This window comes from Sabethes cyaneus, chromosome 1, assembly GCF_943734655.1.
Source record: "Sabethes cyaneus chromosome 1, idSabCyanKW18_F2, whole genome shotgun sequence".
NCBI lineage: Eukaryota > Metazoa > Arthropoda > Insecta > Diptera > Culicidae > Sabethes > Sabethes cyaneus.
The window spans coordinates 19857408-20001586 of NC_071353.1; the positions used below are offsets into that span (position 1 = coordinate 19857408).

General features: G+C 41.6%; 5 protein-coding genes across 5 annotated transcripts; 4 read left to right on the top strand and 1 right to left on the bottom strand.

Annotated features, from left to right (window-relative positions):
• Positions 1-13245: 13245 nt before the first annotated feature.
• LOC128744853 (glycerol kinase) lies at positions 13246-15622 on the top strand. Its single transcript, XM_053842025.1, has 5 exons — positions 13246-13500; positions 13568-14245; positions 14309-15104; positions 15172-15276; positions 15346-15622. Exons 1-5 carry the CDS (start codon positions 13423-13425, stop codon positions 15450-15452), a joined length of 1764 nt encoding a protein of 587 aa, XP_053698000.1. The 5' UTR covers positions 13246-13422; the 3' UTR covers positions 15453-15622.
• A 115-nt stretch (positions 15623-15737) lies between these two features.
• Positions 15738-17486, bottom strand: LOC128744644 (mRNA cap guanine-N7 methyltransferase). Its single transcript, XM_053841803.1, has 3 exons — positions 17390-17486; positions 16122-17311; positions 15738-16053 (listed from the first exon to the last, which is right to left on the bottom strand). The coding sequence occupies exons 2-3, from the start codon at positions 17290-17292 to the stop codon at positions 15980-15982; spliced, it is 1245 nt and encodes a 414-aa protein (XP_053697778.1). The 5' UTR covers positions 17293-17311; positions 17390-17486; the 3' UTR covers positions 15738-15979.
• Positions 17487-25197: 7711 nt separating this feature from the next.
• LOC128745197 (uncharacterized protein C18orf19 homolog A) lies at positions 25198-26572 on the top strand. Its single transcript, XM_053842218.1, has 2 exons — positions 25198-25929; positions 25989-26572. The coding sequence occupies exons 1-2, from the start codon at positions 25404-25406 to the stop codon at positions 26246-26248; spliced, it is 786 nt and encodes a 261-aa protein (XP_053698193.1). The 5' UTR covers positions 25198-25403; the 3' UTR covers positions 26249-26572.
• Positions 26573-41646: 15074 nt separating this feature from the next.
• Positions 41647-105747, top strand: LOC128739171 (lateral signaling target protein 2 homolog). Its single transcript, XM_053834603.1, has 4 exons — positions 41647-42465; positions 91834-91974; positions 101555-103305; positions 103373-105747. Exons 1-4 carry the CDS (start codon positions 42430-42432, stop codon positions 104253-104255), a joined length of 2811 nt encoding a protein of 936 aa, XP_053690578.1. The 5' UTR covers positions 41647-42429; the 3' UTR covers positions 104256-105747.
• A 6445-nt stretch (positions 105748-112192) lies between these two features.
• Positions 112193-116083, top strand: LOC128745462 (cilia- and flagella-associated protein 58-like). Its single transcript, XM_053842537.1, has 6 exons — positions 112193-112318; positions 112389-112738; positions 112799-113425; positions 114354-114481; positions 114561-115855; positions 115913-116083. Exons 1-6 carry the CDS (start codon positions 112193-112195, stop codon positions 116081-116083), a joined length of 2697 nt encoding a protein of 898 aa, XP_053698512.1.
• Positions 116084-144179: the final 28096 nt, after the last annotated feature.

A 144179-nucleotide genomic window follows, 5' to 3' on the forward strand; every position in this document is an offset into this window, starting at 1 on the left:
TACCTGCGGGGCCTCTGCCGAGCTCGCTCTGAATAGAAACCGCTGCGCTTGCTTATCCTCCTGTCGAATTAGTATCTGGTGATACATTTCTTTAATGTCACCTCCGAATGCGACAGGACGTTCTCGGAAGTGACATATCACCCTGGGGAGTGGCACAAACATATCCGGCCCTTTTATAAGCTCCGAGTTAAGGGAAATACCACCAATCGATGCAGCCGCGTCCCATACTAGGCGCACCTTTTCAGGCTTCCGTGGGTTCACAACAACATTTAGCGGTAAATACCATACAGCCTCAGGCGGCGTTTCAGTGAGCTCTGATTCCGTCGCTTTATGCGCATATCCCTTGACTTGGTAATCCACAACTTGTTGACACACGTTCTGTTTCAACGCTGGGTTTTTGCTTAGCTTACGTTCCAGGGCTTGCATTCTGCGCACAGCCATTGAATAATTATCCGGAAAACGTCGTTTATCCTCGCGCCATAATAACCCGGTTTCGAAATGCTTTCCCACTCGCTTCGTCGTCGTTTTGAGAATATCCTTCGCCCGCATATCTTCCTTCGGCTCAGGGATAGCGAAACACGACACACCGGTTTCATCTAGCACGTACTGGGTCTGCAGCATATCGTGCAATTGTTGGTTACTGACTGGTAAAGTCGAGTGTAGATTCAAATAGGCCTTCGGCCCCGCCTTATTCTTCTCTGGCCCATAGATGGTCCAACCCATTTTCGTACGTACAGCAATCGGTTCATTCTTTGCACCAACCCGCGATTCTAGTGGTGCAAATAAATGTACATTGTCTAACCCAATGAGAATTGTCGGTTGTTCCAACGGATAATCTAGCACGGGTACACCTTCCAAATGCTTATATTTGACCGCTATTTGTGAAAATCGCAGCTCCTGTTTCGGCAAGTCTAGTTTTGCAACCGTTCGTACATTTTCTAATGGAAACATTCGCTTCGAACCTCTCGCTGATAATGAAATTTCTATCTTTCGTGAGCTATTTTCAAAACGGTTAACGTTTCCAGTCCACGTAACAATAAGCGGCTCAGATTTGCCGGTCACTTGTAGGTGATTCGCTACTATTTCATCCACAAGAGTCGTGGACGATCCCTCGTCAAGAAAAGCTAGTGTATCAAATCTGTTATTTCCAGCGTGCAGCGTCACTGGTACTACGCGGAAAATTACTGTTCTTCCTTCATCGTGCGTGTTGCATACGACCTTCTGCATCTGGACCGTCCCTTCTGCGCGATGCAAAAGAGGATGGTGGTTTCCTCTACAATTCTTGATATTACAGCGAATCTTAGAATTACACCGGTGGCTACCGTGTTTGTTCAGACAAATACCGCACAACTTTTCTCGTTCGACCGCTTTCAAGCGATCCGCTAGGTTCATTTTCTTGAAGTCGTCACAGAATTTGATCATGTGATCCGTTCTATTGCAAATCCAACACGCCTTGCTGAATGTTCCGCCTTGTGAAGTGGCGCTTCGCTCTGGCCCTGAATCGTGTAAATGTACATACTCCTTTTTACTCGGCCTTGTCCTGGCAGGTCGCATTTGGTCCTTTTCGGCCACGGAGAAATCTGCCACTTCGGATACATCCGCAACGATCTCGGTGATGAAATTAGTGAATTTTCTTAAAGGCGTGCCTTCTCTTCCTCGTTTAAATCTGACCCATTCCAGCTTGTAGCTTGGCGGTAGCTTGTCCACTAGCTCTTGCACCATCATAGGGTTATTTAAATGGTCATTCAATCGCGCAGCCTCTAGATGGTCGCAAAGCTGTTTCACTGTGATGCCGAATGAAATAAACGTGCCTAATCTATCGGCTTTTGGAGCTGGAGCGTGTTTTACTTTTTCAAACAACGTCCTCATTAACTTTTCCGGTTGCCCGAAAAGCCTACGTAAATCCTCAATAACTTCTGGTACTGAGTCTGGAAGCACTAACATACTGCGAACTGCGTTCAAAGCATCACCTTCAAGGCTATCTTGCAAGCGCTTAAGGTTTTCTAAATTGTTGTACCCGCAAGCTGCAGTCGAATGATCATAGCTACTGATAAAAAGTGGCCAGATTTGAGCATCTCCATTAAACTTGGGTAAGCTATTGCAAATAGCCTTGCGAGTCGCTAATTGATCCGGAGTGAGCCTAGCAACCTGGTTCACCGTTCCTTCACCGAATCTGTTAGCTGGAAGGGTATTTATTCGAACATTCGAGTTTGCATCACCAAAGTCAGATTCGCGTTCAGCTTCTCCACTAGCAAGTGACTCGACGGGACCTTCAACGATTTCATTTATTCTATTCGAAGTTCCCATTCCCGCTACATTTTCGCTTCTTCCATGCTCTTGATTATCGCAGCTATCTTGTCTTTTCAACCAGTCATTCACCGTTTTTGTTTTCTCCGGCTCTAACGTTCTTCCAACACCGTTTGCGTTTTTTAATTCCGTTCTGACGTTTTGGATACTTCTGTTCATTTTAGCCCGAATTTCATCACGTTGTTTTATAAAATTATGCTCATCCGCCAACTGAACTTCCAACATTTGGTTTTCTTCCATTAGCTGCCGATTTTGCATTTCGCGCCGAGCCTGCAATTCCATTTTTCGAATCTCTCGTTCTTGTTCCATCTGTTTCTCGTTCCAAGCCATTTCAAGCGCAATTCGCTTCCTTCGAATCTCCATCTGCTTCGCGAATTCCGTTTCACGTGCGAGCTGTTCTTCCTCTAACTGCTGCTCAGTAAGATTTAGGACAGAACCAGTTCCACGATGAGAACCAACGTCACTTTTCGAGATCTTTTTCGAACTCTTCTTCGACTGCTTCGGAACGGATAACGACTGGACATTAGGGACGCATTGTGAGCAAAGCCAATCCACTTCGACTATCTTCTCGTCTACGTTAACGCATGAAAAGTGTGCCCACCGCTCACAATTCTTGCATTGGACCCAATCGACGTCGTCGGATTCCACCTTTCCACATGCTAGACAGAGATCATCATGTTTTCCTTCGGAAGCTGATGAAGCCATTGTAGAGCAATCCGATGCAAAGGATTAATCTTTGATTTTGTTCGGAATTGGAACTGACGACAAACAATCTCTGTAAATCGACTCTTTAGCCGATCAAAGCTAAAAATATATTTTAAACTAGCCGTTATGCTTCGTTTTACTTTCCAAATGTGTATCAGTACTTACATTAATGTTTCCCTTCTATCTATCCTATCCAACCTCCTCTTCCTTCTATCAACCGCTCTACTCTTCTGCTTTTCCTCTTTACCTTAAAGGCATTTGTAAATTAATTGATGTTATTTTCGATAAGTGTGAATACTCACGGTTACGGTTATACGGATTCCACGGTAGCACGTATAAACCTAACCTCCACTTCACAGCTCGTACCTATATGATTTTATTTTATAATTAAACGGTTCTTTTAATTATATTTTAAACTTACTTCTTCAATCTTTAGTTAATAACACTTTTAGATCTAATAATATGTACTAAGCTTCCTTTCACTATCTTTTCTTTAATCAAATTATCAAAAAATGCTCAACGCCCACTTCTATTCTGTCTTCTTTCTTGTTACCTTTTTTTTCGATCTTCTACTATCCCTTCCGGTTTGTCATTTTGACTTTCTATCGCTTGTCAAAATTTATCTCGCCTCATCGGCCAAACGATCGTAGCATTAGCGGCCACAGTTGTCCGCAACAATGTATAAACTTCGCAGCTTCCCGAGGCCTGGTGATCCGAAGCACCTTTTCCCGCGTGAGGATATCCACAAAGCCACCTGGAGATCACCTGACCAACGTACAATGAACCAAATTGTCCACGTTCTCATAGAGGGCCGGTTCTTCTCTAACATCACGAACGTACATGTGCGCGCAAAGCTGTCCACCGTATACCGGACACGTCAAATCCGCCCTCCTCGGCTGAACATCAGGCAGCTAGATAACCCACAAGCTGCCGAGAACTACGCGCGAGTACTGAATGAGGCACTGCCTTCTTCCGAAGAGTTAGGTGCTTCAAACTTCGAAGACGGTTGGGGCAGAATACGCTCGGCCATCGGAGAGGCCGCTACCGCGGCACTAGGTATTGAGCCTCGGAGTACACAAAATGATTGGTTTGATGGAGAATGCCAACAAGCGGTGGACGAGAAAAAAATGCTTGGAAAAATTATCTAAGTACTGCCACTAGAGAGAACCTGGCCAAATACCGACGAGCTAGGAACCAGTTGATCACGATCCTGAGGAGAAAAAAGCGCCAAAAGGAGGACAGAGATCGTGAAGAATTAGAGCAACTATTCCGAGCTAATGACACGCGCAAGTTTTATGAGAAGGTGAACCAAACTCGGAAGGGCTACACGCCGAAACCTGACATGTGTTGGGGCGAGGGAGGGAATCTAATTACAAACGAGCGCGAGGTGGTCGACAGGTGGAAGCAGTTCTTCGATGAACACTTCAATGGCGAAGTCGCAGAAGGAGGCGGAACGGAAATTAACCTAGGAGCGCCCATGGAAGATAGTGATGTCCTAGCACCTGATCTCCAAGAAGTCAAACGAGAAATCAGGCTGCTCAAGACTAATAAAGCCGCTGGGAAGGACCGCCTACCGGCAGAGCTTTATAAACATGGCGGAGAAACGCTAGCAAAGGCTCTACACTGGGTTATTTCTAGGATTTGAAAGGAGGAAAAGCTACCGGAGGAATGGATGGAAGGAGTGGTTTGTCCCATCTACAAAAAGGGTGATCGACTAGACTGCTGCAACTATCGTGGTATTACGCTGGTAAACGCCGCCTACAAGGTACTCTCCCAGATCCTGTCACCGCTGTCACCGATAGCACAAGGTTTCGTAGGGAATTATCAGGCGGGTTTCAAATTTTTACTATCCGACAGATCTTGCAGAAATGTCGGGAGTACAACGTGCCCACGCATCACATCTTTATTGATTTCTGTAACCGATGGTTACAAGTTTGTGTATTGTCTCCGCCAATTTAGTATGCTATTTCAAACTGCTCGAAAACGCCCCTTCCTAAGTCCACCTCCGAGCAAACTGTCGACAGTTGGAGTGATAGCTCTCCAAGTCTGCGGACGGAGAGATGATTCCAAGAGGAAAGTTTGCTCCGATGTGGATAGCGAGTAGCCATCGCTGGGCAAGCTGTCATCTGTGTGGGTTATAGCGTTCCACGTCTTATAGACGGATCGGTAACTCAGACGGGACGGCTCGACCAAATGGAACACAAGGACCGTATGGGTTATAACATTCCATGTCTGCGGACGGAACGGTAACTCACGGTGGGTAGCTTCATTAATACAACCACGAATACTCGCAACAGTATGGGTGATAACCATCCAAGCCTGCGAGCGGACGGATCACTCATACATAGCCGTGTTCAGAGGTATCGAAAATACAACTAAGGTATTCAATACCACAGGGGGATACTGCCGAGGGAATTGTTACCAAAAACGGCCTATTGTTTGAAATCGGAAAGCTTTTGAAAGCCCGATTACAAACATAGAGAAGCTTTAAAAGGCTCAACGCAAATATTCAAACTTAATTCGATCTCGAAAATCTAACGAAGTTAGAGGTGCGCGCGGTAAGTCGTAATAAAAGTTTTTTTTAAATTTATTGTGAGTTGTTGTATTGTTGTTTCATTGTGCAACGAAAAAGTGTTTAGTTTAAAGTGGAATAGGTAATTGTCCATTGTAAAAGAATAGAGTCGAGTATGGTGTACAATAATAGCTAATTGTCAAGAATAATTTTAATTGTAGTTCTACGATATAAAACCCACAAAAGGGAAACGAAAGAACCATATTAGTGAACCCAAATCATAGAAACAAAAGGTAAATTAAGTTTAGAAATGTGAAAGTTGTTGCTGGTGTACATAAACCTAAGTTTATGGTTAATGTGATACTGTATCTGATACCCTCCGACAGGTCCTAGAGGGCCTTTTTGTTCTCGGTTCTATTCCACAGTTCGACTTGTTGAGAAAGAAGTTGAAGAAAGTTGAGGTATAAACGGAGTGCAGTGGTTAATCGCCTCCGTATTGATCGTCAGTAGCGGCAAGGGCCGGTTACGTCTACCATCGGCGCCGTTCGACGTTATTCACACCACCCGCGACCGGGGTAATCGACCCGTGCGTCCACGGGCTATTGAAGCCAGCTTCGAAGAGAACCATTCGGGGGCCTGGACAGGCTTAGCACGTCGGTGGAATCATCGCCGAATGGAGAGGAGCATCGTGTAAAAACAGAAACCAACTTAGTGGTACACCAGCAAAGTCAAAAGCGCAAGTACAGTAGAATAAGAGTTATAGGGCCCAGGGAAAGAATAAAACGGTACCGTAAATTGTAAAACAAGTCTTTGCCACAAAAAGCAACATTATCCGCAATTTTACATCCGGTTTGCTATTCGTCTTCCCGAACTCAAAAAGGAGTTGCCAGTCCTCGTCGTTGAGTTTTCATTCGCAATTTTGATTGGTTATCGGGTTGGTCCTCGACAGCATCAGGTCAAGTGGTTACATTTTCCCTCTGGTAAGATTAATACCCATGATTAATGGTTTATTTCGGCGTCTGCTGTGTACGAGTGAAGTTACGTGTTTGTATTAATTTAGCCCCGAGACACATACCCTATTTCCCATCTGCATTTCCCTTCCCCAACCGCTGAGCAGTTAGAGGCTAACATTTCAAAGCAGCATACGATACAGTCGGTTTTCCGGACAAACTGACGCGACTGATCAGAGCTACATTGGATCGAGTGATGTGTTTCGTACGCATCTCTGGGACACTCTCGAGTCCCTTCGAGACGCGCATGCTGTTCAACATCGCTCTTGAGGGGGTGATCCGACGAGCGGGCATCGAAACGAGAGGCACGATTTTTACCAAGAGTAGCCAACTTCTAGGCTTTGCAGATAACTTCGATATCATTGCCAGGAACTTTGCGACGGCGGAGGCAATCTACGCCAGACTGAAAGCGGAGTCTAGGAGAATTGGGCTAAAAATAAATGCGTCGAAGACCAAATACATGAAAGGAAGAGGCTCAAAGGAAACAAATGCGCGCCTCCCACGGACGGTAACCGTTGACGGCGACGAACTAGAAGTGGTAGAGGAGTTCGTGTATTTGGGATCGCTGGTGACCGCGGACAACAACACTAGTAAGGAGATCCAGCGGCGCATCCAAGCGGGAAATCGGGCCTACTTTGCCCTTCGTAAAACGCTACGATCAGGAAACATACGCCGCCGCACGAAGCTAACAATGTACAAAACCATGATTAGACCGGTAGTTCTTTATGGACTTGAAGCCGTGACGCTGCTTACGGAGGACATACGCGCTCTTGCCGTGTTTGAGCGGAAAGCGCTGCGGACGATATTTGGCGGAGTACAAACTGAAAGCGGAGAGAGGCGGAGGCGTATGAATCACGAGCTACAGGCACTGCTAGGGGAGACTCCCATCGTACATCTAGTGAAAGTTAGCAGGCTACGGTGGGCCGGACACGTCGTAAGGATGCCGGACGACAGTGCGACGAAAATAGTCCTCTTCAACAACCCCACCGGCACCAGGAACAGGGGGGCCCAACGTGCACGATGGCTCGACCAGATCGAAAGCGATTTGCGACTTCTGAGACGACTAGGAAATTGGCGACGAGTGGCCCAAGACCGAGTTGAATAGAGACGAGTGCTTGAAACAGCACGAGCCACCCCGGCTCTGTATTGCTGAAGAAGAAGAAGAAGCGCATCTTTCTGCACTATTAGCTACTACCGTGATCTCACCTATTAGGGTGATACGAACTTTTGTTTTTTAAATAATTTCAAAAACAAATTTTTTCTTCAAAAAGTTGCAGGACATACTAAAATAAGCAACTTTGCTGAATATATTAACCATCTATCTCTTACCGGTTGCGAAATATAATGATGTGTTAAAAAGGAGCGCTTAAAAATCCATTATGCTCAATAACTTTGCACACGGTTTTTTTTACTGCTCTACAAAGTTATTCAGTAAGCTAAAATACATATTTTCACTGAAGACTGTTTGTCGCTAGGAAGCATATTTCAGAAGTTATAAAATAAATGAAAAAAAATTGCAATATTCCAAAAGAATTTTTTTTTAATTTCGGACCGCTTCGCACAAACCAGACAGCCATCAGGTGAAAGTACTATATTTTATCTATAAAATAAAAATATTTCAATCAGGAGATCTCAGAAAAATCAATTGAAAAATGTGTTATTTTTTGATAAATTTTTTTCTTTTTTTCTTTTTTTGTATTTTTAAATTAGGTAAACATTCAGTAAAATCGAGTTTTTTAGCTGTATCTCAGGAACAATTAAAAATATTCCGACCTTTCTTTGGAGTTTCACACCATCACTTAACTTAAAATTGGACTTGAAAATGGAAATGAATGGATCATTGGAAAAGCTAAAAAATTTCACAGATGGCTCCAGCACAGACATGTTCTGTCAAACACACTCGGCGAACGTCTGTCAAACTGCCTTGCAATCTGATTGGTCCACCTAAAAAGATCGGTTCAGATTAACCGTTATCAACCGTCAACAACAACGGAACGGCAAGAAACTATGACGTGTAATCTGTATCAGCCTTGAAGTTTACTCTAAATATGCCACGTGGGGCTTTAGTGTCCATCTACCGGTAAGAATGAGCAAAAGCTACCTACAATGATCCATTGGTTTTTAATTGGATTTGATATCGGACTTTTGACTATACTTGAAGTTCGGCTTAAAATCGAAGTTGAATTTAGACTTGGACATGAAATTAAGCCAAAATTAAATCAATTATTTTGTTTTACATTAATTTTTACAGAAAAAATGAGGCAAGTGCCTCAGCCTGTGCACGCTAGAGCCGAGAATGGTTTTAATAAATTAGGCAGAAGACCGAAAATTTTATGCGTAATGTAACACCAATGACAAATCTAGCAATTCCCTTCATTAAATAGGTCTGACAATCCGACTGTGAAAATGATGTCAAACGGATCTATTTTGAAACGAGAATAAAGTAAATCAGAACTTGTAGATACTTGTACTGAACTATCCAACAAAATACCAATCACAATCACAAAAGTTGCCGCTTGAAACCGTAGCTTTTGCTCCCAGGCTCGTTTTTTTTTGCAATGTTTGCAGCAGCGTGGTAAGCATACGGACCATGGCCGCTCTTTTGCTGGGAAACTTGATCGAGGTCCGCACGATATACCTATACCTAACAACGGGCAGTCCTAATAAGCGAGATTGTGCTGAAAGCCAAAGCAAACCCGTACACGGGTCATGGCAAGTTATCGATAGCGTCGATCGCAAATGGGATCAGTTGGATGTTGTCCGCTTGGTCGGTTGTTTTGTAACAGGTAAAATGAATGTATGTAATACACATTCGTAAATGTGTATGTAGGAAGTGGGTGTTTCGTCAATAATGTCAATTGGGTATTTTAATTTTCCCAAAAAAGTGGATTTTTCTATCTCATTTGATAGCCCGTCGTTTCCTGAATCTAGCAGTTCTTTTTATATTTCAATTAAGTCAATATTCGATTAAAAAATTAATAAAAATCAAAACTGGAATGATTTGCTGTTTGACAGATATCAACCAAGCCGATTGATTGACTTGATGTCAGAAGTTCTCTCCCTCTCTTCTATCTCTCTGATAGAGCTCTTCATTTTAACCGAGCTTTTAAAGCTCTCATATGAAACCTGGTATCGTTCGATGACCATAGTGTATCTATTCACTGTGTTGTCTAAGACGAGCTAAAAAGAAAAGTGGTTTACTTGTAAGCTATCGTCTTATTCCAAAATTTTTTTTCAAATATAAAAAAAATGTTTTTTCATTACTTCCATTAGTCAAATTCGGAAAAGTCTTCATGTAGCGATTGAATGGCATCATATCTTGTCAGAATATGCGGAAATGTATATACCACTAAAATACCCAATTGTCGAATGCATTGGTTTGTTTGATGACTGGCAGCCAATCAATAGGATGTCGATTTTGGCTAGGTGAAATAAAACGAAATTTAAATATAAGAATTGCATTTAAAATCAAAGTTGAAATCCGACTGCAAAGACGACTACAAATAAGATTGGAAATTGGAGGCAAATTTAGATTAATATTTTTTTGAAACGATGGTTCTACAATTGATGGAGGGACGGTAAGGGAAAGTAATGAATTTTTTTTTTTTTTGAAATGGAGGGGAAAGAGAGGAAAGGAAGAAGGGCGGGGGGGGGGGGGGGTTGATAGGTAGCGTGAAGTTGAAGTTTTATTTCAAACCGAATGTGAACACAAAATGTTACTTGAACTTAGGATTGATATTTTTCGTGTTATTCGCTCACATATATTACTGTTCCATTTTTTCTCTTCTCCAGTCCCATTTTTCCACGTTTTGTTCCGCTTTTTCGTCTTTTTTTGAATTGTTCTACTGATTTTCACTCTCACTTTTCTTTAATTTTTCCGGTTTATCACTGTACTGGTTTATCCGGTCTCGGTTTTCGTCTCCGTCTGTTCCGTTGCTCTTCTTTTTGATGCCCCGTTTTTCCATCTTTTCTGTCAGGTTAGTTCTGTTTTTGGGTATCTTTTTCCTTTTCTCTTCGGTTATCTTTCTTTATCTCCCGTTTTATGTCTTTTTCATGTTTTTTTACCATTTTCTTTAGTTGTATTTTCCTATTTTCTTTTCTTTTTTGTCTGTTCCATTTTCCCGTTTTCATACCTTTTCCCGCTTGACTTCTTTTTCCTGTTTTCTTGTTTCTTCTGTTGGTTTTATTTTTTCTCCCTTTTATGTGCTTTAGTTTTTTGTTCCATCTTCCTTCCCTTGTCACGTGTTCTCTCTTTTTTCTCTCGTTTCCTTTTTTTTGTCGTTTTTCAGCGTGGAGGGGGCTCTTAAACGCCGAAAAATATTGGACGTCCTTTGTGAACGATGCCTGGAAAGCTATATCTTGCGTAACTTTTCATTTCGTCCAATGTAACAAATATTAACAAAATCGGTTTATCACTGCAAATTGTTGGTATTTTAAAACTCTATGTTATACAAAAATACCTACTCAAGTAGAATAATTTTAAGGTCAAAACCCAGTACACTCAACTCCCTCTAATATGAAAACACCTCGTTCAGATCAGGCGAATTCATGTTTAATCTGAATATTTGGTAACTATATTCACTTTCACATACGCGCAAGGCGCGCACTCTATGACCTTGTTGTTTTGATTTGACGAAAACAAACCTTTTGAAAACATGTCGAATATGCGCGAATTCTGAACATCCAGATTGTATAGAAGAGGAAATAATTGGCTCGACAGTATCAACTAAAATAGTGTATTTTGAGAAGTAAGTTGCATATGAGCTATATTGCCAAAGCTGCTGAGCAAGAGGAAACGTATTAAGTTTTTTTGACGTAGGACTACGTCTTTGTTCACTATACTGGGACTGGGCAGCACTTTTTGAAAACGAAAATAGCAGTGTAACTTTCAAATGAAAGATTTCAAATGCTAATAACTACTAAACTATAAAGAATCAAACCACCAAGTCACAATCACACATCCTTTGGTGACGAAGTCAAACTCATAAGTTGAATAAACTAAACGTCACTCTACTGTGTCAGATTAAAAGTGCGAAATACGGTATGTTGCATTAAACGTGTTTAATCGTCGTCTAAATAGTCATAAAAGGGGCAATATTGGGATGTTTTGTTCTTCTGTTTCCAAACATGTTGCCTACCGCGTCTGCCCAGAGTGGGGTCAGTATTTTACTTAAAAGGAAATCGTGGATAGTCATTGCAGGTCTGTACATTCGACGCAATGCAGTGCCAATAAAAAGATGAGACCATGTCGCGTGTCATCTAGAAGAGGCAAAGAAGTTCTTTGTATGCTACTTGACGAGGACACGTGTTTAGAGGATGTAGAGGGGATTAATGCGAATTATGTAAACGCTACTGAGTTTCTAAGCATATACCAACATCTATTGACAACCTCAATGCCGAAATACGCTCTGTTCGTGAGTGGGCTATGAAGGAATTTACAACAGATAATTGATTTTGCTTATTCTTATGAATTTGTTTGAACTTTGGTTTTTATGAACTTGTTTGAACTTTGTTGACTGTTTCAATACTCTTTCAATGTCTAACTTTTTAAATAAAACTTGGCCAAAATTTTACAAAATCTTATATAGGGGAGGAAAAATCTCTTGCGTAATTAATGCATGGCCCCTAATGAATTATTCCTGTTCTGTTGGAAAGCAAGGGTTCGACCACTTTTTTTAGAATCGAAGTAAACGAAACCGCAGGTGTATAAGATTGTCGTACCGGGCCTGGGAAGCATTATTAAATTATTTCTATATTTGCTATATTGATCAATTTTTAGAAAAAAATCTGATCGATTGATGTAAATATCTCTAAGATCCATTGAAAAATGGCTAAGTTATAAGCGCGCCAATCATAACCACTTTTCATTACATGCTCATTTCTCGAACTTCTAAAGTGCAGCCCAACATAGAAAACAAAAACGTAGTTCTACGTTAAAACAACTGACTGTTCAGGTGAGACATGAACCCACCACCCTCAACCTGAGAGAGACGAGCCATCTGGGATTGTTTTTGTGCAACGAACTGTCAGGTGAAACGGGTGAAACCGGGTAAGAACTGTCACTGTGAACCGGGCTTGCTTGATTGAATAAAACCGGGGAAGTATTTTTTTTTGCGAAGAAATTTCAAACCCCTCGCAAACCCGAGCATGCTGCCTTAATTTTAATTGTGCTATTTTGAATTTTCTGCATCAAATACAACAAATATGAGAAGAGAAAGAAAACGAAAACAATCAATCTTTCACTGAGCTGACTCCTCTCTTTCAGCTCTCAACTGTGGCCCACCTGCACAGTCAATTATTTTTCAAAGTTTGCGTATAATTTTTTCCAGTTCTTTCAATGAACGTTCTTCACAAAAACGCATTTACTCCCTCATATATGAGTGTATGTTTGGTTTTAATTAGATTTTTTAATCCCCGTTGAATATTGAACATTATTGTTCACCATCCAAGTTGAATAAATGTCTGAAAGTAGTTTCATTTTGAAGCAATTTAAAATTCAATTCGACGAACTCGAAGTTCTGGCTTATCTCATTATGGTGGAATTGTTACATAGTAATCTCCGATTACTACGCACATATACGCCTGACAGGAAACCCCTAGCTGCTATCAAAACATCAAAGAAGGCTGCGTTCTGTTCAAAGAGAAGTCTTGAAGGTCTTGGAACTAGTTGAACTGTCACATAAGTGCATACTAAAAAAACTAAACATAAACAATAATTCGCAATTTACGGAAAAATCGATGTAAGACAACGAAACAGTTAGACAATTTCTGTACAGTTAGCTAGAACGCATCATACGTGACGTACACCATATAGGTAGTAGCAATGCCCGATGGGATCCATCCGGTTTAGTATCGCAGCACAAAGTGAACTAGACTAGAGAGCGAAACATGAACGGCTCATCCCGCAGCAAATTCGGCTCCTTAATCGGAGTACTATACGTAGGACACTCGAGCTGCAAGTTTCTGGTAAGCAATACCTTCCATCACTAAAACAAAAAGTCAGCACCTCTGAATTGGTTCAATTTTTTTGTAGATTTATGCAGCGAAAAATGCCGAAGTGTTAACCTGCCATGAAGAGCCACTGGAATTAATCTCCCCGCAGTCCGGCTGGATCGAATTCGATCCAGTGCAGATTTGGCAGTCTGCCAAACTTTGCGCCGAACGGGCTGTTCAGAACCTGCTGCTGTTGGATATCGATCCGAGCGATATCGTTGCGGTGGGGGTATGCAACCAGCGCGAGACCAGCATCCTGTGGCGCAAGAGGGATGGGCAACCGTTATGTAATGCGATCGGCTGGTGCGACACACGCACTTCGGCGGTCGTGGCTGGCCTGCTGGCTCGCGTGAAAGGGAAGGTTAACTTTCTTAAAGAGGTCTGCGGGCTACCGTTGGCTAATTGTTTTAGTGCAGTGAAAATTCGTTGGATGTTGGACAATGCGGAAGAATTGGCAAAGGCGGAGGATTTGATGTTTGGAACGCTAGATAGTTGGGTAATTTGGAACTTGACGGGTGGATCCAACGGCGGTATTCACGTTTCGGACGTAACGAATGCTTCCCGAACGATGCTGATGAATTTGGAAACCCTTCAGTGGGATGAGAGATTGTGCCATTTCTTTAGGATTCCTCAAAACATTTTACCGGAGATTAGAAGCTGTTCGGAGATTTTTGGTTACATCAGTGAGGGGTCTCTGAGTGGCATTCCGATCGCAAGTGTAAGTTTGGAAAACCTATTAAGCGTTTGAGAAAAATAAAAGGTTGTTTTGGCTAATTTTCAGTGCATTGGGGATCAACAGGCCGCTCTGCTAGGTCAGCTTTGTCTTAATGCGGGGCAAATGACCTGCAATCTAGACGATGGTGCGTTTCTTTTGTTCAACACTGCTCAGGAGATAATTGATTCCAATAATGGTCTTTTATCGACGGTTGCCTTCAAGCTCGGTTCGACGGCACCCACTTTCTACGCACTGGAAGGCGCCATTCCACATGCAGGCGATTCTGTAGCATGGCTGCGAAAGAACCTCCAGCTTTCGAACCAAAATGGTTCACTCGCACAAAGTTTTCTCGCGGATTCAGCAAGTCCTTCGGCCCTTATTTCGTCGTTCTGTTCAGGCCATTCGTTTGCTGCCTACGCAGGGGATAAGAAAAGTCCTAACCACGGAGTGATTCTGGTACCGGCATTTAGTGGCTATTACGCTCCATATTGGCGGTACAAAGCTCGAGGAATGCTTTTCGGACTTACGCTACAAACCACAGCCCAGCAGATTCTGTTTTCCGCGTACGAAGCTGTTTGTTTTCAGTTGCGTGAAATTCTTGAATCCCTGTCGAAGGACTGTTGGACGTGGCCTACGGTGAAGCGAATCGTAGCCGGCGGAGAGCTGAGCGAAAAGCCATTTCTCATGCAAATGCTGGCCGATCTCAGCGGGGTTAGTGTCGAGCGACCGCAAACGTCTACACCGGTCTGTCTGGGGGCGATGTTGGCCGCCGGGCTTGCTAGTGGGATACTGACGTTGGAAGATTTCCAAGCCACGTGCATACCTCCGGTTGACCACTATGCGCCTACGCTTAACTCTAGTCGTAAGTTTGTTTTGTTTATCCGAATAGCGGTTTAAACGTGTAATGACTTTTTTTTCAACATTTGCAGGACGCGACGCAAAATTTCGCAAATGGAAAATAGCCGTTGACCGATGTCTCAACTTTGATTCCGTTTCGGAGTCGGATTTGACTGAATTTAACATGGATGAGCACGGTAAATATAAGCTTTAATTCTGTTCTTACAATACGATTGAAACATTTGCAGAATTTTCCTTCAATTCAGATCCAGAATACTCGGTACGTTGTTCCATACCCGGTGCCGTATATTTAATTTCCTCGTTCGCTCTCGTAGTGCTTGCCCAAATTCTCCAGCAGAATGGCAATTCTTAGTCGGACCGCTACCGGAACGTGTCAGTGTCAGTGATTTACATTTTAAGCATGGTTCAATTTATTGCTGTTGTTTGTAGAGGATATTTCTCGCTTATTTTTGACTTCAAACGAATGCGCTTTAGTGAATCGTTTTTAATTAAGCTTTCCAGCGATCGATGCATCATTGATAGTAACGTAATAAAACTGTTATAAATTGTTGCAATATTTTGCTCCTTTCTCAATTCCAGGTAAAAGAAACAACATTTTTATTTCAGTTTCGAAAGGAATGGTGTGACAGTCCACATGATTTCTTGTCAAAATTTCATAACTTGTCGTTTATTAAACAAATTAAATACATTCTCCGAAAACTAAAACACGGTTAAACGTCATTTTAAAGTCCTAAAAAGTTTCCATACAACAAAAATCAGGCAGTTTCAATAATATTTAGATAACTCTCACACAATGACAAAAAAAACTGGCTTGCACAATAAGGAACAATTCAGGACTAATAGCCCACTGTCTGAACTCAAAATGTAAGCGCTAGTTGCTCAAGAATACACTGGATTTCCTTTGGCGTCCCATTCAGTTTTCATCTTTTCAAAAGCAAAATACAGATACAACGCTAAAACAAATAAAAAAAAACAACGATTAGAAACATTCGGGACTGATTCGGAACGAGCCAAAACTTACTACAAGCTTCCCAGTCCTGCTGGGATAACGTTCCCACCTTGGGCGGGGCTTTCCCGTCGAAAAACTGCTGAACGTGCGCGTACTGTTCCGGTTTGCTCTGCTGACGGCTACGATCCCTTGCCGTATCGCCGGGATAGGTTTCCAGTGCGTTCATCCTCTCGCTCAGCACCTGCCATTGACCGATCGATTTTTCGTAGTACTCATCAAACCGCATTTTCTCGACAAACCGTAGGCCCACCTTGCGTGCCAGCTTGACCAGCGTCGGAAAGTGAATCAGAAACTCGGCACAGTCTACCACTCCGTCCAATTTGAAATGGTATTTAGCACCGAAGAGTGGCGGATTGTCAGTGTCACAGAAAAAGGTAATTTTGTAGATGTCATTACCAAACTCGTTCCCACCAGCTGCCCGTTGCCGCTTCATGATTTCGTTTGCATCGGCAATCGTGCCGATGAAATACCCACCCTGCCGTAAACATTCGGCTGCATTTTTCAGCATTCGTTCCGCTTGCTTAAGCGACTCAAAGCCGTAGTGCAGTGCAAACTGACAGCTCACCACATGCAGCGTAAGTGAAGGGTCCTCATACTTCGTTCTTAGCTGCTGCAAAGTGGCATCAGCCTGAATAAACTCCGCCGTGAAAAGCTTCCCGTCCTTCGCCGGTTTCATTTCTTTATAACGTTTTTCACATTGCTCTAAGCTAACATCGGCTATATCCGTGCAGATCAGATGAGCAATGTTACCTTTCTGCCATTTACGTAAATCACCACCTTTTCCGCAGCACATGTCCATCACTTTCAAGGGAGTCCTTTCGGGGACAGTCGCTCTTACCTTCGTAAGAAATTTGTTAATTATAATACTTTTCACCCAATTGTTAAAGTTTCGCAAATAAACTATTTTCGAGTCACTTCGATCGTCAAGAGTTCCTTCCTTAATCTCATTGTAATGTGTCGCCACCAGTGCCGTATGCTCGCCTGCGGCTCTTTTCTCTTCCGGTTCCTCGTCGTGAAAATCGACATTCGATCGCTTTGCTAGCTTCGACGGACCAGCCTCAGTCTTACCTGCGATCGGTACGGTGGGCGCACCGCTCGCAAATTCATGCTCGTCACCGGTCTCACTGTCCTCCGACAGTCGCTGTGGCTGCCCCAAAGGTGCGGTTTCCGCTGGTTCCGACATTAGGAATTGTTAGCTGAACCTTGACGTATCAATAAATACAGATATCTTAATTTAGTGGTTTTATTCGATAGAATAAGTGTCGTGTCAAACTGCTAACCTGTATACGTTTTCGGTGTTCTAGATTTCAATTTATTACTAGTAAAATTAATACTGTCTTGTTCACCGGGTTCAGCAAACACCTTAAACAAATGATGGCGATATCGGCGATATTCGACATAAAATGACAAGTCACCAACTTCTTTTTTATGCTTTTATCGTTTATAGAATAATATTTTTCTATACCTTCTTGCACTAGACAGGATAACCTCAATATTTTAACAGTTTTGACCGTCTTAACTAGAACCCTATAAATGTACATTTATCAAGTGAACGCTTTACCCTTGTTGGCTTTACCACACCATCAAAATTGCTTTTTTCGATAAATAAATACAGCTAAAAGATTTATAGCAAAACGAGTTGCATCAGCAATTGTCGACCAGCATTTGAAAAGGGCGGATAAGCCAACTGTCAAGCAGAACGAGTGAGAGTTCATTTTCCTATATCCAGCTGCTCCAGCAAAAACTAACCCTCGCTCGGTCTGTTTTGAAGCAAAAACTGCCGCCGTGGCGCTACCTGCTGCGATGGTGATAAAAAAAAACAAACGTCAGATGTGGTATATTTCTCAAAAAATTTTCAGTAAATTAAATTTCGATTGAAAACATTACTTAATTTTCATCAGGTTTTGTAAGAAATTTACTGTTTTGCACAAGGGGTCGGACACTCAGCACATAGTGCCCCGGCACTGCAGAGATATCAAACGGCACACTTCTAAAGCCTTATGAAAATAACATTTATAGGGCTTTACACACCTCCGGTTCAATTTTACATATGAAATGGGAGCACTGCCAGTTGTCAAAATCATCTCGCACGGTTGCCAGATCTATCAGATTTTAACGAATTTAACAAATCTTGCAGTTCGGCACTTTCGGTACAGCATCGGCACAGTTCGGTTCGTTTCAAGTCGCCTAACAAAAAAACGGCTGTGCCGAGTGACCGACCCCTTGGTTTTGCAAGTTATTTTAAAAATACTGTTAAAATATAGGGAATTGAAAGAGCATAAATTTGAAGAATACTGTAAAAGTTGGAGTGGCTAAACTAAGCAGTCGTACACAGCAGTGATCCTTAAACGGTTTTTGCACATGGATTGGTTTTGGATTGTTTTTCTACTCTATTTCGCAAAATCTTTTTATTTGTTTTGTATCGGTTCAAGTCTACACGTACGTACATGCTGGACACGTACGTACATGTAGACGAAAATGTTGGTGAATTCATGTTCGTCCAACACGCTCGCCGGTGTGTGAGTGCCACGAACCAAACTGACAGAAGAAAATGTTCTGCTCGCCACTCCCCAGATAACACAAAATCGTATAATAGAAAGTTCACATTAAATCGTTTTCATGTCAATTTCACATTGGAATTGTATAATGATTAGAGTATGTCAAATCGAAGTGAACATTAGTTGTTTTGCAGTCGTGCATGTCTTCATATACAATTCATGACTGTGAATTATAAAGCAGTATAGACGATTGCAATATTTGATTATATCTTAATCATATATTTAGGAGTATTTAGTTGCGTGTTATAAAAACTACGCAAAATAGAATTACAAATAATTGTCAAAATTTTCGCACGTATATCGCCTCCACTTTGGTACATATATGTTCTTATATGGCGTGAAATATAACTTTTTCGTTCAGATATGATTTCATATATCTCAGTTGCAAACGAGATATACAAACCAAATGGTTTACTAGGTCGACCGGAATTACCATCCAACATTTTGTTCATTTCCAACCCAACATGTACATGTACATGTATGGGGGCCTTAAGCTCTGATGATTCGAACATCTGTCAGTTCTAGCGAACCATCATGTTGCTCCGGCACTGCATAAAAATATAAATCTCGCGTCACTTTTGATTTCGTCCAATGTAACAATTCCACCATATTGAGAAAAACGAGATCGAAGTTCTTCGAATTGAATTTTAAATTGTTTCAAAATGAAATAATTTTCAGTCATTCACTCAACGTGGTTGATGAATAATAACATTCAATATTTAACGGAGATTTTAAAAATCTAATTAAAACTAAGCAGTTTTGGTTTATTATGGAAAAAGTTACATTGGATTGTTTACAATCTCATGCTGTACTTTGGACGGTTTTATTTTTCCAGGCTATTACACATAAATTAAGCGAAATCACCGTAAAATACGTGCGTTGCCGTGCTACGCTATTTTCGAGGTTACTTTTCAATATTAGACCGCTTGTTTCACTTAAAATGCATAAATAATGCGAAAAAAAACTTTCACTTGCTAAACGTCCAATGTACAGATTGGGTTTGTTTTGATTTTTTTGCACTTTGGACATCAGATGAGAACGACCGAAGTAACAGTCAGTCATTCGTAATTCGAATGTGCACATTGGACATTTTGATAATACTAATTTTTTCACCTCAAAATAATTCTATTTGGGCAGGTGTTTTTGTATAACATAGAGTTTAAAAAGAGTAATAATTTGTTGTGATAAACCGGATTTGTTTACATTTGTTACATTGGACGAAATGAAAAGTGACGCGAGAAATGTTCTCTTTGGTTAACCCGTATCTTGCTTGCAATACCCCGGTTTCTGTTAATTTCACAAAAAAAAGTGTTTTACCACTTGAGCACGTCAATTTTTATAACCTATTGCGGTTATTTACATAAATTTTTATCCTGTTGCGGCGGTAACCCGCATTGTCAATCACGGCAACGACAACAAGGAAAGGTGGCCAAATATTTTTTGGTTTATATGTGCAATTGTTACTGGTCTTTGGCAACAAAAACTTCATGAAAAAACTTCATACAAAACCTCTTACATTCAAAAATCTGTAATTCATTGAATAAGTACAAAAATTGGTGTAAATAGTAACAAAATTTAAGAAATACGGAATGATGGTGCAAATAGGGTAACCAACCGAATTTGGACCCCTAGAGGAAGTAATTTTACATTTATTGAAATAAAATATTTATTACCTTCTTTTGTTATGCAATTCATGCACGGCTCTCTTTTAGAACAACTTACCTAAATGGCAAAGTACTGACGAACTGACATGACACTTTCATTTGTTGATATTTGCCGTATCCAAAATACATTTTGGACACTGTCTAAAATAAAATGAAAGGGTCCAAAATTTGAAAACTATATAGTAAATAAAAATGTCTATAGCACATTTTTATCGACAAATAGATGAGGGGCCATTCAGATACCACGTGGACACAAAAATGCCAAATTTCAACACCCCCCTCCCCCTCCGTGGACAAGCATGGACATCGACTCAACCCCCACTCCCCTCCTTTGTTTGTCCACGTGGACATTTTTTTTTCTTATGTGAAATTCTACACTCAATTCTGTTTTTCAATTTGCGTTATTCTGTAATTAAAAAATAAGAAAAAAGCTTACGTAAAAGCAAGCTAAACTATGCTTGTTATCTAGTTTTAGTTCTTCTATCTATGCTAATCTTGTCCACTGCAAAAAAAAATGAAGGACTATAGGAAAGTCCGTTCTAGCTTGATCTTCGGTTGAAGATTCATCTGCTTCATCCCCTGTTCAACCAGAGTATCTTAGTTTGGCTTAGCTTGTAGTTTGTAAAGTTATTTTACAAATACGCCTACAAATTGTACATTCTGTGCAATCGTGACTTAAATGATTATTATTATTCTAAATTTGAGAGGTTGACGACCTAAATGATAAACGAGCCACGTGAATAATGAAAGTTCGTAGGTTTGATTCTCCGTGAAACTATTTATACTGTGCAGCTTTGTAATTTACAAAAGGATGCAAAGAGTTGTAATATAGTAATAAATTGCATTACTGGAACATTTAGGCTAGATAATCAACATCTTTGAGTACTAACGCAGGCTTAGTCCTTCTTACAAGAAATAAAAATATATCTTAGAAGATAAAAATGAAATGAAAAGATGAATAAACTTTATTTGAACTTATAAACAAACACTGAACAATGGTTTATGCTGATATGTTTAATTAAATCAACAGCAAAAAATGTTGCTTGTCCACGTGGACATTTTCTATACCCCCTCCCCCCCTTCCGTGGACAAGCGTGGACATTCACGAACCCCCCACCCCCCTCTAAGCTGTCCACGTGGTATATGGATGGTCCCTGACCCAACAACACTTTGCCCACAGACAAACAGACGAGACACTCGCGATAATTCCATCGTCCAATCAAAAACCACTCATTTTTCAAAAAAGCATGTTTCGCAACATGGCCACAACGCGGCGCGCGAGTGTTGCTTTGAGTTTTTGATATAAAACCATTCAAATGTACAAAACCCTACATCATAAAACCCTGCAAATGCAACCTACTCCGCGACATGCATAACAGAGGGTGCTAGTGTGCAAGCAAAATGTGCAGGACGATGATTTTTAAAGGATTTTCTTCTAAGTGTCATGTCAGTTCGTCAGTGCTACCAGTCTCGATTCGCGAATCATTTTGTTCATGATACGGTATTTAGTGACAGGGCATCCTTTCCGAGCCATTTTCTTCACCCATTCAACAAGCTCAAGTTCGTCAGCATGATCGAGCAAGTGCTGAAGCAGTTCCAGGTCTTGACTGGTTTTTGTATTGATTGCTTAGCCGAAACTTGATCGTCGATCTGGAAATACCGAACTGGCGGTATGCTGTTTTAACTGCCCCACCGTTGCTGATTTCCTGCAAGCACTCATTAATTCCTCCGAGCGGACCACTCTACCTGATTTTCTTGTATTTTGCATGATGTATTCCCTGATAAACAAAATATTTTCAATAATAAATTGTTATAAATATTCTTTTTACTTAAAATACTTACCAATTCAATCACTAATCGAAGAAATAGCCTAGACGGGTACATTCAATTTTGCTTTTCCACTAAATCTCAAAAGGTAAACAAACTGCTGCCAGAAATCAAAATACAGGGGTGTCCAAAATCTGATGGTAAGAAAATTTTCACGATACAATTTGGACACTATTTTTTGTAATTTTAAATTAAAATCTTGAGAAGAAACCTTCGAAACCACGTAACTGATTTCATCAATTTACTTTACTTTGCTAAATTTTGACAATTTCACACCCCTGAATTGAGTGCGAAGACCGCACGGGAATGACACTTCCAATACCAACCTATACAAAAAAAACGTAGCCAACATAGAGCGGGCCCAAGCTGACAGCTTCATAGATGGGCTCAAGCTGACAACCGAGTCGGATGTGTAAATTGTTAAATTTTGTTAGTTTTAGTTCGATTTTAGTCAAGGTTTTAGCATCACATAGCCAATTTCAGGCAGACAATTAATGCGAAATACATGAAACTGTGAAAATGGTTAGATAAATTCGTTTTGTGAAATCGCTTTGCGTTTGCCGCCTTTTTCATGTGAGCAACGAAAATGTGACGTCATATCAGCCCCCTGGAAGACCGCAATACATTATATAAAGAGCAACATTTCAATAGGGCTCAAGTGCAAAATATAAAAAAACTGGTTTTTTCAAGGGGTCGGACACTCAGCACATAGTGCCCCGGCACTGCAGAGATATCAAACGGCACACTTCTAAAGCCTTATGAAAATAACATTTATAGGGCTTTACACACCTCCGGTTCAATTTTACATATGAAATGGGAGCACTGCCAGTTGTCAAAATCATCTCGCACGGTTGCCAGATCTATCAGATTTTAACGAATTTAACAAATCTTGCAGTTCGGCACTTTCGGTACAGCATCGGCACAGTTCGGTTCGTTTCAAGTCGCCTAAAAAAAAACGGCTGTGCCGAGTGACCGACCCCTTGGGTTTTTTGGTTATATTTAAAGCTTTTTTAAGTATCTATAATAATACCAAACATCATAGCGATATGAAAACTTTATGAGTCTTAAAAAGCAAATTTGAAAAAGCCTTATGTGAAAACTGGCAACAAAGTTTTCATTTTGGGCTTTGACCCTTCTGTATGAGAAAGCCTATACGCAGTTTGTGTTTTGTTTTGCATTCGGCCCTATTTTTGTTGTGGGATTTCTATACGCATAGTGGCGAATAATCACTGACCATCTCCGGTTAAGTACGTCTAGTAAGTAATAAATACACATTTTTTGGATTTCCGTTGGTAATTAATTGTTAACAATGCAAATTAAACATTTTAGAAACAGCCAGTTCTGCAGTTGCTGCTGTGAAGATGATCCCCGCCGTTTGATTGCGCGGAAGACCCGTATTCGGATTTCAGACGATAAAAAAAACATTACGTTGTTACCTGCATAAATAACACGGCCTTTCACAGCGACATGTTTAGTACTTAAGCCTGCAACAAACATTTAAGTGACTTTCCGGCTTACACGAAAAAAGCTATTTCGCTGTATGTATATATCACCTGTGGAGGGACCGGACAGAGTTCGTTAGTTGCGCTCCCGAGACATTTACTATCACTGAACTGCCAAGGCGTGATGCACTTGCACGCTGTGGTGAGTTAGAAATGCTAATGAATGAACTGCAGCATTGCTTCAAACTACCAATAGCGACTGCCACCGAATATGAAACGGAAGTGGAAACCGAAGACTTATCCTGCAAAACAGTTTTTATGCATACAGAAGAGTATCCACAAACATCACCTTTGCTGGAAATTGAAGAACCGGAAAATTTTCAAGATATCTCGAGGAGGACACATCAAACATCGGTGGAGTCGTTAATGACTTGGAATCGTAGTTTGAGCTGGAAGATTGATGCTAATAGTCTAAAACTAACTGGAAAGGAAATTGTTATTGCGGAGTTTCCACCTATTTCCAACCAGCAGTTGATAACCTTGGACCGCTCTTCGATGCTGGTTCGCTTTTTGTGAATCTAATTTCGTAACCGACCTAGCTCATAAAAGTTGTAATCGATGGCCAGTTTATCGATAGCAACAATACCAACATTTGAGTCCTCCGCGAAAAATAGTGATAAATTCATGGCTTGTCCAAATATAATTATGTGTAGTTACATCCACCATACTTGCAAAGTACTCCAGGCTTTATTCAAGATGTATCAAAATTGTTTTTTGCGGCGCTTCTGGAACGCGAAACGAAATGATTCAAATTGGAGACAGCAAGTTTGAATTCTTAACGTAAACCGACACATTTTCCCGCACCTCACGGGTAACACGTTCCGCTTCACAAACCTGTTCACCGGAGCTGGCAAACTTGCCGATGAAATTAAACCCCAACTTTTCTAGTTGAAATAAAAAAGCTGATCGATGTCCCAGTTAGGAATTTTTAACATTTTCTATCCGTTGCTTCAAAACAACACGATAAAAATAAGGGCCAAACGCGAAACGTTGTCTAAAAACCGGCCCAACGCCAAAATCTTATCACCACTGATAGTAAATAAAAGCCTTATGTCAAAGGCCCCAACAACAATTGATAATCAAATCAGCCTTATGAAAAAGTCGTATTACCGAAAGATCTCTGAAAACGGCCCAACGCATATTTTTGCAAATTACAAAGTAAATCAATGTTTTTTCTGCTAGTTGTTGCTTTACACATTAAACTATTATGTTTTTGCATCAAAAGGCGACATTCAGTTCTAAGCAACACTGTTTATATCAAATAAGGAGTTAAAAAATGATGCTCAAGTTTCATTATCGATTTTCTCGAAACTGTCAGTTTTGACTTTGGCCTATTTGAAATGTTGCTCTTGATATGGACTAAATGAAAAGTGACGCGAGAAATCGTGAAAGTTCACACATTTATAAGGTTTATCGGGTTTATGGATTTATGCTGACCGGCTCGTTGACTTGACGTTGAGCATAGGCGAGACATAAATACATCATCCGTGAAGAATGTCAACAACATCATCCTCGATATCGAATCGAAATGAAAGAAGTGAAACGTGATCAACGACAGCACTAGAGAGGGCTCGAAAGACGTAAACATTGCACAAACCCGCTTTCACTTTTTGTGCTGCTCGGAAATAGATTGATTTTTTCCTCTATTCGAACCAAGTTGTAGTGATTTAATTTAATCTAACAGTAAACGGTGACTTCCCATGAGTGCCGTTTCGGATTTGCAGAAGAACAATTTGGAGAAAAATGTCGTTGCTAACAGTGTCGCGGCTGACCGTGACCAGATCGGTGTTGAAAAGTTTTCCGATGTGCCTGCGAGGCACTTGCGGTTCGCAGATTAGAAATGCAGCTGCTTGCTCAAGTATTTTTCGTGCCAGACACAGTAGCGATCGCAGTGTTTGCCTTATCCCTAATATCTATAAAACACCGAATGTTGCTTACCGGAGCTACTGCAGCAAGCCGCCGGACAAAGGAAAACCCGCCGACGAATTGGTTGAGGAACCAGAAAAGCTTGGTTTGTTTGCGCGGTTTAAAAAGATGTATAAAGAGTACTGGTACGTGCTGGTTCCGGTACACTGCGTAACTTCGGCTTTTTGGTTTGGTGGCTTTTACTATGCCTCAAAGAGCGGAGTAGACGTCATTGCACTCCTCGAATCAATGGGCATCTCGGAAAAGTTGATTGATCCAGTGCGAGATTCCAGCTTGGGACACATTGCGATTGCTTATTTGCTGTACAAGATTGCCACTCCGGCGCGGTATGCCGTAACGCTAGGTAAGTAGCGCGGCATTCAGGCTTTCCGAAACTATCAACCCTAATTCGTTAAATTTTAGGTGGCACCACAGTTTCCATCAAATATCTCGTTCAGTGGGGATATATCAAACCGATGCCTACGAAAGCCGCCTTAGTTAAGATGTACAAAGACAAAAGAGAGAATTTACAAGAGCGAATTGCCGAGAAAAAGCAGGACTTCCAGGAACGTAAACAACAACTAGAGGAACACAAAAAGAGCCTTATGGATAATTATGAACAATATAAAAGTGGTGCGAAGGCTATTGAAAATAAGAAAGATGTGAAAACTCAGAGCAAGTAGATGATACCAAATGGGATTACTGTAGTCTATTCGTTTCTATTTGATGTGTTCTTTAAAGGTGATGTATTATTACAACCAACAAGAGTAATTGTGACATAAAATGTTTAATTTTACCTCCAAGGTTGAATATAATTGGCAATAATTGATTAACGCAAAGTTAATAAAAATAATGAATATGCAATGTCAGTTCAGCGGCTTTATATATATATAATCCGTGCTTTATTGGAAAGAAGCGATCAATACATGTTTCAAACTGAAACCCGAGGCCAAAAAGAAAGAAATGCGGGATTTGAAAATAACGTTGAACTACTAAAAATTCTTTTACTGAGCTGTTCATTAGAATCATAAGTCAGAAAATAAAATTTTATACGTAAGTGTTCCGATATTTTACTTTTTACCTTGTTTGGTGTAAGCTTCTAGCTTCGCATGTTGAAAACTAAGAAAAGGGCTGCACTTAGGATATATTCCAAGTTTCACACCCACTCACTGCGTGATCAATACATAAAATTAAACACAAAAGAACTAGTCGGACATGCTTTAGACGACACCTGCGGAGAATACAGCGCAATCTGAAGGTGAAACCAAAAAAGGTTCTGGAAGTATGTTAGCGATCAGCGCAAGGAATCGGGCCTTCCATCAACTATGATCCTCAATGGACAGGTTGCTGCGGAGCCCCAGTATGTCTGCCAGCTCTTTGCCGATAAATTCGCCAGAACCTTTTGCGACGAAATCATCCCGGACGACCAAATTACCCAAGCTGCTTGCAATGTTCCACTAGTGACTATGATGAATACTCTGTGTACGCTCAACATCGACGAAGAAATGATCTCTCGAGCCGCATCAACGTTAAAATCATCGACTAAATCCGGCCCAGATGGTATTCCGTCTGTGTTTTTAAAGAAGCACATTGAAGACCTGTTAATCCCTCTTCGACTTGTGTTTGGTGTTTGGTCTATCGATCACAAGCGGGATATTTCCGCTTGCATGGAAAACCGCCCAAAAGTTCCCTGTGCACAAAAAAGGGGATCGGAAAGATGTCAGCAACTGCCGAGGAATTTCGTCATTGTGTGCCATTTCCAAGTTATTTGAGCTTGTAGTCATGACTCCGCTGTTGTCGCAGTGTAAACATTACTTGAGTGACAACCAACATGGATTCATCGCAGGTAGATCAACCACAACGAACCTGCTTTGTCTCACAACATATGTTGCCGAAAGTCTAGCGGATCGTGCTTAAACGGTTGTCATCTACACTGATTTGTCTGCGGCGTTTGACAAAATCAATCATGCTATTGCGATTGCTAAATTGGAAAGACTCGGTATCAGCGGCAGTATTATTATATATTGCGAAGGTCGCCAACCGAGTGCGACAGTTGCAGGTTTTCAATCAAATGCGTTTTCGGTCTCACCCACAAGGTAGTCATTTAGGACCGTTAATCTTCCTATTGTATTTCAATGATGTCAACTATCTTACTAACTCAGAGGTCCTCGTTTATACTTCGCCGACGATTTGAAGATGTACTTGAAGATACAGTCAACTTTCGTTCGTTGGGCTATCTTTAACTGGGCTACGTTTTAATCGGGCTCCCGTTAATTGGGCTATAGCCCATCTAAAACGAAGTCAAACGTCATTTCTGACAGCGTATTTTTTCTTCCGAGGGGCTCTTGAATATAGTTCATTTAAGTGTGGAAAATAATTTATACAGAAAATATTAAAATTAATTGAATGGAACACAATTGCATCATATCGTTTTCCGATCACTTATGAACTTGACCCTCCTTTTTTTAGCATCACGGTGAAACAGTTAAAAATGCCAATATATATTAACATTGTAGCATGAAATTCAGCTATATACTTATTAAACAATCTAGAACTAACTTTCAACAATGAAAAGATTAGGTTCCACTTTGATTCTGTATTTAATATAAGTGTATATTTTTATAAACCTTTCTGCGACGATTTCGACAAAAACAATCGATATATCCCTCGGTTTTGACATCTCAGCCCAATTAACGAAAGTCTTTCACTAAACGGGCTAAGAGCTTAGTGCAATTAGCGAAAGTTGACTGTACGTTCCAAGCCAAGGACTATGCAATTTGTCTTCAACAAGAGCTTGAGACCTTACGAATTGGTGCAATTTGAACTGTATGCTCGTCAATCTTGAGAAGTGTTCCATTGTTTCTTTTGCCCGTATCAGAGAACCCGTAATTTTTAACTACAAGCTACGCGGTGCAGAAATCCAACGTTTCGACCAGGTAAAGGATCACGGCGTTATTTTAGATAGCCAGCTATCGTTCAAACGGCATATTTCTTACATTGTGGGCAAGGCATCCAGAACATTAGGATTCGTCTTCCGCATCGCTATGAGCTTCACTGACGTATATTGCCTCAAGGCATTATACTGTGCACTCGTCCGTTCGACTCTTGAGTACGGTTCCGTTGTCTGGCATCCATATTACCAAAACGGGATGCAAAGGGTTGAATCAGTTCAGCGCCGCTTCTTACGCTTTGCTCTCCGTCGTCTGCCATGGCAAAAACCGTTCCAGTTGCCGAGTTATGAAGGTCGATGTCGATTAATACACTTGGAGATACTACAGACACGAAGGAACATCGCAAAAGCTCTGCTTGCCGTCGACACGTTGCAAGCTTGCAGGGACGAATTGCTTGTCCTGCTATTCTTGGGGCGATTGATCTAAACGTGCATCCTAGGGTACTGCGGAACAACTCAATACTGAGGGTACCTTTTCAACGCACCAACTACGGACAAAACAGCTCATTGACTGGTATCCAGCTTTTTACGAGCCATAATGGCGGACGTGTTCGTAATATTTGAACAGCATTTTTGACATTTCCCTACACTGAGAAAAAAACCATGGTAATGCGAAACATGTATGCATGGTCATCTTAACTATATTGCAATATTGTAGCGCTTACCATGATTATTGTCAACTTGAGAAGTTTCGTGGTTAAAACTACTATGACAACAAGCAAATCGCTGACTATTTCCGTGGTTAAATTGACTTTTCTCTTATACTTCTAATGACAATATTTTTGCAGCTTGATATAACAATATTGAATTGTCAACAGGACCATAAAATTGGTAACTTACTAACTGTAAGAATATCATGGTAGTTTTAACATTTTTATGGGTTATCGTAACAGTATAAGTTTAGTGCTTTTCAACCGACTATGGAAACGCGTTTCTTGATGACAATTTTATGTTTATTTTGCCCTTTTTCTTTCTGTCATTTGAAACCGCACCGCCATTACGAAAAATTTGAGTCACGAGTGATGTGCTTAGTTGTGAGTTTTTTTGTTTTTATTAAATTTTTTTTTGATATTATGAACAGTTTGTTAGTGCAAAACAAATAATAAAAAAAATCTAATCTTTAAGTGACAAATTGCATTAAATTATTTTCTGTGTACGTGAAAACAGGTTGAATTATTTTACTGTGTAGTGTACTAACAAAAACAAACTGCTAAACTGTTATGGTGTAATCGGTGTTATTTATAGCTTTTCTGTTTTATTTTTTTAATTGCGGATGGTGCTGGACTTCCGCTCTAAACAGTTAAATCGGTGGTTTAGACGTGTCCGTGAAGTGTTTTTGGATAAAACGTGAAATGATGTCCAAATATTTCCATTTAACTTGACTGCGGCGAGGGAGCTGCGGGATAGACTGTTGGAAACGTATATTTGGAACTGTAATAAAGGCAATTTATATATCCTATCTGCATGCAGACCATCATCTATAGGTAGTATTCGATATTTTTTGATTGTATGAATTATTGGTATTATCTTTTCTTTAATATTCGTCAGGTATATTTGGATTACTACACATGAGACGCAAACTACTAGGAGCAAATTGTGATAAATAACTTTTTTAGGAAATGTACTGGCTAAGCTATGGCTTTACGATTGCCAATTGCAATCCTTGAGCGTAAAATATACCCTTGTGAATTAGTCAATGACCTGGTGAGTAACGGTTGAAAATTTAATAGTCATAATTTAATTGAAATGTTTTATACAGATCGAGTAATCCTTAAGCGACAAACATGCTCTTGAGTTAGGCCTTAGAGAGATCGCAATATGTGGAGGCGCGAGTGGAAAAGCACTATCGCAAGCGATTGAGCAGAGAATCATTACTGAACATAGATTGCAAATTGCATCAAAAGTTGCGAAACACAAGAATCTTGAAGACAGGTATGCATTTAATGTTTTTATTGTATTAGCTATTAATATGCTTTGATTTCAAATTCTCTTTTATAAAAATTACTCACTTACTGAGCAATTACTTTAGATACATTAATTTCTCTTCCATGAGTAGGTGGTTTGTTGAGTCCTTCAGCAACCGCCAGTTTTAGTTTCATGTATAGCATGTAACCTAACCTAATAACCCAATAACCAACACTCTCTACTTTTAAAAGCCGCAATTACCGTCACCGAGAAAAATTGGAATAATGCGAACGATTGCCATGTCCCCATTATACTATATCTGCTCGATTTTTCGTACTTCTGAGCGATAACACTGATCTTGAATAACTATCAAGAATTGCTTTATGAAACTCCCTCTTCTGTTGAGTACTCTTACCACTGCGTCCATTATTTTGAACTATTGTGCTATGCCCCGTTTATTTCTTTTACTGTACGCTTCAAGCTTACCTATCACTTGTTAAGTAAGTAATAGGCTCGTAGCTGGAGCGAGACAGGTACCAATCAGGGATGACTTGGTTTTTGAACGTTGTTACCTTGATCGGCGACGCAAAGCAGATCTCCCTTGGCTCTGGTAGACCATTTTTGGGATACTGCACTCTACGTCCTATTAGTGCTCCACAATTGCAGAGCAAGTGTTCCGAGGTATCACGCTCGGCATTACACAAGCGACAAATGTTATCTTGTACGAAACCGAGATTCCGAAGATGGTATTTACTCGCACAATGTCCTGTCACAAGACCGGTAAGCGTGCTGAGATTTCTTGATGTCAACTTTTGAGTAACCCTAATACACGGCGTTATAATTTTTTTGATTGTTTGAGGGATTGTACGGCCATCCAATTGGCCATGCCTGTTCGGCTCTCCCGTTGTGTCAGCTCACTTTTCAGCACACAGTCAGGGATGCAGCGAAATGGATTTGGAACCGTGAATGGAGGGTTAGATCCACATCTGGCTGGTTCGTCTGCAAGTTCATTCCACTCTATAGCGCAATGACCAGGAACCTAGTACAATTTTACCGAGTTCACTTGGCTTAGTTGCCGTAAGAAGCAATTGCAATCCCAGACAATTTTTGAGGAGCACTTAAAAACTTTAAAGGCTTTTAGTGCCGCTCCCATACCAATGAAACACAAATTTCCTCGTAAAGCCTAGTATCCAGCTGAAAAGAAAACAGCTCAAGAAAAAATCCTGCTATTTTCCGAAGAAATTTTGACAACTGCAAGGCAAGCAATTATCTGTCATTTTTTCTTGTGGTAAAAATTGCGCCGGATATTATTCTGTACGGAAAAGTGACGTTTCAATTCACTTGCATGTAAAACTGCGCCATCTGAAAATGAAACAATATTTCTTGTGAAGTGCATACTGGTAAAGAAATCGCAAACGGAAAATCTTTTCTTTAGTATTTCTTGGCCTATCTTTTTGCCCATTTCTTTTCAGGTCGATACCAGGCTTAACTCGTGAACTAATCAAGCAAGTGGAACAAAATATGACATATGGGTGTTTTTGGAGACAAGAATGTTTTTTATGATGAATTGAAACCTTTCCCCGCTTCAGGAGAGGGGGCTCCTATACAAATGAAATACAAATTTCCTTATAACTCGAGAACTAGTTAATCAAATGGAACCATATTTGGCATGTGGGTGTTTTTGGAGGTATGAATTTTTTCTATGATGAAATTGGACCCCTCTCGGTTTTTAGGAGGGGGGGGGGGCTCCCATGCAAATGAAATACAAATTTCCTTATAACTCGAGAAGTAATCAAGCAAATGGAACCAAATTTGGCATGTGGGGGGGTTTTGGAGCCAGCATTCTTTTAATGATGGTTTGAGACCCCTCACCCCTGTGGTAGGGGGATAAGGACTCTCATACAAATAAAACAGAAATTTTTGCGTAACTCAAAAACTAATCGAATTCGAGCAATTTTAGATTCTTTCATAAAACATTAATCTTGTTATTGATTAACCACCAAAAACTATCAATAGTAACATTAGATAATTCAGCGTGCGACGGCCACACGCCGCGAGTGTTGCCGGCGACCTGCAGTCGGAAGCGCCGGCCACTGTGAGTGGCAGCCCCCCGTAGAGATTACCTCTATCTAGGTTTATTTATTTTCCTAGATCTACTGACCTCTATTACTTTCCTTCAGTTGGGTCACCCCTGCGAAATGGTACTTTCTACGAAAAGATTTTCCGTGAAATGGTACATCCCGCGTAAGGTTTTTCGCGAAATAGTATTTTGCGAAACTCTATATTCCGCGTTATAGTCAACCGAGAATTGGTGTTCCGCAAAATGGTATTCGGCTAAATGGTTTGCAATGATGGCGAATATCTAAATGCTATCCGCTTTATTTTATCAGGCTAAGCAATGGGGGAAGTTTGTCGGGTCAGCTAGTTTGTTATATACTACAAAGTTTTAAATAAACATGTATTTTGTTCTACAAGTTCAATAGGGGCAAGATGGGTTAGACTGAAAAAGACTTGTGTGGCACTCTATGTTTGTCCATATATCTATATTTTTGAGTTTATTTATTGTTATTAAATAAGTTTTTAGCTGGCCCGGCATATATTTTATCCACAAAACAGTTAATGCGGCAAAAGGGTAGTTTTCCGACATTTCACTTTTTGTCTGATATAACTTTTATTTTGTTTCGTTTTATTTATTTTGGTTATTTTTGGATTTATATTATTAGTGATTTATCTAAATAAATGATAAGCTGCTTAAAATTGAATTCGTATTCTATCCGATTGAATTCCGCATTCTATCCGATATCACGTCGTCGAATTTTCAAAGAACCATGATGACCAAATCATCAGCAAAACCCACAAATTCGAAACCTTTTGCCTCTTAGCTTCTCACAAGATCAGGTCCAAGACTTCCTGCCTCATAGCATTCATGAATGTAGGTTCATTGTTTTTATTAGCAATGTCGATATTGTTTAACGAGAGAAATTCTAAAAGGCACTCATCTCGATTGTTGATGTCGGTGCCAGCGAGGTGGTGTGGCTGTCAAATCACATACATTGTCCATGTCCCACTCATTGGTTTTAATACCTTTGGTGCTGGGACCTACTTAAAGGTTGATTCGTTTTAAAACAACTGAAATTAATTAGAAAGCAGTTAAACGTAGCCTTTTAGTTATAATTTAACTATTATTAGCTGTTATTTTCGATACGCTGGCTGGTTCCAAATTGTCGCTATTCATGGATGTTTAGTCCGCAAAATTTTGACAATTTCACACCCCTGGTCGGTGCTTCCCCACAAAATGCGATAGCGTTGGCATCGCAGCCGATAATACAGTCTTTGTTGACTTCTATGCAGAATTTGACGAACGCCGCAACCTCTTGAGTTGCAACCTTAGGAACGTCTCCAGGAAAATGGGGCGATGCTGCGATAATATCGGATTTCCCTTGGCGATTGATACCTCAACTCTGATCGCCACTATGTCTCGTTTGATGAACTCTGTAATGGGCAAACAATTAATGTTTGCGTTGGCCAAGACAGCAGCTCTCGGAGGATCATATTTGTCATCATAGAAGAACTTACATGTTCTTGTTTGAATACCTTGTATTCTTCCTTTGTAGACCCAGGGCTCTTGAATCAGGGGTGGTATTGCGATTTTCGTTTCAAGTGATTTTAGTTCGTTTCGCCCATTCGTTTAACGTGGTCGAAACGAACCAAAATCACTCGAAACGAGAATCTCAATGTCACCCCAGGGCCAGGTCCACACCGTGTTCGATAAACCTCCTGAAAATTACGCCCGAAACAGCTTTCGCAAGTGGAAGGTTTATCTGCACTGTATTTTTGTGATTTTTCCGCTCACTGGCATTTAGGAGAGACGGAATTACCGGAGGTTTGGCCTCATGGAGGCCGTAGTTTTCTTACTACCAGTAGCCGAACACACTTTGGATCGAGGGGGAGCTGGCTTCGTGTGGTCTCGCCTTTCCCACGTATATTACCGGAGTTTCCTAGAGACCACTTTTTTGGTTCCGCTCGAGGTTTCCACTCCTAGCGCCGAGGTTGCGACCCCGTTGACGACCGAGCGTATCATACTCCACCCGTTTTCGAGGGTCGAAGCATCTAGCTTTAAGCGCACGTGTACTGCTATTAGGTAATTGTCCGAGTCGGTATCCGTACCCCGTAGGGAGTGTACGTTGGTGATATTCGAGAAAAACCGGCCCTCGATGTGAATATGGTCGATTTGGTTCGAAGTTCATTGGTCAGGTGATCTCCAGGTGGCTTTTTGGATATCTTTGTGGGAAAAGAAAGTGCTTCTGATCACCATCGCTGGTGATCATGCATCGCTGGCCGTTGTCGTTCGTATCGGTGTGCAGGCTATGGGACCCGATCACCGGTCTATACATTGCTTCCCTGCCGACCTGGGCGTTCATATCGCCGATGACGATCTTGATGTCCTGTCGTGTGCAGCTGTCGTACGTTGCCTGCAGCTGCACATAGAACGCTTCCTTCTCGTCGTCGGGTCTACCTTCGTATGGACAATGCTCGTTTATGATGGTGTAGTTGAAGAAACGGCCTTTTATCCTCAACACACACATCCTCTCGTTGATCGCTTTCCAGTCCATTACGTGATCCTGCATTTGTCCCAATACTACGAAGCCCGTTCCCAGCTCGTCGATCGCTCCACCGCTCTGGAAAAATTTGGCTTTACCGCCACGGATCCTCCACACCTTCTCGCCTTTGCGACAGATCTCTTGCAGTGCCGCGATAAAAATGTGAGCCAAAATATTTCGAGGGATGGGCCAAGGCCGCCAGGCCCTCCTGGCTACGTGGCTGCTCCCACCATTATTATTACGGCAGATAAAATAAAGCTAATAGTATTTAAATATTCACCGTGATTATATAACATTTCGCCGAATTTTCGCGGAAAACTAATTCTCAGTTGACCATAATGCGGAATATAGTGTCAGCGGAATACCATTTCGCGAAAACCCTTTTAGCGAAAAGTACTATTTCGCGGGTGCGATCCTCACTTACCCGCCGTCGCTCGTTCGGACCCAACTGAAGGAAAGTAATAGAGGGCAGTAGACCTAGGAAAACAAATAAACCTAGACAGAGGTGTTTTCTCTGGGGCTGCCCCCCCCCGTAGTGGTCAGCGCTTCCGCCGGCAGTACTCGCGACCTGCGGCCGTCTCGCCCTGAATCATCTAGTGTATATAAGCAGTTTTTAGTGATCTTGATATTGACTAATGTTTATGGAAGAATTTTTCTCGAGTTCAATTAGTTTTTGAGTTTTGCAAAAATATCCGCTTTATTTGTGTGAGTACAACCCCTTCCAGAGAAGGGAAAACCCCACCTCATCCAAAATTTGGTTCAATTTGCTTGATTGGTTCTCGAGATATGTAAAATTTGGGTTTTATTTGTATGGGAGCCACCCTGTGTAGTATAGTAAAATATTTATAAACTCTATTATCCGTTGATCTAGTAAACATAGATTCTTGGATATGCTATTTAATATACATACTGGGAAGTACAAACTTTACAACTGGGCGGCACAGACGTATTTTCATTAGCAGCACTAGCTAGTACAATAAGAACCTTCCCTGGCCCTAAAAACCGCATACAAATTTTCACTCCGATCGGTTTAGTAGTTTCCTAGTCTATAAGGCACATGCAGAACAGACAAAATTCATTTTTCTGTATACCCAACAAACATTTTTGTTTAATAGTATACCTTATTAAAACCATTGTATAGCTAATACCGAGTAGCAAACGCCTGATAAGTTGTTATATAACAAAAATATTTGTTGGGTACAATATTTTCTTTTTCTTTATATTTTCCGCAACATATTTTTAAGAAAATTTGCATCTGTTACTTGCTTCCGAAATATCGAACATAACCGGATTGCAGCTCTTTACAAAAACTAGGAATGAGCCAACACCATCCAGCAATCACAACATTTAGCCTCTATTGTGCGAACGGTATTGTTGCCGGGTCCAAGATCCACGTCATAGATCTTCTTGATTCGTCGTAAATACAATACAATGATCACGGTTTGCTCACCAACAGATGTTTTATATCGGAATCCACAGGCCAGTGAAACTTTTTATTTTATTAGGCCAGTGAAAAAAAAAAAGAATCAATCCAAAGTTTTAATCGCCGTCATCATAACTCCATACCGTACGGACTACAGGAAGCACCATTTGTGCTTTAGGTAAAGAAATAGAAAAATCATCTTTTATTATCTTCAAATACACCATAATAACTCTTTTTAGGACCAGCAATGAACTCGATTAGGACTGTTTCAAACGGTTGAGGCTAATATGTTGTTTTCCAGGTACAGTGTTTTACTGGATATTTCAGCAAAAAAACAGAAGTAAATACGTTTCGACAGAGGAAAGCGGCAATATAGTAGACCGACAGGAATCAAAAGTTAGTACATATTTTTCCTGACCGGTAGAGTGGCAGGTGCGGAACAAGCGTAGCATCCAGATGATCAGACAAACCAGTTCGAACATCCTGCCACACGTACAAACAAAAAGCAGGTTCTGGAACTGCCAACGATGGCTGATTCGTGTCGGGAATTGAGGATTACACTTTCGGTACCTTCAGTCGAATAATTCAAAATGACATCCTATGTAACACCAGCTAGACCAGTGATGGCCAAACTGCGGCTCTTGAATTTGGCCTTTGCAGCCCGCGAACTGGTTTGATAGATGGCGGACGGACACTATAGGTTGAATTTATTAATGTCAGAAGTCATTTAGGGCCGCGGATCTATTGGGGAGATCTGATTTAGCCCGCAATATGCTTGTACCGTGGCCACCACTGAGCTAGACCATCGTCAAACTATTTCCGTCAGCAGACACTGGAGCACAATAGACTTCTAAAACCGATCAGAGTCACAATTAGCAACTCCGAGACTTTGAAATATTTCAATCGTAAAATCTACTTCTACCAGCAGTTATGACGTCCTACTTGATCGGAAGATTTCGGCCGGCCTTTAAACTACCCCGAAACTACGGCATATCCAACGAACGAACGAAGTGAGTATTTAATTTTTGTCGTATTTCAATGTTTATTCAATTTTGTTCATTTCAGTCGTCTGTTATTCAAGTTGCTGACACACTACGAACGGACATAACGAAAACATCGCTCACAGTCGATGGTATTTATTATGTGGTTAATCCAGGATTTGTTGAGCAAAAAGTCTTCATCTCAAAAACTAGAATGGAACGTAAAACGCTTCCGATGCTGGTTCCAAAAATTTAGCGTACCGATTTGACCACAATGATATTTCAGCTGGGAATTAACGATTTCCTGCAGTTTGATTTTATGGATGCTCCGCTAGTTGAATTACTGTTGCCTGCTTCAGACCTATTGCACTCTTTATCTGCATTAGACAACGAAAGACAGCCGGCATGATTAGATTGCCGTATGACAGACTTTCCCTTAGAACCGAACATATATAAAATGCTAATTATGTCGGTTGTACCAACCTGTTCTGATGAAATTGATCAGAAACCAATTGGTAAATCACTTGACGGAGATCACCTTTGCTTGCCGTTTATAACAGTTGAAATAACAATATTTTCAATGCATGGTGCACGGTGGAGAATCTTATCCTGTAGTTAATTGGCATCATGGATAGGCTTAAGTTAGACGTGTTGTCTGCAGTCAAGAATACGGCATATGTCCAGAAAACTATTTCCAGGATTATCGATTTTCCCATCCGTACAGGATTCTGCTGCATAATGCCCCCGGGAGATGTTTCCAATTTATTCGAAGTCCCAATAACCGATGAGCGTCATTGGATGTGCCATCATGATAAGGATTTTTAGAGCAGTAGCTACACGGGCTCGACAACTTTGAGGTAAATATTGGTATGTGTTAGTTTAGCACACGTCTAAAACCGCTTCTCATCCCAAATAGGATAACGTGAAGTCTATGCCACATTCGATTAATGTTCAGGCAGTTCAAACTAATAGGTAGCCAGTGGTTTCACTTCAGTATATTCCAGCTAAATATGCCAGATCTGACCGGCTCTGCTGCAGGCTGAACATCGCAAATTGTGGTTTTAGCCGCGGATGAATCTATACTCGGAATGCAGGTAACCACAGTCAGCAAACCTACACTGCAGAGCCACACCAAAAACGTACGTAAAATTCCTGTTAAAATTATAGTAATCTACGATATATATGTATAGACATAACCGATTGTTTGTTATTTGGATTGTGAAATAATGAGAAATCCGTCTAATTTATTTATATATTACCGTTCACATTATGCTTACTTCGAAAGAATCATATGAATCTTTTGCAATAATTGAATGTGGTGCATCTGCAAGTATACTTGAAAGTTTCTCTGCAAGTATACCTGCAGGTGCACCACATTCATTTATTGCAAAAGATTCGTTTGATTCATTCGGAGTAAGTATAACGTGAATGATCATAAAAACTATAAAATTTATAGTTGAGATGACTACGTTCATGGTTATTTCAACAATAGTTAATAACGTCATTTTTACCACGAAATTGTCACGACAACCAACTCGTCCCGTTCATTGCGTGTTTAAGATGACTATTTTCTTGTCAGCAATATCATACAAAACCTGGTCATGATAACAAAACCATTGTCATGATGACAATTGTATAGTTTTAAATTATAGTTGTCCCAACCATACATGGTCATTTTTACCATAAAATTGTCACTGCAACCAGCTAGTTCCGTTTATTTTTTTGTCCAAGATGACTATTTTCTTGTCAGTAAAACTATACAAAAAGTGGTTAAGATAACTAAAGCATTGTAATGATGACATATTTTATGGTATACAGATTATAGTTATGCCTACTATGCGTGGTCAACCGTACCATGCGTCCATTGTTCAAGCTTATAGTCGAAATAACCATGAAAATGTTGTCTAGACCAGTTTTCCCAGTCGGTTGAAAACCACCATACTTTTCTGGTCAAGCTTACCCCTAAAATGGTAGAATTTACCATGAAATTTTTCTGTGTGTAGTACATCGCACGTTTTCTTTCCGTACATTCCTTTAGTTTTATCGTGAACGCGCGGAAAGAAAACGTGCGATGTATTAGGGAAATGTCAAAAATGCCATTTAAATATTACGAACACGTCCGCCATTATGGCTCGTAAAAAGCTGGATAGTATAATCAGTGCCCAGTTTTGATGTATGCAGAGTTGTCAAAAAGATTGTTCACATATTACGAACACAATTTATAGCTTCCGCCATTATAGCGCGTAAAAAGCTGGATATCGAGCTTTTTACGAGCCATAATGGCGAACGTGTTCGTAATATTTCAACAGCATTTTTGACATTTCCCTAATACACCGCGCGTTTACGGTACAATTAAAGGAATGTACAGAAAGAAAACGTGCGATGTATTAGGGAAATGTCAAAAATGCTGGTCAAATATTACGAACACGTCCGCCATTATGGCTCGTAAAAAGCTGGATAGAAAATTTTCCTGCCGACGAAATCCAGCTTTTTACGAGCCATAATGGAGGACGAGTTCGTAATATTTGAACAGCATTTTTGACATTTCTCTAATACATCGCGCGTTTTCTCTTCATACATTCCTTTATTTTTACTGTGAACGCTTGGAAAGAAAACGTGCGATGTATCCAGCTTTTTACGAGCCATAATGGCGAACGTGTTCGTAATATTTGAACAGCATTTTTGACATTTCTCTAATACATCGCACGTTTCCTTTCCGTACATTCCTTTAGTTTTACCGTGAACGCGCGGAAAGAAAACGTGCGATGTATTAGAGAAATGTCAAAAATGCTGTTCAAATATTACGAACACGTCCGCCATTATGGCTCGTAAAAAGCTGGATTAAGGAAATGTCAAAAATGCTGTTAAAATATTACGAAAACGTCCACCATTATGGCTCGTAAAAAGCTGGATTGGGATTCTGCCGCTCGCCATTATTCGCTATGACGGCGCCGCAGTGGAGACACCTTCATTAGTTTCGAGTATGCGTGAAGCAGAATAGCGATTTATTAAAGAGTGCAAAAGACAGAAACATGTCGGAAATAATTTTCACGCATTCAGCTACGGGCAGTTCTGATGTAACGAACGGTGTTTGACAGTCTACTTAACGAAGGGCGCTATTGCAAGAAAAGCGCCCGTCTGACAGGTAAATTTGCTGCCAACCTTGTCGAGATCACATCCCTGGCACGAACGTCATTCTCATACATTTTCATTGAAGCCGTTTGAGCCAGGCTTGCTGGCTCGATTTTACGTCAAATTTGACAGCAGCTGTAAGAATTACGCAATCATACGGTTTTATGCTTCAGAAAATTTGTTGCATGTGGGATGTAGATAGTGAAAGAAGTTCGTTTTTTCTGTTATCGGCAACGTAAGATAGGAAAAATTCTGACTTTAGATAGTGTAATTTTTTTACGATACACGACAGAGGGGAAACAACACGCTGCACTCGTCATACTGCGCAGCATTAAATACATGCGTTGTCTCGTGTAAATTTTGTTTCAAAATTTGTTGTCTACCTCTATTACCACCACTACCGGAGGCGGCTTCAGCTGACAGCTGTCGTGCCAGGGATGTGGTCGAGATGTGCTGAGATGTTGGCAACAAAAACATGGCACCCATCGCAAGCCCCTGGTGCCGTCATTGCAAATGGCTTGTGAAAGTTGGATTCTAGTTTGACGTTTCAGGCCAAAATCGACTGACAGCATGCTGGCACTGTTCGCCATTCGCAATGACGGTGTTGCGGGTCTTGCTGACATCTTTCAGGATTTTACACGAGAAACAAGGGAGTTGATTATTTTTGCTTTTGTCGTCGCGCACTCGTTGCCGCGGTTCAGAGCAGGATTTCCTGTAGATGCGAGCATCCCACGAGCCACGATATCTCTTTTGCCGCCGTCAGCGCCAATTCGCGTTGACGGCATTAAACGATCTCTTGCACACTCATAGAAATTCCCGTATGTACGTGTGGGTGAAAATCTGCCAAAATGTTTCGGTCTCTTGCGCTCTTCCAGAAATTTCTATTCCGCTTCACCCCTACAGTAAACTTTTAGAGGTGGCAGCAGCTTACGTTCGTCAACGCGAATTTTCACTGAAGGAAAACTCGAAAAGGTGAAAAAAATGGAAAACTGTCTCATACTTTAAAAATACGGCAACACTGATCGTGGCCGTTTGCTTGATGCCTTCAGCCCCTTCAGCAGCCAGTTTGCTCAAGTGTTCGTTTCAGTTTTCAGTTCGCCTCGTTCGCAGCTCTAGCCACCATGATGATTGTAGAGGATCGCGAAACGTGAGTTTTTTCCGAAGGAGATTCGATTCTGGTTAAGGTGTAAAGCAATACCAGTAGCAGCTTGAAAAATCATTGAATAATAGACAAAAAATCCTTACTGATTAATGTGATACGTTAGAACACAGCCGCAGTTTACTAGCATTTATGTGAGATCAAGAAGAGTGTGCAAAATCATTGTCTACGCCGTAGTTAGCTAGTGCAAAGGGAAACTCCCAGAATTGGTTGCAAAGATTGCGACCAGCTTCGAGAAAAGTGCCTAATTACATCGATTACTTACCTAAACACCAGTTAAGCTAAAAGCAAGGGTGCGCGGGGGGATCCAGAGATCGATCGAAATAGTGAAAAATCCAGTGCGTGTATGCTGCACCAGTGAAAAATCTGTTCAATTGGATAAAAAGTTCACCTCCTAGCATTTACGAAATATCCACCGTGAAAAAGGAAATGTTTTAGTGTTGCTGCTGGAAAAGGCATACAAAAAAGTCGCCTAGTGCGGAGGGGCGAAAGGGGGCATTCAAATGTTTGTTCATCAATAACTTGTCCGAAAAAAACGAAAGAAAATTTCTCTTTAAAATACGTGTTTTGTGTTTATTTTAATTTTGTTCAAACACACGACGATTATTCTGACTGGATTAGTCATTCGGCAGGATTCACGTAGTGAAGTGATACGCAGCGGTAAAAACGGCAAGCGACAGAGGGAGGCTGCCTAAGTAACGTAGCCAGGTCACGATGGATTCGCTGCGAAAATGGCTAAATAAACCGAAGGTTAGTTGGGTTTTGCATGAGAAAATTTACTTTCCTGTCGTCGTCACAGGTGTGATGATCTGTTCCATCGTGGAAAAAACAAGAAAACTCAGCGCAGGGGAATAAAAATAAAGTAAAATACGATGAAAAAGTGACCGTAATCAGCTAGCTGCTGGTGTGTGTGAGTGCGAGCGAGTGTGCTCGAGAAGAAATATGATTGCAAAAGTTATGTACGCAACCAGACAAGGTTGCCAGTATGTTTTTAATAATGTATTGCGAATTTATATGGGGTTTGGGTATTTTTCTATCCTCTATTCAAATTCTTTATTCAAAGCTATAGAACATTTGTCGACTAACATTTGAAAGGGGCGGATAAGCCAAGTGTCAAACAGAACGAGTGAGAGTTATTTTTTGCTGGAGCAGCATAGGAAAATGAACTCTCACTCGTTCTGTTTGACAGGTGGCTTATCCGCCCCTTTCAAATGTTAGTCGACATTTTTGGTTGTGAAATCTGAAAATCGATGAATTTTTTTTACCTGATCCTCTCTGATTTTAATAAAATCTTCAACATACTTTCAGTAATAAAATCATTCATTTTCCTCTGAACCTTTGGTCATTGATAAAACTGTAGTGTCTTGAATCAGTCATTTCTACCTCCTGAATAAAAACACGTATAGTAGAGGCGAAATATCTATTGCATCCACGGCGATGTCGAAAACGTGAATGATTTCATTTGAAGTCAGGGATTTTTATCACGGGAAGAAAATTACCGAAAAAGCTATGGCTTTGCAAGGATAACATTGATTTCAAGTAGCTGGTACATTTTTATTCAATGACATCACGTGTGCACAAACGAAATGAAAGATGGCACGTTATTTTGACTCACGTAACTAATTTGTTGCGCACAAATTTCACAGAGTTTCGAAATTTAGAATTTCATGAATGTGTGACTGACCCGCTCTTTACCAGACCACGTTTTTCAACACACATTGCAGCGTTGCGGGACACAATTAGCACCCATTGTTACGGTGTGAATCGCCTCCTGTTTCACCAATTTCTAGAGAGATGCATTATAAAATAATTATTTAAAGAGTACTTTATTTTCCACTAGGGGCCATTCAGATACCACGTGGACACAAAAATGCCAAATTTCAACACCCCCCTCCCCCTCCGTGGACAAGCATGGACATCGACTCAACCCCCACCCCCCTCCTTTGTTTGTCCACGTGGACATTTTTTTTTTCTTATGTGAAATTCTACACTCAATTCTGTTTTTCAATTTGCGTTATTCTGTAATTAAAAAATAAGAAAAAAGCTTACGTAAAAGCAAGCTAAACTATGCTTGTTATCTAGTTTTAGTTCTTCTATCTATGCTAATCTTGTCCACTGCAAAAAAAAAATGAAGGACTATAGGAAAGCCCGTTCTAGCTTGATCTTCGGTTGAAGATTCATCTGCTTCATCCCCTGTTCAACCAGAGTATCTTAGTTTGGCTTAGCTTGTAGTTTGTAAAGTTATTTTACAAATACGCCTACAAATTGTACATTCTGTGCAATCGTGACTTAAATGATTATTATTATTCTAAATTTGAGAGGTTGACGACCTAAATGATAAACGAGCCACGTGAATAATGAAAGTTCGTAGGTTTGATTCTCCGTGAAACTATTTATACTGTGCAGCTTTGTAATTTACAAAAGGATGCAAAGAGTTGTAATATAGTAATAAATTGCATTACTGGAACATTTAGGCTAGATAATCAACATCTTTGAGTACTAACGCAGGCTTAGTCCTTCTTACAAGAAATAAAAATATATCTTAGAAGATAAAAATGAAATGAAAAGATGAATAAACTTTATTTGAACTTATAAACAAACACTGAACAATGGTTTATGCTGATATGTTTAATTAAATCAACAGCAAAAAATGTTGCTTGTCCACGTGGACATTTTCTATACCCCCTCCCCCCCTTCCGTGGACAAGCGTGGACATTCACGAACCCCCCATCCCCCTCTAAGCTGTCCACGTGGTATATGGATGGTCCCCTAGAATGCTTGGGATTTGATGAAACAGGAACCGATCTCCATAGTAGAGATAGTGTCCGCTGGAATGGGTCAACAACGGTTGGACCGATTTGATCGACTTTCGGAAGGGCTCACCACCTAATTGATCATTATCAATATGTATTGGATTCTTCGATATTGCATTTTATGCACAACTTTTGTGCTAAATTTGTTTATTTTGCTTGGAAAATGACATAAAAAAGTCCGTGCTAGACTAGTGGATGTTGACACGCACAGCGCATATTTTCAGTCCGTGCATCACTATTGTTGAAACAATACTTTTTCTACTTTCTATGTGGCCAATGTAGCAAGATTCTTGAAACACTATTCTATGCTTCGAGAACAACTATTAATTGGGTCATGGGAGTTGACATTTAGAAAAAGTCCAACTTTTAACACAAAGAAATTTTGCATCTAGGTAATTCCAGACTTCCGGACTAAAATCAGACTGTAACCGAAACAAGAACGAATCAAACTGAACCAAAATCTTTGAAAATTAGTTACGACATTTAACCCATTTGAGCCAGAACCCGGACTTTAATTTTTATTCTGATGTCGATCACTAGTGAGTAGTGAAAACCTGCGATTAATTCGTTTTCGAAGGATAGACCATTTCAGCCTTAAAATCTTGATTTAGTCAAACAAATCAGTCATATGTTTGAAACTCGACTGGGAGCACAGAGTCGATAGAATCGGAAACCCGAAGTTATCCTGAATGTTAAAAGCTAGCTGCAAGTAGATTGAATAAAAACAGAAGATCTGGATTCAAATAATAGAACAAAGCCGCGTTGCTCAATTCATCAGATGGCCATTCCTCTGGCAGCGGTGAAATTTATGAGCCTTAGACCGTTATCATAAACCGATAGATGACGACTATGTCTTCCAATTACAGGTTGGAAAAAATCCTTTCACTTTCTGCGCATTTGTGATTTTTACGTTATGTTTTAGGCATTCTCTTAGGTAATCATGAACGAAGACTGGATGGAAAGTAGGACAAATTTCAATATAATACCCTTCAAAGTAATCGAAACCGATCGCAGCTTATGGGAAGAAGGTGATCCTAAGACTCTTCCAGGATCACTCCTGTTTTACACCGATGGTTCTAAAATTGGCAAATCTACAGGACTTGGGTTACTGGACCAAGAATCGACATATCAATTCCAATGGGACAGTGGCCCACAGTCTTCCAAGCAGAAATACATGCCATATCAACTTGTACGAACATTTGCTTGACTAGGAAATACAGACATGCCAATATCTGTATTTTCTCCGATAGTCAAGCAGCTCTAAATGCCTTAAAGGCATGCACATGCCAGTCAAAGCTGGTTTGGGAAAGCATCCTCTCCCTAATACAATTTGCTTTAACCAACAATTTTAATTTATACTGGCTACCTGGTCATACCGGTACAGAAAAAAAATATGAAAAGGCCGATCTCTTAGCGAGCATTGGTTCCTCAACTGAATTCGTTGGGCCTGAGTCATTCTGCGGGGTGTCTACATCTTGCCTAAAAGCTGAGCTCAAAGTCTGGGAATCATCAACGATTGATGCCAACTGGAGAACTGTTCCAACATTACGACAATCAAAGCGTTTCATTACGCCATGCAAAAGCATCACACACAGCTTAATCAGTTTGAATAAAGTGGAACTGAGTACGCTGACCGGTCTTTTAACCGGACACTGTCCGAGCAGATATCACCTCAAAAATATAAGTAAGCTGACAGATGATATATGTCGCTTCTGTAATTTTGAGGTCGAGACCTCGGAACATATACTGTGCCAATGCAGCGTACTAATTCAACGAAGACTGCGTATTCTCGGAGAGGGCGTTCTAACGCCTTGCAAGATATGGTCTGCTGACACAAAAAAAGGTACTGAAATTCATTAAGGAAGTCATACCTTCATGGGAGGAAATGCAAATTCATAGGGCGTCCAACACTCTGACTCATAGGGATGGAACGAACTGATTATACAATCAGCAAATCGGAGTATACCATAATAGATCTAACTAATGGTCGCAGTGGTTCAGACTACCATAAAAAAACATATTTTTTACCGCACATTGTAGTGTATTTGCTGTTGGATAGCATAGTTGGTTATGATTCGCACCCAAAGTTCTATTCGAATTCTTTTTGTCAATGCGAATAATCATTGTCAGCACTGTAAAAGGGTTAGTCGTTACTCGTTAAGTAGCCGTATATTTCGCTAAAGAAATTATTAAGTAGCAAAGTGACTCAAATGATTATTAGCTTGCATTTGAATTGCATTGTTAGTGGTCATTGGCTGCGTGAGTTTGGCATTAAAGTGGCTTATAACTGACGCTTGGCTCTGCGAAAATAGGTACTACTCATCAAACAGAAAAGTTTTATTATAGAACAGTTTTACTTACTTACTTAGGTGGCTTGCCGTCCTAAGACAAAGCCTGTTGAACAAAGTTCCTCCATGTAACTCGGTTGAGGGCTACCGCTCTCCATTTCCTCGGACACCGAGTACTCTCTGCCAGACCTCGCTCCACCTGGTCTAACCATCTTGCTCGCTGCGCTCCTGGTCGTCTTGTTCCTACCGGATTTGAGACGAACACCATCTTTGCAGGGTAGTTGTCCGGCATTCTTGCAATATGCCCTGTCCATCGTATCCGTCCAGCTTTAGCCACTTTCTGGATACTGGGTTCGCCATAGAGCTGTGCGAGTTCATGGTTCATCCTCCGTCTCCATACTCCGTTCTCCTGTACGCCGCCGAAGATCGTTCTTAGCACCCGTCGTTCGAAAGCGCCGAGCACTCGCTGGTCCTCCTCGAGCATTGTCCATGTTTCATGCCCGTAACTGGTCTAATAAGCGTCTTGTACGGGGACTTAGTCTGCTCGACCGCAATTGCTTGTGAAGCCCATAGTAAGCACGATTTCCGCTGATAATACGCGTCCGAATCTCACGGCTGGTATCATTGTCCGCCGTTACCAGTGAGCCAAGGTAGACAAATTCATCGACTACCTCAAACTCATCGCCGTCGATCAATATACTACTACCCAAGCGGTGTCGTTCGGCCTCGGTTCCGCTGGCCAGCATGTACTTTGTTTTAGACGTATTTACCTTTAACCCAATCTTTTCTGCTTCGCGCTTTAGTCTGGTGTACTGTTCAGCCACCGCCACAGATGTTCTGCCGATAATATCCATGTCATCGGCAAAGCAGACGAATTGACTAGATTTGTTGAATATCGTGCCCCGCGTGTTGATATCCGCTCGGTTCATAACACCTTGTAGCGCTATGTTGAACAGCAGGCATGAAAGACCATCACCTTGACGAAGTCCTCTGTGTGATTCGAATGAACTTGACAATCGACCCGAAATTCGAACACAGCACTGTGTACCATCCATCGTAGATTTAATCAGTTTGATGAGCTTCCTGGGGAACCTGTTCTCGTCCATGATTTTCCATAGCTCTTTCCGGTCGATGGTATCATATGCGGCTTTGAAGTCAACGAACAAATGATGCGTGGAACAGTTTTATCTTTTACTAAAAACACCTTGTTTTAGCGAAAATGCATTGATTTGCCCGTCAAAACATTACGAAAATGGTCTGCTGGTTTGTCTATCGAATAAATGACTTCTACTATTTTCATCAACGCTAAAGACCATGGACGAATTTTCAACAGGAACTAACCGAGGGTTAGCAAACGAATAATGATGAATGAATTCAAATGTTGCACAGATTAACATATTGTTGCACATTTGAATCACGTCCGCGCTATTACGACCGTTTGATACGAGCAAAAGCACTGGCAGCCCTGACCAGTTGTGGGGTAACTTTGTTCTCCCTCTTCCACCGATACCGATGCTTGCGCACCAGAAGGGGCGCTCGATGCAGTGTGCGTGTGTGTTTTTTGGGGTGGGTGTATACGTGTCGGCTCGGTTACGGGAAATTGGCCTCACTGTCGTCTGCGGTTGTTTTGTCGTCTGCTCTGGTAGGCGAGAGATCAGATAATACTGTTGGGATGTTTCGCAGTTTATTTATTGTATCAGATTTCGAAATTCCCTTGGATTGGATCACTGCTGGCGCTGGGGAACGATGAGTGTTTTGTCTTTCTCGGTTTGGCGCGCTTTTTTGCGGGGTGTGTTAAATATAGGTCTGTTTGGTTTGCATTTTAAGGCAGTCGCACTTGCTGCACTCGTCAGTCCGCTCTTAATGACATCAATATACATATGTAGTAAAACTTCTTTGCTTAGTTCCTAGCTGCAGCTTTGTACAATTTTTCTTGATGGAAATTAAAATCCAATGACGTTGATGGCTTGACTACTCATCGCTTTGTTATGAAAGATCTTTATTTCAGATTATTGAATTTTTCAATCAATATTTTCTCCTTTAAAATATTTGGTTGCATTGTGAAATGTGATTGGCTGTAACTTGTCTTTCGCTCTAAATGAATCAATGTATGTTAAAATATTAATTTTTTTATTAGTGCTTGCCCAAAAATACTATTGCCTTCAAACTGAAAATATATTTCAAAAGACCAAATTATCCTGCAATTTCTTTGACTTAACAATGTTGCTCCGTTTCGACCGTGCTAGATAAAAGTATCGAAAAACGTTGCGAAAAAGTCATTGTAAAATCTTATGCAGATGAAAAAAAAAGATCGAGAAATAAAGACGAGAAAACTCGAGAAAGCCAAATCAAAACATAAACAAAACTCAACCCAATGTGCAACGTGACTAAACACAGAGTGACAGATTATAGTTCAACACCTCAGCTGCGATGCGTTCCACGGTTTCAAGCGCAGCAAGCGAGTTCCTTTTACTCGTGGAAAGTTTTGTTGTCGTTTGTTGCTTTGTTGTCACGTCGTTGCGACGCGGTTTGTGGCTTTGTTCGACCGTCCAATGATGGTGGTTACGAAATTTATTCACACTGGCACCGTTCGTTGCTTCGCGTCGCTATAAGCAAATAACGTCTTGTGAGGTAGATAGTTTGATGACTCTTCCGCCGCCGTAGAGAAAAGTCACTCGGCACTGGTGGAGGTAAAACGACGACCTTTGCAGCGTCTATAGTTTTGCCCGCACCACGTCGGTGCACATCCCAACTGTCAAAGTAGCAAGCAATGAAGTGGAAAAAAATATCGCAACACCCCGGTAGGTGGATAATCGTCCCCGAGGGAGAGCACCAGCACTAGAGTTAATGAAACAGGCAACAGGGGAATCATAACTTTTCCTTCACCTTTGCATCCCATTATAATAGTCGGGTATGATCATTATCGTTCGCAACTGAGCCTATAATGAAGCGATAAATTTTGGTTTCAAATTTAGCGTTTGTTTACAACTAGGACATAATCGCGCCTGTTTCCAAGTGCAAATTCACAAACGATCGCTGTTTCAACCAACGTACGGCTCTCAGCTCAGCATTAGGAAGCGCTCGTGGCGTCTTGTCCGATCGGTGTGGAGCCAAAGTCCGGTTTATTTACATTTGTAATCGATGATCGGATCGAGCGAAAATAGTTATAAAACTGAAGATAAACAACCTGAAACATGCTCTCATGTGGGCCGTGAAATAAAGCGTTACAATGGGGGAAAATCACGCCAGGGTGCACACAATGCCGTCAGCGTCAGGTAAACTCTGTTTAATCATTTTGACTCGGTCCACTTCCACCGGGCAGGCAGATCGCGGCCACTTTTCCGTAAATGTAAGCGCCGACCGTTTTCCCTTTCGGGCACTGAAAATGTTGTCCGATGCGCCCCGCAGTGCCAGTCAGTCGGCCAGATTTACACAATCTAATTTGGACTTTCAAACAAATTAACAAGCAAACAAAAGAAGAACAATAATAGTCCACCCGGGCAGGCAGGCTTGTTGACGATGTCTGATAAGGAAATGTGAGCGATTGTGTTTGTCTTGGGATTAGCTGAGGTACTGATGCGATAAGACTTTTGCGCAGCTTGTCGTAAACTGTTCTCTTGGGGGGATAAATACGGCTTTCCGGAGCTCGAATATCAAATTCAGGATTGCACTTTGAATTTAACTGTCTGTCGATTAGTGTTTGGACTACTTGCACGCTGGCTGATGTATCACAGTTTCGTGGGCGGTTTATTTACTTCAGATACAACTGGCCTAATTCATCTGGTAGATTTTCTGAAATAATAAAAAATATTCGTTTGCGTTCTTAATTAACAGGAATTATATCCGTTAGGGCACTTTTAGCACCTTTCTGTTTTTCAACTCTGTAGCGCTCTGTTAGCTTTGATAGCACTGCACTACAGATTCATTCAGTATTTTGTTTTTTGCATTGTGAAAAAAAGCCAATGACTTCTCGTGAAAAAAGGTGAACGAACCTAGGCTCGTGCTGTTTCAAGCAGTCGTCTTCATTCAACTGAATCTTAGGCCACTTGTTCCCAATCGTCTCAGAAGTAGCAAATCACTTTCGACCTGGTCAAGCAAACTTGAACGTTGAGCCCCCCTGTTCCTGTTGCCGATTAGGGTTGTTGAAGGGAACTATCTTCGTCAACCTGTCTGTGGCCTACCGACTTTCGCCACACGTACGATGTACATGGCAAGGGCGCGTATGTCCTCCGTGAGCAACGTCACGGCTTCAAGTCCATAATAAGCTGCCGGGTTTGTAGCTCTGATCAGTCGCGTCAGTTTATCCGGAAAACCGTATTCGTGCATTATCTGCCATAGCCGGTTTCGATCGATTGTATCGTATGCTGCTTTGAAATCAACAAAGATATGAAGCGTGGGCACGTTTTACTCTCTATTTCTGTATTTCTGTAAGTTGTGCGGAATGGTAAAAATTTTGTCCGCAGTTGCGCGAACCCCCAACCCCATGAATCCCGCTTGGTAATTCCCTACAAACCCAAACATATTTTTTTCTCCGAAAATTGTGAAAATTTTCTCAATAATTTTTAAAACGAGCTAGTAGTACATCCAGCTGCAAAATATATGTAGTTTTGTACAATGTTGCGAATCGAGCGAGAAGTCAACCATGCCCACTCACACGCAAGTGTGAATATGAGAAACATAGCGTTCAACGCTTACACCGCACACGCAGGCGTAAAAGAAACAGCCGCCGGTGCTGTATGCAGACATTCTGCTACCCACACACTCGCGCACACACATCCTCACATCGTCTTCCTGCATAGCTTATTCTCGAGTCAAAAAATTCGTGGGGAATCAGCTGTGCGTGAGGGTAGGGCGTGGGGAATCAGTTGTTCGAGGAATCTGAGAAAATAGAGCTACTCTGTATAGTTGACGTAACTCCCCGCATAATCGTCTAGCCTAGCAACCTGCTTTTCACGGGCTTCACGCCCAGCTAGGAGAATAAACAGTCTGTTTATTCGCATAAACTGGCGTATGCATTTTTTGAGTACAACAACCGAGAAATGAATCACGAAACCCCATTGGCTCTCTTTTGACTAATAATCTCTACTAAATTGACAGATTATTTGATTGAAAAAGTATACAGTTAAGATTATATGGCCTTAAACATTTTTCCCGATAAAAATGCGTTTTCTCAACAATGATGGTGTTGGTCGTTACGTCAACTATGCATCCATGGGCAGCTAAATTTTCTAAAAATGAATGAGTTTACAAAATTTCAACAAAATCGGAGTAGATTTAAATTTTAATGAATACTTTTTTCATAGAATTGCTGAGTAAATTATGTACATTGATTTGGTTTGAGTAAGTACACGTAAAAGTAAGTCGTTAGAGAAAATATTTATCTTTAACATATTCATAACCCATTGAAGTTCTAGAGTATAGTTTCTTGATAATATTAGACTGTGCATAATATGTTTAAATGCCATTCTATTTGATTCAAATCAATAAACTTTTACTTCACTCTTTGCGCTAACGTAAGAACTGACGACACCATTAACTCGGGGAACAACACGTATCGTTCTAACAAACATAAAAAATATAAATATATGATTGCGTTGAAGAGTTATATTTTTAAGCCTGTTAATTTGAAGACAGGAGATATGATGGGAGCCTCATCTGCACTCATCAATTGATCAGCTGTTGTGATGAACGTTGACTCCCATGCGGTATATATAGTATTGGGCAGACCCGACGTAAATTCAAAGTTCGCCTAAAAGAGCACAAAAAGGCAGTTGAAAACAAGCGAACCAACGATTCTAGTGTGGCAGTATCGCACAACAAATTTTCAGCATGAAAACGACTGGGATAACGTGAAAATGAATGAAAAATGAATCAGGGAGGTTTCAGAACTAAATGCATGGGAGTCAATGTTCATCACAACTGTGCACAAAAAGGAGGACAAACGTAACGCTAAAAATTATAGAAGCATTACATCGCTTTGCGCAATTTCGAAAGTTTGCGAAATTATAATACACGATGCTCTTTTCGCAAGCTGCAGACACTGCATCTCTCCAGTGCAACATGGTTTTTATGCAAAACGCTCTATTGCTGCAAACCTTGTACAGTTTACCGTAGCGTGCATACAAAATATGATCGAGGTGGCGCAAATTGTTGCGGTCTACACCGATTTAAAAGCAGCATTTGTCCGAGTTGATCACAATATTCTGCATTCTGCTGGCAAAATTGAAAAAGGTTGGAGTTTGTTCTGCGCTAATACAATGGCTTCGATCCTATCTTTTAAATCGAATGCTCTATGTAAAGATAAGGAATCGGCAGTTTGCATGTTTCACGATATCGCGTCAAGCAATCGAGTTGAGCAGGCGAGTCGAGCAGTCGAATCAAGCAGTTGGGTCGAGCAGTCGAGTCGAACAGTCAAATCGAGCAGTCTAGCCAAGCAGTTCAGCCGAGCAGTCGAGTTGAGCAGTTGAATCGAGTGGTCGAGTCGAGCAGTCAAGTCGAGCAGTTAAATCGAGCAGGTAAGTCGAGTAGTCCAGTCGAGCAGTTGAATCGAGTAGTCTAGTCGAGCACTTGAGTTGAGAAGTCGAATCGAATGGTTTAGCCAAGCAGTCAGGCCAAGCGGTTAACTCGAGCAGTTCATTCGAGCAGTCGAGTCGAGTAGTCCAGTCGAACGGTTTATTCGAGTAGCTGAGTCGAGCAATCAAGTTGAGCAGTTGATTCGAGCAGTCGAGTCGAGCAGTTGAATCGAGCAGTTAAGTCGAGCTGTCTAATCAAACAGAAGTCAAGCAGTTGAGTCGAGCAGTCTAGTCGAGCAGTTAAATCAAGCTGTTCAGTCAAGCAGTCCAGCCGAGCAGTTGAGTGGAGCAGTCGAGTTGGGCAGCTTAATCGAGCAGTTAAATCATGTAGTAGAATCGAGTAGTCTAGTCGTGCAGTTGAATCGAGTGGTCTAGTCGAGCAGTCGGGTCAAGCGGTTCAGTCGAACAGTTGAGTCGAACAGTTCAGTCGAGTAGTCCAGTCGAGCAGATGAATCGAGCAGTTAAGTTGAGCTGTCGAATCAAACAGTTAAGTCAAGCAGTTAAGTCTAGCAGTTGGGTTGAGTGGCAAAGTCGACCAGTTAAGTCGAGTTGTTGAATCAAGCTGTCAGTTGAGTCGAGCAATTAAATCGAGTAGTCTAGTCGATCAGTTGAATCGAGCAATCAGGTTGAGCAGTTGAGTCGAGCAGCCGATTCGAATAGTCCAATCAAGTAGTTGAGTCAAGCAGTTCATTCGAGTAGTCGAGTCGAGCAGTTGAGTCGGGTAGTCCAGTCGAGCAGTGGAATCAAGCAGTTGAATCGAGCAGTTGAGTCGAGTGTCGAATCGACCAGTTGAGTCGAGCAGTCTAATCGAGCAGATAAATCATGCTGTCCAGTCAAGCAGTCCAGTCGAGCAGTCGAATCGCACAGTCCAGTCGAGCAATTCAATCGTGCAGTTAAGTCGAGTAGTAAGTCAAGCAAATGCGTCAAGCAGTCGAATCGAGAAGTTAAATCGAGTAGTCCACTCAAGCAGTTAAATCGAGATGTTCAGTCAAGCAGTCAAGTCGACCTGTCCAATCGAACAGTTCAGTCGAGTAGTTCAGTTGAGCAGTCCAGTCGAGCAATCAAATCGAGCAGTCTAATCGACCAGTACAGTCGAGCAGTCTAGTCAACCACTTTAGCAATCGAGCAGTCGATCAGTGAGGTGACTGAGAATACAACCCATTGCTACGAAAGCATGACTTCTTGTCAGAGACCTGTTTTTAGTTACCGATAAGCGTCTTATGGCGTCCTGTCAGAGACCTGGTTTTCGGTACAGTCATAAGCCTCTTATATAAGGCCATTACAAATATTTTATAAAGCTTTTGTCCTTCCGGTGTTCGGCCACTGAAGGGGGGGGGGGGGGCGAAAAACAAACAAAGTGAATTTTTTAATCGAGCAAAAAAATGGATTTTAAGAATTTTTATTTAAGGTTTAAACGTGAAAACCGAATCTATTCTTGCTTATAATATATACGTTATTATTTTCTATGAAAAAATATACGAAAAAAGACAAAAACTTTAAATATGATTTGCAATGGCCTAAATAGAATTGAAGGTCTGGTGCCGTTCCACAACTCGTGCTTTGACGTAAAATGCTTATCACTTTTAGTTTCGTTGCAATTTAATTTTAAACGTATCGTTTTGGGTATTGAATTATCGGAAAACTGCACGAACTCATACATGCAATCACGCATAGCACACTAGATCATCGCGTGCGACGAACACAGTCTGACGCGCATGAAAATACTCAATGCGTATGCTCAATTTTCACAATTTCCTTATAAAGCGCAGAAACGGAGCCAATATGTCTACACCCACTCTTTCGGAGATTACGTTCTCAGATTAGCGAAGGACATTTCTCGGGTAATTTTTCAAATAGATCTATGTGACAGTGGGAGATTCTCTTCGTGTCTTCTCTCTTCCGTTTTTTACGGCAGAACTAATGCATTTTAACACATCAGCTTTGCATGAATCGGTTGCCGGAGTCACTAAAAGTTAGCCAAATGTTTTGAAAATTTTCTTTTCTATGCATTTATGCAGTTGAGAAAAGCGGAAGAGAGCAGACGCGAAGATCTGTCATTGTCACATATGTCTATTTGAAAAATTACCCGAGATTTTATTTATTGCTATTTTGCTCTCTACCTGAGACTTTGAGTGATTACACTAAGCAATCCATAATAGTACGCAATCCATAATAGTACGCAATCGAACATTCAGAGGCAGAGCATACGATTGGTCAATAACAAAAACTCTTAGAATCATCCTGCTCCGCAACTTTTCGGCATCCAGGACAATGCAGTAGAAGTCAGTTCGTAATTGGTCAATTACAAAGTAAATCTGTCCTGCACTGGAACATATCTCGTTTCAAATATGTAGTTCCCGTCTACTCATCAGTACTGCTGCAGTGTAAACCGATTCATTCCGAAAATCACAACTACCAACTGGGATTACTACTAATTTTTTATCTCGATCCCAGTTATGTAGACGTTTCAACTGGAAAATCACGATGATTTGATTAGCTACATTGTCTTTTAAGTAACTCAGAGGGTTTTCCTATTCAGAATAATTCTATAACGTACGTTCGAGTGATATTAATTAGATATTATCAACTGACAGCCTTTTCCAAGGCCTATCGATTTTATCGCAGCTGGTGCGTTTGTTGTTACTCACCACATCTAGACACGTCGTCATGCAAATAATGCACCGCGGCGCGGTGTCATATTCAGTGTTTGCTGGTGGCTCGATTCATACAACAGCCACGTTTCACCTTGCTTCATACAAAATACATGGAAACCACACGTATGTAAGTGAAAACCACGATATAAGTAACCTGGCGAGTATTTATCAATCCACGGTGGGGGGTAAATCAATGAAAACGAAACTATTACGGCCGTTGCAGCAACATCTACAGCAAAATGTCCGCGCCTTGGCGGAGCTATAAGAAACGACCTTCGGTGATAGCATCGAATCTCAGTCAGTGTGAAACCATTTTCTGGCTGGCGCAGAAGGAAAAACCGGCTCCGGGTTTTTCAATGCTGCTGAAGCAATCGAAACGGTCCAAGCAGAACATGCTCTCGCTCGTTACTATTCTGCAATGTCACGACGTGACGTTATGCTCAGTTGCTTCCGATTCCGACTGACAGCATCCTCTCGTCTGTTTACTATATTTTCCGCCGTGCAACCCCAAAACTCGGCGTGAATCATCCAACCGACACACACGCGCTTGACGGCCCCTGCGCCTGCTGGCGTCTGACTGAAAGGAACTGCGTACAAAGAACGCTAGACGGACGACGGAGCAGTCTCGCGTTTCAGAGCTCAGACGGACGGACAGAGCCAAACGTGCAGAGAGGAGGCAGCAACCCGACCTTCGGCAACATCCCGTCTCCGGATAGGTGGATACGAATACCCACGTTCCATGCTGTTACACAAACATACATGTACGAAATCGTATGTAGCTTTATGTGCTCGCGAAGGTTGTAATTCATTGACTTTTTATCTTATTATAGTTATAGGTGGTGTGCTAGCTGGTTTCACACTGTGTTTTTCCCCGTTTTTTTTACACACATCGCCATTACAGACATGCTGTTTACTTCCTCAATGTGAGGAATGGTCAGTTCACTTCTTGCATGTTCGAGAAAGTTTCCTGTACCTACCTATGACACGAAGGAGTCTGTCCATCGTTGGAGGTTGCCCTTTTTCGCTTATGCAGTGAATCGATCTACTATCGCAACGCACATGTAACAGGTTTTCTTTTACTGTTGTTACAACTGCGGTTGCCAGCTGCTGCCGGTTGCTGAGTGACGTCAATAATATGGTTCCATTCGAGAGGCCTACTGAGCGACGGCAGGAGATTTCCACGTGACGTGACAATTGCCAGTGCCGTTTCTCCGGCATACAAATTGGACGGGGAAGTCCCGGGCTGGAATCGCTGATAACAAACGAGCGGCAGCTGTCGCTGCAAGTGCGCATTAAGAGTAGCTGAACGGTAATTTATTTCTGAAACGACTCAATCCGCAAACGTGATAGCGGGGCGCGAGCAATGAAGCGTGGCATCCAGCGTTGGGATGTGTCACGATGGTGGTCGCGGTGGACCACTTCCTCCTTAGTTATTCATCCGAGGTACGAAGGGTCGTTTGCTAGGATACACGTTGAGGCGGAACGATCCATATTCATAAACAAGACGGTTAATTGCGGTAGCCGTTCATGTGCTTTTGCGCTTTTCGATTTCATCGTTTTAAGGTTGAATAAGTGACAATGACTGAAGCAATGATTTAGAAGCTTTGTTTAAAATATACTATTAATGCCTAACTTTGGAGCTTTGGTGTACACAAAATGTTATATTAACACATTTAGTTGGGGACCCTCTAGCCACAAGGTTACCGAATCTGTCATGACAAACGAGTGGTCGTGGGTTCGAATTTTAGTAGAATCAGGCAATTCGATGTAACATGAAGAATAACATGAGTTTATTCTCTGGTCCCTTTACTTATTCAATTCCTATTCAATACTGACCTGACCTTTGTGGGTCTCCAAGAAACTTGGGAGTGGGGAAAAGCCCACTTGAGGTTGACCCTCAAGCCAAATAAAATTCAAACACGTTATTATAGGCGTCACACATCGCCCTAAGGGGTTCGTTTTGACCATTATCAATGCAGGTGGAATGCAAGGCGCAGGAAATCACGGGATCTCAGGTTGTTTCTGGAGATATATTTAAATCGATTTCGGATAGTATGTTTGGAGCATCTCCAGGTAATAGCTTTCCCACGAAAACTGCTTGGAAAATATTTCGCTTCTTTGCCAGTGTGTCGATTCCGTGCAGTGGACAACTGTCAGCATAAGGTGGCAAATGGTTGAGGTTTTGCCGCAGTAAAAACCTAACAGCGAAACATAAGATTCTGCTGCTTTACTGCTTTAATCCGGTTGCTTCAAATTTCGGTACAAGGACTCCCTATTATGGCCGATGTCTCCAGAATGGAGCGGACTAGTGAGGAGTACAATGAACGCAGGCAAAACCGGTCGGTAAACTCTCTGCCAATCCTCATAATAAAGCCAAGGTTTCTATTAGCACGTGCTACGAGCAATGATATGAGAATAGTGATGTTTAAAGAAAAGTTGGGATTCTAGTAATTCACCAAAGTCCTTAATTACTGCGACCCTTTCAGGCATTTCTCCAGATACTGTATAGTTTGACAATATTGAGGTTTTCTTACGTATGAAAGAAATTACATAACATTTCGACACTAATAGTCAATAAGTTTTGTAAGCACCCGTTAGAGAAAGAACCTCAAAATCGTTGCAAACTGCAGTCCATCACAGTTCGGACGACAAGAAATAATTTCACATCATCAGCGTAAATCACCAGGCGGGATAATAAAGCGCACATCATTGAAGAATAAAGAGAACACCAGCCGTCTCAGGTTACTCCCTTGCGGAACACCAGACAGGGTAATAAAACGGGCTGACTCAATGTGGCCTTATTATAACAGAGAGCGAGCGGTTAACGAGATAAGATTTCAGCCACCCAGTAAAAAGGGCTGAGACTCCGAGACGTTTAATTTTAGCTACTAAGATAGAGTGATCGACACGATCGAACGCAGCTTTCAAGTCTGTGTAAATAGTGCTCACTCAAATATATGGGCAAAGACGGGTGAAGCAGGATTCGGTCGGCCGTCAATGAGACCGCAGCCGCGGTGCTAGGTGAAGAAACCTCTAGTGTACGAAATGATTGGTGGGATGGGGAAAGCCAACAAGCGATGGAGAGGAAAAAAGAGCTTTAAAAACTATCTAAGCATTGCCACGAGGGAGAATTTAGCCGAGTATTGACGAGCGCGGAATGATTTGACCACGATCCTGAGGAGGAAAAACCACCAGGAGGATGACAGCGATCGTGATAATTTCATAATTTCAAGGATTAGGGAGAAAGAGAAACTACCGCAAAAGTGCATGAAAGGTGCGGTTTGTCCCCAGAGCCATAGCGTGACATTGTGACGCCCTTGGCGAAGACCCGATTGAACGCTCCCTTGTTTTTTAGATCCGCGTTCCTTTCAAGTTTGTTATTTTTAATATTTTTGAAATTGCAAAGATTGAAATTGCAAGCGAAAAATTAGCACATACTATTCATATGCTTTAAAATTTTATATGTATAATTGCACATACTATTCATACGCGTATAATTTTTATGTGTATTTCTGGAAGGATTGTGTTTATATGCGGCTCATGATAATCATATGGAATTTCATATGGAAATTTACTATTAGTTATGTGCAGAATATTTTGAGTGTAGTTTTCATGATATGTTTTGAAAAAAAAAGTAATCTCATTTCTAAATCCGCCCTTTTGAAAAGTTACTCTTGACGAAAAAAATCAATTTTAGTGGAAAATGAGTTCTTGCGTTGTATCCAACACGTTAGAAAAATTTCATTCCAATCAAAAATAGTCGAATCAAATCGTTTTGCTAGTTGAGCTGGAATTGCTCCATAGTTTTTTGACCAATTTCTAAACCACCAACCATATTTTGGATCAGGTTTTGAACCAGATTGTGGACCTGGACCATAATTTGGACCTGGACCAGATTGCGAAACACATTTTTTTTCAACTTTTGTTTCAGATTTTGGATCAGATTTTAAACCAGGTTTTAAACCAGGCTTTGGATTAGATTCAGACCCAGATTCTAGATCTGGCCTGGACCACATTCCCGATCTGCATCAGATTCTGGATCAAAATTTTGGATCACATTTTTATCAAATTCGGATCAGATCTTGAATACGATTTTGGACCACAGTTTTGATCAGATTTTAGGTCAGATTCTGGACCTGAACAAGAGCTTGGAGCCGCATCAGATTCTATGTAGTTCAGATTTTGGACCACATTTTTATCGGATTTGGACCAAATTCCGGATAATGTTTAGGACCCCAGTATTTATCAAACCTTTTGACCAGGTCCTAGCCCTGGACCAGATTGTATTCCACATTTTTTTTATCAGATTTTGGACTACATTTTGCATTAAATTTCTGTCCAGATTCTGGAACCGGACCGGAATGTAAACCAGATTTTGGATCACATTTTTGATTAGATTTCAAACCAGCAACCGGATTTTGGATCAAATTTTGAACCAGATTTTGGACCTGAACTAGAACTAGATTTTGTATCAAATTTTGGAACAGATTTGAACTAGATTATGGATCAGACTTTGGACTATATTTTTAATTAAATTTTGACCACATTTTGGGACCGTTTCTGCACCTGATTCAAATGTTGGACCTCCATCAGATTCCGGGGCAGATTTTGGACCACATTTTTATCAAATTTGAACCAGGTTTTGGATACATTATCTAATTATTTGGACCACATTTTTGGTCAGATTTTGGATCAGGTGTGGGACTAGATTTTCGACCACTTATTGGACCAAGACCAGGTTTTGAACCTGGACCTTATTCTGGAGCACATTTTTGACGTAGGACTACGTCTTTGTTTACTATACTGAGACTGGGTAGCACTTTGTGAAAACGAAAATAGAAGTGTAACGTTTGAATGAAAGATTTCAAATGCTTATAACTTTTGTACTACTGAACGAAACATAACTGTTAATATGTCGTTGGAAAAATAAAATGTCCAGCAATTTTATAGTAACATGCTTATGATAATCTTTCATACGTTTAATAGTGAAAATGTATGTAAAAACAAGGTCAAATTTCGTTAACATGGAAGGCTAGCGGTAAGTATGAATGACAAAAGGGAGCAGACTACTGTGATAGCGGCTAGTAAAAGCTTTTCGGTGCTGGATACAATGAATCGATGCCGATAACCTACATGCCTGTTGCCATCAGAGGTGTGAAATTGTCATAATTTGGCGGACTAAACCTCCACGGATGGCGACAACCCTGAAGTAGCCTTCATATCGAAAATAACAGCTACTAATAGTTAAACCATGGCTAATAGACTGTGTTTAAATGCTTTCTGATTAGTTCAGTTATTTTAAGATTAATCAATCAGTAAGTAGGTACCAGAACCAAAAGTACTTGCTTTGGCTTTGATGTTATTTGTAACCAATGGCCCTTTTAAGGGCCACTAACAAATTAAATGAAGGTTAAATAAAATTTTTGGTAATCTTTATCTTGAAAGATTTACTAGGAGCTCGAATGACATGATCATTCTGTGCCTTCCGGGACGGTATTTTCGTTAATTCACCCACAAACAAGAAACGGACGAAGATCTGAACCTCACGAGCGGTTTCCGTAGCGCATCTGCTTACTGTTTTGATGAGCCAAGCTGGAGGCGATAGATACTTATGAACATACACATGCCAGAAATGCAGTCTGCATTCGTTCTTGCTCTAATGATCTGACGGAGAGAGGAATACTTCATCGAGTAAAACATGTATTCAATATATACAATGCAATACAATGTTAACATAGGCCTACGTCACCCTTTTGTACAACCCTTAGGGCTGTATACCTTGTAGTTTTTTTTATCAGGTTTTGGTCCAGATTTTGGATCAGATTTTGGACCAGATTCTCAAACTGGGACAGATAATTAACCAGATTTTGAACCACATTTTTGGGCAGATTTTGGACCTGGACCTGGACTTCGCTACACTCGGAAGGGCTTTACTGAACCTCAGGCCGTGTTTGGCACCCCCTTGGGCTAGCGCCCTTGGCGGGGGCCAATCTGGCAAACCGGACGCTACGGCGTTGTTTATCCTATTTACTAAAAGCGCGACCGGCTTGGTTGCTGTAATTACCAGATTTCGGATAATGTTTAGGACCACAGTATTTATCAAATTTTGGTCCAGATTCTAGACCTGGACCAGATTGTGGACCTTGTCCCGAATCTGGACCATATTTTTATCAGATTTTGGAATAGATTTGGCGTCAAATTTGTGCCCAGATTCTGGAACCGGGCCGGAATGTAAATCAGATTTTGGGTAACATTTTTGATTAGATTTTAAACCATCAACCGGATTTTGGATCAGATTTTGAACCAGATTTTGGACCTGAACTAGAGGTTATGTATCAAATTTTAGAACGGATTTGAACTAGATTATGAACCATACTTTGGACAATATTTTTAATTAAATTTTGGCCATATTTTGGGCCCGTTTCCTGACTTGATTCAAATGTTGGACCTCCATCAGATTCCGGGGCAGATTTTGGACCACATTTTTATAAAATTTAGACCAGGTTATGGTAATATTTTAGACTACATTTTTGGTCAGATTTTGGATCAGTTGTGGGATCAGATTTTGAACCACATATTGGACCAAAACCAGGCTTTGAACTTAGGCTTGATTTTGGAGCATATTTTTTATCAGATTTTGGTCCAGATTTTTGATCTGATTTTGGACCAGAATCTCAAGCTAGGCCAGATAGTAAACCAGATTTTGGACCACATTTTTGGGCAGATTTTGGACCTGAACCTGGACCTGTTTCATACAATTCCCTATATCCAGTACTTCGCTACGCTCGGAAGTGCTTTATTGAGCCTCAGGCTGTTTTGGGCGCCTCCTAGAGCTAGCGCCCTTGGTGCGGGGCCAATCTGGCCAACTGCACGCTACTGCGTTGTTTGTCCCATTTACCGCGGCAATATACTGGTCAATGCTGCCTACAAGCTGCCTTCCCAGATTTTGTTACATCGTCTATTATCAATATCAAGAGAATTTGTAGAGCAGTACGAATCAAATTTTCACTCCGACAAATTCTTCAGAAATCTCGGGAGTACAACGTGCCCACGCATCATATTTCCCTGGATTTCAGGGCAGCATACGATACAGTCGAGCGCGGACAGCTATGGCAGATAATGCACGAGAACTGTTATCCGGACAAACTGACGCGGTTGATCAAAGTTACCCTGGAACTGAGTGATGTGCTACGTGCGTGTTTCGGGGGCACTCTCGAGCAGGGCCCGACAACGTCACCTTCAATTGCACAGCGTCACTCAACAATGAAGTAGCGAAGCTTCGGTTTCAACAGAAGCAGCACCACTTCAGTTTCAAACTCGCTTCAGTCAGCGTCAGCGAAACGGGTTTCATTTCGTCATGACCATCGATTTCAACTTTTCATTTGTACTTTTCTATCAAATCTTCAGAAGAAGGCCAGCAACTATGAATGCAAATGAATTGAATTTGAATAACATTTCCTACAATGCAACGCATATTAAAGTTGACCTTGTAAATGTCGACAAATCGTGCCTGACTTTCTGCCGTCGTCAATTGAAACAGCCACCAACTTCAACTGAAGCTTGCTTGAAACGTTCTGTTCAACAAGTGAAGCAAGTCACTTCATGTATGAAGCGAAGGTAAGAGAAAGACAGTTTCATTTATTTGTTTCGACGATGCCGGACCCTGCTCTCGAGTCCCTTTGGCGATGAATTGGAAGGGACTGATGCGTTTGTATGTTTGGAATGTGCTCTGATCACCGCCGACGACAATACGAGTACTTTTCCTTCCGCTAGATGCTTCGAATAAGAAGCACGTGCCGCCGCACATAGCTGACGATGTACAAAACGCTAATCAGACCGGTAGTCCTCTACGGATTTGAGACAGTAACTTTGCTTACGGAAGACACACATGCACTTTCCGTCGTATTTGAACGAAAGGTGTTGCGGACTATTTTTGGCGCAGTGCAAACCGGATAGCGGAGAGTGGTGTAAGCGTCGAAACAAGTACTTGGAGAGATTTCTATCGTATAACTAGCGAAAGCTGGGAAACTACAGTGGACTGGCCACTTCGCAAGGAGGCCGGAAGACTATGTAGTGACATCCGATCTATTAAAGAATGTGACGAGTAGCCAATGGAGAGGAGTTCTTGATATGGCAAGAGCTACTCCGGTTCTGTATCAGTTCTGTGAAAACGTTGGATTAACGTTTAGTTTCATCATAATAAGTGGTGTGGGGGAAATTGGTTTTCTAACTGGCTTTAGATCAATATACAGGGTGTTAGGAAACTTAGAACAGATATTTCAGGGGGTGCTAGAGGATCATATTTGACGAAAAAAATCCTGCTGCGCATATGGCCAAATCTCAATCGTTACAGAGTTATTGAAAATTTTTAGTTTTCGGTTCTGTTTACCTTAAATTAGCTCTGGTACAATGCGTTTAATCGTGTCCGTCGCACGCGTTGATCTAGTGTGCTATGCGTGATGTATGAGTTCGAGCAGTTTTTAGATTACTAATACAACAACCATACTTTAAAAATGAAATTGCAACGAAACTAAAAGAGATAGACGTTTTACGTCGCAGAACAAATTGTAGAACGGTACTAGAGCTATAAATTTGTGAATAACAAAATTCAGTTTTTTCGCACATTTTGGGAGAAATTCGATAAAAATGCCTTGACATTTATTTCAAAGCTTTTTGCTTCTAAAAATTTCTTAATCTCATGAAGTAGGAGTTTTAGGACCAATTTTCAGTACAAAATTTTCTCAGCTTACGAATGAAAGTAACAGAATTGAGCTGGGTAGCATAATTTTTGTACTAGAGCTTGTAATTTAAGGTAAACAGAATCGAAAACTAAAAATGTTCAATGACTATAACAATTGAGATTTGGCCACATGCGTAGAAGGATTTTTTTCTTCGAATATGAGCCTCTATCACCCCCTGAAATATCTGCACTAAGCTACCTGACACCCTGCATATTCGTTACGAGACAATGAAACTATAAAGCATCAAGTTGATCAAAAGTAAATTCAATTTATTATCTTTTACCAGAAATAGTTAAGAAATGTGGCGTCAAAAACCGTATTTAAACTGAAACCCGTATATTTTGATTTCGTAAACGGCTGTGAATAATAATAATAGTTGGATCCAATGTTTCATTGCATCTAATCTCAGGGATTCCCACAGTATCACCGACACACAGTCATCTGTTCTAATGAATCACTTTCTAGCTTTGTTGTTTTTCTGCCCCAATTGAGGTGCTGAGAACAAATACTGTATCGCAACAAAAAACAAGAACACTGGGAAAGCCGATTCAATACAACAATTCGAAAGGTTATTGTTATTGGTTTTAATCTGAGACCGACCTCTGAGCAAACTACATTCTGTTAAGCTGCGTGGCATCGAAAATGTGCTGTCCGATACACTTTGCGTGTTTTCTTCGGCATCAATCGACCGACCAGGCCACATACCACCTTGGTCCTTGGTCAAAGCCGGTCGCTCACTTTCCCAAACATATCGCGTACAGCAATCAATCAATCAATCGATTAGCTGAACCACAAAACCGGCGATCATAACGGCGGTGGCCGGCCGTACAATGTCGGAATGAATCTCCCCGGACATTCGGTCGGACAGCTGCTCAACGCCGTAGTTTTGCTGCACGTTCGCGTTACTGCGTGTTGTGATGTAATAACGCTTTTTTATGATTGTGCCTCGCGTTATTTGTATATGCAGTATGCAATTTATGTTTTCGTTTTTCTTTCTTCATTTTCAACATTTATTATATCACGATTTGGCAGACGCGCCAACAACAGTTGAACTGAACCCGAAGAAAGGTGTGCTGTGCTGTTGCGGCGAATAATTAAGCGCCGCTTGTGTTAGCAAAAGGTCGCGCCGTGATAGATTCGTTTTGATCTGTTCGCATAAATTAATGGTCAGGCAAACGAAAAGGTGTTTATTGCTGCAAATTGAAACCAGATGGTTTGGATTTAACAGCATTTTTCCGCTCATTTTACGCACCTTCACAGTAAACTGGACGATCAGTTTGTCACGACAAAATTAGTGTTTTTTTCTGTTCATGGTAATTGAATTGTCAAGCAATTTATTCCGAGATTATGGATGCAAGTTTCCAACGTAAAATCGTCCAAAATAGCATGAACTTATTGGACAATTGGCACTGGAAGTTTCCACCGACATTCCTTAATAAGCCTAGAAAATGTTTTTAAAAAACAGTTAAATCATGACTGGTTGATCAAAATCCTAGGACATACATAATCGAACGCTGTTTCCAAGTGCTAAATGTCAACAGATTCAACCCACCTCGGATCGTTTCCAGCCTGTTTGTGATCAGCCTATTTGTATTGATCTGCTAAATTCCTGACTAATCAAGTTGAGATGATCTCGCCGGTGACTTGGGTTGGGTTGTTTTTATCAATCATTTGATAGTTTTGTTTTTGCCGTTGTTATAAAGCATAATAGGCTCTGTAAGTGAAGCTTGTGTAACAATTTCATCCGGATAATTTGGTTGATTCAGCGAAAATACCGAAATTCACTAGAATTCATAAATAGATTTTTTTCGTATGTAACGGGATATTATGAAGAAACATGATTTTGCGGCTTTCAGAATTTGTCGGTTCAAATCAATTGATTGTTGGTTGGCAAACATGAACATTTCCATTTGTTTCGTGCGAGCGAAATTCTACACGTGTTTTTGCGCACTTCCATCCGCTTTACATTTAACTCATTTCGAATCCATCTTGTGAATCTTTGCCGAATTTCGGGAAACGTACTAAGAGGTAACAAACTTGATTTATTTTGCTCGGCGTACTTTTTTAAACTTTAATCTCAATATTTCTTCCGAATAAAATACCATTTCGAAATTTTAAGAAAAGTGATTGCTAATGAGTAAATTAGAATCCCAGTTATTTGTAAAATTCTCTTCTTTCATATAAACTCACTAACAATATTTATCTCTTTTTATTTTCAGGTAAGGAGTAAAAGAACTAGCAGACTCTAAAGTAGATTACAATCGCGTGCGATTCGAACTACTGAATATTCAGTATCTGGTTCACAATTTATCTTGGGTGAGCCGTTACTCAAATGCATACAGATGGAAAACAATTGAAAGTACCCTCCCAAATACAGGCAGATTATAAATTGAGAGTGAGACAAGCGAGAAGCAACGGAACCAAACCAGTAAATTAGTGAAAGAAAATTCGGGTACTCATTACGATAATCCAAATTCCTGCATTAAATGTATAAATTGGTGTTCACAAATCGAAATTGGAATAGAATTAGAAAGAATAGAATATAAATCCAGTAAAAAATATAATAGAAATAAATAAATTAAATGGAAAAAATAACATAAAAATAAAACAGGAATTGGTCAGCCCCAGACCAGACAGGACCAGTCGACATACAGAATTTCTGGTACAAGTAGCTAGTCGTGGTTCACCCCAAGATAGCCGATAGTGCTTCAATAATGTCTTACGTGAGCCTCACACAATGCCTGATTTGGCCACTCGAGATACCACTTTCCTTATCGCCAAAGACAGCAACACATCAAATCCATCAAAGTACAGGCCAATCACATGCTTATCAACCTTACACGAAGTACGTAATGCCATCATCGCCGCGAAAATCTCATTCCACTGTGAGCAACAAAACATCCTGACGGAGGAACAAAAAGGATGCGAAAAGAATATCCACGGCTGCAAAGCGCAGGCCATCATTGATGCAGTCATTGTGGGGTAAGCGGTGCTCAACCAGAGGAATGATCTATATTAAGTACAAGAAAGCCTACGACTCCATACCTCACACGTTCTTAATTAAGGTGTTGGAGATGTATAAAATGGATTCTGTAGTCGTGAGGTTCCTGCAGCATGCGATGGGGCAGTGGACTACTACAGTACAACTTAGTGATGGGAAAACTGTGTTGCGCTCGAGAATGTTGCGGATTCAAAGAGGTATCTTCCAAGGGGAATCTTTCAGTCCGCTTTGGTTTTGCCTAGCTTTCAACCCCCTTAGTAAAATGCTAAATAGAAAAGGTCATGGCTGTAAGATTAGGTATGGCGACGGCGAACATATAAATGTGACCTGTACCTTTTATATGTATGATCTCCTGATTTATTTTGAATCAACAGAACGACTAGAAGTAGCTATCAAATTAGTTGAGAGAGTAAGCAACGATATTGGTATGGAATTCGGGCTAGACAAATGCCTATCAGTGCAGCTTTAAGCAGGGCGCTTGACTAGTTGTTGGCTACGAGAACTATGATGGGGAGATGATTAGGGATATGGTTCGTGGCGAATCGTACAAATATCTTAGTAGTTTCAGACAGCTCACAAGTATTCGCCATACCGACGTCAAGACAGAGCTGTGGGATAAATTTTTATGTCGAGTAAACTGTGTCCTAAAGTCTTTCCTCAACGCGGGGAATAAAATACGAGCACTGGCAACCACACTACGACCACAGATACAATCTATTATCGATGGAATAGAAGATTGCATCTTAAAGCGGAATGCAGTACATGGTGATCACCCCTACCAATTAAGCCAGTGTTATGTCGACAATCAGCGTCTTCCGGTAGTCCTTTATGGCCATGAGATATGGACTATGCTCGAGGAGGACCAACGCGCCCTTGGTGTTTTCGAACAGAAGGTGTTGCGCACCATATACGGTGGAGTACAGATGGAAGACGGAACGTGGAGGAGGCGAATGAACCATGAATTGCATCAGCTGCTTAGGAAACCACCCATCGCTCACATCGCAAAAATCGGTCGCCTGCGATGGGCTGGGCATGTCGTGAGGATGTCGGACGACTGCCCGGTTAAAAAAGTTCCCAATAACGATCCGACTGGAACGAGACGGCGGGGCGCGCATCGAGTAAGATGGATCGATCAAGTGGAAGGCGACCTGCGGACCCAACGTAGACTACGTGGCTGGCGAATTGCGGCCATGGACCGAGTGGAATGGAGACTTCTTCGTAAAGCAGAGGAAACCACGGCCTGGAGCTGATTAAGTAAGTAAGTAAGTATGTCGACAAGGTCGCGTTGAACTTACGGCTCTTCCGTGAACTATCCCTAGTGGTCGAATCCAACATGATAGCCATTCAAGACGGGGTTATGCCGACGAGAAATTGTAGGCGGTAATTCCGGTATTAGGATGTAGAGGAGGATGTATGCCCAATGTGCCATCAACCACAAGAAACCATCGACCACAGCTGGCTGTCTAGTATTAGCAAATGCAGCCTGTACAGAACGCCATAACAACGTAGCAAAGATATTGCACCAGAAGTTGGTGCTGCAATGTATTTTGTTGGAGGAAGATGTACCAGATCACCGCTACAAACGAGATCCCGTCTAAGAAAGCAACCGTTTTAAGCTGAATTGGGAGGACCGCACCGTTCTGACTGATCTTTTTATTCACCACAACCGATCGGACATTATGGTTTACGACAAGAGTAGACGAATGTTAACCATTATTGATGTCGCCATTCCATTGAACCGTAATTTAGAGTCAACACACGGCTACAAAATTGTAAAATGTCGCCCGCTGGCAGTGGAGTTAAAAGAGTTTAGAAGATTAGAAGAGGTCCCAAGAATAGTTTCGATAGTGCTCTTCGCAACCGGAGTGGTTCAGGTAGTATTGATGGAATGCCTAAAGCTGCTGAGGTTAGATCGCGGGCTAGGTGCGTTGCAGAAATCAGCGATACTTGGCACCTGTGTAATTGGCCGTCAGTTCCTGGGTCAAGACGATTGATATACCCCAGATGATAATGCTATGTAGAGAAAAAAAGTGCAGATCCGCCGAGCCTTATCCCCCTTTGGCAACCCGCCCTGGTTAGGTGAAATTTCGTGACTGTCGCAAATGCGAAAAATCGTTAAAAACAATTAAACATCTTTTGCCGGTGGAAGAGAAGATTGCATCTTGAAAGCAGATATCAGTACAACATGGTGCTCACCCTTTCGATTAAACCGTCATCGTTGGTCGACAGATAAAGGCTATGGCTTCTGATGACAGGGCGGAAGAATTCCCTCACGATCTGTGCATTTGCTTCTCCGATAATGATTTTCACGTCATGTTTTGGGTACTCTCCGTAGGTCCTCTCCAGTCGTAGAACTCCTCCTTAGCATCATCGGATTTATCATTTTACGGTGCGTATATGTTGATTAGGCTGTAGTTGAAGAATTTGCCCTTAATTCTCAACACACATAAACGGTTACCTAGGGGCCTCCAGTGGTTAACTCGTTACTTTTACTTTCCACTACTAACACTACGGAATCGACTCCATATTTTGCTTTTCTACCGCCATTGTAGTAGATGTGGTATTTGCAAGAGGTGCCGGCAATAGGGTCTACTGCACGGCAATATTTTTTCCGGAGTTTGGCCGTTGAACTTCTTCAATACCAGCGATCTTCACTCCGAGCCGATGTAGCTCTCGAGCACTCAAGCTAGCTTGTGTCGGTTCATGGAGAGTTACCAAGTTTTCAACCGTTATTCATTAATCGTTTCCTTGTTCTGTGCCGTGTCCTATACCGATTGATCCGTTCCGTATACCCATTTACGTTGGTCATAGTAAATGAGAGTTTCGGTATACACTGAAGCCGCTTCTTATGCGTCTTTTTTACAAGACTATTTTCACGTAGTTTTTAGAATTTACACGGAAAGAAATCCGATTCCGATACCATGATTGAAATCATGAAGTTTGAATTGTTGTCAAATCATGACTGAACTCCCATATCAAGCAGCACAAAATCATGAATTAGCTCATGGTTTTGAGTTGTGTTGCACCGCAAGAAGCTCATGGTATCATGAATATTATTCATGGTGTATTTTCATAAATCATAAGCTAGAAACCTCAAATCATGAGTCATTTGGCTCATTTTGGAGATCAAATTTCTATCCGTGTACGTGGTTTTGAGCGAGAATTTTGGAATGTACTCAAATATGCTCTATGCGTTCAATTTTACGCGTAGTTTTGAAATACACAATTTTTCATGCGAATTTTGGAATTTACGTGCTTCATTTTTACGCGAATTTCGAATGTAATTTACGCGGAACGCATCCTTCGCGTAAAAAGTGACTTGAGTGTACTATCTCACCGGGGTCGCGATGCCTACATCTAGCTGATGGATCTTCCTTCTAGGGGTGAAGGCTGCTGGATACAGCATTGCATATTTAGCTGCTTACTCCGAGATAGACACTGGTTGAGTCGCCCCTCACCTGCGGAGCAGGCGCTCATGTTCGTACCTCCTAACTTAGCTGCTCTAGTATGTACATAAAACATTTCCAGGTACGGCCCTCGATCGTCATCATTGGCTTAGATCTTCGAGGAAGCGCTAGGTAGGGGTTTGACAGAGCCAGAGCTATATTTGACGCTCCTTCCAGATAACTTTCGCCAACTGAATCGTACGCCGCCTATGGTGAGTCTGCAAATTGAGTTCCCGGAATTTATCGAGGATTCGTCGCAAGGTGCTGTGAACGAGCAGCAGAATCAGTTTTTCGAAAGTACTCTGCAGTAATTCCTTCCACCGATAACTGCCGAATGTTCGCAATAGGTTCTATTGCGCGAAATACGCGTGTTCGCCCAGCGCACTTCCTGAATGGCTGCAACCTCAAGCTTCATCTTCTGCAGCTCTCTTACGCGCGTGGCAGTTCAAGTAGAGTCCTGACATTTCAAGTACCGAATTTTCAATAATCGCTATTCTTTTTCGTTCGCCTAGGTCCCTACCGATTATTCGGTTGTGGTTCTTTTTCTAAATTGTTCGTTAAATGAGTTTTGACGTAGGACTAGGTCTTTGTTTACTATACTGGGTAGCACTTTGTGAAAACGAAAATAGAAGAGTAACGTTTGAATGAAAGATTTCAAATGCTAATAACTACTAAACTACTGAACGAAACTGTACAATTTATGTGTCGTTGGAAAGATAAAATGATCAGCAATTTTATGGAGGGGGTAAGAGAGCAATTTTATAGAGGGCGTAAGAGGGGGGGGGGGGGCTCCTATGCAAATGAAACACAAATTTCCTCAAAACTCGAAAACTAATCAAGCAAATGAAACCAAATTTGGTATTGGGGGTTTTAGAAGGTAGGATTTTTTTCTATGGTGTACTGAGAATCCTTCCATTTTTAAGAGAGGTGGGGGGTCCCATACAAATGAAATACAAATTTCCTCATAAATCTCGAACTAATCAAGCAAATGGATGGAGGTTTTAGAATGCAAAAATTGTTTCTATGGTGAATTGAGAACCCTCCCCTCTTAAGGAAGGAAGGGTCGCATACAAATAATATACAAATTTTCTCATAACTCAAGAAGTAATCAAGCAAAAGCAACCAAAATTGGCATGTGGGGGTTTTTGGAGGTACGAATTTTTTCTATAATGAATTAGAACCTTTGCCTTTTTTAAGAAGGGGGGATCCCATACAAATGGGGTTTTTGGAGGCATGAATTTATTTTATGATGGTTTGCGATCCCTCACCCCTGTGGTAAGAAGATAAGGACTCTCGTACAAATAAAACAGAAATTTTTACGCATGTGCCATATTTTCTGCTATGTAACAAGCGGTAAGCTGTGAAAATAAACTAGTAAAACCTTCTCGGAGCAAACGACAGTGAATCGACGCCGCTAACTTTCGTGCCTGTTGCCATTCATGTCAAAAGAGAAGCACATTCGAATGGCACGTCATTTTTGCGATGAACTTGCTTTGGCTTTAATGTTATTTGTAACCAATGGTCCTTTTAAAGGCCACAAGTGAGTTAAAGTAAGATTATTGAAACATGTCAAGCTACGCATAATCATATTTAATACAATAATCTGTGGGCTGGTCATCCATTACTATTTCAATTTTTATGATGCACACAAGTGATTTTTAAAAGAAATCAACTATGTCTCAATGGTTGCAGGCGTTGTACTTATGTGCCTCCGTCCACGTATTTTCAAAGTCACTATTGCTTTCAATGAAGAATTGAATCTGAATATTCCGCTTTTCTCTTTTAAACATTCACTTAAACAATGGCACCCACAGATTCTAATAAACATACGTATGCCAGAAATGTAGTTAACATTAGTCTTTGATCTAATGATCTGATATAGTCCTACGTCACCCTTTCGTACAACCTTTAGGGATGTATACTTTGTAGTTTTTTAAGTATGCCGCCTTACTAGGGCGGTGATAGCTAGCCGCCCGCTCCGGATCAATCGCTGTTGTACGCCGCCCCTAACCTGGGGTACAGCCGCGTACCTGGTAAAGAAACGACGATCCTCCGTGCAGCGGGATCATCGTCATGAGCCGCCCCAAGCCTGGGGATAGACTCTCAAGCCTGGTAAGGCTGTTCCTTTTGCCAACATGCAGCGGAAGCATTGAAGTTTTTATCCACTCCCATCCCAATGGCTTCGAATACGTGTGCTCAAAATGTTAATCTTTCGAAGAGATCACTACAAAAAAATCGATTTTTTTTCTGATTAAAAAAGTACTATGCTTCTTAAGTTAGGATATGTTAGGTTGTGAGTCGATTAGCTTTGTTTAAGCTGTTAACGAAGGAGCAATGACTTATTATACTCTGATATTCAAGCGGGTTAGGTATAGCCCAAGTCGTCACTGAACAACACTTCTTTGAGGTTCTACAGGGAAGCAATTTAAACCCATTATTTTTCGTCATAATATCCTAGTTTTGTTTAGATTTTGTTAATCTATACGAAAAGTGATCTCTTTTCTCAAAGTATGTATTGTCACTTTTTGGAAAGTTTTGTTTTGGACCTATAACTAACAGTTGTGTGTGAATTGGATACAAAATTTAGGACGCTTTCAAACGGATGATGGGGATTCTTGTCGTGCGTTTCGTTGTATACAACATAGAAGCTAAGCTAGACGGATTCAACGGTATTGAAGATATGAATAACCGAACAACACTATAATGCTACTATTATCCTATGCAGTTACCTGTGGCTGTAGTCACCTTTAGAAAAACACCTAAGGCATTTGAAACAAGATAATAAATAAAATAAAAATACATAACGATAGCGCATCGTGGCACTGTTGAAAGTGGGCAATATATGCGTGGAATTGTTCGTTTGTTTGCTCCATAGCATTCAACAGTTTTTAACGCGCAATGCGTACCGCTGCCGATTCATATGCAAGAAGGAGGAAGCCAATTCCGTTCGCTGGTGCTGCGCGCTGTACCTTTAGCCAGTGGCAACGTGTCTACATATAATTACCCGTAAAATTGCTTCGAGGTCGCCTCGTTGCCTTCCTGCTTTCCTGCCTTCCTCGTTCACACGTGGCTGCTAAACGAAACGATTTGGCGATACAGCGGATTACATTGTTTGCCAGCGTTGCCATCATCGACACTTGTCCACCGTTGGTACCGTATACGTACGCGTGCCTTGGATTCGGACCGTGGTGCGGGTTGAGTTTCGCGGTCTATTGTGGAAATTTTCACGCTTGTGTGCTAGCGTCTTCCGTGCTGCTAGTACCTAGGTATATTGTTCCGCAGAAGGCTTTTCGGTCGTGTAAACGAGGCCAAAACAGAACATCACCGAGAGTTTCTATTTTTCCGCAAAATAATACTGACTCAAACCGAAGGCCAATCTAGGTGGACTGGCGACCGACAAAATGACAGAGACGCAAAGATGTTGCGACTGCAGCTCGCTGCTGTGACCTTGTTTGCCTTGTTATATCCATTATATATGTAAACTCTTTCCAACCAGTCGCGACGCCGCCGGTTCCCTGCTGTTGTATATAATCGAATAAAATGTCAAATGACCTTATGTCATGGTAGTTTTACAAATCCGGAGGTACGACAGCGAATAACAGTAATATCCGTACGATGGATTGAGCAGAAGGACAACAATCAGGATAATTACCGTTACGTTCGCGTCAGGGACTGTCGGTCGGTCGATAAGTTGCCCGTTGCAAACTGAAGAAAAAAAGAACACAGATATCGTACAGTCTCACTGTCAGCAGTACATTTTCCCAGCTTATTAAAAGCGTCGCTTTTAATACGACTGTAAAACATTGAGTGCCTGTGGTAGCCGTCAGTCGTCAGACGTTTAGGTGAAAGTTTCCTTTGACCTTATACGTAACTGTGCTCCAGCGGTGATATACCTCCTACTGGCTGCTCTGCTGTGTTGAACTGTTCCGCCCTGATTGGTGCAAAAGTATCAGGCCAGACATCTGCGCTGTACACAGAAGGTTTTACCTCTTTCCTGCCCGATCTCAATTGATAACGAGCAGCCGTGAACTCTATACCGACGACTGGGTATCTGCTTTTATATAAATTTGAAAAAAAAAGTTCAAACGTTAAGGTAACTAGTTTTTCGAAAGCGAAACAATGGTGAGTAAAGACTTGAAACGGCAGTGTCTAGCAATGAAAATTAGGAGGATTAGTAATGCAGATTTATTTTGCTTTTCGCCAAACTTTGTGCATCAATGAAGCCTATTACTGAGCAAAGTGTGATTTTGAGAGTCGATTAATGATGACGATCATACTCCGCTTTTCTGAGGTGGAAGTGATAAGAATGAGGTCATTCGAATCGGAGAAACCTTGTTTTTGTATTAAATCACCCGTTTATTTCGAAAGAGTATTCAAGTTTACATTGACGCAAAGGCAGACGTTTTGCGATTTAAATGATGCTGTTTTTATGAGGTTTGTAATGACGGTGCTGGATTGATAAATGTCGTACAAACGTACTGCATTTTGTAATGAGTCTATTATTTTCTGTTTCCTCATCGTCAATGTCAATGTCGACTGGAGGTAATGAAATCTATTTCTGACCGCACTTTGGTGTGGTTTTACCGGAATTAAATTCTTTTTTGTTTTGTTTTGGTGCAGTACCATGGTGTCGATGGAACCGTTTTATTTTATTCCTAAAGGCCAGAAGGATGAGCCATTATCAGCTTATAAAAATAAAATACGCGTCGTTTAATTTCCAATGTGTTTTAACGTTCGCCAGTTCTCTTTAATCTGGTCGGTAACCTTGATGTGGGAATTTGTTCTAAATATAACTAAATCTAGTTAAATTGAAGCTTTTCCGTCGAGAATTACGTAAAGACTCCAGTTTGCAGCTACGGGTTACTTCTGTTCAGGGCAAGAGAGTGTATAAAAAATAAGATTTCGTATCCGCATAGTACCGCAATGCTATACTAACTTAACAATAGATATTAAATACTATAACAGTTTAAAACAAATGCCACTGTGTCAAGTAACGAAAAATCTGCGAACAAATTCAGTTCGTTGCCCGATGTTTTGCCACAAGCGAGGCACAAAAGCAAACGACGCCAACTGTTAACCGATGTTGCGATAACATGAAATGTCACGAAAACGCTCACATATGGCCAGTCTCGCATGCGTAATGAATTAGATTCCATCACTTTTTCCTATGCTTTGCACTCGCACTGCAATCTGTCATAAGTTCGACGATGCACTATGGTTATGGTAGACACCAGGCGTTTCCATTGCATTACCGTAACTTTTTTTTTTGTTTGAAACTGAACCGCTGCGATTATTTTTGGAGATCGATTGTATATTTCGCCTTAACCTAAGTGTATACTCGTGGCTCATCATTACTGGTGAATCAATGACCACAAATTAACAATAATAAGATTATTGTTAGGTACATACAATGTGTCTAAGAATGGGTCTAAGACCCCATGGTTCGGCTACACAGCCATAGAGCACTAGTGGTCTTATTTGATACTTGTTCAATATGTTACATACATTATTTTTAAATGCTTTACTTCTGTGGACATTAGTGTCTGTTTTTTTAACAAAGTTGTAATTCCGAAGTCCGGTATATTTCCTTTTGCGTGTAAAAGGACCATTTATGTTTTCGAGGTATTTATGTTTAAGCCCGCCTGTCTGCACCATTTAATGGTGAAATTTAATGCAAATTGAATTCTATCACTCTATTAGATTAATATCCTTTGTCAGCCACGCTTTTGACCAGATCGTGTACGGCTAACGACCACAGTAAGGGCCAAAGTATCCCACCCTTTCTCATTGGGGGCATGCTTGGGAGCTGGATAGTTATTTATCTATTAGCAAACATAGTTTGAATCCAGCTGATAATTTTGTGATCTACCGCGTGCTGTCTTAAAGCCGTTTCAATTGTATAATGTAAAGTGTTGTCAAATGCTCCTTTAATATCGTAAAAGGCTGCTAGTGAGATATCTTTAGAAGCAATAAAACTTTCAATTTCAATTGTTGGAGCGTCTTAGCAGAGTACGAAGCCTAAAATTAAAGAAAATGTTTAGTGAGTCTATTGTGATTTGTTGTTTCGATAAGCGAATCGAAATTTACTTAGAGGATTAATCATTAGATACTGTTTTTATTTGTATTAGCATTAGGTTTGCGCAACAAACCACAGTGATGAAAGGAACTGCAACTTTAACTTTCAACTTTCAGGAACTTTCAATCAACAGTTTGCTTGTGATTAAATGAGCCTCAGTTTCTAACTCGGTAAAACTCTTCCATTGTCTGAATGTTTTCATCGAATTGGGATTTTTCAAACCATATTACCATATAGCCTAGCCAGCCAGAGATGCCAGATATATGGATCTATCTGTAGTTCTACGGATTTAGGAAATTGCTACGGATCGACGGATCAAGTGCTCGTATCTATAGATTTTCATAAACTTTACTAAAATTTAAACTTTAAAACTCACGGCATTCATGCTGTCAATGATCAATATCAATTCAATGTCAATGATATTCTCGACTTTCAAGCCTTCACTCTTTGACTGTAGTAAATTCACATTAATAGTAATACTGATATTTTCTCTGATGGAGTGCGATAAAAAGGCGATAACATAATGACGAATGACGGCAAAAAAGCAAAGCCGCCCTGGGTATAAAAACTTCCTTTATAACTTGACCCTTATTTATCGACTGACTTCGCAGCCGCTTTTTAGAGTACAGGACAATTACGGGGCTAGTGAAACGATCCTACTGCCTCTAAAGCAGCACCACCCAGCCGAGATTCGATAATACGATGATTAGCTTGTTAGGCCAGCGTCGTACCCCGAAGCTAATTGGGCGATACACTTAAAATAACATGGAAAGTCAAAAAATTAGCAACAAAAAGAACAAAAGCTTTGTCGTGTTTTAAATCCAAACGAAAAGATGTACATACTACAGAAAGTCAACCAAACACCAAGGAAAAGATAGTAAATAGACAACATTTCTGTTGTCTGGACAATAAAAATGATGCCAAAAAATAACAAATGACGAGAAGTTAGCGAAAAGATTGTGAAGTTGGGATATCCAACAACAAAAAACTACAAGGTATACAGCCCTAAGGGTTGTACGAAAGGGTGACGTAGGACTGTATCAAATAATACTCATTACATTAATAACATGTTTTAATCGATGAAGTATAACTTTATGTCTGATCATTAGATCAAAGACTAACGCAAACTGCATTTATGGCATATGCATATTTGAGTATTTGCGAGTATCATTGTTTGAGTGTTTATTTGTAAAAGAAGAGCGAAATATTCTGATTAAATTCTTCATTGAGTCAATGGTGGTTTTGAAAAAAACCGTTTGAAATTGTTTAGTGGCCCTGAAAAGAACTATGTTTGGGCTGATAGCACTTCTTAAAAATCAGTACTATAATTACTGTTGCCAATATATAGATGGATGTCGCTATTCGATCCTTTAGACTCTAGGATGATGGTTGCCCGCTAATACAGGAGTGATAGGAAATACCCAATCACTGTAAAGTAGAAATGGATTAGTTTTATCAAAATACTGACCGTCCGTCAGTGCGATCGTGCGATAAATGAGCAGACGGCGAACCTAGTGTGCTATTTTATAGTCACTGGCACTGCCGCTGCTACTTGTAAGCTAGTGTAGGTGGTAGAGGAAACCATATCGGCTGCTGCTGCTTAAATGATTGTCCGACACTGATTGAGCAAGCTATCGAACAATTTCGCATGTCTGCGATGGGGATAATGTAAAATGTAACGTAAAGTGCATCGTGTGGGATTCACGTTGGCCATTGCCCGCTGATTCCGCTTGTCTTCGGGGTCGGTGTTGCCGTCAATAGCCATCGATGTTGCCAATTGGATTGGAAAAGGGGTGTGGCTTACAAAGTGGTCTCAAAGGTTATCATTTGGATCCAAATCCTTTGGTGTATCTAATTGTCGTCCGTGCCTGTGAAGCTAGGCGACCACAAGGGAAATGTATGGGAAAATTCAACCCTAAAACTTTACACACATTTTCACTATTCAGCGCATAAAGAATTATTATTAATATGTTACTATAAAATTGCTGGACATTTTATCTATCCAACGACATATTAACTGTTATGTTTCGTTTAGTAGTATAGTAGCTATTAGCGTTTGAAATATTTCATTCAAACGTTACACTTCTATTTTTCGTTTTTACAAAGTGCTACCCAGTCCCAGTATAGTAAACAAAGACGTAGTCCTACGTCAAAAGATTATAAAAATGACGAAACGCCGCCAAAAAAGTGGCAAAGAATACCGAAAACTGATGTCAATTAACGTTGAACAGACGACTAAAACATAGTGAAAGATGGCAAAACCATGAAAACAAAACAAATTACAATAGAGAAGTGATAAAAAGACGATAAATACGACGAAAAGACAACAAAGAAATGACAAAAAGATGACGGCGAAACGGCGTTGAAATGACAACGATAAGGTGACGTAAAAACAGCATATAGATTGCCCGCCCAGCCAAGCCATAACAAGCCAGTCGTCGTATGTTAGAATACAGAGGATCTTTGCACTAGGTCTGTAATTTTCGTGTACTCTAATAACCGGCTGCGAAGTCTGTCGATAAAGAAGGTTCAAGTTTTGAAGGACCTATGGCTTTGTCTTTTTTTTAGATGGCAAAAAGACGATGCAAGAAGTTGCGAAACGACAGCGGAATGATGACAAGTAGGAGAAAAGACGATATAATAAAAAGACGCTGGAAAAACGCCAAAGAAGCGACAAAAAGGCCGAAAAAAGGACAATAATAAAACAACGAAAAGAGTTAATAGATGCATAAAAGACGATGGAGCGACTATTAAAAGATGGAAAAACAGCGACAAGGAATGATAAAAAGAACTACAAATGATTACGAAAAGAGCAACCAACGATGTAAAGATGCCAGAAAGCCAGGTGCGAAAGAAAATGAAAAACGACCAACAAAAAACGATAAGAAGACGATCGCAAAAGGCAACGGAGTACAGGCAACAAAAAGGATGGAAAATTCAAAACAAAAGACTATACAACTAAACGACGAAAACTGAAAGGTGAAAGACGGGAAAACAGACGAAAGGCGAATGACGAACATCAAATCTCAATGAGAACTGATTTGATTTAAAAAAGTATTAACGTGAAAGCGCGTAATTATGTGTAGGGGTCCCTAATTATGCGCAACGCATATTTTTATTTAAAACTAGCTGACCCGACAAACTTCGTATTGCCACAAGTTAACCTGTATTGTACATAAATCATGAATCTCGCATGATCTTTGTCGCAATCTCGAGTTTTGCATTTCACGGAAAAATTTTTTGTGGAAAGTACCATTTCGCGATCCTCTCCTTACTCGCTGCCGCTCGTTCCAGGAAACCCAGGTAGACCTAGGAAAACAAATTAACCTAGACAGTAGTGATTTCTGCGGGGACTTGCCTCTCCCACGTGAGCAGTGCTTCCGACGCACGGCGGGTCGCCGGCAACAAGAGTCTCGAATTTCTCGAGTTCGATTAGTTTTTGAGTTTCGCAAAAATTTCTGTTTTATTTGTATGAGAGTCCATATCCCCCTACCACAGGGCTGAGAGGTCTCTAACTATCATAAAATAAATTCAACACTCCAAAATCTCCCACATGCCAAATTTTCTTCTATTTGCTTGATTAGTTCTCGAGTTTTTCTGCAGAAATTTGTGTTTCATTTGTATGGGAGCCTCCCCCCCCTTTTAGCGGGGGGAGGAGTCTCTAACCATCACTAAAACCTTTCCTGGCCTTAAAAACCTCTACATGCAAATTTTCACGCCGATTGGCTCAGTAGTTTTTGATTCTATAAGGAACATCCCGACAGACAGACAGACATCCATTTTTATATATAAGATTCTGAAACATTCATCAAATTAAGAACTGCTTGTACACATATTTTGCTAGAAGCGTTTGTTAAAATAACAATTTACATGAATTTAGAAGTTTAGACTGAAATGTGGGGTGCGCAAAATTAGGTGTGTAAGCGATACGCTAGAATCTCTTTTTACGTCCATTCATTTTGCGTGATTTCGTTTTACGTCCATTTTTTTACGTCTGAAATGTGAATTACCGTCCAATTTTCTGCGACCGAAAATTTAATCAACGTCCTCTCGTTTTACGTCCAAAATTTGAATTAACGTCATAATCAAAAATCATTAGCCTTAGCGTCTTTTCTTTTTACGTCCAAAATTTGAATTACGTCCTCTTTTTTTACTACCGATTTTTTTACGTCCCCCAATAGTGGACATAAAACGAGGTTTGAGCGTAACATAATTTCGTATTTTTTTAGAAAAAATATTCGTAAAACTATATTTGTGACTGATAAAAGTAAATCCATACTAATTACAAACATTCATAGATTCTGATTTCTACCGCAAATGTCGTTGTACGAATGGTTCGTATTTGGCACGAGCGTACATTCGTAGCACATTTTGCATCAGAACGCATTTGATGCAAGGTTATTATCTGGCATCATTATCCTCGAGATCGGCCCGCGAAGATTGTATGTACAAACGAGCTCAACTTCGATTCCCGATCATGTCAGTTTTTTTTCGGAGGAAAAAGAGATTTTACTATTTTCCGATAGGTGTCGGTATTATATTATTTTTACCACGAGCTTTCATAACATTCGTATAATGCACGAAGCATTTTTGTAAAATACAATGATTCGTATGATATGCACTTTTGTTTATGTGTACGATACATTCAAGATTAATTTTATCTACTACGTAGTAGAGAACAACAAAAGAATTCGCAAAACAAATGTTCGTAAAATGAAAACGGAGGTCTTTTTTGGTCCTCAAACCACGAAAACGCGAAAATACGAATATTTGAAAGTGATAATAAAGATACAAAGGCGAAAATGCTGATTTTTGGAACCATTTCAACCTAAAAATGGATACTTCAAGCACTGAATTAAAAAATACGGTTCTAAAGTTTGCAGAAGAGGAACCAGTCAGAAAACTGATAAAATCGGAACACTTTTTAATTTCGACATTACTTTTTTTATGTAATTGCTGGATCAAGATGATCTCTAGGCATCACTATTGATTCAGAAGTCAATTTTAACCTTGAGTACATCGCTTACAATCATCGACATGGGAGCACTTTCTAAACTCTAACATGTCGGTACAATGTTTGTCAAAGATGGTATAAACAAAATAAATGATACATTCATTTTTTACGAGTTCCTCAAGGAAGTCATCTGAACTTCGTTCTGTTCGTTCAACAAAATATATTGAAAATGTTTATTTCAATAACTTAATCTCGTGCTTCGTTTCGGAATACTAAACGGTCAAAACAAATACATGAAATATATTCGCTCATTCGTGGAATCAAAAGTGTGACACAAACATACGTACAAATATTGCATAATAAGATTGCCCTAATAAAAGTAGACGAAAAGCGGTTATAACTAACGGTATCTGCTGTCTGTTATTACTACTATTAATATTATATAGAACAAAGGCGTTTTCCATTCATCCCTGATTCACCGAAGTGATAAGATTATACGACCCTGTTGTACTGCTTATTGTTTCATTTAGATTCACGATTTGTTATCTAGTATGAACCGTTTTCAACTCAGCCGAACAATCGTTATCACGCCAGCAGGCGCAACACGACTGTTGTTTATACAGTGCTGTCAGTTTTTGGCTGAAACCGCTTCACAATTCATCAATTTTATGCAACAGTTGGTTCAGCACGTTTGTTTTTTGTTTATTAGCAGTCATGCGGTATTCATGCATCCCGTATAGGGGAAACCTCGCCTGTAAGCGCTTGTTTCGCCAGTATCTTTGAACTGTTGTTCACTTGAAGTCTGGCGCGTGTCAGCAATTCGGCGAAAAAACAAAAGCGATAAAGCAAGACTCATCAACGACGACGACGACGACGGTGGAGAGGGGGCGTTTGTACATACTATTGTGCGCCCAACGACAGGTGATACGAAGGGGAAGATGCTGATGAAATAGAAAGTTGAGCCCTCCGCCGGTCCGACTGACAGACAGCTGATTGCGTGTGGCCTTTTTCTCGCTGCGTACCCTCGGAAAGTGGGACAAAATAATAAAGAAAAAAAAACGAAGCAGCTTCTTCAGCTCAAAGTGTGTTACGGTTTACTATAATTCGCGTATCGAAACGGGGCCAATAATTACCGACGATTGTTACGGGTACATTTTATTTTTTTTTCTTACATTTCTGTCTTAAACTGCAGGCAGCAGTCAGTCGGGGGATTGAAAGTAAAACCTACTGCAGCGGAACCTGTTCCGTAGTAGCGGGAAATCACTTTCCACCGTATTATCTCAATTTCTGCTCGCTGGCTGCTGGAAGTGCTTCTCTGTGTATACTGCCTGGTTCCGCCCACAGTGTTTGCTGATAAAATGAAATACAAGAAGACTGTTTGCAGTGGTCTTTTCGCCACTTGAGACTGTTGGTTAGATAATGCTGAGCTGAGTTACAGGTGCCGGTTGCTTGCAGTGATACCGGGAAAAGGGTCTCAGTTCGTTAAAAGTTTTCAATGCAATTTTACTCTTTCAAGAGTAGTTGTATTAAAAACCACTACGATGTATGGAGTAATTAAACAGTAAAGGAGCGTTTCGATTTTAAGCTAACGCTCGTGAAAACCATCGCATCGGTGCAAATGGTCCGGCAATTGTAGTACATGATGTAAGCAATTGATGTGGATTTTTCCAGCTGGTACTGCATTTTCGGTGCGTTACACCACTTGAGCTGAGTGAAGCTTTCTCGTTAATGATTATTATCTGCACTCATTGCCTTGGCTGCGGTGCATTGACGCTGACTGAATGATTCATCCAAAATTCATCTTTATTTAACGGGCAAAGGATCATGTTAATCTCGGCTTATGTCATGAAAAATGTAAAAATTCAGCATTTTGACAGCTCATGAGGTGAAACGAATTTTGACTAAATCAACTACGTTCCAACTTTCGAAAGATACCTACCTACTGTACATGTATCACACACCGCTGAACTTGTTCAGTTAGCGGGTTCGCCAATGGAAAAGGTACAAAACCTTCCACCCTGAATGGTATTTCCCCAAGGACGTTTGCACGCTCCGCGAAACTTCTCATAAACGGTACTGAATTGACGATTGTCATTTATGTCCATTTGTATGTACCTACAGTTGTTTGTAATGGGCCTATTATTTTCCGTTTCCTCGTTGTTCCGTATACTAACTCAGTAGTCGTCTGTTCGCTGTTCGCGGAATTTTATTCTATAGCTACACTTCGGTGTGATTTTTGCTTGATATTTATTGTTATGGTTTTATATTGGCACTGAAATCACCTCAAGTGTAGGTTTCGATAGAGGATAAACCTCGCTTGAGTGAAGAACCGTTTCCATTATAAATGGTAGAGTTGTTAAATTACAGCAAAATAAAAATAATTAAATTGTAAAACGGTTTCCAGCATCGGTCGTACTAAAGAGTAGTATAGCGACTAGAGGCACAGCGGATTCCGGAACTCATTGGGTTTCTTAAAAATAAGCTTTTTTGTCTGACGAAAGGAGATAACGATCAGAAAACTTTACCCTAAACGTTAACGAACTGCAATCATTCAGACTGTTTCGAACGACTTTGAATGTTTTTACATCGGCTGCATAGAGTTTTCGACAACCACCCGGAAGTAGCAGCGAGGCATCGTTGATGAACAACGTAAAAAGCAGTGGTCTCAAGTTACTACCTTGCGGTACGCCTGAGATATTCGTAAACTGTGCTGAAAACTGCAATCCCATTTTCACACAAATTCCACAAGACCGGACGAGATTTTTTTTTCGAGTTTTGCTAAAAGAATTCCGCGATTAAATCGGACAAAAGTCACTTTCAGATCAATGTATTTCGCATTCATTTGAGCAATAGCACTCATGTTCAGCAAGCATGTTGAGAAGTGGTTGTGAAGATGCTGATTAGTCAAAACAGGTTTTTCGAGCTGAACTTCGTAGAGGATCAAAACAAGTGAATACTGGTTTAATAGCGGAGTCGAAGTATTCCAGGGCATCATCAATAGGCGGAGAGGACTCCAGAAATTGCCAGTCAATTTGAGAAATGGTAACTCAGCTCAGTAACTCAATCCTACTGCAGCTCTGCGAAAATCCAAACTCGGAACGTCTGGGATATCCACGAATTGTATCGTCAGAAACAAAAGTCGTCAATTTTAGTTCGAAGTCCACGAACGTTCCGGTAGTATATCCGAAGTCCAGTAGTCGGTGTGCCGTCAGCAAGGTTTCGCTCGATAGAGACTGATGATGGATCATTAAATTGCGTAGTACTAAATTGAAGCACGGTACGGATCTGTGCATAAATGAGTATTAGTAAATATGTAATTGCCGTGACGAATGTTTTTTTGAAGCCCAGTTCCCCATAACCACACTTAGGATCGGGACGACTGAAGAACGCAGACAGCGGTGATACGACTACGGCACTTCCGTAAAGCTGGTCTGCATAGTATTAACGGCGTGTTGTCCTGTATTAACCGGGCCGAGATACTTGACCATTGACGCTGCAGCGCAAACACGTTCACACACGTCCTATTATATGTTATTGATCGATACGTCCCGTAAAGAAGTCTCCGCAACACTTCTCACCCCTCCAGGTACACGAATAGGTTGCGTAAACTGAAGCCATACAAAAGACCAGCATTGCGGAGATTCACGAAGCATCGCACGTTTTCGCTAAAACTTCATTATGCGAGAGTAAGCCAATTATACAGGCGAGCCAGTAGCCAATGCTTTTCACGGCACCAACGCAAACTGAAGCGTCACCCGAAGTGCTTCTGGAACTACGTAAAACGATCAACGCAGAGAAACCGGCCTTTCGTCATCTATGGAATACAACGGGGAAATTGCTGCCGCATCTCAGGGTATATGCCGTACCTTTTCCAGCAAATTTCAGAAGTGTTTTCACCAACGAAATATTGAGCGCCCTAGCCGCAAGCAAAGTTCCAATTTATGGTCAAACACTGGGTGCCATTGATGTCAACGTCGAGAAGATTTCAAAGGCCGCTTCCATGCTCAAATCGTCCTTTAACCCTGGACCTGATGGAAAACCTTACGCATTTATGAATCCATCTTTAGGAATCACATCGCTCAGTGCAGTCTCAAAGCTATTTGAGCTGGTAGTCGTGGAACCTCTACGGTCTCACTCTACGGCAATATCTAAGTGCCGATCAACATGGCTTCATTTCCCTTAGTGCTCAACTACCACTAACCTGCTGTGTCTCATATCATACATAACGGAAAGTATGACCCACCGTGCTGAAACGGACGTCTTATACTCAGACTTATCGGCTGCTTTCGATAAGATAAACCATGACATAGCAATTGCAAAACTGCACAGACTGGGCGTTAGCGATAACCTTTTGCGCCGGATTCGCTCATATCTGACTAATCCGGTAGCTATCTAGCCTCTTCAGGTATTTCTCAAGGAAGCCATCTAGGACCTCTGATCTTTATGTTTTCCTTCATCGATGTTAATTTGGGCATCAAATGCGCTCGACTTTCGTATACGGATGATCTTAAAATGTTCGAGGCTTTTGCCACTTGGTGCGATGTGAAGCGCATGTTAGTTAATACAAAGAAATGCTCAATAATCACATTTTTCAGGAAAAAAAGACCCGATGCTGTTTTGTAGCGCGCTCAATGGCGTACCGATAGAACTTGTTTCGCATCTTAACGCAGTTAACTTACAAGGGGCATATCTTGTACATTGTCGCTAAGGCTTCGAAGTCTTTAGGCTGCATTGTCAGAATTGCAACTAAATTCTCTTATATATTATCAACTTAAGTCGCTGTATGGATCGCTAGTACGACCCGTCCTTCGGCTGTTTAGAATCCCAACTACAACAACAGTACAGAGAGAAATGAATCAGTTCAGCGTCGATTTCTTCGATTCGCTTTGCGAACGCTGCCATGGAGAGACCGGTTCCGTCTACCCAGACAAACCCGCTGTCAACTGATTGATTTAGAACCTCTCTCTGTTCGTAGAGCGGCTTTTAAAGCTTTGTTTATTGTGGACTGCATGCAGGATAGAATAGACTGTCCCGAGCTTAGGGAACAGACTAACATAAACGTGCATCCATGGGTACTGCGTAATACTGCAATGCTGAGACTACCACTTCGTCGCACTAATTACTCGATGAATGGAGCTATCGGTGGATTACAGCGGGTTTCATCTGTCACGTCGAATACTATGCAGAAGATTAGCAAGCTTTTTTTCGGGAGTGGTAAACCGCGAGTGATGTAAACTTACGTTTAAATTATTTTTGTATTTTATTCATTTGACTGCATTTTTATGTAACCATCGACAATTATTGGAGCCTTATCGAGCCCGTTGATTTGATAATGATAATAATAACCCTACTAGCACGGTTGTTACAAAGTAGTTGTGGTAACTGAGTTATGCCTAATTTCAGTCGTAATCCGGTTGCTTCAACTAAATGGACCTAAAGTGTGCTACTTGGGAAGGCCAATAGCAAATTATATTTGAAGTTTTTGTACTCCCGCCCTTCAAAATTGGCTCTAAAAATCGGGGGGCAAATTTTTTTTTGTTAAACTTGAGTAGATTTTTTGTATAAAATCAATTATCTGTGGGTTTTATAGCCTAAAGAACTTGAAAAAAGAGTGTACGGATTGTTAACGCTTCTAGCCCGAATCAAAAATGGAAGTATAAATAATGTAGCCTACCGGCAAATTTTTTTTTTTCGATTTTGACTCTATTTTGGAATGTTTTTGCATGGAAAATAACGTATATATCAAAAGCAAGAATAAATTTGGGTTTCACGATTAACTTCAAGCAAAAATTCCTAAAAATCTTAATTATTTTTGCGTGATTAAAAAAATCTCTGTTTTTTTTTGCCTTGGGACATGTCGGACACGATCTTCAATAAATCTAACCAATTATCAGTGAAACAGATAATCACTGACGATGTAGACATTGTCAGAAGGACGTTCCAGGCGGTTGCTGAGCATTTTACCAAACTGAAAAGTGAAGCAGTGTAGGTTGGATTAGTGGTCAATATGTTTAAAACCAACTACTGTTAGCAGCGCGATCTAGTTCGCATAGGTAATAGTGTGGTAGCCGATGGGGACGAGTTCGAGATGGTGGACACATTTGTATACCTCGGGTCGTTGATGACGTCGGATAACAACTGTAGCAGAGAAATACGCAGACGTAATCTTGCCGGAAGTCGTGCTTACTACGGACTCCACAAGAACCTAAGGTCTGGTAAGCTTCACCCTCACCCGTACCAAATGTACCATGTACAAAACGCTAATAAAACTGGTAGTCCTCTTCGGGTACGAAACGTGAACAATGCTCAACGGGGACTTGAAAGCGCTGGCCGTCTTTGAGCGTCATGTGCTTAGACCATCTTTGGCGTTGTAAGTGAAAACGGTGTAGGTAGGGGAAGGATGAATCACGAGCTGGCGCAGCTTTTCGGTGAACTCAGTTTCCAGAAAGTTGTTAGAGCTGGAAGGGTACAATTGGCGGGAAATGTCGTGAGAATGCCGGACAACAACCACGCAAAAATGATTTTCGCCACAAAAGCCGTAGACCGAGTTTGTTGGCAGAACCTTATTAGGCAGGTCAAATCTTGAGGGACATCGCTCCAGGATAAGTAAATAAGTAGGAAGTAAGATGATATTGAATAGCAGGTTAGAAAGTGCATCCGCTTGCTTCAGTCCATCCACCATCACGAAAGCGGCTGAGGTCTTACTCAACTCGCTATTCTGACGCATCCAGCCTCACACGAATTATCGTAACTAGTTCTGCCAGAAAACCATGTTCTAGCATAATCTGCCACAGCTCAGTTCGTTTCACTGAGTCGTACGCCGCCTTAAAGTCCACAAACACTACTCCCGGAACTTGTCTACTTTTCTAGTAACTGGCGCAGAGTAATCATCTGATCCGTTGTGAAATGTGGAACAACCGAAATCACTCTTTGAAGAAAATCCTACAAATAATATCATCACGGACACTTGACGTAATGACTAGCATTTGTACATTGTACACTGTACTTTCGCAGTTCCTGGTAACCGCCCCCACTGTTGGATCGCGACGTGCATTTGGGTGTTGGCATGTAATCAAACTTTGTTCTGAGTTTACACTGCTTCTTTGAATACTTGGTTCGTAATTTTCATAAAACGATATCAAAGTTGTTGTAAACACGACATTTTATGATCGTTTTACATAGTGTTTTTTTTACGAAATTTTGTTTCTGGTTATATTTTTTAAACCGATTTTTCCCTAAATTTTTCAACTTTTGAAACACCTTGCCAGCTTACGTACGACTAGTAATAATATCGGCACTCGGCGTTAGTTTTTGCTGCTGGATCGCATAACCTAGTGCACTTACATGTGTGCCAAGAGTAAGAAATGAAACGTAAAAAACGGTACTATACGGAGCAGGCCCTACTTCTAAACGCAGTGCGCCGCCGATACGGAATGCACCGGCAAACAATGCCAATTTACCAGCTGTAAATGTGCATAGTAACAACATATTGCGAAAACATTTAGCTTACGGTGGGTAGCGTGTGCCTGCCAGTCGCGAAGATTTGAAGCATCGTTAATCAGAGACAGAGTGTATGATGGCGGTAATGGACTGCATTCCATTTAACGAAATAAATTATTCCTGCATCATCAGTTGCATTTATGGCAGCTTAAAATCTCTCACTTGCTTGTGTCGGCCGATTTTCCCGGAAACCCGAAGCTAACAAAGCGTTTTTTAAGTGGTATTTTTAGAGTGACGAGGTAGTCAAGTAATGTCTAGAACATTACGCCTATTAAAGAGTCGGCGATTATACTTTTTGTTACTGTGATGTAATAATTTATTATCCAAGTTGTAATGTTTTTACGCATTATTATTGTTCATTCAAACCGCTGTAGACATGTTTTCAACGTAATTTAACATACAAAACTACACACAAAAATAGCTACGTTTCACACAATTCATATTTGTTTTTTAATCCAAATTAAAAAAAAAATCAACAACAGGTTAACTCTCTTGGTAGTTTCGCTTTGTAAAACCACCAAACGTTAGGCAGCGAGGAAAATCAGTCGGATTACGTTATACTTACGCGCTGCTTCGCAATGAGTCAGACCAAGTCTCACTACCAGTGCACAATTTCACTGGTTGATGGCGTAAGATTTTATCAGAGACAAACAGACGGAGCTCTTCTATCTTCTATGATCGACATTCCCAAACATTAACTTACAATAGGGGTATCCCTCGAACAAGCAAGTATTTTTTTGGCGGGCGTCATTCCCTTCCTTTCGTTAAAAAACGCATTACTTTTACGAATATTGAGACATTCCCAACCAACAATCTATTTGAAATGACTGTTACAGTGTGCGAAGATTGATTGGAAGATTGATTGCGATGTCTGTTGATCTGTGGTTTTATCTTGAGCCGGCTGTTACTGGCAGACAAGGTTTTAAGTACTTGCTCGTTCGTAATTCCGCGAATTTGTTGGGATTGATTCTTTACTTGTAAGATTTATGTAATTCATGGATTAGTCAAGTACTAATGTTCGAGAAGTTCGTTTTACCCCCTAATGCTGAATCGTGTAACTTCCAAGTCACATATAAGTAGGTCTTTGGTATTTTATTGCATACTTATTGCGTGTACAAGTTGAGTGATGGAAAAACAAGTAAAATATACAAATGTTGAAAGAAAAAACGAGTGCATGATGAACAATTTTATGTTTCACTTTAGTCTCTATCCGCCTTTTCCATTAGATAGATTCGCGCCCATGTTTTTTTTTTTAAACTACTGATTCTGATGAGTTTCCAATTAAATAAACTTATTTATTCTTGTTCTTATTTCCTGTTGTAATAACAAAGAAACATTGTAACAAATTATTTTACAGTCCACTAAATGGAAGAATTTTCTTGTGGTTATTAGCAAGCTGATAATATTTTTTATTACCTCTATTCAAACATTCGACCTGTGAATTAACTCACAATCAACGTGTTAACATTTTTGGCAACGACGACGACGGAATCCATCTTTATCATTAGCATTACTTGAGAAGTATAGGAAAAGTACCGAAATTGCGGTCTCAAAAATCAAAACAAAAGAAAACTAAATTAAGGTGATGTGCGGGGTGCATTCGTTTGCCGTTTCGTTGCTCAGCTGGGACAAATATGCGATTGGCAAACCGAATTAGTCGCGGCAACAAACGAAATAAAAAAATGAAATAAAAGCACACCGCGGAAAACGCGGACACCTGTTCGATTCGGTGCGGTCTGATTCATCGTATGATGAACCGGAGTGAAAAGAAATGGTTTAATTGCTATCCTGGTAGAGCCGAGCATTTTCCAGCCAGACGCCAGTGATCATTCGCAGCAAAATGGAGAGCTTATGGCGGAAATTAATTGGACGCCATTGTCGTCGCTGTTGATAAGACGCGACCACTTTGCTCAACGGCGAAATACACACACATACACGCAGCAGCTGATAGCGCTTAGCTACTGTAAACAACACTTGACTTAAGAAACTCGCGTTGCATCAACCACTCGGATTTCGCACTGTAAAAATAGATTTCAATAATGTTTGCTTTTTTTCCTCTTTTTCGAATTCCAGATTGATGATAAATCTCTGCTAGCGAGGTTCTACCATGCGGATCGAGCGCTGACGGCGGTGGCCAGCGAGTTGGACAGCTTCGATGGTCGTGCAGAACCGGTACGCTGTACCCGGCTGGTCGGGCGGCTTCGACAGGGACAGGTGAGTTCGGGGTTAATTAATTGCCGGTTTCAATGGAGGGTTCTATGCTGTTACAAAAAACCGGTCTTCGGTAGTCGGTAGTCTTTTACAATCGACAGAGGGGACGGTAAAACAAAGTAATGAACCAAAGGTGTTTATAGTATCCAAACAGAACGGAACAAGGCGTGAAGAAGAACGAGCGGGAAATTAGGAAGGTGAATTGAAGTCACGCTTAAGAAGTTGTGTATCGTTCTTCTTTACCCAAGCTGAGGGATCTGCTTATCGAACCAAGCTATAATCGGAACCAATTATAACCGGATTCGAACCCACTTCTCTTCCCACAGTCCCTGTGGATCGCTGATATTTGTGAACCTTTGAACCATAGCGGAAACTAAGGTCGTATACATTTTCGAAATTACTTTAGTGATGATTAACCTTCTGCGGCTGAGTTGCCCTAATCTTAACGATTATGCTGACGTGGTAGTCTGCTGGACACCTAACTTTAGCTTAATATTTGCTATTATTGAATGATGTAAATTCCAATTTTTATTAGTTTAGAATTGAGTATATATTTTTAACAATCTATTGGATGTAATTAGACCGCAGATATGAGTCGGGAAGACAATGAAAACTTTAGTATAAAAATACAATACATAACGCAACTGTTGCATTTTTCTGATTTCTGGTGTCTGTCAGACTACCACCTCAGCCACAGAAGGTTAAGGAACTACATAGGAATCGCCTGCAGCCATTCTTAACCGTATTAAAGGCACTACTTAGTGTCGATTGGACCGTGCTTGACAACTTTGTCGATGTGGATTCAGCTGTTGACTACTGTAACACAACAATCTCGGGGTTTCTGCATTTATACGTGCCAACACGGCGACCGCGCATGAAGCCACCTTGGTCTACATCCAGACTTCGGCATTTGAAGCGTTAACTGCCGCTTTAAGGAGGTATACGAATAGGCGTAATCCCACAACTAAACTTGCTTTTTGTCAAATTAGCAATGAATATCGAATCTACAACCGACAACTTTATTCGTGCTACGCTAGACGTATGCAAAGTGATCTGAAACAGAACCCGAAGCGCTTCTGGTCTTTCGTCAACGAAAAACGTAAACATATTGGGCTGCCATCTAAAATGTTCCAGGGAAATTCCGAAGCCAACAGAAAACCTGTGATTTATTTGCGAAGCATTTTTCCAGCGTTTATAATCCAGTTACAGCTCTTCCTTCCCAAATTGACGAAGCGATGCGCAATGTTCCCGAAAACCTCTTCAGTAAACCTTCTGACGGCTTCGGCTGCTGGCTTGAGACTTATCTAACAAATCGACAACTCTCAGTTAAATTGGCCTCTACTGAGTCGTACTGCTTTTGCAGTCGATCTGCAGTCCCGCAAGGAAGCAACCTAGGCCCATTACTGTTCATAATATTTTTTAATGACGTCTGCTCGGTGATCCCATCGGGCTGCAAGCTACTATACGCTGATGATCTAAAGATGTTTCTCTCTGTACGATCTGTTGAGGACTGCAAACTATTAGAAGGCTTTATCAACCTGGTGTAAATGGCGTCGTTTAAACAACCTGACCATCAGAACTTCCAAATGCACAGTCATCACCTTCACACGAAGCAAAACACCAATTGCGTACAATTATACAATCGCCAACTCTTGTCTTGAGTGGGTCAAAGTTGTTAGGAACCTAGGAGTGGAGCTGGATACTAGAATGACCTTCAACAACAATTACTCAGACAGTATTTCAAAGGCGAATCGTAATCTGGGTTTCATCATGCGCGTGGCTAAAGATTTCCGCGACCCATATTGTTTGCGGGCTCTTTACTTTTCCCTAGTACGGAGTCCGTTCACGGACATTTGGTCAACAAGAATCGAAGCAGTGCAACGCAGATTTATTAGGCACGTATTAAGACATCTCCCGTGGTCGGACCATCAAAATCGCCCACCTTATGAGGACCGTTGTAAACTGCTAAATGTGCAAACCCTATGTAAAAGGAGAAACGTATCCAGAGCCGTCGTCGTTGCCCAACTTTTGAAATGGGAGGTCGACGCTCCAGAACTTCTACGTATGATTGATGTAAATGTTATGCCTCGACCGCTTAGATCCCGAGGATTTCTACGGACAACATGAACCGATTCACGCGATGTGTTGTTTATTCAATGAGGTGTATAAACATTTTGACTTTACAATATCGACGAATACTTTTAAGAGTAGGATAAGAAATAATGTGACTTGATGTGAATTTTATGTCTCTATGTTTGATTAAGTTTGTGTACCAATAACATTGCAATGTTATTTACGTTATTTCAAAAGATAATGGGTTTTTATGCCGATTTGAGAATGGGATTAAATCTCTACACAAATCCTGCTTTTCCCATCCACAGTTTAAATCTTCATTTAGACATTAGTTCCGATGAAGGAAGATAATAAATAAATAAATATCAACCTACCAGCACGGGTTCATGCCTGGCCGATCGGTTTCCATTAACCTACTCGAGTTTACCTCCTATCGCATCACGCAACTTGAAAAAAAAAGCACAAGTTGACGTAGTTTACACTGACATAAAGCTGCATTTGACCGCATCGATCATCGCATCCTTCTTCGGAAACTGCATCGTTTGAGAGCAACTATTGGCATGGCGTGAATCATATTTACGTGATAAAATTTTGCATGTCATGTTAGAATCTTCTGTTTCATCTGTGTTTACAAATAAGTATGGTGTTCCTCAAGGAAGCAATATGATGTCTTGCTGTTCATATCATTTTTCAACGATGTAGTTATGCTACTAGAAGCCGGATGCGCACTTATCTTTGCTGACGATCTCAAATTGTTTTCTTCTCACCGTGCGTCTCATCGACGATTGTCACCGGCTCCAAGGATTGTGTAAGTTCAGCTACTTGATAGTGAGCTCAGCAAAATGTGAGGTAATAACGTTCGGTCGCACCCAAAACTCTGTGATCTTTGACAACAATATAAATGGAAATACCCTACCCAAGTTAGCGATCTCGGCATCTTACTCAACTCTAAACTTATGTTTAACGTTCACCGTTCCAAAGCATCCCGACAGCTAGGATTTATCGTTAAAATCGGAAGAGATTTTAAGCACCCTCACTGCCTAGAAAACGCCTGTGTGATTTGAAAACCACGTCAGCTCATATGGTTTCTAAGAATTGAACACATCCAAAGACGATTTATCCGTATTGCCTCAGAGATCTGCCTTGGAGGGACCCACAGAATCTTCCTCCTTATGGTGAACGCTGTCTTGTTATTTTCAAAAGTGAATTTTCGAACATCGCAAAGAACACTACGGCTTTATTGCACACGAAATGCTAACAAACCACATTTGGGTACCACTAACCAGTGACAGCATGCATCCGGATATTCACTCGGGTTGAAGGACTGTACGAATTTGGAAACCTTACTCGAATTTTTGTTCAAAGGTTGTCAAGAATTGATGCTTTACAAGAGTTTCTGTGACCTTCATTAAGACACTGTCAGATGAATGCATTAAATAAAATAAATTAATAGATAAATACTTGAATCCCATAAACTCGGTATCGTAGCTCTGCAGGGCATCTGGTGAAAGGAGAGTAGGTTTGCAAGATCCGCGACGGAAAGGTCCAGTTTTACCGGAACGGTGATTGGAGCGGATTCATTGGTACATGAACTAGAAACGGGATTTGTAGTGTTGGCAAGAATGCTGGACGCGTGATAGATTGGAAGGTGTTCAACGAGAGAACGTGTCTATTGAGGATAAAGAGCTGTTTCTTCAATTACAGTAGACAGTAGAAGGTAGACCCGATGATAAGAAGTGTTCTACGCCTGGCTGGAGGTAATATACTACAGCAGCTCGCCATGCGACATCAAGATCGTCATCGGAAATATGAACGTACAAGTTGGTAGGGAAGAATTGTATAAACCAGTGATGGGATCCTATAGCCTGCACAGTGCACACTGACACGAACGATGAAGGCGAACGTTGTATAAACTTCGCAGCTCCCCATGGTCTGGTGATCCGTAGCACCACGCAACGTTATTCACAAAGCCATCCCCTGACCAATGTACAATGAACCAGATTGACCAAGTTCTCATAGATGACTGGATTTTTTCTAACATCAAGGTGAACCGAACTCTTAAGGGCTACATACCGAAACCTGACATGTGTCGGGGACGAGGGAGAAAATCTAGTCACAAATGAGCGCGAGGTGAACACCTCATTGGCGAAGTTGCAGAAGGAGGCGTAACGGAAGTTAACCTAGGGGCGCCGATGGAAGGTAGTAATATCCCAGCACCTGGACTCCAAGAAGTCAAACGAGAACTCGGGTTGCTGAAGATCAGCAAATCCGCTGGTAAGAACCGCCTTCCGGCAGAGCTATATAAAAATTGCCCGAAAAACGCTGCCAACGGTCTACACTGGATTCATTCAATGATTTGGGAGGAAGAGAAGCTACTGGAGGAATGGATGGACGGAATGGTTTGTCTAATCTTCAAAAAGCAATTTAATTGTTTAATTGTTTATTAATTAAAAGTCAACAAATTTACCTATCCTACTGACTACTTAAAAACTAACAGCAAGAGTTCTAAATCGGTTTTTCAGCACGTTGCGGTTGACGTCAAAGTCGAAGTAGGACATAAAACGGTTGAAGTTCCGTTGTAAGCCTGTAGGTCTATAACCGGCTTATACCGAAGATACTGTAATTAGTTCGCCGGTGCGGTATATGCAAAAAGGAATTATTCCGCGTTAAGCGAGGCCAAGTTAAGATGTCGAGTCTTTCTAGAATCCAAGGACAGTCAATCCGGGATGTCAGAACATCTGATACGAAGACGGCTCGTTACGTCCAGACGTGTTTGCAGAGTGTCCAAGTTGATTAATCTGCAGCGCTGTTCGTTGCTTGGTAGCCGAAGCGGATCATTCCATGGTAACCTACGGAGGGCAAAGCGGATGAACCTCCGTTGCACCGATTCTATTCGACTGACACCGTTTTGGTACTACGGGTTCCATACGGGTGCGCAATATTCGAGGTTGAGGCGAACCAACGCACAGAAGAGTGATTTCAAACAATAAATATCATTGAAGTTTTTGGCGATACGCATAATGAATCCCAGGTTTCTGTAGGCATCGTCGACAACGAATGAAACATGCTGTTTGGAAGTCAATTTAGAGTCCAGCAGTACCCTAAGATCCTTGACGCAATCTACACGGCGTAAGGATACGCTTGATAATCGGTAATCGAATAGTATAGGATTCAGCTTTCTAGAGAACGTTTATCACTTTATCATTCACTTTGTCGGGGCTTAGTACCAAGCGATTGTGTTTGCGCCATCCAGCGAATATCAACAGTTGCTCCTGGAGTGCGAGAGTGTCCAATGAATCGTTAACTTTCGAAAACAGTTTCAGGTCGTCGGCGAACACAAGCCGAGGACCTTTGAGCATTAAGTTGAAGTCGTTCAAATAAATAAGAAAGACCAACGGTCCGAGATGGCTACCCTGTGATTGCATAGGGTTTCGTAGAGAATAGCCAGACGGGTTTCATGGGGGCCACTTTCTTGCCGCCTTAGTGGTGCCAAGATGGTCAGCTACTGACTGACCGTACAGAACAGCTTACGCGATGGACTGATCATTTTGAACAACTTTTCCATGTTTGAAATGTCAGAGACCAACAAAATCTGCACCATATGACACCAACAGTTCGTCGAATTAATCGCATCAACTCGGATCCGCCATCGCTGGATAAATTGTAGCAGCCATCAAGAGTATGAAATCCACTAGAGCACCAGGGAAAGTCCTTAAGAAAGGAGGCCTAACTGAACGCGGTAACTGGCGCGGCATCACGTTGCTCTGTATTACTCTCAAAGTACTCTGTAAGGTAATCCTCAACCGGATCCAGGAGAAGATCGACGCTACTCTCCGACGGCAGCAAACTAGACTCCGTGCTAGCTGATCATGTGTTGACCATATCACAACGCTCCGCATTATATTGGAGCAGATCAACGAATTCCAGGACTCTCTTCTGCTGGTGTTCGTTGACTTCGAAAAGGCGTTCGACCAACTCAACAACGAAAACCTCTGGGGCGCACTTAGGCGTAGAGGAGTTCCAGAGAACCTAGTCCAACTCATCGAGGCCCAGTACGGGGCGTTCTCGTGCAAGGTTTTGCACGACGGCGTCTTGTCCGACCCTATAATGGTTACCCCTAGCGTGAGACACGGCTGCATTTGATCACCGCTTCTGTCTCTCATCGTTATGGATGAGATATTAGTTGGAGCAATCGATAGTAGACCAACTCGTTGATTGCCTTGGAATCCTCTAACGATGGAGCAGCGAAATGACCTCGACCTAGCCGACGACATTGTCTTGTTCGCACAACGCTCCAAGAGCTCCCAGGCAGCAGGTCTCAAAGTCAATGTAGGAAAAACTAAGTCTGTGGCAGTGAACACTGACAATCCCACAAACTTCAGTGTAGCCGATAACAAGTTGAGCAGGTAGACGGCTTTCAATATCTTGGTAGTCAGACAACACCCGATGTTGGTTCCAAGACTGATATAGCCACACGGATCAGGAAGGTCAGGGGTGCCTTTGCATGTCTGCGGAACATTTGACATTTCAATTCAAATATTAAATCCGTACTGCTGTTTGCCTGCGAAACGTGGTGCGTCTCAGCGGAGACAACGCAAAAACGGCAGGTTTTTATTAACCGGTGCCTGCGATATATCATTCGTGTCTGGTGGACTGACAACTGATAATCCAATGAGGAACTCCATCGTCGATGCCATCAACAGCCGATAATAGTTACAGAAATTCGTGAACGTAGGTGGAAGTGTATCAGTCACACCTTGAGGAAAGGAGTGAACGAGATTTGCAGAGGAGCACTCGACGTAAATTCGCAAGGACAGCGTAGAAGAGGCAGACTCAGAGGCTCATATCGACGCAGCTTAGTCAGCGGCATCCGTGTTGTAGACGAGAACCTGTGCTGGCGACAGGTAACAGACACAGGTAAGTAAGTTTCTTGGGGGCTTGCACAACTACGGACCAGAAATTTACTATCCGACAGATCTTGCAGTAATGTCGAGAGTGCAACGTTCCCTCGCATCACATCTTTATATATTGATTTCAAAGCAGCATACGATGCAGTCGATTGAGACCAGCTATGGCAGATAATGTACGAACGTGGTCTTCCGGATAAACTGACGCGATTGATCAAAGTTATCATTGAATCGAGTGATGTGTTTTGTACGCATCGCGGGGACACTTTCAAGTCCCTTCGAGCCGCGGTGAGACAAGGTGACGGCTCATCCTGCATGCTGTTTAACATCCCTTTTTAGCGGGTATTCCTACGAGCGGACATCGAAACGAGAGACACGATTTTCACCACGGGTTACCAACTCCTAGGCTTTGCAGATGACTTTGATATTATAGGGAGGAAATTTTTGAATGCGGAGGCCATCTACGTCGCATACCATATACATGAAAGGAAGAAGCTCAAAGGAAATAAGCGCGTGTCTCTCAAGGACGGTAACCTTTGACGGCAACGAACTAAAAGGCCTGGGAAATCAGGCCTACTTGGCCCTTTGTAAAACGCCGCGATCAAGAAGCATACGTATTGCTTGGAGAGATTCCCATCGTACATCTGGCGAAGGTCGGCTGGCTATCGGACTCAACGTGCAAGATGACTCGACCAGGTTGAAAGTTTCGACTTCTGAGACGACTGAGAAATTGGCGCGGACTGGCCCAAGATCGAGTTAAGTGGAGACGACTACTTGAAACAGCTCGAGCCTCCCCAACTTTACGTTCTGCTGACGACAACGAAGGAGGAGTTTTCTGAAAATTGCCTGATGTCAACCATTTTTAGCATCTACTTTCCACTACTATAGTGGTCGTTGTCGGAGTAGAAGAGCCGCTGGGACTCGTTGGCATCCATCCAGCGGTCGTTCATGCGGTGCCGGAACTATCAAAGTCCTTTTGCGGTCGGTTGATGCAGTTGGGAGTACCAAAGGGACTCTTGCCATTTTTGATCAGACGTCATTGAAGTATTGGTCGCTTCTGAGGCCCTCAACCTCCTGCAGCGGACGTCATTGAAGCAGGTTGTTCCGCCTAGACAGTAACCGTTCCTATGCTACGAACCGCTGATGGGACTCTCGAAGTCATTTACTGTCGGTCGTTACAGTTGGGATTGGGACCATCATCGGTACTCTCCCGGTTCATTGATAAAGAATGGCGTGCTGCCGGGAACCTTGGCGTCCTACAGCGGTCGTTTTCGAAACAGCGGGTTCCGTTGGGATTCTCGTTGTCATCCAGCGATCATTGTCGAAGCAAGGGATGAAGCCGAGATCCAGGTCGCTTTCCAGCGGTCGTTGTTAAAGTAGGGAATCCCGCCGAAACTCTACGTTCTCCAGCAGTTGGTCGTGTCGTTGGTGTTGATTTAGCCCTAGGACCCTCGGATCAAAAGATAGATTTTCGGGATACTGTATATACTTTCTAATATCGCACGCTCAATCTTACACGCCGTTCAATGTTTCTCGGGCTCATTCCTATTTATCACAGCTTTGACAAATATTTCCGAAAAATTTCGCATTGATTGAGTCGGCCAGGGGTTTAGATGATGCAAACGGGATACCCGGTTTGGATGCCGAAGGAGCATTCTACAATGATAGAGGTGCTAAGGTAGCAGATGCGAAAATTAAGTTAATTCTTATATTATATTACATTTTATTGACAATAATATTGCGAGCGTTCGGTTGTTGAGCTTTAGTCTCGAGGGTTGGGAGGCGGGTGCGACTCTATGGTTTAAAGCTTCTGTCGACTACCGCGAACGCCCAGGTCGTGCTGCACTCAATTTCCTTTGTAGATCTATCTTGGGACAGTGTATAAATGCCAGGAGGGTAAAAGATGAAATTTGTACCATGGGTCTTGGCCTGATAAGTTGATTACTACTGATCGTTTATTTGTGGTTGTTTGTGTTGGAAAATTGATGGTGAGTGCGCGTTTGACGACAAACGGTGTAAGGTTGACGAGATCTCCACTTCTCTCTACTACGTTCATTTCAAGTGGTACAAAAAGTCCAGATAGATGTAAAGCATCTTTACATCTATCATTATTCCTCTCATCATCATTATCAACATTATATTTAAAATTTGACATTCCGGCCTTTGACAGAGAGATTTCAGTGTCAATACGTGTAGTCCGCGCAGGGCTGGAACGCCTCCGCCTGCGGGCTTTGGCGTGTCGGTTGGGCGACATTGTCGGTCTCGTCAGGTAGAACTATTGTTTGAGGTCTTCCTGCTATTCTGATAATAGCAACACCAAAGGGCCCGGCATATAAGAGTATTATACGTTATTAAGTGACCAGCTGGATAACCTGAAAAAAAGGAAAATGGAAAAAAAGGATTACAACATGTTGACTTATGTAATCTATTTGTGGATTTCAAGACGGCGTGTGATTAAATCAAGTGAACGTGAACATTGTTTCTCCAACAATATTATGTACATATTTTTTCGGGAAGTCCCTCACGAACACTCTCTTAAAGTAGTTTTAAGATCTCCATAATTACATGTCTACTAATCAATCTCGTTTTCCTTTCCACCACAGGACCGCGTGCTGGCCATCACGAACCAGATCATGGACGAACTGCTGGGTGAGGATCGGGCACCGCGAGCCTTCCGTGCCAAGTTCCCGGAGGAGGTCCTGCAGGAAAGCCTCGCCGGACAGCTGTGGTTCGGTGCGGAATGCCTAGCCGCCGGCTCGTCGATTATGAACCGCGAAGTGGAGAGCGTTACGATGCGCCCGCTGGCGAAAGCGGTCACCAAGAGTTTGGACAACGTGCGGAACCTGCTGCGGGAGCAGTGCCTGCGGAACAACACACCGAACAGTTTGACGCTCCGGCTGGATGTGAACGATGCCGCAACTGAGCAGCTGTATGAAAGTTTGAAAATCTTCGATCGATTGTTCGCGGAGTTCGAGCTGCTGTACGTCAGTGCGATGGTACAGGTCAAGTCCAAGCAAGAGTACGAGATGCAGGAGCTAATTTGCGTTCTATTCTCGGAGACGCTTCAGCGAGCGCTGAAGATCGGTCTACTTGAGCAGGATCAAGTAGATGCGTACGATCCGGCGTTGATGTTTTCGATTCCTCGGCTGGCGATCGTTGCCGGGTTGGTGATATTCAAGGAAGGACCGCTGAACATGGATCAGCCGGCGGACAATATTTCGGAAATGTTCCGGCCGTTTCGCAAGCTGCTGATTAAGATGAGGGATCTGTTGCGGACGCTTACCAAACACGAGCTGCACCAGCTGGAGAAGCTGCTCTGCACCAACGAGGAAATCAGCCTGAAAGAACAACTAATCTGTGATGAAAATGGAAATGATAACAGCCAGGCTTCGCCGCAGGGAGACGAAGTCGTTATCGTAACGACTAATGTTAATAGTAGTAGTAGTAGTAGTAGATGTGGTAGAGGTATTGACGATGAAGATGAGGATGGTAGTTTGTATGGTGGCCGAACTGTAGATAGCAGCAATCAAATTTTGGATCGGGTAGAAGACGACACGGCGGTCTCGGATGATGGTGATGACGATGTGGACGCGGATGAGGAGGAGGACGGCCTTAAAGATGGCCTTGTAACGTCGGACTGTGCTTCTGGCTATCTGATACCGAACACCAATTTTGGCAATCTTTTGCAGACAAACGAAGCGCCTCTGACGGATAGTTTCATAGCAACAGACGAAGAGCTTAAGCCGGGAGTTTCTCCCCACGCTCGGATTGAACAGATACTGTCGGAAACAAATCAAAAAGTGATGGATTCCGGGCTCGGGACTGCCAACTCTAGTCTGGATCATTCACCGGAACTGGACACAGAACGATCGGTTACACAGAATATAAGCGAAACGTCATCTTCCGAGGAAGGCGAAGTGGATGAATATGACAGACAGGAAGATGACGACGAAGAAAGCGCTAACTCGCTGAGTAGTACCTATCGGGTAGGCTCGACAATGGCGTTGGCGGATCCGGAAACCAGCGACAATTCAACGATAAAATCGTCCGGTGAAAAACATCACAGATATCGACGACATCGAGCGGGAAGCATCCCCAGCGGTCGGAAACACTACTCCAAACATAAGAAGAATGCCGAAGCTGGTGGAACGGTGGCATCTGGTCATGGTAGTCTAAAGCATGGATCTGCTGGCGGCCCGCCAAGGAATTCTTCCGTATACTCAAGCTGTGATACATCACCATCATCGGGCTCGCAAGTCGAATGTGGTAGCAGCAGTAGCAGTACTGTCACCAGTGGCGATGGGTCTCAGGATGTGGCGTTGGCGATACGGTCAACTGGACGGATTAAGTTTAAGTAAGTTGATCTTCCTGTAGTTCTACATGTCTACTGTAATTTCTAATGCTTTATTATTGTATTTTAGGACCACGGAAAACCTGCTGCACCGTTTGTTTGTTTGCATTGCTGGTGTTGCCGATCAGCTGCAGACAAATTTTGCTGCCGATCTGCGTCAGATGCTGAAGAGCGTATTTGTTATTAATTCTTCACCGCCAGAGCCGGAAATCCCTGCAGAACCAGCGGAAAATTCGACCGACAAACCGAAGGAGCCAGATCCGGCGGAAATGTTTGAGTTTCGAGCTAGCGAGCAGGACGTTATTACGCCGGGCCAGAATAGTGGGGGTTCCAGTCAGAGCATTTATTCTGCCGAAGAGGTCAATGTGGAGGACCCGCACGATTCTGTGTTCGGTTCACCGGGAACATCACCCGTCAGAGCAGCATCTGCACCGCGCACAATGATGACTACCGCTACGGAGAATGGAAGTGTAACGGTGAATGTATCCGTTTCGGTTGTAACTGGTGGAGGCAGTTCGGCAGCGTCAAGCAGTCGAAACTCGCAGGAAAGAAGCGTTAGTTTGAGTGAGACGTCGATTGTGGTGGAAGAAAGTGGCGGCGTCAATACCAATCTACGCGACAATCACCGGCGGCATAGTGCAATTGGCTCGAAGGGAGAGTACGGCAGAAGCCGATCCAGTCCAAATAGTCCACTGAACTTATCATCACCGTCTGAAACCCAGCAGCGTCGAATGCCAGAGGCCCCTCCCCGGTGGATTCCCGACGGGGATGCACCCCGTTGTATGGCCTGTGCTTCCTCGTTTACCCCCTTCCGAAGGCGCCATCACTGTCGAAACTGCGGAGGTGTGTTCTGCGGTGTTTGCTCCAGCGCCACGGCTCCACTGCCCAAGTACGGACTGACCAAAGCCGTTCGAGTTTGTCGGGAGTGTTTTGTGCGCGAGGTGGGCGCTTGAGATTCTGCCAGGACGGGTTTTTACGGGCGTGTGACAGAGCAGCCGGCAGTGGATCTAATCCTACGCCCGCTGCAACCGTATGATTCCTTTAGTCTTATGTTTTAAGGTGTTTTGTGTTTCTTCTTGATTGTTTTGCTTACTTGACGAAAGATTTTTATACACACACAAGGGAAGTTTTCATTTTGGACAATATTTTATGTTTTATCCTAAACTAAACAAAATAGACTTTTTCCGACGGTTTATCTTTTCGATAGTATTTTCATTATGCCATGTTCGATTAACACTCACACTAAGTTTCGGTATAAATGAAGGTTCGCAGCTGGAGCCAACTTTCTATCAATATGTGCGTGTTGACTAACGAATTGTGGAAGATGAAATGAATTGTGTTCAACTCTCCTCGCCAAAAACCGGGCAAATGAAACACGTTTAACCACCATCTGCTTTCGCAAATGTCGGCTTCGAAACAGTCCTGTGTCGCAATTCCATTCTCTGATTTCGAGCGTTTCACACACATTCCCACGTCCAAATCGTAATTAATTGTACAAAAGACTAAAGTATTGATTGGCGAATCCAAATTTGGCTGAGATCAACAGCTATCGGTTGACACCTTTGGTAAGGACTGGATGAAGCCGGCACGCTATAGAAACAATTCTCTTCTTTAGTGTCATTGAACTAGCGCAAAGTTGATTTAGTTGAATGAATTACAGTTTTTAGTAGTCTACACAGTTATAAATATTTTTAAAGCAATCCCATAAACTGTTTTGTTTACTAGAGTTACTATTTTGTTGCTTAAATAGCAGAATTGTGCTAACAATATTGATATTACGCTAATAATTGATATGAAAACCGGACAAAAATTCAACTATTCGATCAAAGTGCATCTACCGCGAAAAATTTATTCCATCATGCGCCTATAACACGAGTTAAAAGAGCACGTTTTCTCGCTAAATCGAAAAGTAAACCAAACCTATGTAATTAAACTACCTAAGGAGTTTTTTTACTTTTTTTTCTAAAAATGTATATCTTTAAAGCAAAGAAAAAAGCTAACAAAAATTATTAAAAAAATTGGAGTGATATCTTTCTACTAAGTAAATTGAACGTTTTGAAAACTCGACAGAAAAATATGCATATACATTTCCGAGCTCTAAGAAAGCGGTAGGAAAATAGTTTAATAAACAAAAAACCTTTGTGAATAATGACTATGATATAAGCAAACATCGTATCGCTAAGATTCATGCTAGTGGTTAGTCGGTTCCAAATGCTAGATAATAATAAAAACACAAAAAACAAACTGTAACTACAACATCAACCGCAAACAAAACGGAAATTAATTAGCACTCTGACGCGTCTACGGATTGGCTTGCCGGGGTGGCATCAAGCGGGCAGGTGGCAGAGAACCGTCCGTGGACGGGAAGGCGATGATCAGTCAAAGTTTTAAATGTTGTGAAATACATAAACCAACGTATAAAGTAAAGGCTAATCGAGAACATTCGCTGAATTTATTATAAAAAAAATTGTTTGTGTTTAATGTCCAGTACCTGGTGAAATATTACTGCCGATCGATCGTTTAATTGTTTTATTATTTCTTTATTGCTTATTTTTTTAAAACTATATATCTAGTCTGTATAAACTAATAATATTCGTGGACACTAGGAACCCGGAATCGGTTCCTATAAACTGTCATTGTTAACGCAGTGCCGCTACTCGCATTACAGTCCCATTTATATAGGAAACTCTATATATATCATGTCACATAACTAAAAAAACTACATTCGGCGGAAAAGCAATTGGCGATTATCTCATGTCTTTCAGTGGTCATTTGGCCGATTTTTGGTCCCGGAATAGTTCTTTTTAAATCTTTTACGCAAGAAGCAATAAGCTTTGACGATGGAATTCTAAATTGGATTGGAGATCTAAAACCTACGTCTCGTAGGCGTACAATAGAAAGAACTCCACGTTTGAATTGAAAATTCGTGCTTTGGCCGGTAAGGTGATTTGATTTGATTTGCCAAACATTCTGGAGATCCACATAGAAATCCTGGGCTTCCTGCCCCATGTGCCTCTATTAACCTTGGTATTGTTGTCTGCATACTAAAATACTGAAAAACCTGCTTAATTATTGGGGCGAATGCCGTGAAATTGGAGGTCAGTTCATCAGTGCTCAAATGTTGGTGAATATGAAAACTGGAGTTATCGTGTTAAGCTTTTCTGTGAAGCATCCGGAGTTTTAGAAGTCCTAACTGAAAATGAACCAGTGGAAGAAGCTGAGAAGAACAGATTCATGGAAAAGGATCGCTAAGGAAAAGCGCTGTTGGTAAGCTGCCTAATTGACGATTGCTTGAAGATCATTAGAGAGAAGCCAGTGTCAAAACCAATGCAGGAAATTGATTGAAATTAAAGAAAACTTTTTCACGATTGAATTCCACATTAAAAGATTAAAGACTGGCTACTATCTCAATACAGTGATAGTATAATTTGAAAAACAAAATTAATAAATATTTGTTATTAATAAAACTATGTACGGAAGCAAATTACTTCACTTAACTTCGATATTTTTTGTATCTTCAAAGAAGAATAAATTGAATAATATTCGCAAAGATATTCAATTCACATTCGAAGTAGAACAGAACAGCAGACTCCCGATCTTAGATATTATTGTGATAGGAAAATTTCGAGATTTCCAATTTGAAGGGTATAGGAATCCACGAATAACGAAAGGGTAATACCTAGCACTTCAAATCATTCTTTTCAACATAAGATGGCTTCTTTCCATTACATGGTCCAAAGAATGGAATCGCTGCCCCTCAGTAGAGAAGCGAAACAGATTGAAATGGACTAAATTTTTGAAGTTGTTAGCTCAATAGAAGTACTATTCAAGCCATTGTTGACAAGAAACGTAAGATCCTATTCAAGAAATCTTTTACCACACCCACTCCGATGATAGAAGATCTGAAAAGAGTCACGGATGAATACGATATAGTGTTGACAAACCACAAAATTGAATTGTTAAACAGAGCGGGGGTTTACAAAATGGTTTGCAGTTACTGTGAAAAAGTTTACATTGGACAAACTAAAACAAACTTAAGGAACACACACACAAGAAAGTTACCAAGGCAAACAAAGACGCACGAAAACGGATACCTTTCCATTTTAAATCTAAAGTAGCGGAACATTTATTTGAGAATTTCCATCCATTAACCCCCGAAAACATCCATCTCTTCCGGCCAATAATACACCATGGAAGTTAAATGTTGCTGAGCATCTCGAAATATATAAATAACAATCCTCCTCGCTCTCTAATAATAACGCAGGAAACCATTTTTCATGGCTCTTCAAGTTTATTCCAAACCTTGCACGACATGGGACGAATCACCCTACAACCCCACACTGAACTACAACTGGATTTGGTAAAGCAGAGACTTTTTGGGCAGAGGAATCTAAACGGACACATCGTCAGGAAGAGCGGGTAGAAGCAGTAAAATAAGCAGTAATGGTTCAAATGACAATAAGATTCAGCAAGACTATTCAGTCAGTCACGACATAAGGAAGAAAAATTCTGTTTCAAGTTAGAAGTTTAGGTAGATAGGAGTTAAGTCTGTTATCTCCCTCCTGCGAAAACTGGATCATCCGATAAAAATGCAAGTGGCAAGGGAAGGTCAGACAATGGTAGTCCAGGAGTTAGCAGAGCTTAACGCTGTAAGCAATTGAGAAGTGCACTTTAATGTAGAGGATATTTTGCTCGTTCCAGAACTGAGCGAAAATTTGGTGTCAGTAAAGAAAATGACGAAAGAGTTGAGTTATTCTGGTGACAGGTCATCTTGTAAGAAATGTATATGAAATTGAACTGTTGGTGGATAATCAATGTGCAAATACTTGCGACGTGGAAATTGGAAAACTCTGGTATCGACGCTTAGGTAACACTAGCCAAAATGGCTTGGAGAAAATGATTCATCAAGGTGCATTAAAAGGAATCAAAAAGATACAAAAACTGCTCTTTGTAAACCATGTATGCAAGGTAAGCCGGGTCGGGAGCCTTAACGGTACCAGAAGACACGCTAATTGCCCGCTTGAGAGAAGACACTCGGATGTTTGTGGCCCTATGGATCTTCCGGCATGGGATGGATCCCGATATTTCGTCGATGAATACAGTCATTGTGGAATGAGTTACCTGCTGAAATCGGAAGCTTTCAAGTGATCCACGGAATATGAGACAATAGTAGTAACGTCTACAATAAATAAACGCAACTACTACGAAGAAAAAGGCATTCAGGTGGAGCCTTCGGCGGTTTAAACCCTATAACCAAATGGCGTGGCAGAAAGATTAAATCGAACCTTGGCAGAAAAAATTCGCACAGTAGTAGGTACTAGTAACGTCTCTCCAGCCGTAGTATGGTTTGGTACCAAACCAAATTTGGACGAATATTTCACGTGCAACATGTGAAAAGGTCCAATGTGCAAATGAGAGATTCTCTTCGTGTCTCCCCTCAGATATATCTAGTAGCACTGAATAGCTTATACCACAGACAAACAGACGAGACACTCGAGTTAATTCCATCATCCAATCAAAAACCACTCATTTTTCAAAAAAGCATGTTTCGCAACATGGCCACACCGCGGCGCGCGGGTGTTGCATTGAGTTTTCAGCATAAAACCATACGAATGTAAAAACCCTACAGCATAAAACCCTGCAAATGCAAGCTACTCCGCAACATGCATAACAGAGGGTGCTAGTGTGCAAGCAAAATTTGTAGGACGATGGTTTTTAAAGGATTTTCTTCTATGTGTCTTGTCAGTTCGTCTGAGCTTATACTGTTGGGTATCAGATGTAAACAAACAGTTTTGAGTAAACTGAAGTATGTCGAAACAAGAAAGTAATCGGTCAGCTGTTGTCTTTTTATTGCGCGTCGGAGCAAGCGTAAAGGAGATAGTTCGGTCGGTAGAAGTGTCGAAAAGAACAGTGTACTTCATGAACGGAACTGAACGGAACAGCGTCAAAAAAGTGGAAACAATAATTAAAAAGAATTCACCGAGGCCAATGAGGTCCATGGCTCGGGAAATCGGGTGTTCGGATTTCTCAATCCGTCATGTCAACAAAGTTTCCGACCCATGTGATGGTTCTAGGCGTAGTCTCCAGCCAGGGGGATGTAATGTTTTCGTATTTCTTTGAACAAGGATTTAAGGTTCTGAAGGATGTTGTTGTCCCGTGGATGAACGAGATAAAGGTTGCTGCTGGCCGTCATTTCATCTTGTTGGAAGACGGAGCACCTACTCATAATGCCAACAAAACACAAAAATGGCTTGCTGAAAATGTTTCGGGGTCTTGGGAGAAGGAAATTTGGCCCCCTAGCAGTCCCGATATCAATCCTTTGGATTATTTTGTGTGGGGCGTCGTCGAGCATGCGGCAGTTTCCGCAAGCCTCTATCAACAGTCATTGAAAAGGAAGGCGATTTCTTATGAAAGAAAATAAGCCGAATAAACATTTCTCGCATATATGACTAACTGGTCTAAAACATATCATTTACTGCACTAGCACAAGTGAACTGGCAACTCCAAGTCAGACCAAGAGGGAAACGGTGTATAAACCATAATGTATGGCAAGCGCTACCACGGTTATTTCAAAGCGGACTTGGAATGGGTAAACCAACCATCAATAATTCGACGATTGAAGCAATCAACGCATTGGGTCAGCCACTTAAACTAATAGGAAAGTTCCAGTGCGTAATTCAGATTATCGCTAAAAATGATCAAGGAAGATGTTTCATCACAACGGCGCCGAATCTTAAGCTTCTAGGCATAGATTGGATAGAAATGTTTGTACAGGGGTCAGTTCCCATCGATTCTATCTGCGATCAAGTAGAAGTAAAAATAGCCCATCAACATGTTCTCGAATTCGGAGTGAAGCATGCAGACGTTTTCAAAAATTTACATGGACGTTGCAAGAAAATGACGGTCAAGCTTGCAAAGCAGTCGACTTCTCCGAGTGGGCCGCTCCTAACGAGCCAGTGTGCATTGGAAGTTTCTCACGCATCAATACGCATCGTGGTTTGTTCCGGTTCGATCGCCTTGCTCCAAGAGTGTAGTCCCCACCGAAAGCCTTTCAACGCCTGGTCGATGGAATGATCGCGGACGTACTAGGAGTTCGCTCTTTCATCAACGACGTCGTCGTGTTTGGGATGATATGAATATGAAGTCGCGTGCAGCATCACTCAATCAGCTTACCCAACGACTCAACGAGTATGAGCTTCATGTTAAAACTGAAAAGTGTAGGTTTTTCCAACCACAACTTCGTTACTTGGGACACCTCGTGGATAATCAAGGCATCCATCCAGGTTCTAAGAAAGTGAAGAGTATTGTAATTGCTGCAATTTTACCTCTAATCAACATCACCGAACTGCGTTCGTATTCCGATGCCATCGATTTTTATGGATTCGTGATATGGATATGGATTTTTATGGATGGAAGATTCGTGCGTAACCTACATAATAATACTTCATACTTCAAAAAAAAAAAAAAAAAAAAAAATACTTCAATCAAAGTTAATACTAACGCACTATGACCCGAAGCTGCCCATTGTTGTGGTTGCCTATGAATCAAACACTGGAATTGAAGCCCTCCAGTTTTCCATGGTAAATTGAAAGCTTTGCAACATGCTTCAAACACGCTTGTGCCGGTAGAGCGTAACTATGGACAACCTGAAAAGGAGGCACTTGCGTTAATCTATGTCTATATTTATATTTATTTGCTTGGACGTCACTTCACATTGCCGACGGATCACGAGCCATTTATGACCGTTTTTGGTTCCAAGAAGGGCATTCCACTACACACCGCACAGATTGCAACGCTGGGCATTCACAATGCTCGACTTTTAAAATCCAAGCTTTCGCTACATTTGGAATTCCTGAAGTGACCGTTTCAGACAATGGTACACAATTTTCTGGGTATGATTTTTAACAATTTTGCATAGGCTAGGGTATCCAACACATTTGTACCGCACTTTACCATCCACAATCAAATATTTTGGAAGAAGTATTTGTGGTCACCTTTAAACGTAGCCTTCGAAAAATTCGTCAGTGGGAAGCAGCTAAAGTAATTGAAAGAATTGGCAAGGTGAATTACAACGCTCTTCTCGAGGATTCTTGTCAATTAATTCGCTCACATGCTACCCAGTTAATTATCCGGCTGCCAGTGAAAAATAATTCTACAGCGGGCCTGACACCGCTTTTGAGATATTTTCATAAATTCGGTCTATCGGATCGGATTTGGTACTAAATGCTACTTTGAACGCAAATGTTCTAGCTCTAGTTGAAGTGGAACCAGTTTTAGAATCGGAACCAGACGAAACGGTGAACCCTTTTGATGCCGAACTCTATCGAAGTTTTACTTGGCTAACTTCTTACTTAGGATCTCATGTAAGTGTGGTAAAATCACAGAGAAAATGCTGGTCAAAGCTTACATTTAAGATATTTCTTTCTAATTCCAGAATTTGTTAGTTCCTGAATTTTGTTAGTTTCCTAAATAATGTCAAAGAACAAAGCGGATTTCAAGAATCCGGATATGTGGGTATGCCACTAATCTTATTTAGTTAATTTTCCTATTCGCCACAACCAAACCTCTTTTATGCAAATCTAAGTAGGTCACCCACTTTAGGTAGCGACCTGCAAACCTTTTGCTGTCAAATCAGAAACGAGCGAAAAAAAGGCGGCCGCTTCCGCAACCTGTTGCTATTTGTTTTGACTGTTTTCGTGTTTGCCCCACATCCGCACACCACACGGAACGAACGGAAGCAAGCAGTTCAGTCCGGAATCCGTTACCCATGACAATTGGAAGCGGCGGATTTGTTTGCAGAAATAACTAACCACGGAAAATTTTCACTTCCCAGTGGACGACCGAAGGTGTCAGTTTATTCGCACTCGTACTTAAAACTAATCCTGTGGAAATGGATCAAATTGTGGAAGAAAGTGGCGAGGACTCGCAAGCTCCGGAGTCCACTTTTGAGGATGACCTCATTCCGAAGGATATGTCGGATGAGTTCTTCGAAGAGATCTGTGCCAAGGCGAATCTGGTAATGTTGGGGTGGAAGTGTTCGACTTTTCTGGTTTTTCACTAAAAATAAATTATCTGTACTTTAACAGACCGTAAAAGATTTGCAAGGCAATCAGCAGTATACGTTGGCCGAGGATTTTCAGAAAATGTTGATGACGTGTCAACAACTGCGGCAGCAGTTGGTCGACGAGCAGGAGAAGATCGAAAAAATGCAGGGCGAAGTTGCCGCCGCTGGCGGAAGGGTTGCACAGGCGATATCGATTTCCCAGCGTGATCAAGACAAGATTGACGCGCTGCGATCGGAAATCGAGGAAGCCTGGAAACGCGCGGACGCTGCCCAGACAAGAGAGCAAACCGCCCAGGAAGCGATGAACCAGATGCGTGAGAAACTGGAGAAACTAGTTGCTGAGTCGGATCGGCACGGTGATAAGGAAGATGAGTGAGAGTTTGATTGAGTGTGAGTTGATAATGGCTGGTTTTGAAATGACCGTTGTTTCAGGGTGGGTGCAGCGATGGGGAAACATAAAGAGAGCATTCTAAGGGAACGTGATCGTCTGTTTGCGGAAGCCGAAGAGTTGAACAGAAGACTGCATCTGCAACGCATCTACACGGAGGAGTTAGAGGTGAAATTGGGCGACTCGGAAACAAAGGTTAAAGAGTTGTATAAGGTTTTGGATGAAACATCGAACGAGGCGTTCCGGGATAAGCGCATGCTGGAGAATCTGCATGCCCAGCATGCCGAGGTGACGGCTGAGCTGGCGACAAAAATCGACGAAGCTCAGCGTTTTAAGGCACAGGCCGAAGCTAGTCACAAGACCACGGTGCAGCAGGGCATGCAAATGGCTGCGATACGTACCACGCTCGAGCGTTTGACGACGAGCAACAATTTGCTGCAGGTCAAGCTGGCGAAGGCGCAAGGTGACTTCGAAAATATGGTTCAATTGAAGGAGAAAGTCACCAACGAGCTGAACACCAAGGTTAACATCCTAAAGCTGAAGGAGGATGAAAACAACAAGTTTCGGCTGGAGAATGCTAAGTTGACCAAGAGTAAGGAACTGCTGCAGAAGAAGATACTGACCATCGAGACGGCTAAGAGTACGCTGGATCAGGAGGTGACGAAACACAAGTGAGTTTAGTGCAGCAGTTCGCACAGTCCGAATTTGCGAAATTCGATTAAACGTTCTTTTGTCGAGGCTTGCGGCCGTAATCCTATAATCTCCCCACTTAAATTTTATGGGTGAGAGAACAACTTACGGTTCTGAAAGTCAGCTTCACTTGGGTGATTCCGGTTTAAACAGTTACAGTACAGTATAAGTAATGGGTGGGTGGGGTGACTGCGAGGATTGGGCCGCGGTCAAAAACTATTAGAACTTTATGTCTCCTCATACGTTTACCGACGGTTAAGACTATTTTTCGTAATATAAGTTATGACCGAATGTTTTGATAAAACATGTTTGAAAGACGTCAATTTCGAATCCGACGCTGTCACGAGCCGCTCCTTCAAGCTCTTCAAACTTGAACAATTTCCTAAATTCTATTTACTTTTAAAACATTTATTTTAAATTTAAAAACAGACAAAACTTTGCGTATTTCGATTTATTTTATTTCGTTTATAGTCAGTTTAACAGCTTAGGTCAATCACAGCTTTTTCGGACGTGAATGCTATCCACTAGACCGCCAGCCACTGAGACATAGTTATATTGAACATTAATTAATCTTTTTTGCGACGTAAGTAAAATCATTAACTCAGGTGATCGCATATCATTAGCTTTTGGTTTTTAACCGGGAGAAGCTCAATCAGTATAGTTATTATAAACAAACTATTTTCATTCAGATTAAAAACCGAGAGAGAGCGATTGACCTATTGTTGATCGATATTTCTATACAAAAATGAATCGCTGCCGCTCGTATGACCGCAACAAAATGAAAAGAAATCAATTTTTATTCACCCATTAACGTATAATAACATCCTATCGTTAGAAGAATTAACCTTTTAACGCTGAGTAACATTGTTATCTCTTTTATTCTACTTTGAAATCGAATCGCTCTGCTAGGAATACCATCGTCACTTTTGAAAAGGAACGCGATGCCACCAAGAAAGCCTTCGATATGGTCAAAAAGCAAACGGATGCAGTTCTTCGAGAGCGGGACCTAACTCGAAAGGATTTAACTAAAGCTAACAGTAAGTACCATCTTTTCTGATAACGCACGTATCATCATTCATTGGAACTCGTTTGTTTTTTCACTTCCGTTCCAACCAGAGACCATTGCGGATCTGATGGATCAAATAATGCTGCTGGAGAAGCAACAGAAAACGTTGGAGAATGAAATCAAGGGGCACCAGGTGGCGGCCCAAAAGCAAAGTATGATTCTGCTGAAGGTCGAGAAGGATCGGGACCGCAATGCGGAAGAGGTGCAAAATCTGAGCGACAAGGTGGAACAGATGAACGAAGATTTGCTGTACAAGCAGAACCAGATTCTGGACCTGCGCGAGAAGCTAAAGGAAACCGAAACCAAGCTGTTCCAGTGTCAGAACTCGCTGGAACTGACCCGAGGGGAACGGAATATATTCGAGCGCGATCTGGGCATCTGCATGAAGGAGAACGATGGGTTGAAGGATCGATTGAAAACGTCGGTACACTCGGTGAATCAGTTAAAGGACGAAAACACTACCAAGCTTGCGGAACTGTTTAAAGCGAACAAGACGATCGATAAAATCGAGAAGGAAAAGCAATCGCTGAAGACGGAGGTTCAGAACATTTCAATATCGCTACAACATACTAAATCGGAGCTGAGCGAGAAGATGATGGAGAACTCTCGGTTGAACAAAACGCTAACGGAGGACACAGCCAGCATGGTTCGGCTTAAGAAGCAGTTGGATGGAGCAATCAACGAGAAGGACTTGGTGAAGATGCAGTTAACTCAACGGGTCGAGGAAATAAACAATCTTATGGAGAAACTGAACATGCTGAACATGGCATTGGATCGCGGTGAGAACCAGTACCGAGATCGTCTGGACGACATCCGGCTGCTTAAAATTGAAATCAGCAATTTACGATCGCAGCGAAATTTGCTTGCCAGAGGTTTGGCGAATACAGCGGATATGCGCCAGGAAGTGCTCCAACTGAACCGGGTACTCAATCAGGAGCGGGTGAAGGCTCGAGCTTTGGAGGACGAAATGTTGACCCCGATGAACGTGCATCGTTGGAGGAAGCTAAGCGGAAAGGATCCGGAAAAAATGGATTTGATTGTAAAAGTGCAAACACTGCAGCGGAGGGTCCTGTATCAGGCAGTAACCGTTTCCGAACAGGAGAAGACAATCGATGAGTCGGGGAAAGTGTACGGAGAACTGAAGGAAGTGGTCGAGAAGCTGCCAAATCAGAAGATGAAAGAGCAGTTGTGTGCCACGCAGAGGGCCCTCACGGCTAGAACGAAGAAATTGAAGGCACTGTCAGCGGAGATTCGGATCAAAGAAAGTGATAGCAGAAGCCAGGAGTGTATGATTGAAGAGCTAAAGAAGTCACTGCTGGAAACGAAAAAGGATTTGGTAAAAGAGGTAATTTGGCAGATTCTGGATTTTTTTCAAAAATAATTTTATTCTTCACAATTTTAGAAACGAGAAAAGCAAAAACTCGCACAATCGGTGCGTGGGGCGGTGATTCCCGGATACGGCAGTGGTGGACGATCACAGTCACACTCGGGTGAGGTCATCGTTATCCATCAGCGGAATACTCGCAGTGGCGGGTACCGTGTCATGGGATCCGGCTTTAAAGCCATCTGCTAGTAACGGGAACAATGGGTAAGTCAGATGAGCTGGGCGGAACAGAGCAACTAACTGATTGTATTTGCCCTGCTAACATATTATTCCAGTCGCGTTTTATTTAGAGAGACGTTTTTATCATGCACCGACGGTCGGTCATCAAATATGTTATATTATATAAACTCTACTGCTCTTGTGTGTGAGGTGTGATAAATAAACATTTGAAATCGTAAATGCGCGTTTCATCTTTGCCGTTTGCAGGCTGTGGTGCAAGCTTCGGTGGATCGACACTTTTTAGTGATTGTTCTAAAAAAATTTCTTTAAATGTGTCTAAAAACAGTAAATTAAGGGACAATGTTGCACCACATTTTTATATTTTCATTTCAAGGAAGTTCATATCTATTTGCTATTTCTTTGAGACTTCGATAAATGACTACAATTTGAAGTTAGTCGCGATTTATGCATTCAGAACAATCGGAAACTCGCGTTATTTTGGCACTAACTGCAATTTAATTTCAAGACACTTTCGTTCAAGGTTAAAGATTGAACACGAGAAAAGTCGGACACGAAAGTCTTGTTGAAGTAAAATTAAGTGTCCATCATTCAGTTTGCTTTTCACAACCAACCAATGACGTCATTGCCGTTGTACCATTTGAAATTTGAAGAGTGAATAGTTAGTCAAGTGGGGCTACTCCACATAAGGTAGCAAACTCCGACATCAAATTGTAACACGGAAGAAACGCTGTAGAATACTATCCATTGGGTATTCTCTCTTGAAAATTTTTGGGTAGAGGAAGTTTAGAGTGTATTGTTTACACTGTATTTTAATCGCTGTCAGTTTCTCAAAAATTGGAAAAAATGGCGTCACCCGAAAAAAAAACGTCGCGAATGTATTTTGCGCAACCACCTGGAAAATCCTCAAATCTCTTATCGGGGCCTCGGAAAACAACTCGGAATCCAGCAGTCAACGGTGAGTCGTGTGATTAAACGATATTAAGAAACTCTGAGCATCGGACGGAAGGAGAAATGTGGTCAGAATGGATGTTCTATTAGTGACCAGGATCACAAGCGTGGCGTGGAAGCGTTTAGGCGGAATCCCAATGCTTCGGTCAGGGATGCGGCCAAAAAGTTGAATCTGTCCAAGTCTTTGGTTCAGATAACCAAGGTCCGGCAGAGACTGCATACGTACAAAGTGCAGGAGGCTCCCGAAATCGTGACGAACGGCAAAATACGGTGGGAAAGTCTCGGGCACGGAAACTACTTTCGGTCCCAAGGACATGGAACCCCCCCCGCCCTCTTCTGCCCCCATTGCAGCAGAACTAAGACTCATCGAAAAATATTGGGCTATTATGGAGCAGGCACCGCGGAATCATCCCAAGGAGGTCAAATCTGAGGAAGACATGAAGAAAAATTGGGTTTCCGTATAGAAGAAGCTGCAGCCAGATGTTGTACGGAACCTTATGAGTAATAATTTTTACAGCCGTCTTCCGTGGTACAATTTTATGTGGGCCACCCTTTAAGCACTTCTTATGATTAATTTTCTGGTTCCAGAAGCTAGTTATGTGTAGGAAAGAGAACCTGATCACAAATGTGCGTGAAGTGGCCGACAGGTAGAAGAAGTCCTTAATGGCGATGTAACAGAAGGAGGCGGACCGGGAGTTGATCTAGAAGTGTCTGCCAATGGTAAAAGCGTCTCAACTCCCGCTCTCGAAGAGATTAGGCGAGAAATCGGACAGTTGATGACTAAAAAATCGTCGGAAAAAAACTGACATCCGACAGAGCTCTACCAAAATGGTAAAGAATCATTAGCAACGCCACTTTACTGGATAATTACAAGGATTTGTGAGGAAAAGAAACCACCGGAGATAGAAGGTGTGGGTTTCTCCATCTACAAAACGGCTCGATTGCTGTAATTAACATGGCATTACGCAGATAAACGCCACATACCAGGTGCTCTCTTAGACCTTGTTACGTCATAATGGCAAATTCAATAGCAAGAGATATCATTGGCCTGTATCAGACAGGCTTTATTGGGGTCCCGTACTACTGCTGATCAAACCTTCCCACACCGACAGATCCTCTAGAAATGTCGAGAGCACAACGTGCCCACACAACATATTTTCGGGGATTCCAGAGAAGTTCACGACACAGTCGATACAGTTGTCAAGCTTCTAAGAAAAGGGAATCGACTGAACTATAACTAGTCTAGTAGCCACCTAGATCGGTGTATTTTGAATTCCAGATCACTGGTAGTTGAGGCAAGACAAGTGTGAACAGAGTCGGAGCGACAATCTTGAACCACCAGTCCCGATCCCATTCTATCCTGTATCAAATCTACCGCCCATCAATAAACCCCTGTCCCTTTCAACAACTGCTGGTTTATTGCGCTCTGTGAACCTTTAGGCCACAGCTTAAACACATCCGTCAGTTGACGATTTATTAAATTTCCCACCATTCTAACTAGACTCAGAAGATGCCACAGCCGAGATCTGTCTTCTTAAGTGGACTGTAAGTCAAACAGCCCGTCTATTGCTCGCATCGGTTACTCCATCCACCCAGAAGAACCTGTGGGGGAAAGACCACAGATAACCGCCAAAGAGCCGCATTACCCAGGTACCGGAGCAGTGTCTATCGCGAGGTGTTCTCGTCCAACGGGATTGATGGGGAAGGTGAGTGAGACCCGTGCTGTAATTCAACCCTGCGTCTTTACCGAAGGTGTGAAAGGTGGCCGGATTCATTCATTGGGGGTGGTTTATTGGGTGAACATAACTTCACCGATCCCTCTTTTGTTTCGTTACCGACCCGCCCTAACTTCATAGCTCTGCCGACGCCATCGGCTGCTAAACAAAAGAGGGGCATCTCACACACAATAGCTGATGCGGCTGATTAATACTACTCTGGAGCGAGTGATGATGAATGGATGGAAGTGATGAACTGAATTGTTCTCTCTTTAGAGGATTAGCCCCGATGTCGATGTCGAAAATAATATGTCTGTGGTTTGATAAGCTGGACTGTGAGAACTACCGAGCGATCACTATCCTAAACGCCGCCTACAAAGTGCTGTCCCAAGTCATCTTCCATCGACTATCGCTAATAGCCTAGAGATTTGTGGGAAGTTACCAAGCCGGCTTCATGGAGGGTCGGTCTACAACGGACCAAATCTTCACCCTGCGGCAGATTCTCTAGAAGTGCCGAATTTCGAGTCCTCACGACCACCTGTTCATCGATTTTAAAGCCGCATATGATAGCGAAAACCGACAAAAGCTATGGAAAAGTTTTATCAAGGGTCATGCATAGCAATGATTGAGCGTACCATGCAGGCGGATATATTGATATTACATGACTACCTTAAATTTAATGTTTTATCGTTAAATATCAAAAAACTAATGGTATTAAGATCCTCGAGAAGTAATATAGCAACTGATATAAATTTAAATATAGATGAAACAATTATTGAAAAAATAAGCGAGTACAAATATTTAGGGCTTGTACTAGATGAAACTTTATGTTGGCGAGCTTACATAGAATCCCTCCTCCAAAAACTGTGGAATTCTATACAAGTTCTCAAAATTCATACCGTCAACTGTCCTATTAAAAATAGATTATGCTCACTTTCACTTCAAATTGCAATATCTTGTATCAATCTGGGGATCAGCGCCTAAAACGTTGATTGGAAAGCTGCAAATTTTGCAAAATAAAGTTCTTCGTTCGACCTTCAAACTACCTTTTCTCTCATCGAGATCTCAACTTTATCTGGAAAAAGCCAACAAGAACATTTTTTCCTGTATCAGCGCTACATGACTATAGAATATTACTTTACATCTACAAAATCACTCGTACTCCTGAAATAATCACAAACATGGTTCTCCAACGACAAGAACATCGCAATAATATTAGGCAATCTAATAACCTCCAAGTGAATTGAATTAGAACTGAACACAGAAGGCAAAGAATTTCTCACAAAGGAATAATTATGTACAATAATCTTCCCGATTCAATCAAAAATGCCCAAAGGTTGAATCAATTTGAAAAACTATTAAAAACCCATGTAGGCGACAATTTGATCCGTTACATATAAGAACTCTCTTGTAATTACTATAAATAGAAAAAAACTTTTATTATTGCATAAAGATACTTCGATAAGCTTCATTAGCTTACCCTTCAAAAAACAACGTGTTCATTGGGTTAGCAAATTTAGGTGGGGTTTATTTCTAATTCCCGTGGTAGTAAGTAAAGCCATTCTAATTTTCATCATTTGTTGGATGGATTTAATAAATACTCCAAAAGTTCTTGTGCTGCTTTGACTAAAACACACTTACCTTTCGATCCGTGAACTTTGAAATCACTGAAAAGCGATTATTAAAGCATATTATTGAAATTACACAACTGACTTTATTTCTTAAATTCGTCGTACCGTTTTAAAATCCGTCCATCAAAATTTTTCATCGTCCGAACTAAAAATCACAACAATGTTTACGAAGCTATCGCGCATTTGTGAAGAAAAGCATTACAAATTTTATTCTGCAAAATTTCTGCAGGTCAGGCAAGTTTTCCTGGCTGTAGAATAACGACAATGCCTTGTGTGAGTTATTTTCATTTATGAATGACGAAAATTAAAACGATTAGTCGATATTTTCTTCTTCGTCGCACGAAAAAACGTAGGAAATTTGGCTGGTAGGACCTATTTAATGATAAAAATCATTTAAATAGTTCTCAGCTCACTTTGATTGATCGCGTATGATAGACAAAAAACTAAAATATTAGTTACTAAAATATTTTCAATAATTTGTGTTGGATAGGACGGGAATAGGCAATTACAACGAAGCAGCAACATACCCTATCCTTTGTTAACTTGTAAAAATTGAAAAGACGAAGAGGTTTTGCGCCCATGTGAGAAAGGATTTGAACGTAATCCTACTCACAAGAGCTTTTGCCCTGCTCCAATCATAAAAAACCATTGAGATAATAAAATACTATTGAATCTTAAAAAAAATTTTGGACGAAAACGGCTTTCCGGGTAAGCTTACTAGACTTATCATGGCTACGATGGATGGGATCCAGTGCTGTGTGAGAATCTCGGGTGGATTGTCGGAACCATTCAAATTTCGCAGGGGAGTTCGACAAGGAGATGGTTTTTCCTGCCTGCTATTCAACATTGCGCTTGTAGGTGTGATAAGACGAGCGGCGATCGAAATGCGGGGCACGATTTTCAAGAAATCCAGTCAATTTATCTGCTTTGCTGACGACATAGATGCTGTCGGCAGAACATTTGAGGCGGTGGAAGATCAGTACACCAGACTAAAACGCGAAGCAGAGAAAATTGGATTGAAGATAAATACGTTTAAAACGAAGTATGCCCAACAAACATTTTTTTTGAATAGTAGTTTATTCAACCATTGTACAGCTAATTACCGGGTAGCAAGCGCTTGATAAGCTGTTATTCAACAAAAATATTTGTTGGGTATGCTGGCGGGCGGGAGGAGCGCGACAGGGCCCACTTGGGCAGTACCGTGGTAATCGACGGGGATGAGTTGGAGCGGAAGTCGGGCCTACTACGGACTCCACAAGCGGTCGAACAATCTGAGCTCCCGTACAAAGTGCACACTATATAAAACACTAATTAGACCGGTTGTCCTCTACGGGCACGAAACGTGGTCACTGCTAGAAGAGGACCTACGAGCACTCGGAGTTTTCGAACGACGGGTGCTAAGAATCATCTTTGGCGGAGTGCAAGAGAACGGTGTATGGAGGCGAAGAATGAACCACGAGCTCACGGGTCTCTACGGCGCACAGTGGTCAAATTTCGGAAAAACGCGGACATTAGCAATTGAGTAAAAAATGCGTAATTTTTCAAGGGTGGTGTCTTCGGAGAAGTTTAATATTAAAATATAGCACATGTTTCTGCACTATTAGGGTGACCATGAATTCACCTCTTAGAGTGATACGAACTTTTGTTTGACGCATATTTAATAAGTTATAAAATAAATGAAAAAAAAATTGCAATATTTAAAAAATTTTTTTCAATTTCGGGCAGCTTCGCACAAACCAGACAACCATTAGGTTAAAGTACTATATTTTATCTATAAAAAAAAAAGATTTTCATCAGGAGCACTCCAAAGAAATCACAGAAAAAGCAATTAATAAATGTGTTATTTTTTGATAAAATTTTTATTATTTTATTAATTCATAGTATTTGATTGCATCAAACTTTAGAAGAAGAAGAAAACGAAAACAATCAATCTGTCACTATTGAGCTGGCTCCTCTCTCTCAGCTTGTCCCCTGGAAAGTAGGCGGAACGCAACGACTATCTCCTGCTTCTCTCTAGTCGTCGGGACTACCATCGTAATGGCAACAAAGTCGCGTTGGATGAATTCTGTAATTGTAGAAAATTTTATTTTCTTATTTAACAGAATGGCATACCTAGGCTTGGACTGTGGATAACAATAGATCAACTTAGCATTAGCGCCGGATTGACCGAGGATCGTGATATCGCTGATCCATGGCTCCTGGATCAGAGCAGCACTGTTTGGTGAACCTCCGGTATAGGACACTAGACGCGTCCTTGGCATGGTGGTGGTTCACCTGAATGCAGCGAAAGCAGCTCATTTTGTAACAGGATTGCCGTTTACAGCGTGATCCAATAATGGATCGAGCCTTGGCGAATTGGGGTACCAGCAGCGTTTTCGCTGAGTTGAGCGGCCGGTTCGCCTACACCGGCAGGCTTCGGTTGCTGCAGGCGACAGGCCACAGATGTCCGACCCGCACTTAACGGCGGACTGAGCCTCGGAGGTCTGCTATTGACTGGTGGTTGCTGCGTATGCCTCTAGCGAGGTTTACGCGGTGCGCGTCTAGTCTTCGCAGGATTGCATTGTCTTGGTGGCGGCGGGGCGCTCCCAGGTAGAGGGGAATTTCGCTCCGAAGCTGTCCTGAAAGTACCCTATGAAGGTGTGAGCCTTCGGCAGGTGCTTTATGTCGTCGTAGGCTCAAGTAGCCGTTCTTGAACTGGCAACTCCTGAACTTGGGCCTAATGTCTGGAGTCTCCTGGTCAGCTTTGTGGTCAGCACTGATCTGTAGTGAGCCGCAATTATGGCTACGCTGAAAGCATCCACTATTTCCCTGTACGTGCACCCCGAGGGTGGTTTTGGAGCCAAAGGACCCGCGCAGGCTCGGCTGCGTGGTCTTTTTTTAGTGGGATCTTTGTTGCTGACATTCGCGAACGCCGTATCAGCGGATCGTTACCTTTCGGTAACGACCAGGTCTCGCTGGCCAGGCTCGCCAGTCGGCAGAAGGGCGAGTTCTTCCGCTTCCTCCTTTGAGTAGCCCTTGCTACGATACCATTTCTGCCGTCGCCGTTGCGCGTTGGTAAGACGCTTGGCCACATCTTCGGAAGTCTCAGGTTGCCCTTTGACTCGCCGGTTCGGGAAGGGTATCCGCATCACTCTTTGCATTCCCTGTTGGTGAATTCAGGATCAGGGATGAAACCGAGTCCTCCTTCCAGCGACATTCTCTACCATCCCTATTTCCATCAATCCGCCAGTATCGTTCATGCCGATCGTACAGCGCACTTCCGGTCTACCGTCGTGCGCCACCTCTACACCTGCTTCGGTGTTTATCACCAACTCTTGGGGGTCGTTTGTTGCCCCATCAATTGTTTTTGTAACGTTTTCCATCGCGACGCGTCGCGACGGTTGTACTCTGCTGGGAAGAAAATCAACTGTCCTTTACCAGCTTGGAACGGAGGGAGCAATTTACTGCATAGGGTACTCTGGTACTATGCAGCCTCCTTTCGACCTTGGGAAACTTTATTGGAGCCCCCAAGCATTCATCCCTGGGCACGGGTCGCTTTACACCGAGGATTGGGTTCCTCTTCTGTATTTTGCTCAGAATGTAGCATGCTCCTAGACTACTTGCGACATTGAGAGCAAAAGATTTTTACAAGATTTTCCGCGGAAGAGACTCGATGTGCAAATCCGGCTGGATTTTGCCACAAATTTGCCTTAGAGCCATTCGGAGCTCTGTACGCCGAGCGATAAATCTTAACACTCCTCCTCTATCCTGACCTGACTTGTTTTCTGACAGCTCGGGTTCCGATCCTATCTCCCCATCACTTGTTCATTCTTTTTAGGGAGCCACACGTGGCGGTTCATCAGCAAAGGTCCGTCACGGGTGGTGTTAATTAGTTGCTTTGGTTAATTTAGTTTGAAAAAAGACACTGAGAAAACCTGCAAATCGTAGGCAAAATACGTATCTGTTGCGAATAGTGGAATTGAATTACGAAAAAGTTTTCTTTCTTTTTTTTTATTTCAGGCAAAATAAACTTGCAAGTTGTGGTGACTTTTGAATACACTCGAAAAATATATAGATTCATCTGTGATAAACCGATAAACATGACGAAAAAACACTGACAGTTATTACTGCTCATCCTGCATAAAAAGTATTTTTCGTGAGTCTAATTTTTTTCGTGTACAACCTTTACTAATCTGGTGGCTAATATTTGATAGCGTAAAACAAATGAAAAAAATTTGATGGTTGGCAATGAAAGCCCATTGATTTGACAATGACATTGAAAGTCGATTCAATGGTGCCAATTAGGCAAACAGGGTTGGAAATCTTATACAGAGATAAAGAAAATGCTGCATCTGAGTCTCTCATCTAATTTTGTTCCGGTTTCTTTAAAACGATATTTTATACGATTGCTGATATTATGAATTTAGGATACTTCTAGTCTCACGATGTAAACTACAAACATGAACAACAACACAACAAATAAAAGAACACTCAACTAGGAATTTCCTGCACGGAAATTCCCTCGTGCGCACTAAACCTGTTTAAAGTCGTCAACCTGCAGCAGTTATGCCCAATCACGCACATGTGATGGTCTGTGAGGTTCTTGGGACAGTAGAGTCTCATTAACGATGGTACCTAGGCTGTCGGCAAGTTTAATTTCAGCACAATCAGCTGCCTCGGCGGTGGCTTAACAGATGATATTGTCGGTGCCATACGAGAAAATGAAGAACAAATAGAAACTGCTAATTTGACCGTCAAAATTTCGAATATGTGCGACGTTTGTACCTATAGTCAATGTCGGGCCTGTTTAGCGCCCCATTGGGAAAAGTGCGGAGTCATAAATTAACACGACGCATGAAGTTCAAGTTTTTCAATCGCTTGTTTGTGCAGTCTGCCTTTGACCATGATCGATTTGATTTGTGAAAAGTAGGTATCTACATTGACAATATGCTTTATGGTAATTGTCGAAATATATTGGGCAATTTGTGGTTTGATTTGCTATTATATTTGGAGCGTTTCAGTAACCACTAATAGGCACTTTAGGGTTTCATTTGTTTGCTTTTGTATATTTATTATTATTTGAGAACAACTGTGAAATGATATGGAGTAATGATCTTATTCTCTAGGAGCAGAATAAATTATCCGTTATCTTTTTATGGCCACTTTAGCAGGATTTATAGAACAACTACAAAACAACAATCAGACCCAATCTATCACAGAAATTCACAGTGTAAAAGCATGCGGATGGCGGCTGATAACTAAACTAAATCCGAGCAATCTGACTTTGCACTGAATTTCTGAATATAACCATAGATTAGCTATTGATTGGGCCCCTCAATAAAGTTAATTCTGGTAAAAATACCATACCAAAAAACATGACTGATTTATGTTCATATCATTTATTGCAGCAGACATAGCCTGATAAGCAGGCCTGAGAAAGTGCTACGTTCAACTTAGATGGATCACCGTTGAATTTTAGTTAAATATTACCGTCTGAGCCTGCATGCTTAGTGCTGGCTAATTGTTGCTATTTGTGATAACCATGCACTTCTTTCGTGCTTCACCATTTATTGGCAGTAAAACAATATAAATCACTCTGCGCTACCATAAAAGTTACGTATTAGACGCAAAGTTAAAATTTCGTACTGCACCTGGTACGCACGCTAGATGAAATCTTGATTCTGATTGAGTAAATCCCTGACTTATCAGCTAATTGAATGCACTTAAACGGCACAGATGATAATTTCAGTATATATTTAAATTGGGAACAATCGAGTACCGCTAATTGCGCTTTCGATAAGATGAATGCAAACAATCTGGTTACTTAATACCTGCTCATAGTCAGCGGTTATGACCTAAATTTATTATCAAGACACAATTGTTGACGTCACTGAAATGAATTGAAGAATAAAACTTCCACTAAAGTTCCATTGGGAACATTGTAAAACGTTCCTCTTTACCCAAGCCGGGAGATCTGCGGATCGAGCCAAGTTATAATCATCTGAATGGGAGCCTTTCCGTTGATTGTTATACAAACTTAATAAGCGTTGCTTTAATGACCCTTCGTAAGGTAATTTTGCGCTCTTTACCTTTCATGCATTTTTTTCATTGTTCCAAAACGATAATGGCATGGTGAGCTAAGAAGGAGTATTGTGACGACTTTATTTTGCACGAAATCCTTTTTGAACTTTTTTTTTCTAGGAAACGGAAACTATTCAACGTATTGCAACAAATTTTCTTGTTTTGTTTTGTTGATAGAAGTTTGGAGAAGACTTTAGAATAACTTTAGAACTTTGTACACAATACAATGCCAGAGAAAAACGAAAAATGTGTGGCTTTATGATTTGAAAATCGGCTCGAAATTGAATTTTAAATTGGAATTGAAACTGAACATGAAATTACACTTGCAATAGATCAATGAAGATAGCTAGTTTTGGAGCACCAAGAGCGGGCTTCTGGCGCTAGTATACATTGGCGCCAAAAGTAAGTTGTTACTCCAAAACAATGAATTGCATTCAACAGCAAAATCGATAGTCCGTCACCTTGCTTCAAACCAACTAACGTCACAAAAGAATTCGATGTCTCATTCGCTATCCGGACGCTTGATTTTGAGCCATCAAGGGTAGCACGTATCAGCCTAATTAGTTTTGTTGGAAAACCATGTTAAGGCATAATCTGCCACAGCTCATTTCGTTTGACTGAATCGTACACCGCCTTGAAGTCAATAAATAAATGGTGAGTCTGCAAGTTGAATTTAGCGAATCTGTCGCAAGATGAACGTTTGGTTCATCGTGGAGCGTCCCTCTCGGAAACCGCACTGGTATTCGCCAACAAAGGTTTCTTACCATGGTCTCAGTCTGAAAAACAGGATGCGGGAGAGAACTTTGTATGCAGATTTGAGAAGAGTAATGCCTCGATAATTGCTGCAATCGAGTCGATGGCCCTTTTGGAAAATAGGGCATATGAGACCTTCCAACCAGTCCGCAGGTAATTCCTTCTCAATCCATACCTTTAGTATAACTTGATGGATTGCACAATACAGACGTTCGCTCCCGACTTTAAAAAAGTTTGGCGGGGGAGCCGTCCTTTCCAGCTGCTTTCCTGCTGCTTTTATAACCTCGTCCAAAGTCCACAGCTTGTGCAATTATCCTCAATCGTTATCCTGTTTCTGTTGACCGCTCTATTTTGTTCACCATTCAGCAATGCATCAAAATGTTGTTTCCAACGCCTAGTCACAACCTAAAATGGGAGCTAAATTAGACTTGACACTGAGCTTACAATCGCACATGCAAGTGAACTCGAAACGGGCATTAAATTAGACTTGAATTTAAACTAATTAGACCTTCAATTTTTACTTCAAACATTTTACCTCTTTTTTGTTTCCACATTTTCTCTTTTGCAATCAGTTTTCTTGGTTTTTGCTCTCATTTTCCTTTCGTTTTACTTCTTTTTCTTTTATTTTCTTTTGTTCTGTTCCGTGTTTCCTGTTTCATTGTTCCGTTTTACTTCGTTTCCTGTCCCATTTTTTTCTTATTTTAAGTTCTGTTATTCTTTTTGTCTTTTTTCACTCGTGGTTTGGTGTTTTCTATCTTTTCTCTTCCCATTTTCGTTTCCATTTTTCTTTTTGCTGCTTCATCTGTTCTGTTTTTCCACATTTGGATGCCTCATTTTTTCGTCTTTTCCGTTACGTTTATTCTGTCTTTGGCTCTCTTTTTTACTTTCCTCTCAAGTTTTCCTTTTTATCTCCCGATTTTCGTCTTTTTTGTTCTATTTTAGCTGTCATTGGTCCGTTTTTCTTTTCTTTTTTTTTGTCCCATTTTCCCGTTTTTTGTCCCATCTTTGTCCTTTTATATTCCGTTTGACTCCCATTTTCCTCGATCGATTTGGTTTTCTCTCATTCGTTATTCTTTTTTCCCTTTTGGTTTCTCTTGTATTCTGTACCGTATTCCCGCTTTTTCGTACTCGTTTTTCTTTGTTTGTGCCCGCTGTTTCCTCTTTTTCGTTTATTCCTATCCCGTTTACGCCTTTTTCCTATGTCCTCTTCCGTTTTTCCTCGTGTTCAGGTTCTCTCTCTTTTTTCCTGTCTCGGTAGGTCATTTTCGTACTGTTTTGACTTTTTTTTCTGTTTTTTTTTGGCTGCTTTTCGCTCTCTTTTTTAACTCCATTTCTATCCCGTTTTTCCTGAAGCAAGAAAAGCATGTCCTACTTTTTTTGTCACGTTCTACTTTTCTTAATTGTTTTATCCCTTTTGTCTTCCGTTTTCACTTCTTCTTCTTTATTTTTTTTCTATCCCATATTTCCACATTCACTCTTTTTTCCTGCTCCTGTATTTACTCCTTTTCTATGTCACTTTTTTTCTTTTTTGTCCCGTTTTAACTGCTTTTCTGTTCAGTTTGTTCTTATTTTCTTTCTCGATTCCCTCGTTTTCTCTATGGTTTTTTTCTCTTTGCGCTTATTTTTCTTTTTTCTTCGTTTTCTTCTGTTCCACTGGTTTTTCACTTTTTAGGTCCCGTTTTGCTTCCCGTTTCTGTCACGTTTTTATCTTCTTTTTTCAAGCCAGTTTTTGTTCTGTTTTTCTCTCGCGTTTCCTATCTCATTTGTTCGCTTGCTTTGCAGCGACTGATAGCGCTGCGGAGAGCTACCCCTTGTTTTATTCCAACTCATTTCAGGTACAATTTTAGTCTGGCGCAGTTTTAATGGTTTGTCATTTCATTACTTCTATGGACAGTCATTTTCCTCTGGTGTATAGCGATAGCGAGAGGTAAATCGGTAGACGGTACGAGCGAGTTTGATGCCATTTCAATTTCAGTCTCGAGGTAAAGAGGTAAAGTTGCTAAAGATGATGTACTGCCAAACAGCCAAGCCTTTGTTTTGTGTTGCCCAAGAAAATCGACACGATAGCTGAATTTCCTCAATTACCGTCGGTAATTTACCGAAAACTGTTCTTTTAAGAACGAACACACTTTTATATGAAGATACAAAAGATGTCACTAGGGGCCATCCATATACCACGTCTACAGTTTAGAGGGGGTGGGGGGTATGAAAATGTCCACGTGGGCAAGTTTTTTTTCCAAAAATAGAAATTAGAAATATTGAATTGATTAGGTATGCATATTAGCGTTAACCATTGATTAGTGATTGTTTTTAAGCTCAAATAAAGTTTTATCTTCTGATAAGGCATATGTTGACGTAAATCATGAGCCGATCATTATGAAAAGATTCGTCTTCAGAAAATTTTACAAACCACATCGCATCGGAAAGGTCTTGTCACAGATAAGAGACATAACATTTGGAAGAAAAATCAACAAAAACTATCGTACCACATATTTTGCCTGAACACTAGCACCATCTATGATGGACATTCTCAAAAATGTTCCGAAAATTGGTATTTTTCTGTCCACGTGGTATCTGGATGACCCCCTTAAATAATTTTAGTATTAAAAGGGTTTAGATAGCAATGATTTTGTCAATATTTAAGAAAAATCTGCAGCTGTCCAGAATTAGGCTATGCCATGAATATGTTGCTGGTATAGTAACTCAGTATGGAAGGGCGATTATTCAGGAGAATTTATTAATTAAATAAAACTATGCACAATTCCATAAGATAATGGTGTTTATATGCTATTACAATTATGTAAACTAACTGCCAAATATGTAAAATCGTGACAGCTCAACTGATTTACTATGGTTTGATAAAGGAAATTATGCTGCTATCTCAAATATTTATACATCTTAGGAGGAAGTCCACTTCCCCCTACATATTCATTTACATATTTGGCCTTGAGGAGGGCCGATTGTTGGATGATTATAGAAAGCCTGGTGGAACACATTTACTTGGAGTTGGTATATTTGTTGATTGCTTAACAGAAGCGCGAGAGGTGACCGGTTGAAAATTATTCGGAATGATGTGAACAATTAGAACCATTCGCAGTGTACAAACCGAAAAAGTTCGAAACCGAAAATGCAATCACGATAAAATAAGTTTTCTTAACAGATGTTTTAGTGTGATAGTGGTTTTACTAAAAATTAGTATTCTAAGTATCACCAAAAAATTGAATTAAAATCAATGAGGAAAAATTTCTTAAATCTTCATGAACAGATGTTTCGTCCTTAAAAGGACGGTTTTGTTGGACATTTAAGCCTTCTTTTCCGTCTTTTAGGGCAGCAAAACGGTTTGGATGTTCGGAAGGACACCTCCCTGAGCAATGGTGACACCGGACAACAGTTTGTTCAACTCTTCGTTATTGCGGATGGCCAGCTGCAAGTGATGGGGAATAATTCTGGTCTTTTTGTTGTCGCGAGCAGCATTTCCTGCCAATTCAAGCACTTCCGTAGCTTAATATTCCACCACGGCATCCAGCTGCAGCTTTAATAGTTTCCTTTTCTCAACAGCCGGTAAAAAAGGCCGACCGGGAACTGCAGACCTGCACGACTTGAGCGTGCCCTTGTCTTGCCCTTGGGTTTTCCTCCTTTACCGCGCGTCCAGATATGTCGTTGAGATGGTTCGAGATGTTTACAGTAAACTCAGCTAGCGTTTAAATAATGCTGTTTGCCGGCTTACCTCTTTTCATATATCAGAGCAAGCGACATGAATCGGCTGTGCTATGTAGATAATGGAATGGCATAATTTAAGAAATGAGTGTCCGTCCTGTTTTTCATGGTCCTTCATTCCATCACCTACGTTGAACAAACTGGAGGATTTCAATTTCAGTCTGAACAAAGAAGGCAAAGATAAAGTCCGTTTCAATTTGCGCTCGTGTTGTTTGTTTCCAGTGAGCCGTTTACCTTTTGGCTGCCACCTTTTGAGAAATTACGTTGCGCATTACTGTAGCTGTAATCGTTAATTTAGCATTGGTGATAGATAGACTTGTGTTGTTACAGAAAACCGAGAGGAAAGCCCTAAGTTCCAAGTTTCCTAAGTTTCATCAATTACTGAAAACCGTTCTTTTAAAAACGAACAATTCTTTTATGAAGATGAAAAAGATGTCACTAAAACAATTTTATTTTATCAAAACCATAGTTTTCAATGCTTTAATTTCAGTTAGTTTTCTAACTGCTACACTTGTTCATAGTAGATATTTTTTCAATGTAAAAATTATCAAAAGCGGCATTTAACCGCATTCAGCATTCGTGTTGCCCTTAATGGTAATGTTTTCATTAATAGACTAATCTCAAGTTTTTTTTAGTCTTGACCTTGAAATGCGGTCATTTTGTTTTTTTGCGTGGATATTATCACTACGACCAGCATTTTGATCTATTGTGATCTTATCCAGGTGTTGTTCCGCACTTCGTTACTGCAGTATCGCTGCTATAGAGTGAGCGAACTGCTTATTATCCGTGCTTAAATTGTCGGTGTGTTTTCACCCCTTTTTCCCTCTACGCTTCTTACTAGTTTTCAAGCAATCTAGCTCTAAAGCCAGGTAGTGCGGAGACTAGTTATAATTTGTCCTTGGACAAGAGGCTTCATTCGTACCTCGAGCAAGTATCATTCTTATAACCAGCCCCGGCTAAAGGCTTCAAGGCCGGTAAAGCAGAGTTCAGCACAGTGTGAAGGTGTGTATGTGTGTATGTATGTGTTCCTTACTACTTATGCATCACCTATTTCGTTCCTAGAACCAGGAAGCGGAACAAGCTATAATTTGCCCTTGAACAAGAGGCTTCATTCGCACCTCAAGCAAGTACCACTCTTACAACTTGCCCTGGCAAGAGGCTTTCATTGTTAGTAAATGCAGAATGCAGAAGGAAGGATGAGGAGGGGCCTGGGAATAAACCCATGCTAAAGTCACTTAACATCGAATGGCCTAATTCTACTAAGATTCGAACCCACGACCACTCGCTTGTCAAGGCTGACTCGGTAACCTTGCGGCTACTGGCCCCCCGAAATGCGGTCATACATATATATTAATATTTTTTGAAACGATGGTTCTACAATTGATGAAGGGACGGTAGTGGAAAGAAATGAAAATTTTTTGGTGAAGGAAGGGAAGAGCGGAAAGGAAGGGGGGGGGGCTATTGGTAGCTATGCTTGACAAGTAGTCATTTTGACTCCTACCTTTTGTCCAATGCTGGAAGGTGCATGAGTCGAACCAAGCTGTAATCTGAGATTATAACCGGATTCGAACCCACACAATATAAATTAGCAATCAACGTGAAAGAGTAGAATCTCTTTCAATTATACTGTAGCTTAATTATAGTGGAATTAAATGGAATTTGCTTCAACTTTCTGGTTGCTTCCTGAATTGTACTAAGATTTGTTCGAAAATCGAATTCGAAACTAAACACGAAGCGAGAATTTTACAATGGCACGCACTTGAAAGTCAAAAGTTTTCTTTATTGGAATCGATGCGTAGATGATATTCCGATCAATTGGTGTAAATATCTTTGAAATCTGTTGAGAATTGACTGAATTATAAGCCGAACCGTTAAAATGCGTTACCACTTTGATAACATAATTTCCAACAACCAGTGACGAAGCGAGAACTCTAGTTCAACATTGCTTTATTATTTTCAATTTTTCAATAGTGCAACCTAAAGAATGAATATTTTTCTTCATTTGGGTCGACGCTTAGAAGATTTTCCGATCGATTGGTGCAAGAATATTGACAATCGATCGGGAAACCGCTAACAAGACCACTTTTCGAGAAAATTTTTTGGGAATTACTCTCTGTACTAGCTACCTTCCTGGGAGATGTAGTGCTACGTTAAAAGGGCTGTGTTTGTCATTCATTTTGTGAATTGCCTGATTGATAACAAATGCACAAATGACTGAGATACAAGAGAGGGACCTAAAAAGGACATAAATGAGCAATAAAGGTTTTGGGATTGCCGAAAAGAATGCAGATTTACAAGTGGCTTGGCGACAATAGGGTGGAGAACTGATAAGGAGAGTAGAGACGTAAAAAGACTTAGTTTTTTTTTACATTCTGAGAATTTCTGTTACAATAACAGATGTTTAAGTGACTGAGAGATAAGGCAGCTCCGAGTAAGATCGGGCACAGCTAGTAATCTATAACCTGAAATAATATCATAAATCAAATATTCATTTTACCCAGGGGGAGGATGTGGCACCCTGGTATTAGAGGATTTGCACCGGCTAGTCAACGTCGAGGTACGGTGCTGGTCTAACAAGGTAGCCGTCGTGTGTTTGAAGCTCAGCTGGGAGGTGCAGCTAGATTCTGTAGGATCGTTGCAGTAGCCCCGTAATTGTCCTGTACTCTAACAAGCCGGCTGCGAAGTCTGTCGTTAAAGAAAGGTAAAGTCTTAAAGGCGTTTATAACCCTAGACTTTGGTTAGAGCATGTGCAGCATTTACCTAGAATGTGTAATGTGTCTTCCCAAGTAACAATTTGGGTTTTATTACACTCTAATGATGGTATTTAAGACCAAAATTGGTCTTGACGACCACCATAAGAGTACCATAAAACTCACATTGTTGCTTTGGTTGCTCACACATTGTTTGGGTAGTTGCTGGTAGCGTTTAACTGACACAGAGAAAGTGCCAGGAGTTTGACTGGCAGCTCCCCGAGAAAACGGAAGAGCGAGTCATCCTGCGCAACGATAGTAAACGATGGAATATTGAGTAGTAATCACTTGCAACACGTTTATACGGTAATGTTTTTCAAAAACGTCACTATATTGAAGCCAAAGTTCATCTTTTCTCGTTCGTAATGATCATTGTTACCGGTGCGGCTCGAGTGTGTAATTATATTGCTGCACCAGCCAAGCCAGCAGCAGCGTACTAATCAATGGTAAGTAAATAATCTCTCAAGTCGCAGTAGGCAAGGCGCAAATACTCCGTGAGGTGAAATGCCATCCTTCATCAACGTTTAATCAATGGGAAACACCACGCCTTGCGGTTGCACCTTAATCGAGGGTCTGACCTGCTGAACACGCCTTATTCACCTTCGATAGTTTTATTGTGCGGCTGAAACTCAATGAGATCGGTTTGTCATTTTTCGACGTTCAATTACCAGGTACGTCGGGACCACAAACTTGGCGATGGCTTTCAGATCCCTTAGTCTGACCATTCAATAGCAATCCAATGGAATTCACCGGTTGCTTCGGTTCGATTCTTTTAAAGCAGTGATGATTTATGAACAACAGTGATCGGTTGGTGAAACCAGTTTTCTCCGTATCGGCCGATCGAGTTCTTGCCCGGTGCAAGGACGCACAATTCGATTACGCGCAAAGCTCTGTGCGTGTGAGTAGTTGCTCCTTGAGCAATAATTTTACGAAAGCCATCATAACAACCGCGCTGTGCACTTCCTTGCCCTGGCGGCTCGGGTTGAACTTTTGTTCGTGACAATCAGGCAGTAAATTACATGCAAATGATAGTAGCAAACATGCAAGGGTCATCGTGTTCTGTGCAGGCAATCTATAACGGAATAGTGGCATTCGCAGCCGTCGGTATTTTGTCAGAATTGTTTCGAAATTATTATGCCTGATTTAGCAATTTAGCAAGGCGCAAGCAGTAAGCATGCCGTGATAGATTGATACAAACTGATTCAGCAGTGTCTGTCAGTCGAAGTTCTAAACACGATGTCGTTTCGAGAAATTACCTGTTTTACTTTAAACTAATCGAAATTTCTATTTACTGCAATTGTAGAATGACCATAATGTATAACTGGATATTGCGTTTGGGTTTGCGTGTACGTGCGCGCATCGACGCAATGAGGTGGGTCAGTTGAGCTGCCCAACAGCTTTAACACGAAACGCGTAGCTAAGTAGTTAGGTACCTACTCGATCAGCGCAGCGCAGCGGGTAAACATCAAGTTTTGTTTCCATTTACCTGCCTCACCTCACCGTACAGGTTATTTTTTCTTCCGGATTCTTTAGCACACCGTGAAGGTATGTTCAAATCAGTGCGCTTGCTCAACTCATCACTCGGATTGCGGTGCGAGTTAGTAGCGGTGAACTAATCATACTTCGATAGACGTTTATTTACGTTTTTGCTGCAATTACCAGCGGTTTTAGTTTTTCGCTAACCAAGGCAAATAATGAAACGAGCATCGCAAGGTGGTGGTTGTGAGTTTGGGGTTCGCTTTTTGTTTACAACTCCAGTTGTACATCGAGCGCGCAGAGGGGTCCGATGATGGGATTACACGAATGTAAAGGGAATTTCCCATTAATCACTTACCTAGATGTTTTGTTTGGTAAAATATGTCCAAGTACGACATTACGACTCTATGTATGTACGTACAGGGGTTAGAGAAATTTAGAGAAAGTTATCAGGACAGGCAAAATTTTGACGAAATTCAAACGGCCATGCTTCTTTAAAATAAGGTACTGGAAACTGGAAAAAATAACCGTCGAATGCAATAAGTTTCATCTAAAAGTGTCTTATTTTATAGAAGTTAGGGCAGTTTGAATTTCGTCAAAATTTTGCCTGTCTCGATCATTTTGTCTGACTCCTGTATGTAGCAAATTATTGTTTTTCTAATTACCTGTTGTTACGATATGGCTAAGCTGATTTGTATGGCATTGGCCTAATTAAAAAAAACTTACAAATCGTTCATCCGTTTCCAGCATTTTAACATGAAGTTTTTGAGGTATTCCTAAAAAAATTCCGCATTAAGTTAGAGTTATTAAAAACTTTATCACGTGTATTACTTTTAAAAATTCAAATACATTGAACGGCCATTAACAGAACTTGTGTTATTACGTACTTTACTTTACTTTAGTGACAACGGTCCGTTACCGATCCTGCGCCGAACGAATTATGGTCCGCCAGTACCGTCGGTCCTGGGCTGTCGTTCTCCAATCCCCACGAACACCAGCTGAACGTGCATCGTCTTCGACAGCACACGCCCACCGGGTGCGGGGTCTGCCTCGGAGTCTACGACCTCTTCCTGGTTCTCTGCTGAAAATAATTTTGGCTACTCTTACGTCGGGCATTCTGGCCACGTGCCCAGCCTCGCCGATCAGCTTCCTTTCCATGATGTGTGCTTCCATGTCCATGATTCGTGTCCGTAAAGGGCCACCGGGAGGATTAGTGTTCTGTAGAGCGCCAGTTTTGTGCGAATTTGCAAACTACGGGACTTCAGCAGGCTACGTAATCCGTAGAAAGCCCGATTCGCGGCTGCAACTTGTCGTTTCACTTCGCGGCTTACATCGTTGTCACATGTTACGAGTGTACCAAGGTATATAAATTCCTCCACTACTTCATATCTTTCCCCATCTAACTCCACCTCGGCACCAACACCACTTGGTCTCCCACGTTCCCTGCCAGCAACCATGTACTTCGTTTTGGCGATGTTATTGGTAAGTCCCAATCTCGCAGCTTTCCTTTTAAAGGGCCTGAAGGCCTCTTCCACTGTTCTACGGTTGATTTCGATGATATCGACGTTATCCGCAAAACCAAGAAGCATGTGAAATTTCGTGATGATAGTTTCATTCCTTTCCACGTTTGCCCTTCGTAATTCACCTTCCATGGCAATGTTGAATAGCAGGTTAGAGAGAGCATCCCCTTGCTTCAGTCCATCCAACGTCACGAAAGCAGCTGAGGTCTTACCCGCTATTTTAACGCATGATTTGGATCCGTTCAGCGTCGCATGAATCAGCGTAACTAGTTTTGTCGGAAAACCATGTTCTTGCATTATCTGCAACACCTCATTTCGTTTAACTGAATCGTACGCCGCTTTAAAGTCCACAAACAGATGGTGTGTCTGCACGTTGTACTCCCGGAACTTGTCTAGCAACTGACGCAGGGTAAACATCTGATCCGTCGTGGAGCGACCCTCACGAAAACCAGCTTGGTACTCGCCGACGAAGGACTCCGCTAACGGTCTCAGTCTGCAGAACAGGATACGAGAGAGCACCTTGTAGGCAGAATTGAGCAATGTAATTCCTCGATAGTTTTCACACTCCAGTCGATGTCCCTTTTTGAAAATTGGGCAAATGAGGCCATCCAATCACTCCTTCTTCCCTTCTTCGCTTTTGTTCTTCCTCCCAGATCCTGACAATGATCCGGTGCATTGCTTCGTACAGCCGCCCGCTCCCCGCTTTTAGAAGTTCAGTCGGAATACCGTTCTTCTCAGCAGCATTGCCGTTTTTCATCTCATTGATTGCCTTTTTAACCTCTTCCTGTGTTGGTGGCTCCACAGTTTGACCATCGCTTACAATTCCTATCCTGTCCCTGCTGATCTCCACATTTACCACTCCATTCAACAGTGTCTGGAAGTGCTCCTTCCACCTAGCTGCTACCGCCGTTTTGTCGGTAAGCAGGCTGCCAGCACTATCATCGCACATCACAGGCATGGCAAAATTCCTGCATCTCACCGTTTTATAGAAACTCCGTGTGTCGTTGCTGGCGTATCGCTCCTCTGCGCCGGCGAGCACGTGCTCCTCGTACTCGCGTTTCTTTAGACGATGGATTCTTTTTTCCACAGCCCTAGTCTCTCTGTACCTCTCTCTGTTTTGACGCGTTGTCGCAGTGTGCATGCGACTCCTGGCCTGCTTCTTTTCATCTGTCACTCTCTGGCATTCGGCATCCAGCTGTTACGCTGTCTTCCACCCGTCGTGCCTACCACCTCTCTCACAGCTGTTACGATGGCACCATGGATGTTTCTCCACAGCCCCTTTATATCTTCTCCTTCTACCTGCTGTTCTGCGATTCGTTGGTCAAGCTTCCTGGCGTACTCCACTGCTTCGTCGTCTACCGTTAACCGCTGGATGTTGAAACGCGGCGTCCTCTCAGTGCGCGCTTTCGCCGTGTTCGACAGCCTTGAACGAATCTTACTCACTACTAGATAGTGGCCAGAGTCGACATTTGGTCCCCGAAAAGACCGTACATCGATAACATCTGAAAAGTGTCGACCGTCAATCAAGACATGATCGATCTGAGAGCTAGAGTCTCCATTTGGATGCCTCCAGGGGTGTTTCCGAATATTCAAACGTGGAAAGTAGATGCTACAGATGGCCATTCCTTTGGCCGCGGCAAAATTTATGAGCCTCAGACCGTTATCATTGGTGGACAGATGCAGACTATGTCTTCCAATAACTGGTCGGAAGAATTTCTCCCTCCCGATCTGCGCGTTTGCATCTCCGATGATGAGTTTCACGTCGTGTTTTGGGCACTCTTCATAGGTCCTCACAAGCCTGTCGTAAAACTCGTCCTTAGCATCATCGGATTTATCATTTGTCGTATAAGTATAAGCGTATAAGTTGATTAGGCTGTAGTTGAAGAATTTGGCCCTAATCCTCAACACGCATATACGGTCATCTACGGCACTCCACCGGATAACTCGTTGCTTTTGTTTTCCCAACACTACGAAACCGACTCCATGTTCTTTTTTGCCGCCACTGTAGTAGATTAGATGTGGTACTTGAAAGAAGTGCCTGCAATAGGGTCTACTGCACGGAACTTCCTTTTCTCCGGAATTTGGCTACCGAGCTTCCTGAATAGCAGCGATCTCCACTCCGAGTTGATGCAGCGGCCGATGCAGCTTCGTGGTAATTGAGTTTTCGGTATACTACCTCACCGGGGTCGCGATACTTACATCCTGCTGATGGATCTGCCATTTTAGGTATAGCTTGCGGGATACAGCATTTCATATTCAACCGCCCGTTACGAGACAGACGCTGTGTGAGCCGCCCCTCACCTGGAGAACAGGCGTTCTAGCTCGCACCTCCAAGCTTAGCTACTCCAGTAACAACTTGAAGCATTTCCAGGTAAGGCCAACGACCGTCATCTTTTGACTTAGATCTGCGTGGAGGCGCCAGGTGGGAACTTGAGAGAGCCACAGCTATATTTGACACTCCTTCGAGGTAACTCTCTCCATTTCATACCCCAAAAAAGTTTTTATATTGTTTAAATGATAAATGATGATGATGGGCCCACCTCTTACCCCTACGGAGGTTTGAGGTAGACGATTTATACTTACTTACTTACTTAATCAGCTCCAGGCCGTGGTTTCCTCTGCTGTACGAAGAAGTCGTCTCCATTCTACTCGGTCCATGGCCGCATTTCGCCAGCCACGTAGTCTACGTAGGGTCCGCAGGTCGCCTTCCACTTGATCGATCCATCTTGCTCGCTGCGCGCCCCGCCGTCTCGTTCCAGTCGGATCGTTATTGAGAACTTTTTTAACCGGGCAGTCGTCCGACATCCTCACGACATGCCCAGCCCATCGCAGGCGACCGATTTTTGCAGTGGCAGCGATGGGTGGTTCCCTAAGCAGCTGATGCAATTCATGGTTCATTCGCCTCCTCCACGTTCCGTCTTCCATCTGCACTCCGCCGTAGATGGTGCGCAACACCTTCCGTTCGAAAACACTAAGGGCGCGTTGGTCCTCCACGAGCATAGTCCATGTCTCATGGCCGTAAAGGACTACCGGTCTAATCAGCGTCTTGTAGATTGTTAACTTCGTGCGGTGGCGAATTTTGTTCGATCGCAGCGTCCTACGGAGTCCAAAGTAGGCACGATTTCCTGCCATAATGCGTCTTTGTATTTCTCTGCTGGTGTCGTTGTCTGCGGTAACCAGTGAGCCCAGATACACGAACTCTTCTACCACCTCGATTTCATCACCGTCTAAATGAATCCGGGGAGGGAGGTCAGCATTCACTTCTTTAGAACCTCTTCCTTTCATGTATTTTGTTTTCGATACATTAATGACAAGTCCTATCCGTTTGGCTTCAGCTTTCAGTCCGATGTACGTTTCCGCCATCCTCTCAAAGGTACGTGTAATGATGTCAACGTCGTCAGCGAAACCAAGAAGCTGGACGGACTTCGTGAATATCGTGCCACTCGTGTCTATACCCGCTCTTCTTATCACACCCTCCAAAGCGATGTTAAACAGCAAACATGAAAGCCCATCACCTTGCCGTAACCCTCTTCGAGATCCAAAGGGACTCGAGACTGCCCCTGATACTCGAACAACACACATTACTCGATCCATCGTCGCCTTGACCAATCGCGTTAGTTTATCCGGAAATCCGTAGTAGTGCATAATCTGCCATAGCTGATCTCGATCGATCGTGTCGTACGCCGATTTGAAGTCGATGAATAAATGATGCGTGGGCACGTTGTATTCGCGACATTTCTGCAACACTTGCCGAAGCGCGAAAATCTGGTCCGTGGTGGCACGGGCACCCATGAATCCCGCTTGATATTGCCCCACGAACTCCTTTGCAAATGGTGATAGTCGACGACATAAAAGTTGGGAGAGTACCTTGTAGGCGGCGTTCAACAGTGTGATTGCGCGGTAATTGCAACAATCCAACTTGTCGCCCTTTTTGTAGATCGGACACACGATGCCTTCCGTCCACTCCTCCGGTAGTAGCTCTTCCTCCCAAATCTTGACAATGACCCAGTGCAGCGCTCTAGCCAGTGCGTCACCACCGTATTTCAGCAGCTCGCCGGGTAGCTGATCAGCCCCAGCCGCTTTATTGTTCTTCAGCCGACCGATCTCTTCTGCTACCTCCTGGAGGTCAGGGGCTGGTATTCTGTCGTCTTCTGCACGTGCTCCAAGATCTATTGCCATATCGTCACCTCCATGTTCAGCTACATCGCTGTTAAGGTGCTCGTCATAATACTGCTTCCACCTCTCGATCACCTCACGTTCGTTCGTGAGAAGATTACCGTCTGAGTCTCGACACATATCGGCCTGCGGCACATGGCCTTTGCGCGAGCGGTTTAACTTCTCGTAGAACCTCCGTTTATCGTTAGCACGGTACAGTTCTTCCATCGCCTCGCGATCCCGATCTTCCTGTTGGCGCTTTTTCCTCCGGAAGACTGAGTTTTGCCTGTTCCGTGCTTGTTTATATCGATCCACATTCGCCCTCGTACGGTATTGCAGCATCCTCGCACGTGCTGCATTCTTCTCCTGCACTAATTGCTCGCATTCGCCGTCGAACCAATCGTTTCTTCGGTTCGGATTCATTGTACCTAGTGCCGCTAGTGCAGTGCTACCGATGGCGGTCTTAATGCCTTTCCAACCATCTTCAAGAGTTGCTGCGCCAAGTTGCTCTTCCGTTGGTAACGCTGCTTCCAGCTGCCGCGCGTATTCCTGGGCAACTCCGGTGACTCGTAGCTGCTCGATGTTGGGTCGCGGCGTACGACTTCGACGCGTGTTATGCACCGTCGAGAGTTTTGAGCGCATGCAAACTGCAACTAGGAAATGATCCGAATCTATATTCGCACTGCGGTAGGTGCGAACGTTTATAACATCAGAGAAGAATTTACCGTCGATTAGAATATGGTCAATTTGATTTTCTATTCGTTGGTCTGGTGATCTCCAGGTGGCCTTGTGGATATCTTTGCGGGGGAAGAAGGTACTTCGGACTACCATTCCGCGGGAAGCTGCAAAATTTACGCATCGTTGGCCGTTGTCGTTCGTTGCGGCATGCAGGCTGTTTGGCCCGATTACCGGTCTATATATAGCTTCCCGTCCTACCTGCGCGTTCATGTCACCGATGACGATTTTCACGTCCCGTCGCGGACAGCCATCATACACCTGCTCCAGCTGCGCGTAGAACGCCTCCTTCTCGTCATCGGGTCTCCCTTCGTGTGGGCAATGCACATTGATGATACTGTAATTGAAGAAACGGCCCTTAATCCTCAACTTGCACATCCTTGCGTTGATCGGTTGCCAACCAATCACACGCTGGCGCATCTTTCCCAGTACTATAAAGCCGGTTCCCAGCTCGTTGGTGGTGCCACAGCTCTGGTAGAAAGTAGCCGCTCGATGCCCGCTTTTCCATACCTTCTGTCCTGTCCAGCAAAGTTCCTGCAGTGCTACGACTTCGAAGTTTCGGGGATGTAATTCATCATATATTATCCTATCGCAACCCGGGAAGCCGAGCGATTTGCAATTCCATGTCCCGAGTTTCCAATCGTAGTCCTTATTTCGTCGCGTGGGTCGACGCCGATTGTTCCGATCCCTATTTTCTTCTTCGTTGTTGGTAACTTTTAGTTTTCCAGGGCGGCTTGTTGGGCCTGCCCCTAACCCCCTGTCTCGCCGGAGGACCATCGTGCACAGCACTGTTTAGAGTCCCTGCTGGCATAAGGACGATTTATCTATATGATAATTATTAAAAAAATAAACCAGGAAAACAAAAAATCGGACTGGTTTTTTTCACACAGATACAAATTCCTTTAGCAAATTTCCAATGGGTAACACCAGCATGACTACGAACAGTTAAACTCTCAAGTCATTCAAGCTAGAATACCCAGAACAATCATTACACAACTTTCAACGAACAAGGGATATTCAACATTTATATTAAGCTAACATCCAGTGTAATCCGTTGCTGAGCTAAGCAGTCCAGACGAAGCCATTCCCGCCGTTAACAGCAAGCAAAGCATAAGTCAAACTGCTTACCACGCATTGAATTTATAAGCATATTCCTACCCAGGGCAGTCAAAGAAATTTCCCACCCGAAAAAACTTGAAAAGTCTTTTAAATAATTGTAAATTGCCAACACAGTCAACAATCAACAATCAACCAACCATTCAGTCCTTTATATCTGTGCACCGCGCGCCAAGCTCAAACCTTGGTAGACTACTCTTTTTTTAACTACTAACAACAATTACAAAATCCATCAATATCATCTGGACGAACATAATAGTTTTTACTCTCTTAAATAATTACTAAAAAGTTATATTGGTGTCCATGCAAAATTGTCCGTTATAAACTTCGTCAGGTTAAAATATGAAATACCAAAAAAAAAAACTTTGAAACTGTTCAAAACACAGCTTTCACGTGTGAAATACATTGCCTTTTGAACTCGGTCAGCATTGTCGCACGTTTGATGTGAGTAGACATTAAATTGAATACAATAAATTAACCCCTCTAAGGTCTACATCATTTTTAGCACCGCAAAATTCACTAAAATGGCCATAACTTTTTAATTTTTCAAAATTTTTTCACCAAATTTGGGAATTTCACCGAAAATATTTTCTATTTTCATAATATCCATAGATAATGGCCATATGTCATATGGTCCCGGAGTTATTCCGGAGTTCCTTGGGGGACCGAGATATGGCTCTTTTAGATAAAGTTACCAAATATCTAAAATTTGTTTGAAATCTGTTGATTTTTGTAAACATATCATCGACTGTAGACATATCAGTTACTTTGCCGCAGTTATGAGCCATACTGCGCGCCATCCAGATCCGGGGGGACACTATGAATCCGGAACCGTTCCGTAACGGGACATTTCAGCATCAGTAAAGCATGTCGCATATCAAAATCATATCATATTCGACAAAATAGCGATTGGTGATCATCTTATGTCACTCAGAGGCCGTATAACCGGTTCCGGGTCCGGGGAGGGTTTCTTTTCTGATTCAAGCACGGAACGGATTTCGGAGGAACTTGTCCGGGACCTGAAATCGGCCATATGGCCTCTGAAAGACATTAGATGATCGGCAATTGCTATTTTATCGAATGCTGCAATAAATAGTACAGTATCATCAGCAAAAAGGTTAATATCACGAAACCGTAACACTCGTCTCATGTCATTAATATACATAATAAATAAAATAGGCCCTAGGACACTCCCTTGGGGCACCCACGGGGTCAGAAATAAAATTATTAAAAATAGTCCTCTGAGTTCTGTCACACAAATAGCTCTCAAACCATTTGTAAACAGTCCCCACCATTCCAAAGCGCTTAATACTTTGCAATAACAAGGGCCTAGATAGGGGGATTAGGGGCATAATGAGCACACGGGGCAAAATGGGCACCCCTCTTTTCTACGAAAGTACGCATTTTGTAAAATCATATGGTATACGGAACACTGCTGTAGGTACTACAGTATCTATTTATCAAAAAATGAGTGATCTCTACTTTTAAAACACGGAGTTATATTAAAAAACTCATCTTGGTTCTCAGAC

What these genes read in the sequence shown, in the direction of transcription:
- LOC128739171 (XM_053834603.1), top strand. Translation starts at nt 42,430, where the DNA reads ATGGATTCGCTGCGAAAATGGCTAAATAAACCGAAG. An exon ending in AATGGCTAAATAAACCGAAG is followed by an intron (nt 42,466 to 91,833) that starts GTTAGTTGGGTT and finishes TTCGAATTCCAG; the next exon opens with ATTGATGATAAATCTCTGCT. An exon ending in GGCGGCTTCGACAGGGACAG is followed by an intron (nt 91,975 to 101,554) that starts GTGAGTTCGGGG and finishes TTTCCACCACAG; the next exon opens with GACCGCGTGCTGGCCATCAC.
- LOC128744644 (XM_053841803.1), bottom strand. Translation starts at nt 17,292, where the DNA reads ATGTCGGAACCAGCGGAAACCGCACCTTTGGGGCAGCCACAGCGACTG. An exon ending in GCAGGACTGGGAAGCTTGTA is followed by an intron (nt 16,054 to 16,121) that starts GTAAGTTTTGGC and finishes TATTTGTTTTAG; the next exon opens with CGTTGTATCTGTATTTTGCT.
- LOC128745462 (XM_053842537.1), top strand. Translation starts at nt 112,193, where the DNA reads ATGGATCAAATTGTGGAAGAAAGTGGCGAGGACTCGCAAGCTCCGGAG. An exon ending in TCTGTGCCAAGGCGAATCTG is followed by an intron (nt 112,319 to 112,388) that starts GTAATGTTGGGG and finishes GTACTTTAACAG; the next exon opens with ACCGTAAAAGATTTGCAAGG. An exon ending in CACGGTGATAAGGAAGATGA is followed by an intron (nt 112,739 to 112,798) that starts GTGAGAGTTTGA and finishes CCGTTGTTTCAG; the next exon opens with GGTGGGTGCAGCGATGGGGA.
- LOC128745197 (XM_053842218.1), top strand. Translation starts at nt 25,404, where the DNA reads ATGTCGTTGCTAACAGTGTCGCGGCTGACCGTGACCAGATCGGTGTTG. An exon ending in GCGGTATGCCGTAACGCTAG is followed by an intron (nt 25,930 to 25,988) that starts GTAAGTAGCGCG and finishes GTTAAATTTTAG; the next exon opens with GTGGCACCACAGTTTCCATC.
- LOC128744853 (XM_053842025.1), top strand. Translation starts at nt 13,423, where the DNA reads ATGAACGGCTCATCCCGCAGCAAATTCGGCTCCTTAATCGGAGTACTA. An exon ending in ACTCGAGCTGCAAGTTTCTG is followed by an intron (nt 13,501 to 13,567) that starts GTAAGCAATACC and finishes ATTTTTTTGTAG; the next exon opens with ATTTATGCAGCGAAAAATGC. An exon ending in GCCTACGCTTAACTCTAGTC is followed by an intron (nt 15,105 to 15,171) that starts GTAAGTTTGTTT and finishes CAACATTTGCAG; the next exon opens with GACGCGACGCAAAATTTCGC.